Genomic DNA, 144,179 nt, shown 5'->3' on the forward strand with positions numbered 1-144,179 from the left:
ACACCCTTGTGACTATTCTAAACTCAGAGTGTTTGGTTGTGATGCATATGCTCTAGTGCCTAAACATTAGCGAACTAAATTAGATCCGAAATCGAAAAGGTATGTCTTTGTTGGGTATGGTGATGGAACAAAGGGATTTAGATTGTGGGATCCTACTACCCGCAAAATCATCATCAACAGAGATGTAAAGTTTGATGAATCCTCTCTTGTATAGTTAGATGTAAATAGTAGATTGAAACAGGATGATGTATCTGATTTCCAGCATATTCAGTTTGATAGCATTTCTAATGATAGTCATAACGACCATAGTTCAGATTCTAGTCATGAACATGTTCCAGAATCAGATTTTGAACAGGCTTTAGATGGAGGTCATGAACAGGTCTCAGATGGTGATCATGAAGAAGTTCCTACAGATGATAGACATCCAATTGTGGAAGCACCAGAAACATTCTTAAGGAGGTCTACAAGGATCAAACGCCCTCCGAGAAGGTATGATTATCATGCTACTTCAGTTGCTTTGATCACTAATGATGATGAACCTTTGTGTTATCAGGAAGTTGTAGAAGGTTCAAATAGTGACAAATGGAAAGCAGCCATGAAGGAAGAAATGATGGCCTTAGGTAAGAATGGCACGTGGGATCTGGTTGAACTTCCCAAAGGCAGGAAAACTGTGGGATGCAAGTGGGTGTTCAAGGTGAAACGGGGTGTGAATGATACGGAAGAAAGGTACAAAGCGAGACTGGTTGCAAAAGGGTTTTCTCAGAAAGCTGGCATAGACTTTCATGAGATATTTTCACCACTGGTTAAAATTGTTTCAATTAGAATTGTGTTAGCATTAGTGGCTTTGTTTGATTTAGAGTTGCAGCAATTAGATGTTAAGACTGCATTTCTACATGGAGATTTAGATGAGGAAATATATATGGAACAACCGGAAGGGTTTGTTCAGCATCGCAATGAGAAATTTGTCTGCAGGCTCAAGAAGTCATTATATGGCCTGAAGCAGTCGCCTCGGAAGTGGTATAAGAAGTTTGATTCTTTGATGTTGAGTCAGAAATATGTAAGAAGTGAATATGATCATTGTGTTTACTTTAAGCAGTTAAATAATGACATGTTCATTACTTAGTGTTGTATGTTGATGATATGCTTTTAGCAAGCAAAAGCATTGAAGAAATCAACAGGTTGAAGACTCAGATGGCAAGGACGTTTGATATGAAAGATCTAGGAGCAACAAGACAGATTTTGGGCATGGAGATTTTCAGAGACAGGAGCAATGGTAAGCTATGGCTATCACAACAAAAGTATATTGAGAAAATACTTTTGAGGTTTGGTATGGATAATGTGAAGCCTGTGTCAGTCCCTTTAGCTTCCCATTTTAAGCTTTCTTCGAGTTTATGTCCTAATACAGATGAAGAAAAGGATTATATGTCTCGAATTCCATATGCCAATGTAGTAGGATGTTTGATGTATGCGATGGTGTGTACGCGACCAGATATTTCACATGCAGTTGGGGTTGTCAGCAGTAAAATGGGTGCTTCGGTATATGAGAGGCACAAGTAGTTATTGTATTTCTTACAATAAGAGTAGTGAATTTGTTTGCGGATATGTTGATTCCGATTTTGCAGGTGATTTGGATAAGAGAAGATCAACTTCAGGGTACGTCTTTACTCTTGCAGGTGGAGCTATAAGCTGGATGTCAAAGCTACAGAATATTGTTGCTTTATCCACTACTGAAGCAGAATACATTGCTGCTTCTCATGCTTGCAAAGAGGCGGTTTGGTTGAAAGGTTTGCTTGGTGAGTCTGGTAGGTTACAGGACAACATCAGGTTACTTTGTGACAGTCAAAGTGCAATACATTTGGCTAAGAATCCGGCCTATCATAGTAAATCAAAGCATATTCCAATCAAATATCATTTTGTAAGACAGGTTATCACTGAAAGGCAAGTTTCTCTTGAAAAGGTGCATACAAAGGAAAACTGTGCAGACATGTTCACGAAACCAGTTTTGTTGGAGAAGCTACGCTGGTGTTTGGCTTCTCTTGGCTTGCAGAAAAGATAAAATAATAATAATAGGGCATCAGGCGAATTGTTGTCAAGGTGGAGATTGTTGAGATTTTCTGTTTGTAGCAAAATAGGAAAAATCTCAGCTGATGACAACAATAGAAATTCAGTTCCTAGATTAGCTCCAGGTTGTTGGGAGGGAGTTAATGCCTCCTATATTTGATGTGAGGGAGTTAATGAGGCTGTTAGATTCTCTATGCTATATAACAGGCAACCATTCGGATGGTTTGCTGAGAGGGTGAGAGTTTTGTGAGGATTTCATGATGTAATCTCCTGTTTTGATGAATAAATTCCTGATGCCTATGTTGTGTGGACGTAGCCCAGATTGGTTGGGTGAACCACGTTAAAAGTTGTGTTTACTGTGCATGATATTCTGCTGTGTGTTTATTTTTTGTTTGTTGTGTCTCTGGATTCCAACAGTTACAACAATTTCCATTGGGGTAGAAAATAAATTTCCACCAGTTCATTTGGATTATAGCCAGATCACCACATTGCTCTGCTATCAGGTATCAAGTGGCCACTCGTTAATTAATCTTAACAAATGTGACTCTTTCTTTCAATGCACTAGCTAGTCTCTTTTGGTGGAGATTCATTTTGGCTCCATGTGGAAAAAAAATTAAGAAAATAGTACAAATCCACCTGCTTTTATGCATTTCAAAATTTCCTTCTATCATTTAATTTGATACTTTGATACTTTGGTTTCACAAATTACCTACTTGGAAATGCAGGTTTCATAGGGATTAACTCCCTTAGAGGCATCGAGACTCTCTTAATCACTTGTATGGCATTTTTTCTCTATTAGTGCTAATATTTTGTCTCAATAGACTCATTGCAAGTGATTTCCTTAATTACCCTCTTTTCTAGCTAATATTAATTTCCATTTTTCATACATATGGTGTGTTTTTATTTTATTATATATTGTGGCGTAGTTTACATAATCTTGTTCCATTGTATGTGAAGGTTTTATTTGAGGAAACAATGTTTTCTTCGAGGTCTTCTAAAAAATGGTTCACCCTCTTCAGGTAAATTCCCTCTGTTTTCAAAACCCTCAAGCCATTATCACACTTCTCAATTTCATTATGGTCAAACTACGCCCTAGGGTTTGAAGGATAAGACCATGGCACGCCATGGGGTTGTAAGGTAATTGTTATGACCTCGATTAAACATTTACTTATGACCACTTATACTTCATGCCTTGAATACATTTTATTTTATAGGGATCATTAATTAATCATGGTTTTGTCCCTTCTATAATTTATCATTTCAATAACCATTTTGGGAATATCTAATAGAACAAATAATGTGTTACAGGTAACTTGTATGGGGTTGAAAGAAGTTTATTTCTCAGATATGATCGAGTTCCATCCGTTCCTCCATTTCCTCTTAGAAATGTAATATTTTTTTATTAAGAAATCCAGGAGCCTTATTTTCTTTCTAACAAGGTTTTTCGTTGCCCTACCATAGGTACACCAAAACCTTGATGTGGCATATGCATTCTTTTTTATCACTTCAGGGCTCTTCCCTTAACACGACCAACTTCCTCTTTTACATGTTGGTGGTATTTGCGCTTTATAGACAATTCGTAAGGAATTTTCTTTATTAATTTTTCTTGCTCAGCTGAGAATGAGACACCTAGAACTAGTTCTTTGCACTAAACATTATAAGAAATTCCCCGGTTCTTGTCTAAAAAGATTTTAATTTTAAAAGTCAATATGCCTCTTGTAATGTTTAGTTTAGAAACAAAGGCCGAAAAGCTTTTACTCCATTGTTAATTCTATTTTTTTATAGAATTAAGTCCATCCCAACTTCATTATTAACACTTACTACTTTGTGATAGATATTTTATAGGTTTTGCATCATAAATGAGTCATTCCCTATGTTATATAAGCTATATTTTCTTTTCTATGCTTTCCTAAAATATACAAATGTATTCGTCCTATTAATTTGCAATATTTGAATGATTTACTATAGTTGGATATAAATGCTATTTATTTAATTTAATTTAATATTTAGTATTACTCACTATTGGGTCCTTTCTCTTTTATCTAGAATAGTAAGGTTGGATTTCACACCTCAATCTTTGATAATAAAAAAAATAGACTTATTATATTTTTAGATTCATTAGTAATATAATAATTTCATACTCTTTTCAATTATTGCATGATAGTTTTCTTCTCATTTTAATATAGGATTCACATGTAGGCTTCTACCCTTAAAACAAATGCTTCATTCATGGGTTAAAACAAGGGAGCCACTGTCGTAGCGGTAGTCCCTGCTGGGGTTGAGAAACTCCAATTCTTTGAGTTGCCACGAAGAACAAAATTAATGTTTCAAGCATTTACATCGTATAAAAGAAACGTTAACCATGTATATTACTCTGTTTGGGGTTGTGATACCATTTATTCGTTATGTCAACAACAAAACTGAACTTTACAAATATCATAACAAATTGCAATAGAGTATAATAATAATAGTAATTTAAACATAAAGATAACATATATATAACTAACATAGCTATTTAGTAAAAGTCTGAATTACCTAAGTCAAGTAAGAAATGTTTGGATTGTTCTATTTCAAAATTAAATACATGCTACGTCCTTTGTATCCTAGAATTATATCATCACAGGTACAAATAGTGTATTTCTGTTTGGTATCTTTGAATGGTGCCCTGTTTTTGGATGTGGTACGCAGACCATCAAATTTGAAGGACTATATACTATGCACAGTAGTCATATTCTAATAACCTATATCCCACATGTAGTAGCATTAAACATGCACAACAGTCATTCTAACAACAACGTATGGTATCATATCATATCCTATATAGAATAGGATATGTAGTAGCATTAAATACTGCATAGCTATAGAGATTAACTACCACCTTATAGTATATAAAAAATCCAATTCCGACCCATACTACTTTGTAAATGTATAATTTAACCTACTAAAAGTTACACTTTACATTCCTTCATCTGCCTATAAAAATATACCAGCGTTCATCCATGCCAAACAATTGTCCATGTCAAAATAGGGCATCAATGCCAAACACACCAAACAAAAGATTTCAAAACCATTTGAGCATTGTATTCAGCGTTCATCCATGCCAAACAATTATCCATATCAAATCAGGGCATCAATGCTAAACACTGAACAGAAAATTTGAAAGCCATTTGAGCATTGTATTCAACCTTAGTTTAACTTCTTATATTTGTCACATAACAGGGATATCACGATTTAACTAATCACTTAGAACGTTTCAAACAAAATACGCCTATGCCAAACGTCTTGCAAATCGAATATGACCCCGAAGTGGCCGGGAAAAGGGTGGTGTCCTTTTACAGTAGTCCGTGTACATACTTGACGACAGGCACAATTTCTTCAGCCTGTTCGTTTATATAATGGAGGACAAGCGCTTGGAAAGCATCTTCAGAGTGTCTACCAAACACACTGATGCATGCCTCTCTCACCTGCTCAGATACATACTACCTAATTAATGCTTCATTTTCATCCCCTGCACAAGGTTCACAGTTCTTCAACAGCCACATTGCCAGGTTGAAATTTCGAAAGTCCGAGGGATCAGTGCTTTGAATGGCCACCATAAGCTTTAAAGGATGGCAGCTATTGAAGATGATGGGAGCGAAGCATTTGGACTGTGCTCCTATCAGGTATGAAGACATAAAAGATGCACGAATCCAGTTATTCTCTTCTTCAGATAGCTGGGATCTCCCAATGAACCTCTCTGCCTCTAAAGCAAGCTCTACGAATTCTGCGCATGCTGGAAGATCCACATCGATAGGTTGTTGACCAGACCTTGTAGCCATCAATTCCTCCTCTGCTTGGTGATGCATTTGCTCAAACCGTGTAGTAATTATAGGCTTCAAAGATGTCCTTAGAGAGTGCTCCAAAATGCATCTCTGGCACTTGCACTTGAAACCCCAGTACTTGCACCTGGCTTGGCCCTGCACTTGAAACTCCAGTACTCTGTCCCTGGTGCGAATTGATTTACTCGACAGAAATGAAAGAGAATGTGAAACCTGTAATGGATGTAGAGATTTACCTTTGCAAAGGACTCTTGGAGTGCATGCAGAGATGTCACATACAAAGTAGTAATAAATCACCATGTTTTACGCTGTGGGCCCACAAATTTACCATTTGTCTAACTCTTTGGGCTCACTACCCTACAACTTGTCTCACATGCAATAGCTCAAACTGCAAGATGGACAACTTGTCTCTCATGTTGTCTATGCCTATAACCGATGACCTGGCTGTTGCGACAACTTCAACTTCTGAAATATAATCAGAAACCCTACCCATGGCGGTAGCAACATCATTTGCTGTAAAAACACGGCAATGCTACTCGTTTCCCCATTCTGGTGGACGGATTTCGTCTGCACCACAGAATCCACAATCTTAGTTCACAAGGAAATGGAAGGTAAAGTTTTCCTTTAGCTTCCTGGACAGCGGGAGCCCCTGGAATGCTTTGGTCATCTATCAATTACAGTCCAATAACAGACATCAAATTAATAGCAGCTTACCCCGAACTAGTAGTACTCGTCTGGTAATATTAGCGATTCACCGTGGCAAATCTTATTCCATTGTGCCCTGTTAATTCATTGATTATGAGGACTAAATCTTGGCATTGGTTTGGTAGGAGGCGAGATTGTTTCGGCCTCCAATCTTCCAGGCATTGAAGCTCAAGGTCCTATTTCTTGGAGCACAGGAAGAGAATCATCTGGGGCATTTTCCAAGGATTTATATGCTCACACACAATGACATCACGGCCAAGTTAACGTTGACTATTTCTCAAACAATCAATAAAGATCAGGTCGGCCCATGTTTTATTTTGCTAAATATTTTGAAAATAGGATTTTTATAACTTAGAAGTTTAAAGCTTGTGAGTTCTTTATATATGTGCACAAAATAGGATTTTATGGCTCAGAAGTTTAAAGCCTTAAACCTTTTCTTAGCTTCGGCCAAGAGCTCGCCCTGCTCAGTCTTGGCGGTAAAGCTTTCTACAAAAAATCCATTGCGAGAGCGTATTCTCTTATCTAAAGATGCCTGGCCATGCCAGAGATTAGGGGTCCATTGATATGGTGTTTACCATTGTATTGCACCCATTCCCGGCATCCGCTTAGATGCTTTCAGCAGTTCTTCCATACCAACTTGGCTGCCCAACGCTGCTCGCCTTTTGCCTTATCTTTTTGCCAGGAGCCTATAGGCCTTACCTTTATATATGGCTCAGAAGTTTAAGGCATGTTATTTCTTTATATATGTGCAGAGTTGTAGGGATGGTATAATAGGTTACAGAGAGACGAAGTTCTTGCGCAGTGGAAGAAATGTCAGCAAAAAAAATCTCTGCACGTTCACTGTCATATAAGCGGACGGAATTGGCTCCTGGACGCCATTGCCAGACTTAGATTTTACATCTTCCGTAAGGAACTGCCTGTGGTACGTCTCTTATTTTCCTTCATTTCTTTGTTTTTTTAAAAAGATTTCAAGGTATATTTGCAATAAATTTTATTAGCTTGTTGTATTTTGTTGGGGTTAATGAAAAAATTCATGAACTCATAGGTGTTGTCTCTCATGTTGTCTATGCCTATGACTGACGACCAGCTATAACCTTTCAAAATGAAAACATATATAGCATTTTGAAAACAGATATACCAAGGAACAAAATAAGCATACCAAGAAACTGGAGCACGTCCAAAGGCTGGAATTGAAATCTTGCAGACTCTTCTGGGCAGGCGGAGACAAAACGACGATGAAATAGTGAAGGAGTGGCCCTAGTTTTTGCTTGAGCCTTCTGTGCCAACTATCTTTTACCATGCCAGAGTTGCATGCTAATAGTCATGTGGAAGGGGCCTTGATAGACATGTGGAAAGAACCTCAAAAGGGCCTCGAAGTATATTGGCTAGCTGGAAAAGATTTGATATAAATAAATTACCTGCATAAAATACTTTACCTTAATAACTTGTCCCGGCTGAAATAACATCGAGGCATGTGAAGCTTGTAATAAGACCTTGAATTCAAAACTTTGGTTATAAGTTTCTTACACCGAAATTTCCAGGGATAAACTTTGGTTAAATTTTGATAGCACACAATTTTTGTTGGTCAAAGGACCGATTAATTGCTGGTCAACGTTGTATCGATCACTAGAGTCCCTGCATTGCCGGAGGCAGGGAAGTCAACTCTACTATCCCATAGCATGAATATATTTAATAACATAAATTTCTCTTCATAAGAAATCAGATTTATAGTTGTTATATCATGCTCCTTTCTCTTACATAATTGTTTAATCATAGTTTACAACTAAAGTAACTTAGATGCTATAACTTGTGCTCCTTGGAATTTATTTTAGGGACCATGTCCTTCACAATGTTTGTAATGATTTATATCGGATTAGATGTTGTAATGTTTTATGTATTTTATTTTGTTAATTTCTTATTTACAGTACAAGATAGTACAAGATAGTTACGACAAGATGATAACAACTTTTTTATAATTTAGGTGTTAGCGACATTTCCTCAAATTTAAATAGGAAGTTTTATAAGGATTCACAAATAGATCTCAAGTCATTATCTTTTTTAATGAATCTTTGTTTCTATATTTCATTGTCTATTTTTTTTTTTTTTTAATTTACAGTTTATTTTAATGATATATAATTTTATTTTTATGTTTTAATTTGTTCCTTATGGTTAGTCTCAGTTTAACGCATAATTCTCACAATTTAAGTTGTGATAGTATGCAATTCTCACACATATTTGTATCTTAGATTGGCTCTTTCTAACAATGTAAGAATTGGATTTTACAAAAAAAAGTATCCCTTATAAGATCTGATAAATTTAGGCCAAGATTCCTTATGGCATCTGGTACACCGATATAGCTCACTAGAAGTTAAGGCTCAAAAATTATTTCGCACGCAACAATATATAAATCACAAATGAAAATAAATATGAATAAATAATATCATCTCATCGCTACATACCATACATCATGTATTTACATTACTTTTCATATATCATGTATTTACATTACTTTTCATATATGCTACTATGTATTTACATACACGCCTTGATCATACATATGGTAAGCATTCACACATTAATCAATTAAACTGATTCTTAAACAAATAGAAATAAAACTAATTCAACAAGTGCATAAAACACAATTATCGGATAATAATAGGTCATTTTAGGAAAATTATGGGAGAGAGCATGCTCCTCCAAGCGAACGAGCTGGCACAACAACTCCCCACAAGCTTAGACTTCTTGCCTCCATGAATAACAACTTTTTATGTATTCTTTAGTGGTATTAAAACTTATTTCCAATAATTCTTTTTAGTGGTATTACAATTTATTCTTAACCATTTTTTTTAAGCAAAATACTGCTTTTAGCGTTTGAATCCCTTTAATTACCTAAGATTTTTCTTTTCATTAAGAAAAACTAGTTCATTTTTCTTTTAAAGCATATATTTCTTCCCCATTATTCTCCTCTGGTAATTTTAAATTAAAATGTTCTACCATATAAACTTATTTAACAACTTTTTAAAATAACAAAAGGTCTCTATTACTCATATGCTCTTTCGGATACATTCTTAAAACCAAACATACAATGATTAAATTTAAACCCAAAAACAAAATTTCTAAAACATATTCAACACAATGCGAACAACGGATTATAAATAAATCCCATTACTATTTACCCCGTAGGGTTGTTTCCTTCGCGTTTGAAAATTATTGTTTGCAAATTCACAGGTCAGAAAATACTCCAATTATTTTGGGTTTTCCATTGAGTTCAGAGCTTCCATAATTAACAAGACCCGGATCGAAGTGATGCATGCCAGTTGAGAAAAGAAAAAACCTCTCAATTGTTTCGCAATGTGCAGCGTTAATATAAATATTTTATATTATGTTTCATACATATTGGTATTATATTTTTTCAAGTTTTCCGTATTAATTTATATTTTTGTTATACATTTTTTGGGCTACATTTAGGTTAATAAATTATTATTATTATTTGATTTTATTTTTTATTTTTTATAATTAATCAGTTAATTGGAAGTTCCATTATGATTGAATTTTCTCAAAATTATCGGAAGCTCTTAAATATTTCTTTTTAATTTCCAATTTAATTTTTATCGCTTAAAGAGCACTTTAGAATAAGACTTTAATTTTTTTACTAATAAAAGGTTTACAAAATAAAAAATAAGATTTTAATTTTCTTATTAGTATAGAAGTTGTTTATAAAGCAATTTTTTGGAGTTTTTGGTGTTGAAATCGGGTTAAAATTTTGAGGTGAAATTTTGATTTGTGTTATTTAAACTAGTCTTATGAAAAACCTTTAGGACACTTCTATTGTGCAGATTTTACCCATCAATGTTGTGATTTCAATGAATTCCAACAGGATTTTAGAGAAATTAGACCGGAAAAATCCACCAAAAAATCACACTAAAAACAACTCCATTAATATAAAATTTACAAAATCAGATCAAAATACGACGAGGATTACAAAACTTTAAAAAAATTAAGAGAGTAGCTTGAATTTTGAAATTTAAATTATTAAATGGTTGTAAATGTAAGAAGAATATTCATACTATATGGTGGTGTGGAAATTGGTAAAGCTTATTACGAAGTTTATAAAATGTAACAAGCATTTTTGTTCCTTTCCCATGATGATGTTTGGGAATTAGTGAAGGTTTAGCATGAAGCTTATTTATGATGTTTATTTTGTTTTTTATATTAATAAAAAATTGAAAGATAATTTTTCTTTCTTATATGTGGGCTTGTCATTTCCTTATAATATTTTAGTTTTCTTTTTTTATATAATTTTTTTTATCGTTCTTTAATTTTTCCTTAAATTTTGATGTAATAATAATTTTGATATTATTTTTATTTTGCAAATTAGTACCCTCTTTTGTCCCCCAACGAAGACTAAACATCCTTGTTCCATCCTCTATTTGAGTTATAAATTGTGATTTTGGTTAGAGTTAAAATCAATTTTAGGAAACCTCTTGTCTTCTTTGTTGCTTAGCTTCTTCTTATACATAGTATATCTAGTTATATTTATATAAGCACGCATATTTTGGAATAGGTTTCTAGAATTTCAATTTAATTATCAATAATTATTAGGTGGATAGTATGGATTTAACCTCCATAACATATTCTAGAATATTTTTAATAGTAGACATAGATCAAAGGTTCAGATTTATCTTCAAAGTAGTTAATCAATACACACATTAAAAAAATGCCAATTGAAAATGACTTGTGGTTTTTTGAGCTTGTTGTACTATTGTAACAAAGCCAATTTACAACTCTCTATGGTAAGATGGGGTGAATCTCCATGGTTAGAAATATAATTAATGTAAATCTCTATGGTAAAATGTTTATATATACATATATATTAATTTAGTTCATTTTTAGGCTCTTTTATTCTTCTTTTTAATTTTGACAACAGAAATGAATATGAGGTAAGTGTTTTGATGTTTATTAGTGTTTGCTAACTATTTAATTTATATAACTATGCTAGGCATAAATATGCTTTTAGTTGACAAACATTTGGCTTAATCGAAAGATAAAATAGATACCTTAAAACAATTACCTAATATTTAATATAAAGAAAAAGTAAACATTTAGTTTATATATATATATATATATATATGGGTTATTTTCTTTATTTCTCTTTCATTAGTCTTTAATTTCATTTTATCTTTAAAATTTTTGAGGACATTTTGGTTTTACTTTCCTATTTCCAACTCAACTCAATTTCTCATATTTAGTAGTCTTGTTATTTAAGAAAAAGGAATAAATATCCATGCATCATTGTGTTTTTAGATAAGAAAATGGATTAGAAATATATTTTGTTTTATTTATTTATTTTTTGTGGATTAAATTGATATTAGCTAAAAATGTCAAAATACATATAACAAAATTCTTTTAGAGATTATAATAGATCTCAAATTACAGTAAGAAAAATTAGATATATTCACCATTCCCCGGAGAGAAATTCTAACAAAATAAACACTAGATATTGATTACAATCAAATATACCATCTATTGTACTACATATAAAGGAAGAACATCTGTTTAAAGTCACAACGTATGATCAAGAGACATAGGAGGTCACTAGAGTTGGATCCTGGATATTGGTCCCTACAGGAGCTAGAGGCAAAAGTTTGCACGAGAGATGATTCTTTAGGTGGGAAAGCCAGAAATCCAAACTCACTAAGAATAGACGTTGATATCGTTAGACTCGCTTAATTTCATTCAAGGTAGAAATAATATCATTATGGTCCTCATGGTTCTCTTTTAATACCCTTCCCAAAATGGTGTTGCTTTTCTAATAGAGGGTGATGGAATTTAGGTATTAACTCTATCTTCCCCTAGTATGACCAAGGTTTAGAACCCAATGAGATAGTTCCTTCAAAATTTTAGAATTGGAGAAATCTTGGGGGTCATTGGTGGCAAGGGCCTCGAGCTTATGAATCTCTTTGTGAATATTCAGAGGGATAGTAAAATGAAAGATAAAGACATCCTCCCATGCCACGGTTTTTGGACGTGACCTTCCTTTAGGTCCTTCACCACCCATTGACCCCTGGGTGACTATGCTTGCATTGTGAGGGCATAGTGCACTAGTAAGATCAGTACCATAAAAGATGGCTAGCTCCTAACAATTTGGGAATGAAAGGAAACAATATGATGAAGCGAAATAAATAGAAAATCGAGAGTTTCTTGGCCTACTAGGTGATTTAAGTTAACACATATAAAAAGCTAGATAAACAAATAGGTAGGGAATAAATTTCTAGAAGGGGCACTTGGTAACTAGAGGACACCGTAATGTAGGCTACAATGTATACCACTAGAAGAAATAATGAAACTAGCTAACTTGCAAAAAATAGATATTGAACTAAAATGGAGATGAACCAAACCAAAAGGATTAGGCAGTACCTTGATGGATGCAACCAACATGCTTAAGCCATTAGGTACAACAGCATTGGAGAAAGTGTGGTGTCATTTGCAACTGTAGCCACCAACTTTAGAGAAATCTACAAATGACGATAAAATAATCCTTCAACAAAACCAAAATAATTTGGTAATCCAACATAAAACTTCCTATCTGAGCACCTGTTTGTTCTATGTGTGTTACCCAGTCTAGAACGTGTGAAGATGCAGTTCACCTTAACTCCATTGTCTAAGAAAAATTGCCTCACCTTGTTAGAAACTAGGACAACACTGAGAGGGGGGTGAATTAATATTGTAGGAATTTTTAAAACTTTCTTTCACTTATAATGATACTAGGTCACTAATATAATTTCTAAAAATTAATTCATATGAGCATGGCAAGAAATAAAATATGTATTACAATTAGCATAATCAAATTCTTCAAATTACTTCACAACACAAGCTACTACTTATTGTTACAAAGTTCTTTGGCTACAACCTAAGGGAAGAAACTACTCCTTGATTTATCAACTACAACTGAAAGGAGCTATAACCCCTAAGTTTATTGACTACAAATAAAATGATCTTCAACCCCTAATTATTTACCAAGAGCTATAGGAAGGAGATACAAACCCTGACTTGCAAGTTGCAACTTGCATGACCTCAATGATTCATATTTCATACAATTTTCATACTCAAATCATGAAGTGAGTCCCTTCTACAATACAAATCAAATTTTCAATTGAAAACTCACCAAAAATATCTAAAAAAATCACCATACACAATAGAAACATCATCCATCTCACCAACACACTCGCTCACATAAAATTTTCTATCTTTGCAAATTCAATTCCATTGGTAAAGAATTTTGGACTAATATTTTTTTGTTAATGAACTTTAGTTAACTTGCACTTCATTTATTACATGAATCTTTTGTTTTTTCCTTTTTCCTACTCAAAATATGCCTTTTGAGCTTTCTATCTAAGTCTTCTAGTAATCCTCACCTGTTTCTTCTTGAAAACTTGAGCTTTACTATCAATTTTTGCTATTCTAGAATTTATTATGCTTTAGTTGTGACTTTCTAAATCTTACGAGCTACAGATTTGGTTAAATTTCCAATATTCCTCTAATTCTGTCCATGTTGCTAATTTTTTTCAACTCGTTTATTCTTGTGATTTCCAGTTTAAGTGGTGCTATTATATTTGACATAAATGTTGCCATATTTACCTTCGCAGACCCATTTTTTTTACAAAACACCGCTAGTTAGGCCTCTTTGTGCTATATCCCCAAGCGATTGCCTCATAGCTACCGAACCGATCATACTTAAGGTGCTAATAATTTTTTATGTGTCAGTGAAACTTTTGTAATACAATCAGCCTAAAGGCCCATTGTTCTTTAACACATGAAACCACCACAAAAATCATGATATGGGTGTGCCCTCCATCATTTGTCAGAACTATGATTTTTCAACAATATTTTTATCCCTCGGGCCCTTATCTTGGCCATACTTCCCTTTGTGCCTTTTGTTTTCTCTAGGATAAAGCCTAAGATGAGGTGTTCAATGTGGGGTTTCCTGCTGCATACAACCAATCAATGAATAGGTCGAGTTGAACTATTAATGAAACATGTCCCCAGTGCCTATTCAACCTAAAGGATTTTGATATGCACACTTTATATACCTTCCAGGAAAGCCCTTCCAGGCTCTTTTCGTGATGATGTCACCAACGCCACATGGTTCCAACTAAATGTTGACACATCTCACTCACATTTGGTCCATTCGAGAACTTGAAAAACATCAAATCTACCTAGCATGCATCCTTTATACTAACATCATTCTAACATCATCTCGAGCTTATAAAATGCTTCCATGCATCTTAAGTGTGCTCCTATTCTTTCATCTTCTCCTCCTTTCTATATTGTTGTGATTATTCACCTATGATGCATTTCTATTTTGTTGTAATATTGTTATGGTGTATTTATCCTTTTGTTTGATCATCAATATATCTCATTTTTGTTGGTTTTTATCTGCAATTCATCTCCCCCTTTGACATCAATGGAAAAGACACTGACACACTCTCCATCACAAGAATCTACCTCTATCAACAAACTCCCCCTTTCTTGTTGATCTTGTGGACTTGGAAACTGCATCCTGATATGCTCAATGCTTGTTGGATGCCTTTCTTCCACTTTAAGGGATATTTAGTGGAGAGAGGCAAGAGGAAAAACTCCCAATATCTTCCTTAAATACTCAAACTGATCTCTTGGGAGATGTTTTGTGAAAATATTAGCTACCTTCTCATTTGTAAGAACATACTCCAGCTTGACTATCCGATTTGCAACATGCTCTATTAATAAATCATATTTGATTTAGAATATGATTTTTCTTGGAGTGGAAAAAACGATTCTTTGACATGTTGATGGCGCTAGTATTGTCATAAATAATAGGAATGGGTTGATCACATAATAGTTGTACATCCTGCAAAGTCTTCCTCATCCACAATACTTGAGCACAACTAGAAGTTGCTTCCATATGTTCTTATTAAGGTATAGATAGATAGATTGAAGCTTGCTTCTTTCTCAACCATAAGAATAAACATTCTCTAAGAAAGAAAGCACCACCACTAGTTCTCTTTTGATCATCTACATCACCTACCTAATCAACATCATTATAAAGGGTCAGTGAAATTGTTTTGCCTCTTTTGTACCAATGTCCATAGTGGCTCTGAGATATCTAAGAATCCTCTTAGCTACTAGAAGATGGCGTTGTCTAGGGGCTTCCTAAGATCTTCCAAGGATACCAACTTCCTGCATAATTTCTTGTCTTGAGGCTATTAAATAGAAGAGGCTATTGATAATATATATGCATAAAGTCTAGTCCACCTCTGTTGATTTGTGAATCTAACTAAGCTTTCAACCTATAACCATTAGCATGCTTAAAAAAAAACACTCCTCCATGCCTGATTTATTCAATACTTCCTTGAGATATTTGTGAGATAAAAATTCCTTTCAAATTTTGTGCAATATGTAAGCCAAGGAAATAATAAATATCCCCTAGTGTATACATCACAAATTCACCTTTCTTATCAACTGCAAAATGGCATGTTAGTGGATCTAGATCACTGGCGAATATAATGTTAACAACATAGACAACCACCATTATTAATTTTCCATCATTAAATTAAAAATACAAATACTATCAATTGCACTTCTTTTGAAACCACACTTGATAAAGTAGCTATCAAACTTAGAACCCTAAGCTTTTGGGGCTTTCTTGAGACCTTAAAAGGCCTTCTTTAGCTTGCAATCATAATTTGGTTGATCTAATAGCTAAAAGCCATCTAGTCGTTCTATGTAATCTTCTTCTTGTAAATATCAATTTAAAAAGGAATATTTGACATCCATATGATATATCTTGAATTTATTGAAACCATAAAATGGAAAAAACATTATAAGTCCTTCTAATCGATCAATAGGAGAAAATGTTTCATTGAAGTCCAGACGTTCAATTTGTGCATATCCTTTGCACACTAATATTGCCTTATCTCTAACAACTTCTCCATGCTATTTCAACTTATTCCTAAAGACCCACTTTGTTCCAATTACATTCTTGTTTGTTGGTCTAGGAGCAAGCTCTCATGTCTGATTTTTCTCAATCTGTTCTAGCTTTTCATGCATATATTTCAACCAATTATCATCTTCGATTGTTTGCACAACATACTTGCGTTCCTTTATGGATAATAGAGCTACATATTTTTGTGTAGGGGGATTTAACACCTTCCTTCTTGTATGTACGCCTTTTCTTAAATAACCAATAATTTGGTTAGCTAGGTGGTGTTTTTGTGTAACAACCCTTGTGAAAATCACATGTAAAAATATATAAATACCACGGATTATGGGACACATATTCCAATATGAATGTTGTGCAGGACATCCTGGTGTCGGTGTTCATTTGGTTGTTTATGACTAAGGAAATTGGCAAAGGAAATGGCTAAGGCTTTGGAAAGGAAAAATGGCTTTTTTGGCACAATTATTTATGAAAATAATGGAAATTAGGATAAAATGGAGGTGAAAGGTCACAGGTTGCGTGTGAGGAGGAAAATGATGGAAAATAATGGAAATTGAAGAAAATAGAGGCCTCATTGATAAAAAGGCTTCTGAGGATCAGTGGGCAAGCTTGATGAGTGTAACCTTTTTTTCAGTTCAGTTTTGGAGCATTCCCATTATTCTCTCTCTCTCTCATACTCTTGGATACTTAGCTTTTTTCTTGGAGCACTTTGGAATTGGAGCAAAAAAGGAAACGAAGGAAAGAGGGAGTAAGGATCAAGCACGTAAAGGTAGGATCAATCAGCTACAATGGGCCTCATTATAGGTATTGACTTGCATGTGTATTTTCCTTGCTAGATTTGGTATGCATGGAATTGCATGTGGTTCTTTTCTATCATGGCATGGGTTTTGCCAGGTGTAATAGTGTTTTTCAGCCTAGCCTTGCCATTTACGGATAGCCATGGTGTGATGGGGTTCTCATGTTTGGTTGAGATGGATTGCCAGATGGATTTGAAGCTAAGTGAGGTGGATCTCTAAAATGATAAGACACATGGTCCAGTAACCCTTGAACCGATCTGTGGGTTGTAGTAAAGCTGGATTTTGTGTTGTCTTCGATGGCCTAGGAATCTGGTGAATGGAACGATACACGAGAAAGATTAGAGGTGGATTTATCTCCATTGGGCCTAGTAATCATGGGTTTGAGATATACAGTAAAGCCTAGAGAGTGGGTCTCAGTTTAGGGCCTAGTGATCCATGTTTGGATTGTGGTAAAGCCTAAGAGACTAGAAGACAGGAAAATTCCTCACGGTGTAGGTGGATAAATCTAGTGGCATCCATGCTTGTTTTTCCTAGTGATTAGACGGAGATCATAATAAAGCCTATTATAATGTGTTCATTGTGTTGGCCTAATTATTTGGGATGGATTATGGTAAAGCCTAGTTTCTATTAATGAGGGTGAGGTGGTTTAGTCTCGATATGCCCTAATTGAGTTCTTTTGGTTTTAGTCCCACGTTCATGCTTGGAATATGGCATGGGGGTGAATGGATGAAGAGAGATTTGACTTATCCATTCTATGGTCAGATGGAATGTGGTAGTCCCTTCTCTAGTTGGTTCATTGCATTGATTAATTAGAAATTCATTCCTTTGATTTTCATGTGAAAATGTACTGTTGTATATATGGATTTTCATGACTGATATGTTCATGGTATTTCTATTCCTACTAAGCTGCTTAAATGTAAATTTTGTGACAGTAGCTATGTGTGGCTCTCAATATGTCTTTACTTGTACATGAATGGATAATGTGTCTATGACTTAATAGATGATAATGGAGCAAATGGCACGAGGAAACAATGGTTCATAGTGATTCTGAGATAAGTATTGGATCCCTACACTTAATTATGTTGTTTACACCTATAGGTTACATTTCGATGATATGTTTGACGAAATGCATGTCATGGCTAGTAGGGGTCTCGTTAAGGTCCTTTCCATCTTATTACTTTTTTTGCATTGTTTCCATGTACTTTACTTGATTTCAAGCTATCATTCCATTCTGGGTAGTGGACTGGGCTTTGGGCCTTAAAAAGTGGCTTAAATCCTAGGGCTACTAGCACAAAACTGGTAATTACTGTCCACAGTCACTAGCAGGCAGGCCTATGAGAAAAAATTTGGGTTTTTGGTTGCTCCCTTTCCCATAGCAAGAGAATGACTATGGCCTAAGAGTTCTAGAACAATAGTGCAACCCAAAGACATGGTGTCTGAGTGGTTGACTTATCTCCTGAGGGTTCTATTGATGATGTTGGATGATTGTGTGTGATGTTCTATGGATTCCACTTTCTTAAGGTCACCTAGGAGGTCGAATCTTACCATATTAGCCTCTTGTCCCATGTTTACCCTGGTTGGTATGGTTACTTGGGTGGAGGTGGGAGGAAGGTGTTTTAGAGCAGTATGAGAGTGTGGTTGCACTCTCCTTGGGTGAAAATGTTGGTCATGCATGCATGTTAGTTGCATGTGTGTATCTTACACTTGCATTTCATGTGCTTGTTACATTTGCTTGATGATTGATTAGGGTTGTAGTATGGTTATCATGGAGAATTTGATATTGTTTTCGCGAAATGTATTTGTCATGACTACGTGACTAGTTTCATATGGTTATATGTCACTTATATGTCAATTTTATGTCGCCTACTTACATCCTTTTATGTTATGTTACATTCTTGAATATTTTGGATTACATGTATCAGTCTTGTACATTGATTACAATAATTAATCGCTTATGCTCGACTACATGCGTTCATGCATATGTGTAGTTGATTATGCATTGCTTATGCATGTTGATGGTTGCATGGGAAAACGTGTATAGTGGCATGATGTGGTTGTTATTTTCATGCATGAGGTCATGGTTCATGTAGTTTATATGGTCATGCATTGATGACTCGACTCTAGCTAGATTGAAGTGTATATGGTTTGGTACTCAAGTGTTATATGTCTATATGAAGTCGTTATGCATGTATGGTCTTGGTTATAGTTATGCGTGAATATTAGGTCCAACATGCCTTCTGAAGCCATTGTATGAAAATTTAGGTCATCATGGTGCTATTGGTTGTTATGATGCTAATGTGTTGGCTGAGATAGAATAAGATATGTAGATCATTAAAGTGAGGTTTCAACATTTTACCTCAAGGCAAGAGCATATTGTCATACAGGTATTGTATGTTTTGGCATGCAGGTATGTAAGTTAGGGATTGTCATGTGCATTAGGTTTATGTACATGTTTTTGATGTTATGGTTACATACATGATAGATGCTAGTTGATTAGTATAGTCACCTACACAGGTGTCATGAATGATAGTAACCTTTGTTTGTATGCATTGTTATTTTTGTTTTATGCTAGTTAGCTTGATGATTAGGTCATATGTTGTTGATGAACGTGTTATATGTTAATTGATTTTTGTTATATGTTAGTTAACTTGATGATTATGGTTATAACATTAGTATCTTGATGTTCTATGTATCTTATTAAATTGGATTGGACTATGCAGATGATTATGGTTGCAATATTCATGTATGTGCTGACATATTTGTGATATGGTGCCATACTAATATAGACTAATCATACATATGTGATTGTTATGCATGAACAAAAAATGCTTCTGAGCTTATGACATGAACATGTTAGTTAGTTACTACTATGGATATCATGATGTACGTTTGAGTTGATATGTTGTGAAGTTGTATCGTGCTAACCTAGATTGATTGTGCAGACAAGATCGCATCCCCTGAGATAAATTAAGGTATGCAATTTCTTTTGTTGTATATTGGGTACTTGACTATTGGATTATGTCATATAATTGGTGTTTGAATGTTTGGTGTCTATTATGTCATCTAGTTGATTTATTTAACATCATATGGTTCCAAGTTGGTTGAATTTTTGATGAATTGCATAATATGAGTATGTGTTCAAATGATCTTGTTTTAAGATGATTGTACTAATACTTATGTGTTGAGACAGATGAGATGTACTTGAATGTAGTTTACAATTGTAGAATTATGTTAAATGACTATTAGTTAACTATGGGGTATGACATGATTGTTTGAAAAAGTTGATTTCAAATTGATGGATATGATTTTCTTGATATTTGGAACATGTGGTTGACATGTGTGAGAAGTTGCAGGAAGCATGTTGGTATTAGCCTAACAAGGTAACAATTGATGTGTTTATATCACTAACAGTCAGGCGATGTGACAGTGTATAGTAACACTCAATTGCAGCAAGGAAAACATCAAATAAATGAATTGGGCAAGAATTACTTTGGCTATGTTTGGAAACCCTAATTCCAAATGAATGAGTTCTTTCCCTACAAGAAGTATTCTTAACATTAATGATGTCTGAATTTATGTGCATACATAATATACTCATGAACATGTACTTGAAAGGTATATTAGCTAGTCTTTAGTTATAGGTGGATCTATCAAAGGATTGGATTCCCTTGAGAGATGACACAAATGTATTCAGTTGCAAGAAATGTGGTTGGCACAAAAGGATGAGGTAATTGGTGTATTGTTATGTCTATTTATGCATTAATAGTTATGTGTTAATGACAACATGATGCAGGGAGTTGCATGGCAAGAGAGACTGCCATCAAATATTGAAGAAGGCTTGGATTGAGCTTTCCCTGGGAACCACAAGGATTGATTCATTCTGTTTGTTTCAGTCTTGTGCTTTTGATCTTTCATGATTTGTTGTGTTTGATTTGTAGCTTTGTTTATGTCTTGGGTATGGCCATACCGCTTTGTTTGTGGAGTCATGTTGTTATTGATTTTCATGGTTTTTTTATTATTTGTTTCTTGTACTTTCATTTTAAGTTTTGAGCCTTAAGAATTATTTGGGAAAGAGGAAAGTTAATGGAGCTCAAGGAGAGTTGTGTGGTACCCAATAGGTAATGTAAGACTCATATGATGCTCTTTGCATTATTAAGCACAACGGAAGTTAAGACTATTACAGTCAATTGGACTGACTAGGTCCATTGTGGTAAATGGATCGTGGCAATAAAATAATGAGAAAAGTAACCAAAAGGTACATTGAATGGATCTTAGGCATCATATGCCTTGGTTATGTAGGGAATGACTATTATTAATGTTGTGCATGTGTTGCATGAATAAAGGAAGTTCCCTTAAACCTTGACCTTGATATCTGGTAATTATGTTATGATCATGATTATGCTTATGTTTATATATGTATATATGTATGTATGTATGTATCTATGCCGTTGTCTAACAGGGTCATTAGGAATCATCCTTGTCGAGAAATGATTGCTTATGCAGGCAAGTGGCATGAAGAAGTTCCTAGCTATGAGGAATCAAGTGGGAAGAGTAGTTTGACACATCTACGAGGTTAGTATCATGTGGTTATGAGTTGATACTTTAAGATTATATTAAGTTTATGTTATGGACAGGTTATACCAAGTGATGCATCAACAAAATTAAAATCATGTGGTCCATGGTATGCTAAGACAAGCATGGATAAGACACTGGAAGCAGGGTTACGTGGTAGAGTCAGTGTGGTTTCTGGTGTGTGGTATTATAGTTGTGCATATGTCATACATTTTGTACATGTTGCATCTATGATGATTGTGTGAGTGCAGTATTGTGGATATGTAGTGCGTGTACACGTTGTTTATGCAATATTATGTACAGGGTGTTAGTATAGATAATGTTGTATGAATCTTGCATATTCAGTGTTGGGTATAGATGGTGCTATGTACATGTTGGATACATGGTGATGTGTACATATTGTACTGTATGCATGGTCGATATCCATCGTTGTATGCATATGGTGCTCTGCACGTGTGGGATATGCGGTGATGTGTATAGATGATGATATGTACGTGTTGGATATCCAATGCTATGTACATGTGGTGTTGTGTGCATGCTATACATATGGTGCTATGTACATATGGTGTGGTGTCCATGATTGTACAAGTGGTGTTGTGTGCATGTGGTGTTGCGTACATGTTGTACAAGTGGCACTGTGTGAAGGTGGTGTTGTGTACATGTCGTGCATGTGGCATTGTGTACATGTTGTATCGTGTACATGTCATGTGTGTGGTACTGTGTACTTGTGTATTATGTAGATGGTTTAAAATGGTGCAGTGTACATATGGCATTGTGTACACGTTGTGCAGGTGGTGTCCTGTACATGTGATGCTGTGCACATATTGTGCAGGTGGTTGCGGTGTATAGGTGGTACTATGTACATGTGGTACATATGGTACTAGTGTAGGTGTGGGATTGAGTGCATGTCGTACATGTTGTGTTGTGGGCATGTGGTACAATGGATGTACATTGTGTACGTATACGTGTTGTGTTGTGTCATACACCAGACATAGGAGTATGTATTGTCTTGTATTGTACACTGGGTGTGGGTGTATTTATGTATTGTGTCATGTCATACACTAGGAACATACTTATAGATGAAATGAGAACTATTACCTCAAAATGGGTACTCAGGCCCAAAAACCCTAAAAGAACATGAAAAGACAACCCAAAAATGAAAATTATTTATTCAAAAATGATGTTTTTTTTAAAGGTAAATTTTCAACATATTTTTTAAATGGAAGTAAAAACCATTTTCTTCTTTAAATAGATGAAAAATACACCCTTAAAAAAATTATTTATTTTGGAATAACAAAAAAAATCGGGTTACAATTTCGACATTTTTTAACAATGGATTTAAAGAGAAAATATCCGGACTTTGAAAAATTGTAAAATTCCAGCAATTCTCGGACATGTTGTTAAATATAAAATATCATGTATGATAATTCCAACTATTTACATCCATGTTGTTAAAGATAAAATATCTTGACTCTAAAATACCTTGCAATTGTAATTGTTTTCAACCATAGCATTAAAAATAAAATCTCATGACTTAGAAAAACATTAAAATCTTGACAATTTTTCAACCATGCAATTAAAACCAAAGATTATGACTATAAAAAAATCTCAAGTTTTTCAAAATATTTCAAGCATGACATTATGGAAAAATTTTATGACTAAAAAACTTTAAAAATGAACACCTGAATGAAAGAGTTATTATACCAAAAGTATATTTTTTTTAAATGTTAAATGTATAGCGATTTTAAAATCTTAGCCTAAGACAACTTGAGACATTTCCAAAAAAAAATAAAAATCAACTATCAAATTGACATGCAGTGTAGGTGAGCTCAACCCATTGTAATGAAAGCTTAAAGACCAACCATGAAATTAACACATTGTGGGGCAGACCCAATTCATTATAACAAAAAACTTAAAATCAACTATCAAATTCCTTATAATAGGATCAGGTTGTGAGACAAGCATCAACACGAACCCTATATATATATATATATATATATATATATATATATATATATATATATATATATATATATATATATAAGAAAGATACATAAGAAAACAAAAATTCAAATATTGAGAAAAAATAAAAAATAAAAATAATAACAAGTAATAAAACATAATAAAAACATGACAAAAAAAATCAAATATAAAAAAATGTATAGTAGTCACAAAGAAAAACCATAAAATGTAAAAAGAACTAACCATACGATTAAAAAAAAAAAAAGACAGTAAAACAAAAAAGTTTACAAAAAAAAAATACAACATTAAAAAAAAATTAAAAACCTAAAGAAAAACAAAAAAAACAAAAAATGTATAAAAATGTAAAAAAAAAAACATAAAACATGTTAGTAATAAAACATAAAAGTGTATATATATATATATATATATATATATATATATATATATATATATATATATATATATATATATAACCAAAAAAAATAACAAAAAAAAAAAACTTGTCCGAAAAAACCAAATACAAAAAAATATATAAAAAAGGAAAATAAAAAAACAAAAAAGCTATCAAAAATGTATAAAAAAACGAAAATTAACTCGTAAAATTAAAAAAATTGAATAAAAAATTAACGAAAAAAAAAACAAAAAATAAATTAAAAAATATCAAAAAATGAATTAAAAAATGATTTTTTTTCAAAAAAACATATAATTTAAAGAAATACAAATTGAGCCAAAAAAAAAAATCTAAAAACATTTTTTTTAAGATAAAAAAAACGAATAAAAAAGAAAAACGTCATTAGAAAAAATAAACTTTAAATAATTACCCAAAAAAAAATCAAATTCAAATTAAAAAAAAAAAATATTAAAATTAGAAAATGAATTAATCAAAATAAAAAATAAAAAAATATTTAAATTAAGTAATTTAAATAAACAAAATTAAAAATAAAAAATTAAACAAAATAAAATTTTAAGAATTATTTTTTAAATTAAAATTATAAAAATAAAGAAAGAACATAAAATAAAAAACAAAAAAAAACAAAACTTTAAAAACTTAATTTAAAAAAAAAATGAATACAATTAAAAAAATAAACTATTAAAAAAAATAAAATTCAAAACATATTACCTAAAAGAAATTCAAAACAAATTAAAAAAAAATAAAAATAAAAATCAAAAGAAATTAAAAATTTAAATTAAATTAAAACAAGCCAATTAAAAGAAATAAAATTAAAAAAGAAACAATTAAAAAAAATAAAAATTAAAAATTAAAAAAAAAAGAACAATTATAAAAAACACAATTGCCCTCTGTCCTCCCCCAACCCCTCTCTTGCCCTCTCCCCCCTTGACCCTCCCTCACCCCCGTCGCCTCCCCCTCCCTCCCCTCTTCCCCTCCCTCTCCCTTCTCCCCTCCCCCTGCGTCTCTCTCTTCCCACCCTGGACCCTTCCTCACCCCCTGCCCTCCCCACCCTCGGCGCTACCCCACCCTCCCATCACATGACTCCTCCCCTCTCTCCTCCCTTCTCAACCCTCCCTCATCCCCCTCGCCTCCCCCTCCCTCCCCTCTCCCTCTCCCTCGACCGTCCCTACCACCCTCAGCCCTCCCTCACCCCCCCCCCTCCCCACCCTTGGCCCTCCCCCTCCCTCCCACCACCCGACCCGTCCCCTCCCCTATCCCCCCGGTCCCTCACCCATGTCTCCCCTCCCCCTCCCTCCCGCCACGCGACCCGTCGACTCCCTTGTACCCCCCGTCCCTCACCCCCTTCTCCCCTCCACTGACACCCGCTCACCCCTCCCCTCCTCGCCCGGGCCCCCACCTAGCGGCTAAGAGGCCATAGGCCGATTCTCGGAATTGGCCTGTAGCCTCTTGGTTGCTGGCTGAGGGCCCGGGTGGTGAGGGGAGAGTGGGGTGAGGGACGGGGGGGGGGTGGGAGGGAGAGGGGAGGGGAGGGGTTGGGTGGAAGGAGCGAGGGGGACAGTTGAGGGTGGGGAGAAGAGGGGGGTAAGGGGGGCCGGGGGGGACGGGTCGGGGAGGGGGGGAACGGTGGGGGTGGGGGGGTGAGGGTGGGGGTGGGGGAAGCGGAGAGGGTAGTTGTGTTTTTTATAGTTTATAATTTATATTTTTATAATTGCTTTTTTTATAATTTTATTTTTTATAATTGTGTTTTTATAATTTTTAATTTTAATATTATTTTTTTAAATTTTATTCTTTTAAATTGTTTGTTTTTAAATTTTGTTTTTTTATTGTTTTTATTTTTATTGTTTTATATATTTTTAATTTGTTTTGATTTTTTTTAATATTTTTTCTTCTTTTTTATTTTTATATATTTATTAATTTTTATAATATTTTTTTTAATTGTTTCGATTTTTTTTTTTTCAATTTTTTTTAATGTTTGTTTGTTTGTTTTTTTTTTTTAATTGATGTTTTTGTTTTTATTTGTTTTTTTAACATAAAAAGAATGTTTTTGGATTTTTTTGTGGTTCAATTTGTTTTTCTTTAAATTATATATATATATATATATATATATATATATATATATATATATATATATATATATATAGTTAATTTTTATTCAATTTTTTTACTTTTACGAGTTAATTTTTGTTTATATATATATATATATATATATATATATTATATATATATATATAGTTTTGTTTTGTTTTGTTTTCCTATATTTTTTTATATTTGATTTTTTTTTCATGTTTTTTTACTTTTATTTTTATTTTTATGTTTTATTACTAACATGAAAATCACCAACATTTAAAAAAAATTATCCACACTTAATTCATTTGAAAATTTAAAGTGTAAAAACTAAGCCCTTTAAACAAAAATGGTTGATGCTCATCAACACTTTTCAAAATCAAGATGAAAATCAATAACAAAAAAAAATGTTCACACTTGATACATAAAAAAATTTGAAGTGTCAAAAATAAGCCGTCTAAAAAATGTGTTGATGTTGCATCAACACTTTTCAAAATTAGCATGAAAATCAATAACATTTAAAAAAATGTGTCGACGCTGCATCAACACTTTTCAAAATCAGCAGAAAATTACTAACATCGAAAAAAAAGATATTCATACTTGATACATAAGAAAATTTAAAGTGCCAAAAATATGCTAAAAAAAATTAATTTTGGCATCACCACTTTTCAAAATCGGGTGACTTTTTTCTACCTCAAAAAAAAGGGTACCAGTTCACTTTCTCGTTTGATCGGTAACTATGTTTAGGTGTAGATGTATGTGTGATATGTTAGGTGTGGGTGCATGTATTGCATGGTGTTATATGCCATGTGTACTTGTATGTATGTGATGTACACTATGTGTACGTGCACATGGTTGAGTTGAAGGCATTGAGTGTTGTCAGGTGCAGCAATCGATCCAGTTTGTGTATAGAAAGACAATGGTAGAAGCTAAGGCTTGATGAAAGGATGAGTATCAACATTTTATTTAGTTTTATTATGCATCTGATTTATGATTATGGTTCATGATGATTATATGTGATCTATGATTCTGGTTTATGATGATTACATGTGATTTATGACAGTTGTGTTTTGAGAAAACAATTAATTTGACTTGTTGTGATAGTAAGCAAACAAAATTGCAAGTGTACCTTAATGATGAGCTACCAGTGATGTATGATTTGAGGTTACTTCAATTTATTTGAATCTAATGGAAATTATGTGCTTGGAACAGGAATGCATGAACATGCCTGGTTGAGTGGCCGAAATAAACTACAAGAATTAGCAGCAACAATGAAAGAAATTGGAACATTCAACAGTATGCTGGTAAAGCACTTCAAGAGCAAGGCCATTGTGGGACACTAGTACCCAATAGTGTCCATTGATTTCCATGAGCATGCTATGACCAATATGATGTTTTTAAGGCAGGTATATGCCTTGATTTGTTTATCTAATGATGCGAGGAAGCCTTGTTAAGGGATGGACTTCCCGAGATGGGTACCAATGGAACTTGAAAGGTGAGTAACTGCATGGAAGGGGTGACCAGATTGTCTGAGGGACTGTGTAGTAGAGAAGGGAAGGTTGAGATGGATTTGTTCTAGTCATTAGCATTTCCAGATGGAACCAGATTCACATTGGGAGTGCACTCTAGAACAATGAGCAGGTAACTGTTCTCTGAGAGGACAAGTGGCACAGAATTATAGCGTTGGACACTAGATGCAGATTTGACCTTGCAATGGATTTTGGACTTCCTGAGAAGAAGGTGAATCCTAGTATTTAAGTATGGGGGATTTACGCAGTGCATTATATTAGATATCATTTTTGGGATTCAACTGCGTTAAGTAAGTCATTCAAACGTATGACCATTTCCATGAGAGGTAGTCGTAACTGACTAATTTCTCATGATTTTTGAATAGTTCACTTAGCACTATTACTTTAAGAGTGAAATTTTGAGCCTATGGATTCCCTTGTTGATTGATATCGACATCGTACTCTCTTATTTGTTGGCTTAGCAAATGTGCATATGTGTATATGTGGTTATTGTAAATACCATAATGAGTTGTGTTATAAAGCTCCACTATGTGGTATGTTGTCATGATGTTTTGTTTTAGCAGATGGTCATTGTAAATACTGCAACAAGCTATGTTATAAAGCTCCATGGGAAGTATGTTTTGTTTTCAACATTCTTGTTGGTTATAGGTGTTATTGAACACCAAGTATGGTGTTCCCCCAAGGGGGAGGGTTCTGTAACAACCTTGGTGAAACTTTCATGTAAAAATATATAAATACCATGGATGATTAGACACGTACTCCAAGCTGAATGTTGGGTAGGACATCTTGGTGTGGGTGTTCATTTGGTTGTTTATGGCTAATAAAATTGGCAAAGGAAATGGCTAAGGCTTTGGAAGGGAAAAACGACATTTTTGGCACAATTATTTATGAAAATAATGGAAATTAGGAGAAAAGGGAGGTGAAAGGTCACCGGTTTCATGTGAGGAGGAAAATGAAGGAAAAAAATGGAAATTGAAGAAAATAGAGGCCTCATTGATAAAAAGGCTTCCGAGGATCAGTGGGCAAGCATGGTCAATATAACCTTTCTTTTTTTCAGTTCGGTTTTGGAGCACTCTCATTCTTATCTCTCTCTCATACTCTTGGATACTTAGATTTTTTCTTGGATCACTTTGGCATTGGAGAAAGAAAGGAAAAGAAGGAAAGAGGGAGCAAGGATCAAGGAGGGAAAGGTAGGATCAAGTAGCTACAATGGGCTTCATTGCAGGTAGCGACTTGCATTTGAATTTTCCTTGCTATATTTGGCATGCATGGTATTGCATGTGGTTCTTTTCTATCATGGCATGGGTTCTCCCAGGTGTAACAATGTTTTTTAGCCTACCATTTCCATTTTCAGATAGCCATGGTGTGATGGGGTTCTCATGTTTGGTTAAACTGGATTTCTAGATGGATTCGAAACTGAGTGAGATGGATCTCCGAAATGATAGAACCCATAGCCTAGTAACCGCTGAACTAGACTATGGGTTGAGGTAAAGATGGATTTTGTGTTGCCCCTGATGGCCTAGGAATCCTTGCCAGTGAATGACAAGATATATGGTAAAGGTTAGAGGTGAATTTCTCTCTTTTGGGCCTAGTAATCCTGGGTTTGGGATATGCAGTAAATCCTTAAGAGTGGGTCTTGGTTTTGGGCCTAGTGATTTGGTCTTGGATTGCGGTAAAGCCTGAGAGACTAGGAGACATGAAAATTCCTCACAGTGTAGGTGGAGAATTCTGTTGGCATCCATGCTTGTTTGTCCTAGTGATTGGGTGGAGATCACGTAAATCTTGTTATGATGTGTTCATTGTGTTGGCCTAGTGATCTGGGATGGATTACAATAAAGCTTGGTTTCTATTAATGAGAGTAAGGTGGTTTAGCCTCGGTATGCCTTGGTTGAGTTTTTTTGGTTTGAGTGCCACGTTCATGCTTGGAATATGGCATGGGGGTGAATGGTAGAAGAGAGATTTGGCTTATCCATTCTATGGTCAAGTGGAGCGTGGTAGTACCATATCCAGTTGGATAATTTCATTGATTAGTGAGAAATTCACTCCCTTGATTTTCATGTGAAAATATACTGATGTACATATGGATTTTGATGGCTGATATGTTCATGGTATTGATGTTCCTATTGTACTAGTTAAATGTACATTTTGTGACATTAACTATGTATGGCTCTCAGCATGTTTTTACTTCTACATGAATGGATAATGTGTATATGACCTAATAGATGATAATGAAACAAATGGCATGAGGGAACAATGGTTCATAATGATTCTCAAATAAGCATGAGACCCCTACACTTACTTCTATTGTTTACACCTGTAGGTTACATGTTGATCATATGTTTGATGAAATGCTTGTCATGGCTAGTAGGGGTTTGGTTAAGGTCTTATTGAGATTATTGATTTTGTTGCATTCTTTCCATGTACTTTTCTTGATTTCAAGCTATCATTCTGTTGTAGCGGCTACAACCACCCTCCAAAATTTTGGCTCACATGCTAATTTTGGAGCCTACCTTGGATCCTATGATTGATCATTCCTTGGTCACTTGTTAGTAAGCTGATGATCTTAATTGTCCTCCTTGATCTTAAGATTTTTTCACGTTCTCATATTTATGTAGTATGTGACATCTTTGGGCATCAGGATTATTGTTTTTCATGCAAAGGGAATGTTGTTTTGCCTCAAGGGGAAACATTTTGTGTATGGGTTGTTCTCATTACATAAACATGTTTCACGCTCACTTCACACACTCTTGTCACAAAGGTTTTTGCATTTAGAAGAGTATATCTTTTATGTTCTAGATGGTCTATGTTGTATCACTAAGTTTTTGTGTGCAACCATAGTAAATTGCTATCACTGTTTGCATTCACAATTAGCCCAGTTTCCTGAGCAACCAAGCCTTATCCATGTTTCTAGAACTACACAATTTGCTTTTGCAACCCTCAAGTTTTTTCCCTTTCATGTTGAAACTATGCAATGTGCAGAGAGCCCAACGTCCCTTGGCATCCAAAACTGCAAAATGCTTTCATCTAGTGTCCTTCCCCATCAGGAACCCACTTTCTTCAGAAACTGCATACTATTGTCCCTCAGCTTGCCAACCAACACTTCTCTCCAGAAATGTACATAGCACTCAGGAAGCCAGCACTGCTCTCCAGAAATGTGCATAGTAGTTTGACTACCCTACGTTTAGAAACTACACTAAGGTGTCCTCTAAGGACCCCATTTTGCATCAATGTCATGTCATCATAAAATGGGCAGTATTGTCCTTAACTGCTCAGGCTGCACTACACTAAAAAACTGGGAAGAGGTGTCCTCCCAGGACCCCATCCCACATTAGTGTATTGCATCTCAAAATTGCGTAGTGTTGTCCTAACTCCCTAATAACTTTGCTCCCAAAAATTGTGTAGAGCAGCCCAATGTTGCTCTAGAAAATTATGCAGAGCAAACCAACAACCTTGCCCTCAGAAATTACACAGAGCAGGCAGCCTAACCTTGTTTGGAAAATTGCACAGATCATCCTAACAGTAGTCACTGTCCATTGAAACTGCGCTGATCTATCTCTCAGTGACTACAAGAAAAGGTGACATGCTACATCACTCTAAAGGAGTTGAGGAGAAGGCCCAAAGGACCAAGATATGAAAAAATATCAGGACCTCATAAAAAATTTGTCGGATGCATGATCATCTCGAGGGTAAGTATGGTAACTAACGCATATATTTTTAAGTAAATCTCTTAGCGTAGCTTGAAGGGCTACTTTTCATTGTCATATCATTTTATCTTTAATAACATTCATGCTTGCAAGTGGAAAGTCATTTCGTGTATTTCCCCTATGTGACTTGCTTCCTTTTCAGTTGTTTGACCAACCACTGTCCTTAGCATGTTGATTGCTATGTCATGCTTACAACCTAGTTCTGGTAATTTTGAAGGTTTGTATTCATGTGTTTGGGTTATCTTGGCAATGCGAACACCCGTCGCACTCACACACAAAGTTGTAAGCACTTTCACACAAGTGTCATCATGGTCATTCAAAGATTTATATCAAGTGTCACACTTGTCGTTGTTAACCTCTGAGTCAATCCCACTGAGAATATTCTTGTCTTGTTGGTTTGAGGTGTATTGTCGTTGAGTCGTGCTAAGTGTGTGATCACAATGTCTTGTATGCACAAGTACACTTGCTTTCACACTTAGTCATTTTTGTTGAAAATTTGTCAACTGGACAACCATCCTTCAATCAGACCCCGAGCTCAGTGACCTTGCACTATTGCCCAAAACTATGTAGAGCATGAGGTTGTCTTACAGATAGTCTGCACTGCATAATTTCTGAAATGATCCAGTTGATTGCCTCCCAGAACTATGCAGAAGTTGTCCCAAATCCTGATCCATTCTTCGCTTCTCGCAATATCACCCGTCAAGTCTCCCACTGGTCAACTAGAAAGAAGGACTTGGCCTCTGACATACGGTTGCAATAATCTCCAAAACTATGTAGAACTTGTCTAGCCTGATTGTCTTACTCTATATGTAGAAATTGCATAAACATGTGGGACAGGCCTCTATTGCATGTCACTGCACTATCCCGGGAAATTGTGCATCTTTAACAGGCAAGCTGCCCTGCTGTGTTCTCCCTTAGAAATTACGCATATTTGTTTGCCACCTTCTCTTATGTCCGGGAGCCCCGCTTCCTGTCCCATACTATCTCCTAGAATTTCGCAATGTTGATCAACAACTCCTGTAGTTCGATCCTGTCCTCCTATGAAAAACTGTGCGAATTTTTCTACCCGTGCCTCCTTCTTTCTGCTACGTGTTCCCCGGAGACATTGCACAGATCCTAGTTGGATGACCTGTCCAGTCCTCCCCTTGAAAAATGTGCAGAATTTCCCAGCAGTTCCTCAGAACCTTGCATGGTCTTCCTCCCTGCTGGGTCCTGCCTTGCAGCTGTCACTGTTATCCCAGATTGCATAAATATGCCTCCCAGCGACATCTAAGTAGTTTTTCCTGAGAATGCTCTCGAGCCTCGTATCCTGGCCTGAGTTTTGTTTTGTGCAGTTTCAGTTCCTTGTCCATCTCCCAGTCACCTACACCAAAACGAAAAACAAGGCATCATGTTAGACTTGGATATTTTTTGGATTTCATGTCGTCTCGTCATGAGTGATTGCAGGAATATGTAAATTGATGAAACATGGTGTGACGATGAACAAGATGAAGGAGGAGCACATGCTAGAAGGTTTGTTCATAGTTGAACGATCGCACGAAGCACATCGAGAAACAAGCGAAAGGGACACATACACATGCACCATCAACTAGAGACTAAGACCATTGAAGACCCCATGCACTTTTCCATGCAGAGGTGAAGACATGTTACACTGAGATCATACCATCACTTAGTAGCACAATAGTTCGACACAGAAACCGTAGTCAGCGAGTTGTGTCATGAGTTGTCTCAGCCACATCACTACTATGGTCCATACTTGTTGTAATCAATGTAATGTAAAGTGGAAATCTAAGATACCCACATATGAAGTTGAAGAGTCATGTAAATTCAAAAATTCATAGAAAGTCAGAAAGTCATGAGTGAATTCGAAGAGTCACAAGGGTCAGTTACCCCCCCTTGGCTATATATACCCCCTCATTTTATGAGCAAGGGAATTTTCACCTTGGCTCCTCCCACATAGCCTTGAGATTTTGTAGTCTATTCTTTGAGGAGCAAGCAGTGGCTCCAATGCCCCACTACTGGGACTAATGATATAATGTGTAAATATGTGTCTTGGATCTTTTTCTTAATTCAGAAACTTGCCTTAGGCTAGCACATTTTCACGCATGCTTTGTATCAATTTGCAAGACTATTCTTTAAATGTTTGTAATTCATGTTTTCTTAACCTGTACTAAGATAGTTGAACTACTTCAGTTATTTTAGTACTCATATTGTTGAAGATGTGTTGTATTCTTTATCACTATTTTCCCATCCATGTGGACTACTCTACCGAACATTAGACATACCATCTTTGTGTTTTCTTGGTTTTAATGACCATCATCCCTGTGTGGACTATTCTACTAGATGTTGTACATGTTTTCCCATGAACTTTGGTTTTCACAACTGCCGCATCCATTGTGGACTATTCTGCTAGATGCTAGATGGACCCTTGTTGTTCATGTGTGTTTCTTCCTGGGTTGGGACTATTCCCTCTCATCAAGAGGCTCACTTTAATTCCCCTTTTGACAGTAAAATAACCCAGACACAGAGTTAAATTAACCACTCACCAGGCACACTCACCTTGTACTCTTGAAGTTATAAGAATAACACTCTCATCTGGTCAACAATAAGAGCTAAGGAAAATATCTAAGATAATGGAAATCGGCCCATCATTTTGGATGGGACTCCTACACCAAACGATGTGAGGTCTAGTTGGGACTTCATACCGAGGAGATCCCCTGAATGTTGGTGGGTATAGCACCATCAACACATTCCATTCTAGGTAATGGCCTGGGCTCTCGACCTGAAAAACTGGCTTAAATCCCAGGGCTAGAACTAGTAATTTTGGTCCACGGTGGCTGGCTAGCAGGCCTATGAGAGCAACTTTAGATTTTTGGTCACCCCCTTGCCCATATCATGAGAGCGACTATGGTCTAGGAGGTCTAGAACAATAGTGGGACCTAGGGACAAGGTGTCTAAGTGGTTGAATTGTCTTCTAAGGGTTCTATTAATGATGTTGGATGATTGTGTGTGATTTTCCGTTGATTCCACTACCTTAAGGTCACCTAGCAGGTCAAATCTAACCATAGTAGCCTCTCATCTCATGTTTACCCTAGTTGGCATGGTTACTTGGGTGGATGTGGGAGGAGGGTGTTACATTTTGCACATACATTGAAGGATCTTTGGCTTGAGGATTGGGGGGCGGATTAATTATCTTAATATGAACATGACTTATCATTCTACTTATCATAATTGACTAGATCAGTGGAGGTGTTATTTACTAGTGGATTAACATCAGATTCAATATACTCATCCACTTTGACATCAATACAATCAATGATATTTTTTGTTTTTTTGTTGTAGAACTTATACCCCTTGCTATTATTAAAATATCCAAGAAAAATACATTCATGAGCCTTTGCATCAAACTTACCAAGATTTTCATTGTTATTCTAGATATATTACTTGCTTCCAAAAACTCTGAAATTATCAATTGTTGCAAGTCTTACATACCAAAGCTCTATTGAGAATCACTATTGTTGTGTGAATAACTTCAACCAAAAATCGATGTTGAACATTTCTTTTTCCCATCATGTATCTAGCTAATTGCTAAATAGATCCATTGGTTCTTTCTCTTACACCATTATGATGTAGAGTATATTCTATGTTGAATTTCCTTTTGATTCCATGCTTCTTGTAAAAGTCATCAAACTCTTTTGAAGTAAACTCACCTCCGCTGTTAACCCTTATACACCTTATTTTACAAAATATTCTCGTTCTTATCCATGGATTTAAATTATTTAAACATCTCAAAAGATTATATTTTTCTATAAGACATGCAACCCACACCATTATGCTGAAATCATCAATGATAAGCATGAAATACCATTTCTCTCTCCTCCCACAAGGATAGATGAAAACACACGACTCGTCAGTTTTGACATCAGGATTGACATGTGGAAGTCATTTTTGGTGTTTTCAAGTACCTAAAGGGGTTGTTTCCGAGTGACATGTGTCACCACTCATAGGTCGACACATGGTAGGAGTGATTCCATGGTGTCTTCATCCCAATGGATGAGCCCAAGAGATTTAAAATGGCATAGATAGAGAGGGCTAGGCGACAAAAGCTGGGACAAGTTGGCAATTAACTAATCCCAAAGAGTCATTTCATTGGATCTTTCTATAGTGGGAGCAACCCATGGTACAAGTAATCCCATAGGATAGAGCCCAATTTTTTTTTAACAAAGAACATTAGTGAATGTGTCAGGATAGAAGGGCCTATGGGCTACATGCCCGCATAAGGTTTCATGTAATAGTTCGAGGACCAGGGGCGCAACATAATAAAGGGAGTTTGGTGATGAGCCCCAATTTTTGGTACAATTTGGGCTCATTTGGCCTACTTGCTTTGCTCAAACCATTCATCTTTTATTGCTTATGCATTCATTTCTTGGTTTATTCGTGTTGTTTGTAGGAAGAAGGGTAGGCATTCTATCTACGTGACTAATACATGATGATTTCAGGTTTTTGGCATTAAAACGGAGCAAAGACCACGAGAAAGGAGACAAGGAGACAGTAAGGTGGCACTGCTGGTTTTTAGAGAGGATGTCCACAATCTTGGGGACCTTCCTCATGATTCCCACCATAGCTCCGAGCTCCAACCAATCTCCCCACCGAGCTTAGAGGCAGCCAACCGTTCTACAGGAACAGCAGTTACAACTGTTCTACAGGATCAGCAGTTTAACCTTCAGTTGGACAGCCGAGCTCCACAAATCAAGGAAACCTGTTGGATTATCATTTTGCATAAATACTGAGGCCGTAGCTTTTTATAGAAGCTTTTGGAACTTTTGCATTACTCTTGTAATTTCGAAGTACGAGCTACAGCTCGGTGTTGGTTCTTTTTGTAAGCCAGTTTTGGCATGACATCAGATTTTTGGTTATGAATAAAGGCAGGCAGATTTTGATTTCATTCTGAGTTTCTAAGGGAGCTATATAGCTCTCAGGTTAGGGCCCAACCTGAGAGCAATAGACCTCCTCTGTGTTGTAATGTTATTTGCCTTTCGTTCCATCACTTCTTTTCTTTACTTTGACATGCAATTCGAATTTACAGCCTGCTGACTTAGTTTTCATGAGATTGAATAGGATTAGTTTATGGTGAATTTGCTTCCAGTTGCTTAGGTTAGAAGAGGATAGTTATAATTCATTGGAGCTCCAGAAAAAGGTTGTTAGAGATCACTGCCATCTCTGCTTATGGATTGGGGTAGAGTCCATATCAACCACCAAAACGAAACGCAGTTATTTTCACGTCCATGCAAGCTGCAACAGTTACTTTAGTCGTAGATCCATCCATGCACTTTGGTCTTGATCATTACTTCTTCATTCCACTTCCATGCACGACTTTCTTTCACAAATTGCACTGCTGTTCATTGGTTCAAAATAGCACAGTTAACATAGGTTAAAGAGTTCTCGTTTTTGGTAACATTCATAGACAATTTGTTTCATCTACACTGCTCCACACCATTCCATTACCTTCCTCTTCTTGTCAACCACACCTGAAGCCACTCAACTAACCTCTGTTCAGCTCGTTTACCTTCCAGCTCTTCCATTACTCACGTAGCTCCATTTACTTAACCTTTCGTTGATCCCATCCTTCCAGCCATCAACCCACTGCATGCACTCTTTCTCCATCTGACTTCTATGCTCCTGAGCCATCATCAGTTCCATCTCCATCTCAACTATCCTCCCACACCACTCCATCAATTCTCCATCTCCCAAAACTCCCACGGTCGAACATACTGTAGAATTTGACAGACTTCCTGTAGAACCCCTGAGTTTCCTGTAGGATCCCCTGCAGACTTCCTGTAGAAGCCTGCAAACTCGGTTGCTGAGCATCCGAACATGGTAGAATTCTGTGGACTGATGCTAGAGACCCTCTGGGACCTCTCCTAGCCATCCTGACCTTGCCCATGCTTTCCTTCCATTTTGAACCGCTCCTGCACAGTCAAACCCTAATCAAAAGCATCATCACAATAAATCCAACCACTTAATGAAAAAATACAAAAACATGTCTTTTCATATGCAAGTAGCTTAGATGCATGTATTCCAGCTCACTGCAAGTAATGGCATCATTGGTAGAAGTTTCATTCACAGTTTTGCATTGTAAGGGCCTAGCTAGTCAAATTAGGGTTTACTAGGGTTTTTCATGCTTTGTTGGCTTTCAGTTTCTTTCTGCAAATAGATTAGCCTCCTTTGAGTCAGCTTTCGTCCATCACTCATAAAGCTTCTTCTGTGAGCATATAGAAGTTGGCTTGAGCCCTAGCGGACTTGTGCCAGCTGACCAAGTGACAGCTGCGACAAGAGTTAGTACTTGTGCATATAGCACCGTCGCTTCCAAGTTTGTACGAACTATCGGGTTGATAAAATTACAGATAGGGAGCCCCAAGAGTTGTAGCATTATTGCTACAATACTGGAGCCCACCATCTTTTTGGCGCCGTTGCCGGGGAAGCGTCAGAGTATTAGTAATTGTTGCTTTTCTTCTATTTTCTTACTCTTGCCTTCTGCTAAGTAGTTTATTTCATTTCCATTCTGCAAAAGTAGCATAGACATTTCCTGCTTTCATAGATTAGCATTTCCTGCTTTCATAGATTAGCATTTCCTTTCTTCAAGCGTAGACTAGCATTTCCATTCTTGCAATTTCATTTAAGCAAAGTAGATTAGTTCTTTCCTGCTTTCAGTTTAATTCTGCATCTTTCATAGTTAGTTGTAGATCAATCTGTTTCAGTTTTTCAGGTACCAAGGAAAAAAAAAACAAAAACAATCAAAAGAAAAAGAAATTCTTTTCCATTTCATGCCTCGTAGGAACCGAGATAGATCAGGCAAATTCCTACCAAACACCCCCACCACATCACTGAGTCACCCTTCTCTCTTCTTTGGTGACAGTGACCCAGATGAACCTATAGGTGAACATCCTGAGTTATACAAAGATCCTATAGTAGAAGAAGAGTTAGAGACCACTCCATCTGAAGCTATGGCTGACAATAGAAGAGAAGATGAGAGAATAGAAGGTGTCTTCCCCATCCGAGAGACTAATGGAGAGATGAAAATGAAGAACATTAGCCCCTCCGCCTTACCTCACTTCCATGGGCTGACTACTGAGGATCCAGATACCTTCCTGTTTGAGTTTGCTGTCCTTTGTAGAACCTATGACTATACTGAAGATGAGAAAAAGTTGAAACTTTTCCCTTCCACTCTTAAGGATGCAGCATTACGCTGGTTCATGGGCTTACCTGGCAATATTATCACCACTTGGGCTCAGATGCAGCAAGCTTTCAATACCAAGTACCGGGATTACTGTAGATCCAAGGAAACAAAGGGGGAAATCTCTCGGATGACCATGGGAAATGATGAGTCCTTAGAGGATTAAGAGGAGAGGTTCCAACTAAGCTATAAGCGGGCCAGGTGCACACTTGACCCCGAATCCCTCAAGTTGGTCCTGCTCCGAGGAGTCCCTGAAGACCTCTTAGATACCCTTCACATGTTAGTTTGGGGGGACATTTACCAACTGCCTTATGAGGACATCAAGACTGTGTTTAGAAACCGCTCCAGGGCAGCTCGGAAACGAGGTAGAGGAAACCTCCTCTCAACTAGTGTCCCTTTCTCCAAACATGAGCTTGCAAATCAATTAGAAGATCTTAAGAGTGAGGTGAGACAGACCATTGCCATGCAGCTTGACACATTCAGGATTCAGCAAAAGAAAGAAGAAGCTGAGAGAGCCTTGGCTGTCTTCTGCCCTAGGTGCACAAGGAGACACCCTAAGAACGAATGTCCATTGCATTCGGTTGAAGTGTGTTTTGTTTGTGAGGAGGACCATCCCACAAATCAGTGTCCAACCTTACCTGGGTTTAAAGCCATGTACCAAGGGACAGAAGCTCCCACTGAACCTCTCTATTACCTTAACCAAAGGAGGCCACAAGGATCTAGACCGTATCAGCAGGGGATGCAAGGGGCATCTCAAGCTTATTATAGCCCCAACCGATCGACTCCTATGCCTTCCTGGGGTCCCCCTGCTCATCCGCCATGGTCCATGCCTCCTCCATGGTCTTATCCACCTCAGTACCCCACTCAACCTACTTCTCATTCATATCACTCACATGCCCAGCCAGAGCCTCAATGGAATGCACCTCAGTCGGGGTGGAGGCCCCAATACAACACTCCTCCTGCCATCTTGCCTCCACCACCAGTTCAACCTCAGCCATTACCTCCTGCTCCTCCGAGGCAACCTCAAATTCCTGCTCAACCGAACCCGAACCCCAACAATAGACAGGCCCAACAGGTATACACTGGGGAAACCTCATGCCCTACCTATGCTGTGGAGATCCAGGAGATCAATCTTCGATCTGGAAAGACTCTACCAGATCGCCAACCTCCTCCCCCAGAGGATGAGGAAGATAAACAGGAAAGTGAACCAAAGGCTATTCCACCCTTTCCTGAGAGACTAACATCCACCACACAACCCAACCCAGAGGAGGATGAGCTTCTGGGTGAGCTCAAGAAGTTGTGTGTAAAAATACCACTTCTCCAAGCCATCAAGGATGTGCCAATATACAACAAATTGGTTAAGGATAAGTGTTTCAAACACCCAGGCAGACGGAAGAAAGATGCTTCAACTATCAATGTCATAGGACAACTGTCTGACCTTATGTTGGGACAAGCCATCTGCCCAAAGTACATAGATCCTGGAAGTCCTGTAGTAGATGTCCACATCAATGGCACCATTATACCTCACACCTTGATTGATCTGGGGGCTGCCATTAATGTGATGACCAAGGATACCATGCTTAAACTCAATCTTCAGGGTTCCTTGAGGAAGACCTCGACAGTACTGCAATTAGCAGATCACTCCACTGTGACTCCCGAAGGGATTGTGGAGGATGTCTTGGTCTCTATTGACTCTTGGGAATACCTTGCAGACTTCCTGGTACTGCAACCAAAGGCAAATCTTACTGGATATCCTCTCATTTTGGGAAGGCCTTGGTTAGCTACTGCAGATGCTTACATAAGTTGTCGTGTAGGAAACATGACCATCAAAAATGGTCCCATGTCCAAGCAGTTAGTCCTATACCCTCCTGCCCAACCCTCCTTAGAGCATGACTTACCACTCTAGTTGGAAGAAGGAGAGGAAGACGAGGTGTACTCAGCACCCCTGTGCACCTTAGATACCACTAGAAGAGACCCCCCAACCAAGGATGACTTGATCGAGACCTTGATCCAGAATCCACCTTCCAGTGCATTACCCTTAGAGAAATTGGTGGAGGATGCCCAAGCTAGCACCTTAGTGGAGCTTTTTACAACCAACCCTGTTACTCCCAGAGTCAAGAATGTGGAGTTCGGCCCTGAGAAAGCATTGAAGATCAGCTCCTCCCTATCTCCTTCCCAGGAAAAAGAGCTGTGTAGTCTGTTGGCCAACCACCTAGATGCTTTTGCCTGGAGCTATAAGGAAATGAAAGGAGTCCATCCTTCGGTCTATACCCATCATATATACATCAAAGAGGATTGTAAACCGGTTAGGCAACCTCAGAGGAGAATGAATCCAACCCTTAAGGACATTGTCAAGGAAGAATTGCAAAAACTGTTGGATGTCGGGTTCATCTACCCCATCTCAGATAGTGAATGGGTGTCCCCTCTAGTGTTGGTTCCCAAGAAAAATGGGAAATGGAGAATCTGTATGGACTACCGAGAACTGAACAAAGCTACCAAGAAAGACCATTTCCTTCTACCTTTCATAGATCAAGTGTTGGATGGACTGGCACGAAAGAAGTTCTTCTCTTTCCTGGATGGGTTTAGCGGGTACAACCAAATCCAAATCAGCTCGGAAGACCAAGATAAGACCACCTTCACTTGTCCTTGGGGTACCTTTGCCTACCGAGTCCTTCCCTTTGGGCTATGCAATGCTCCTGCTACCTTCCAGAGAGCTGTCTTGAGCATCTTCTCGGAGCTGGTCCATGATGCAGTAGAAATCTATATGGATGACTTTAATCCTTATGGGGCCAACTTCCAGGAAGCATTGTCCAACCTAGGAAAAGTCCTAACCAAATGCACCGAGATGAACTTGTCCCTTAGTCCTGAAAAATGTGAATTCCTAATGACTGAAGGAACCGTGCTAGGCCATACCATTTCTTGCCAAGGGTTGCAGGTGGATCCTAACAAAATTGCTCTCATCAAGAGGGTTCCACCTCCTCAAAAGGTAAGGGATGTCCGGAGTTTCTTGGGATTAGCAAGATACTACCGGAGATTCATTAAAGATTTCAGCAAGCTAGCCTCACCATTGTTTGTTCTGTTGGCAAAAGATGTGGAGTTTAAATGGACTGACGATTATCAGAGAGCTTTAAATGAATTGAAGGACAAGTTGGTGTCAGCCCCAATCCTGAGAGGTCCACACTGGGCCCTACCTTTCCACATCCACACTGATGCCTCGAACAAAGCCATAGGTGCATCTTTAGGACAAGTTGAGCAAAAACTTCCATATGCCATTTACTTTGTTAGCAAAAACTTGTCCAAAGCTGAGCTGAATTACACTGTAACTAAGAAAGAATTCTTGGCTGTGGTCCATGCACTGAACAAGTTCCGACATTATATTACTGGTTACCAGACCTTTGTACATACTGACCATGCTGAAATTAGATATTTAATGAATAAACCAGATGTGAATGCTCGTATTATTAGATGGTTACTTTTATTGCAACAGTTTGATTTGACCATTGTTGACAAACCAGGTAGAGAAAATGTTGTTGCTGACTTTTTATCTAGATTGGATTTGTCTGTAGATGAGGATGGAACAGTGGATGACCAGATGCCCGATGAACATCTGTTTGCTATTTCCGTACTCTCTCCATGGTTTGTTGATATAGCAAACTATCTTGTTTCAGCACAGTTCCCTCCGCACCTATCTTCCAGAGAGAAGAGCAGAATCATCAGAAAAAGTGCCTCATTTACTTGGATCGGGGGCAATCTGTTCAAGCTTGGCCCCGATCAAATCTTAAGGCGTTGTGTAAGGGAGGAGGAAGTCTTTGATATCCTCCTCACTTGTCATGATGGGCCTTGTGAAGGACATTTTGCAGCAAAGAGAACTGCCTTCAAAATCCTGCAGGCAGGCTACTATTGGCCCACACTTCATCAAGATGTCAGAAGATATGTCAGTCAGTGTGACCAATGCCAAAGAATGGGGAAACCGACCCAAAGGGATGAGATGCCTCTCCAACCTCAAGTGACTCTTGAGCCATTTGAGAAGTGGGGCATGGACTTTGTGGTCCCAATCACCCCCTCTTCGAGGCAAAGGTCTTACATCATTGTGTGTACTGACTATTTGACAAAGTGGGCAGAGACCAAAGCAATCAAAGCAGCAACAGAAGAAAAGGTGGCCGAGTTCTTAAGAGAAAACATCTTCTATAAGTTTGGCTATCCAAGAGAGCTGGTCACCGATCAAGGGAGCCAGTTCACCTTCAACCTGGTTGAAGATCTACTAGCTCATCACAAGATCAAGCATAGGACTTCCACCCCTTATCACCCTCAAGCAAATGGGCAGGTGGAAGTCACCAATAGAGCATTAGAAGGGATCTTGACTAAGGTGGTGAGTAGCAGCAGAAAGGACTGGGCAGCTTTCCTGGTTGAAGCCACATGGGCTTACAACACCACTTGGAAGACCACCACCGGTTTCACACCATATGAGCCGGTCTATGGGAAGAAAGCTTTGTTGTGCATTGAGTTTGAATACAACACTTTGAGGATGGCAGCTCAGCTGGACCTAGATCTCAGCCATGCACAACAAGAAAGGCTGTTGCAGCTGAATGGCCTGGATGAGCACCGAATGCAGGCCCTCCTTCACTCAGAAGTGGTTCAACTTCAGAGAAAGGTGTGGCATGACCAACATCTCCATGACAAGCAATTTCAGTCGGGAGATTGGGCTTTGTTGTATGACTCCAGATACAAAGATTTCAAGGCGAAACTGAGAACTAGACGGCTAGGACCATATGCAGTGGAAAAATGCCATGACAATGGATCTGTCCTTATTCGAACCATTGATGTGGAAGCCATTCGCATGCTTGTCAATGGGCATCGATTAAAGATCTACAGGAGACCTCTCTCAAGACAAGAGTTCATCAAAACTATGGAGAAATCTGTATTGGTCATAGAGAAGGGTTCTGCCTCTGCTTTTGGTATAGCTTGAAGGATATAAAAAAAAAAAAGGGAAAAAATAATAAAGATCCTTGGGTGAAAACCTCTCTGAGGCGCCCAAGGCAGGTGGTAGGGGTGAAAACCTCATTGAGGCGTCCCTATTGTCTTTCAAAAAAAAAAAAAAAAAAGGTGAAAAGGTTTGAAAAAGATCTTTGAGTGAAAACCTCTCTGAGGCGCTCAGGGCAGATGGCATGGGTGAAAACCTCTTTGAGGCGCCCCTGTTATCTTTCAAAAAAAAAAAAAAAAAAGAGAAAAAACAATAAGCAAAATATGGTAAAATTGCATGCAGGTTGCAGATGTTCTATGGAGGAGAGGAAGCCCTTCAACTCAAAGCCAAGGGTCCTTATCATGCTGTCAAGGGACCTCACCAGCACCTCCTCCAAAGATACCCATGTTTTTTTCAAGGTATGCGCAATTTTATCATGGTTTGAATCTTCTACAGGAAGATGCAGTCTTTCTACAGGAAGATGCGGATTTTCTACAGAAAAGTGCAGACTTTCTACAGGAAGCTCTATGTTCTACAGGAAACTTCTTGTAGAAGTTTGGGACGGCCTAGAATTCATTTTAAAAGGAGATCTAGTGACTACGGATCGGTTTGGACGCATGCAAGCCTCTGTTGGCACCCTTGCACATTGTTGTTACCTTGCTCCACCATCCTTGTCGACATGCAACCAAGTTCCCTGCACCAACAAAGCAGATCGTTGAGTTCTCGTGGGAAAAGCCATTTTCAAAGATAAAAAAGTGCTGAGATCTCATACCACAGGCATCAGAAGCTCCGGGAGCATGATCGAAAGGCCAGATCCTCCGTCGTGTAGCATGCACCCAAGGAGGAAGAACTGTTACGAGACACCCCGCGGGAATCCTGTAACAGTTAAACCTGCTAGAGTGGATACCATTCATAGCACCGCCATCTGCAATGAAATGCGGGCGCATGCAACCAAAGCATCCACTCCATCGTTGGCAGTCTGTAACCATGAGCCTCCGGGTCTGTGTAAGTTCGCATGCAGCAGGTAGATCCACTCACCATCGTCCAAAAACTGGAAAAATCGTGTGCAGCCACGCAGGTAAGTGTCTCGACCCTTCCTTCCATCAGATCGCATGAATTTTACTTTGAATTGTTTGCACAGTGTAAAAGTGAATGGTTGAGCGGCCGTATGGCCAGTCGACTGGCCACGTCGGCTAGTTATGGTATAGTTGGATGCTTGGGTGGCGGCCACGACAAAGAGAATGAGCAGCACACACGTGAGAACACTCCTGTCGGAAGCAATGAGTTTAACAGAAAAAGGTGGCGGCAGATCTGTGGGAATGGATGCGACAGCAAGTGAATACGCAGGCGAATGATGGATGACGTCGCGCAACGGTCCGGCGGGGACAGCTCACCCCCCGCGCCACGGATTGCGCCGATTCAAAATCTAATCGGCTAGATTGTGCGCATGCATTTATCAACCACCACTTCAAACTCGAGTGGCTATTCTGATCTCCTCTGCACTTTGATATGCCGAGCTTTTGGCTACCAGAACGCCAGTCAAGCACACCTCGAGCGCAGGCCAACTACAGTCCTCCCTGAAATTTGCGCACTGCTCCTACAGGAACACAGTTTCTACAGGAACGCAGTCTCTACGGGAACGCAGTCTTCTACAGGGAAGCGGGTGCCTCACGAAAAAAGGTGGCCAATTAAAGAGGTAACCCTGAACTCTTCATGCAACTGGTTAGTAAGAGTGGCAAGATCATCGTCCACAGTCTGGTCATAAAGATATCGGTGAAATTGTTGTTTGCTGTGCCCATACTATCGTTCTACAGGATGTCAGTGTAATTAGACTGTGTTGAATTTTGTGGATTATGTGCATGCTCTGTCTCAATAGACCAAATCTCTTTTGCATTTGCCACCTTTAGTTAAAACAACCGTGTTCATCATGCCGGGTGGGTTTATAAGACGGGAACCCACTGATTCAACCAAATTAAGGGAAAACCAGGAAGTGGTAGAGCTCTTCACACGAGCACAATGGATGCCTTTTTGTGATAAGCTGCAGGGTTACGATGATGAAGTGGCCAAAGAATTCTTGCAGGCTCTGAGGCCGAAATCCCAGACACTGGCCACAGTGAACTTCAGAGGTCTAAGCCTCAAGCTCACCCCGCAACATATCAGTCGGATCACAGAACTTCCTATGGGCTTGCCGTGGGATAAGGAAGAAAGAAAGCTGAGCCAGCAGGCAAAGAAAGAATTCTTTCCACCTGAGGGGGAATTCTCGGAGGACAAAAATGGGGTGCGAAGAACGAGTCTGTTGCCACCTTGGAATGAAGTCAGTTTGCAAATCATGAAATATATCACTTGTGAAGGCTGTTTTAGCATCATGTATGCATATCACTTTCGGTTGCTCACTGAATTGAGGCACCAGATTGATCTTCCTGTAGAACAAAAACTGAGCATCCCTTATTTCCTATTGCAGTCTCTAATGGAGTGTGCCACAAAGCTAAAAGAGGGCATACCAGATCAGATAGCCCACCATGGGTTGATCAAGATTCTTGTGGAGGATGCGCTGCATTCATATAAGGTTCCCCTCTCATGGGAATCCTTCCGGAATTTGACAAAAGATGGAGACATTAAAATGTTGATCGAAGCAACGGGTTCCTCCAGCAGTGAGGAACGAGAAGCAGTGGCCGAGGGACAGAGAGAAAAAGGCCGGAAGACCCCGACCACAGTGCAAAAGAAAGAACAAAGGAAGAAGCATGAGGAAAAGGAGGACAAAGAAAAAGGTGGCACACCTATCTTATCAGTAAGAGAAAAGAGGCTGAAGAGCAGAATGGACAAAGCTGAGGTGGTCCACGTCAGCCCAAGTACCTCAACAGCACCTGCAACCAAAGCAAAAAGCAAAACTCAGGCAGGTAAGCAAGCAAAGAGGGAGACACCTGTGTCTACAGGAAAGCAGACACAGGCTTCTACAGGAAGCCCGAAAATCATTGAGAAACAGGCTTCTACAGGAAGCCCGAAAATCATTGAGAAACAGGATTCTACAGGAAGCCCGAAAGCAGAGACAAAGGCTTCTACAGGAAGCCCGAAATTGCAGAAACAAGCTTCTACAGGAAGCCCCGAAAAGGTGAAACCCAAAGAGAAGAAGGTGGATATTCTGGCACGGGAGGAAGCAGCTGTATTAGCTGGCCTCAGCACGCCACCTAAGCCAAAAGAAAAGAGGAAGAAGGAGACCCCTCTATACTTTAAAGCTCGAAGAAGTGTTAGGATAAAGACGGGCAAGCCACAGCCTCAATCCAGCAGCCCGATTGTCATCGAAGATACACATGCTTCTCCCAAAGAAAAGTCACCCTCCAGGATCACAGTCACCTACGAGAAGGGGAGTCCAAAGAAAAATACGTGGCAAGAAAGGTTAGACCTGTTAACTGAAAAAACTCGGCTACAGGAAGCTGAAAATGTTCTACAAGATACTCTGGCCTGGCTACAGGAAACAGAAAAGAGGGAAGGAGAAGGACCCTCATCACCACCAAGGGAGGGTGAGGTAGAACCAACTGAAGAGATAGAAAGAGAACATATACCAGAACCTAGCCCTTCACCTAATCTGAGTTCATACTACGCCTTTTTAGAGGGGGGCAAAATCATACCACAGAAATTTACCGTGCCTCTATTTTTTGCACTAGAGGAAGAAAGAGTCCGTTCCCACACATGGATGTAGATCGCCAAATCAAAGGGTGTGGCAGACATAGGCCCTCTACAAGAGCAACTCAAGGAGGTCAGGAGTGAATTCACCATGGCTAAACATGTGGCTAATTTCCAACATGTGCTTCTACAGGAAGAAAATCAGAAGCTGAGATTGCAGCTACAAGACCTAAGGGCAGGGGCAGGAACATCCTCCAAGGACATCACAAAAGAACAACAAAGCAAAAAGGAGCTGACCACCAGGCTTGAAGAGCCAATGAAACTTCTACAGGAAGCAGAACAACAAACAAAAATTGAAGTGCAAGCCCTAAAAGAACAGCTGCAACAAAAGGAAGCACAATTGGCCTGCATGGCCAGTTGGGCCATGGAGGCAATTCAGTGCAGACCACCTGCGAAATCCTATGGATTGTTCTTAAAAGATCAATGGCTGCAGTTCCAAATAAACACCTTGGCACAAAGAGGTATTTCACATATCCACAACCCACAACAATTTTCTGAATTGTGCAGTACTAGTTCATCAGAAGACAAAGCCAAATTAGCAGAGTTTTACCTCCACAATTTGGCTTTGCCTAATGAAGTCTCATGGGATCCCAATATTGCCTTGGGTGATATGCAATTGATGGCGTTCACCTCATGGTTAAACCATGAGGATCAAAGAGCAGCTGAAGCAAAATCAGTCATGAACCGAGAAGTGAGTGAGCCACTGTTCATTCGACCAGAACTAGAGGATCCGGTGGCACTCATCTCAGCCCACCAACAGTTGGCTATGGATCCCACAGCTTCCTTGAGATTTATGGACCAACAGGCCCAAGCCATAGCTCACTTTGAAGACATGGAAAGGTTGTTGGGAGAAAGTGCTGCCCAAGCATGTGCACGCAGATGGAATACCCTGGCACACAGCTTGAAAATCCGAGAGTACCATACCCCCATTCGGATGAGGGAAGCTTTGGCAAGGGTTGACCTTTACAAGAAATCCATGCAAAGCCTCCAGGCCAGCTGGATTGGCCTTAAACTCAGCCCACCACTACTGCTAGGATTGACTGAAGGCAATACAGAGGAGGATGACAGTCAACAATGGGAAGAGGTGAACAGGAAAGCAGGGTTTCATATCCACAGAGAGGACACTACCACAGAGCCTTGGGATGCAAGGGAAGCAGTGAAAGCAATGAAGGATGAGGATTTGGACTAAGTTTCTCAAGGATGAGCAAATAGTTTAGCTGGGGGGTGATGATGAGCCCCAATTTTTGGTACAATTTGGGCTCATTTGGCCTACTTGCTTTGCTCAAACCATTCATCTTTTATTGCTTATGCATTCATTTCTTGGTTTATTCGTGTTGTTTGTAGGAAGAAGGGTAGGCATTCTATCTACGTGACTAATACATGATGATTCTAGGTTTTTGGCATTAAAAGGGAGCAAAGACCACGAGAAAGGAGACAAGGAGACAGTAAGGTGGCACTGCAGGTTTTTAGAGAGGATGTCCACAGTCTTGGGGACCTTCCTCGTGATTCCCACCATAGCTCCGAGCTCCAACCAATCTCCCCACCGAGCTTAGAGGCAGCCAACCGTTCTACAGGAACAACAGTTACAACTGTTCTACAGGATCAGCAGTTTAACCTTCAGTTGGACAGCCGAGCTCCACAAATCAAGGAAGTCTGTTGGATTATCATTTTGCATAAATACGGAGGCCGTAGCCTTTGATAGAAGCTTTTGGAAATTTTTCATTACTCTTGTAATTTCGAAGTACGAGCTACAGCTCGGTGTTGGTTCTTTTTGTAAGCCAATTTTGGCATGACATCAGATTTTTGGTTATGTATAAAGGCAGGCAGATTTTGATTTCATTCTGAGTTTCTAAGGGAGCTATAGCTCTCAGGTTAGGGCCCAACCTGAGAGCAATAGACCTCCTCTGTGTTGTAATGTTACTTTCCTTTCGTTCCAGCACTTCGTTTCTTTACTTTGACATGCAATTCGAATTTACAGTCTGCTGATTTAGTTTTCATGAGATTGAATAGGATTAGTTTATGGTGAATTTGCTTCCAGTTGCTTAGGTTAGAAGAGGATAGTTATAATTCATTGGAGCTCCAGAAAAATGTTGTTAGAGATCACTGCCATCTCTGCTTAGGGATTGGGGTGCAGTCCATATCAACCACCAAAAAGAAACGCAGTTCTTTTCACGTCCATGCAAGCTGCAATAGTTACTTTAGTCGTAGATCCATCCATGCACTTTGGTCTTGATGATTACTTCTTCATTCCACTTCCATGCACGAGTTTCTTTCACAAATTGCACTGTTGTTCATTGGTTCAAAATAGCACAGTTAACATAGGTTAAAGAGTTCTCGTTTTTTGTAACATTCATAGACAATGTGTTTCATCTACACTGCTCCACACCATTCCATTACCTTCCTCTTCTTTTCAACCACACCTGAAGCCACTCAACCGACCTCTGTTCAGCTCATTTACCTTCTAGCTCTTCCATTACTCACGTAGCTCCATTTACTTAACCTTTCGTTGATCCCATCCTTCCAGCCATCAACCCTCTACATGCACTCTTTCTCCATCTGAATTCTCTGCTCCTGAGCCATCATCAGTTCCATATCCATCTCACCTATCCTCCCACACCACTCCATCACTTCTCCATCTCCCAAAGCTCCCACGGTCGAACATCCTGTAGAATTTGACAGACTTCCTGTAGAACCCCTGAGTTTCCTGTAGGATCCCCTGCAGACTTCCTGTAGAAGCCTGCAAACTCGGTTGCTGAGCATCCGAACGTGGTAGACTTCTGTGGGCTGATGCTAGAGACCCTCTGGGACCTCTCCTAGCCATCCTGACCTTGCCCATGCTTTCCTTCCATTTTGAACCGCTCCTGCACAGTCAAACCCTAATCAAAAGCATCATCACAATAAATCCAACCACTTAATGAAAAAATGCAAAAACATGTCTTTTCAGATGCAAGTAGCTTAGATGCATGTATTCCAGCTCACTTCAAGTAATGGCATCATTGGTAGAAGTTTCATTCACAGTTTTGCATTGTAAGGGCCTAGCTAGTCAAATTAGGGTTTACTAGGGTTTTTCATGCTTTGTTGGCTTTCAGTTTCTTTCTGCAAATAGATTAGCCTCCTTTGAGTCAGCTTTTTTCCATCCCTCATAAAGCTTCTTCTGTGAGCATATAGAAGTTGGCTTGAGCCCTAGCGGACTTGTGCCAGCTGACCAAGTGACAGCTGCGACAAGAGCTAGTACTTGTGCATACAACACCGTCACTTCCAAGTTTGTACGAACTACCAGGTTGATAAAATTAGAGATAGGGAGCCCCAGGAGTTGTAGCATTATTGCTACAATACTGGAGCCCACCATTTGGTTTTGTAGATTTGGGATCCAAACCTTGGGTCATTTCATGTAGAAATGAAACTAGGGTGTAGAGAATAAAGTCATAAATGCTCTTGGGAGGTGTCAGGAAAAGTGACTAAACATGTTCGTTGGATTGTTTCATGTAGAAACACGACCAAGGGTGTGACAAAAGAATTTGGGGTTATCCCTGGATCCTGGAATCGTAAAACGTTTTTAGAATTCCAATTAATTAAGAAGTTGGGAGCCTGGACCTTAGCATTAGGCATGCTCGCTTCATGTAGAAGTATGACCAACGATGTGGAGCCTTTAACAAAGAAAATAGCCTCCCGATAGGGTTTGAAAGTACTTACCACCCAAGGTCTAAGTTGGTGGTCATGGAGACCCAACCTTATTGTGAAGAAGCAGGAAAAGGAAGTAATGGAAGGGGCTTAAGTCTAAATTCGGTGAAGCTGACAATTTGGTAGTATATTTGGCAGTTATGAAAAACTTAACTGCAGCAAAAAATAGAAAGAAAAATGCTAAAACCTGTAAAAGTGAAAATTAGCTAAAATATGCAAATAAAATCAGTTCAAATAGCAGAAAAGGTTTGTTAAGGTCTTCGAATTCGGTGCATAGGTGCAGAGGATTGAGAGAATAGGATAAAGGTAAAAAATAAGGAAGCATGTAGTAATAAAAGAAAATAAAAAGAAGCCAAAAATATCAAGCTAAATTCTTTATAAGCAGGCTCGATCAAGTAGAATGGATACACAATTTTTTGAGACCAAGCTTCTAGTGTAGCGAGGTGTTGATATGGTGTTCATAGTAATCAAATATTACTGCAAGTGTTTCTCTGAAGTGATGACAGGGATGTAAGTATTTTTGAAATAAGAGAAGGAAGTCATTCATCCTAGTGTGAAAATGGATGAAATATAGATCAATGAGTGTCAAAAGTGAGTTGTATCCTTTTTATCAGACGTTGGTGCTCCTTCTAGTGAGTGATGGAGAATAGTTGGAGTTGTATCTCCATTTAGTTTCAGTTCATAAATTAGGAAGTTGTAGATTCATTCTGGTTGTAGCTAGAACATTTTATTTGCAATTTGTACCTTTCCCTGTGAATGAATTGAAGAGTGAATTATGAAAGTTACTCATTATAGTAATCTATGTTATGTTTACTTAAGTTATCCCTGAAATTGGTATTTACTATCTTAATGTTCTCAAACAAAGTAAAAGGAAATTTTGAATTGGTAAAATCGCTACAATACATATTCACCCCCCGCCCCAAATATTGTCTTGGTTTCAAACAATAGGTATCGGAGAATGTTACTTTTCATCAATATAATAGTTGGAAGAAAGATTAAGGACCATGGAAAAACAGGAAGGGAGGTTTATCAATAAGGCACCCATGTTCAATGAAACAAATTTTGTGTTTTGGAAAGTGAGGAGCAATACCTACATACAATCGCTTGGAGCTAATGTGTGGGATGTTGTGGAAGAAGAATATCAAATACCTCCATCATTGGTTACTAAAGATTAGAAGTTGGAGTTCACGTGCGATTATAAAGCAATGCATTCCTTTCTTGTTGGCCTACCTAAATCAAAACTTGTAATGGTGATGGATTGAAGATGTGCAAAACCAATCCGTGAGAAGATTAGAAACTGCTATGTAGGAGACAACAAGGTAAGTAAAGTTGAAATCCAAGGTTTTAGGATCCAATTTGAATCATTGAGCATGCATAATGATGAATATATTGGAAAGTATTTTCAAAGAGTTGATGAAGTTGTGAACACCATAAGAGGGCCTGAGGAGAATTTAGATGAAGATGTGGTAGTTCAAAAAGTGCTAAAATCTCTTCTTGAGAGGTCTAATCCCAAGGTATCAACCATTGAAGAAATGGAAAATATGAACAGTCTCACTCTAGATCAACTCCTTGGAATACTCACTACCTATGAGATGAATAGTTCTAAAGGAAAGTATGCAACCAAATAATCAATCTTCAAAGTAGTGAAGAAGTGCAAGGATGTGCATAATGGCTCATGATATGAATCAGGTGAAGAAGAAGCCAACTTTTTGAGGAAATTCAAGTGAGCATTAGGAAAGTATAAAAGTAAGTTTCCCTTTAATTTTTTTAACTGTGGCCAAGTTGGTGATTATGCATCAAAGTGTCATAAAAAGAAGAAAAAGGAGTATGATCCTAAAGAAAAATTTAATAAGGTTCAAGAGGACAGAAAGAAGGCCAATAAGAAAGGTTTCTATACTCAATATTAGAGATCCTAAGAACATGATCCCAACCAATCCTTAGATGAGGACAAAGAAGATGAAAGCCCTAAGGAATTCATGTTGATGGCCATTGAAAATTTGCAAGTCGATGTTATTAACTCCGATAATGAAGAGGGATAATTCAACCTTGAGGGAGAGTTGGTAAGTGCTCTTGAAGAATTAGAGAGTCTGAGAAATAAAAACAACAACCAAAAAGAATCCTTGATAAAATAAAATGTTGAGGAAGTAGTGTTGGAAATAATAGTGAGAGGGGGGGGGTGAATTAGTGTTTACAATTCAATAATTTTTCATATCCCAATCTGATTTATATACACTACTTCAGTGAAGTGAACTTGTGTGTGCATGCAACTGTGACTAAGGAAACCAACATATACCCAGAGAAATTATGATTTAGTTCATTAATCATGTGTTGATATTTAATCTGTTTACTAGTATCATATTATGTTGTAACTATGTGCAGTAATAACATAATAAACCATCACACAAAAGTAACACACATGAACACCACGATTTAAGGTGGAAACCCAATGCGGGAGAAAAACCACCTGTTACTATCGTCTCTGTCTTCTTTTTGATATAAAGAATTTTTTTTACAATCTTGTAGTAGTGAAAACTCATACCAGTACACAGGCGCCCACCTGCAAAAGGCTACAACCTTCTCTCGTTCTCCATCTTCTACTGGAAGGGAGCAACAACCCCTATCTCTTGTACTAACCACTATGTTTACTAGTACATAGGCTCTGACCTACAGAAGACTACGACCTTCTCTCTTCCTCCAAGGACCACGTTTCATAAATTTTCAGACTGGATGCTCCTGGTACACAACAACACAATATGAAGGCCTCGTTTCATGAAATTTTCACACTGGACCCATCAAAAAATTTGAAGCTCAAACTCTATAATAATATCTGCATCAACCAAAAACCAGTCAATCTGAACAGTCAGATCACTGTCACCAGAACATTGTGTTGAACCTAGAAACCTGCATCATAATTCAAAACCACATGCAACATCAAGAATTATACATCAGAATGGATATGCTACTTTAATGAACCCAAACTATGTGTATACACTATTTCCTTTACCCAAACCTGCATATACCTCTGAAACTACTGAAAAATAAAACTTCTGAATCAAATTTGTAGCAACCAATAATATTCTTAACATCTACTCTCTAATTATAGAGATCTAGACAGTCAGCAACAAAGATCACCATTCTCACTTAATCAATCAATCAATCAGACTCAATCTCCTTATGCAATCAGTTCTAGTTTCAAATCTAAGAAGACATCATTGACATATAGAAGTAAACCAACAATACTAATCAGATAGATCAGTCATTTCTGAATAACATGATTTTCTTTTGTATACGCTAATTGGAAGCTTCAAACCAGCGTGTATATGCGCCTTCACCAAGGTAAACCAACGTATATATCTACAAATACTAACTTACAATTTCGCTGCTATTCTAGATTTCAAACATACCCAGATCATAAAATTTAAAGAATAAAACATGTGTAAGAAATCATATCTAGCCCAACCAATATCAGATCATTCAGTGATAAGTCATTTCAGGTCTCATTATCCTGATCCAACATTGAATTCAAGGTGCACATGATATTACATCATAATCATATCCCCTGCAACATAAAATGTACTTTAGATAGAAGTATTCTTCAGAAACCCTTTCACTTGCACACGTGCCCCTTTCATCTTCTCCTCCTTATATAGTTTTTGGCCTTTCTCAATACCTTGGAACAAAAAAAAATTTAGAACATGTGGTATTCTTGGATGGGATCAAATAGTCATTACTTCACTCAATATTGTGGGTTAATACCATGGTATTGACCCTTGGTATTCTTTAATCTTTAATTTCCTTGATTTTTCCAAACCATATGCACTTTTCCTCTTGTGAAAGTGCATGCATACGTATATTCTCTTTTTGTTCTGTGAACCTGCATGCTTATGTTACTTTGACAAAGTGAACCTGTGTATACAACTTAAACTACTTTACAACATCATTTTCCTTCAACTTCTTGATTCTGATCAGTAGACCTTTGTTCCAAATTCCTGTTCTTATGTACCAATGTCGTGTTACCTTTGAATTGAGTTGTTACAATGTGAGTTGCGCATTATCAAATCTAAACTGACTTGTGAGTGATTTTCCATCAAGGACAATACCTATATCATAATGCCAACAATCTCCCCCTTTGGACTTGATGGAAACCATATGCATGTTGATTGCTTCAAGCTGTTGAACCTATTAGAGATATCAAGCAACCACAAAATACTCTCCCCCTTTGACATCAAGGGAAAAGGGAGGACCAAGATATTCTCCCCCTTTGAGATACACAATGTTGTCCATGCTCCCCCTGAGTACATGTAGGGTCTGCAAAGGTATTTCAAAAGAATAACATGACTCTATTACTCAACTATGTGGTTATGACCTTCTTATCACCAATGGCTCATACATACATCAGTCACCCAACCAAGTGGGAATACACCAAATTTGACTCATCCACCCAATCAAGTGGGGATATACCAATTGTTTATATATATCTGAAATATAGAAATTATTACATCATCCTTCCCATGCATAGTGAGGATACAAATTACATCATATGACTAAAAAAGTAGACTATGACAGAAGGAGATATATTACACACTGGATATTTAGATGACCTAAGTGATAATGAATATCTGAAACCATAGCTAAAATCAACAACCATAATGTCAACAATGCAGAATGCTTATGAAGGCTAATGTTGCCCCTGAACCTATGCTTCATGTGCATTGTCAACAAATAATTCATCAAGGCATCTTCATCAGTCAGATAAAAATCACTGAACAAAGCATATTAGCAGACTGTAATCATCAATATCAAACTAAGCACCCATGGAAGAATCTGACCCACTGTTTTTCTATCAGAAAAACATATACGCTCCTACAACCATAGAAACTCATGTATATACACGACTATCCTTCATGAAACCCACGTACAAGGACTTTCTTCTGAAAACTGGATTTAACAACAGGATGATGTAGAAACTACTCACAGCTTTTGTTTGAGATATTCAAATGTTTGTCTGGGAAGAAGTTTGGTAAATATATTAGCAACCTGTTCTTTGCAGGGAACATACTCCAATTTAATCTTTTCTTCAAGCACTTGTTCTCATAGAAAATGGTACTTAATGGGTATGTGCTTGGTCTTGGAGTGCATGACTAGATTTTTTGAAATACTAATGGCACTTGTATTATCAAATAGAATAGAGATGGGTGGACAACATGTGATTTGAATGTCTTGCAATGTTTGCATCATCCAAAGTAGTTGTGTGAAACAAGATGCAACAACCACATATTCTGCTTCAGCTTTAGATAAAGAAATCGAATTTTGTTTCTTGTTGAACCAAGATACTAACCGTGATCCCATATAGAATGTACCTCCACTAGTGCTTTTTTGGTCATCAACATTTCCTACCCAATCTGCATCTGTATATGCATGAAGAGTAAGATTTGTATCATTAGGATACCATGGACCAAAGTCTTGAGTTCCTTGAAGATATTTGAATATTCTTTTTATAGCCTGAAGATGTGATTCCTTTGGATTCGCTTGGAACCTTCAAAAAATTCCTACTACATGCATGATATCAGGTCTGGTACCTATTAGATAGAGTAGACTTCCAATCATAGATCTGTATGCTAGTTGATTCACTATAGGTGATTCGTCGTTAGAACTAAGACTACATCCTGTTACCATTGGTGTACATACTAGTTTAGAATATTTCATTCCGTACTTCTTAAGAATATTCTTGAGATATTTAGTTTGTGAAAGAAAAATACCATGTTTTGTTTTTTGTACTTGTAGGCCAAGAAAATAAGTAAGTTCACCAAGTAAGGACATTTCGAATTCTTGCTGCATAACTGAAGAAAAGTTCTGACTCATAGATTCTTAATTGCTTCCAAAGATGATATCGTCAACATAAACAACAATAATTAGTAGTTTATAATACTCAATCTTGGTGTATAAGTTACTATCTGAAGATCCTTTTATCAACCCTTGTTGTTGTAGATACTTGTCAAGTTGATAATACCAAGCCCTTGGAGCTTGTTTCAGTCCATAAAGAGCCTTTTTGAGCTTCCATAAAAGATTTGCATCATTTCCCAGAATTATTCTTCTGGTTGTTCAATATAGACTTCTTCTTCTAACTCTCCATTAAGAAATGCAGATTTTACATCCATTTGTTACACTCTGAATTTCTGAAAACTTGAAAGAGAAAGAAACATTCTTATGGCTTCAAGTCTGACAACAGGTGCAAATGTTTCTTCAAAGTCTATACCTTCTTGTTGAGCATATCCTTTACAGACAAGTCTTTCTTTGTTTCTAATAACCTCTCCATTTTCATTCAATTTATTCTTGAATATACATTTTGTTCCTATAACATTTTTATCAAGAGGTCTAGGAACTAGTTCCCAAGTATCATTATCTTCAATTTGGTCAAGTTCTTCATTCATTGCCTTAACCCAACATTCATTTTTTCTAGCTTCATTAACATGATGTGGTTCTATGGAGGATAGTAATGCTAGATAACTGGAATTTCGTACAAAAGTTCTTTTTGTCTGTACTCCAGACCCTTTTTCTCTTAGAATTTGAGATTCTGGATTATTCTTTTGAATATACCTGGATGGAGTCCTTTCCCTGTCAGTTGTATCTTCTTCTGATGTTTCATTGGTTTCTTCATCTATATCATTTTGATTTGATACTGGAAAGTATTCACCATCTTCCTCATTTTCATCATCCTTTTTTGACCTTATATGTTCTAAATTTTTGCATGCTTCATCAATTACTACATCAATGCATTCAACAATTTTCTAAAGTCTCTTGTTATAACATTTGTATCCTTTACTTCTAGATGAATAACCAAGAAGAATTCCTTCATCTGCTCTAGGTATAGACATATCAAGTTTTTCATCAGTCTTTTTGATGAAACATTTGCTTCCAAAAACTCTAAAGTGTTTTACAGTAGGAGGGTTTCCATACCAAATTTCATATGGAGTTTGACCACTATTTACCCAAACATTAGATTTTTTGAGAATAATCACAGTAGCAAATGCAAATTCACCCCAGAAGGTGGCAAGAGTTCCAGATTCATCAAGCATAGCATGATCCATTTGTTGAACTATTCTATTCATTGTCTCCACTATGCCATTTTGTTGAGGAGTTCTAGCAACAAAGAACTTCCTTTTTATTCCATGTTGTTCACAAAAATCCAAAAATTCATTTGATATGAATTCTCCCCCATGATCAAATCTGAGACACTTGATTTTTCGATCTGATTCATTTTCAACTAAAGCTTTGAAGGCTTTAAACCTTTCAAATGCTTCATCTTTATGCTTTAGTCGACCTATCCAACACATTATAGAAAAATCATCAATGAATAAAATAAAGTATTCTTCTCCATGAGGTGACTTTTTCCTTGTTGGGCACACAAATCAGTATGGATGAGTTGAAGAGGCTTACTTGCTGATCCTTCTTTTTCACTGAAATGAACTCTGGTTTATTTACCAACTTGACATGGTTTGCATATGGTATTTTCTGTGATGCTGATATCTGGAAGATCACGAACTACCTTGAGCCTACTTGCTTTTCTTTTTTTAGAAAAGCTTAGATGCCCCAATCTTCTATGCCATAACCAATTTTCATTTGTTTTTCTTAGATAGCATTGTTTTTGTCCTCCTTTTGGTATGTATAAATTGCTTGGAGTTCTTGTAACTTTGATTATGGTCTTTCCTGTATCAAGCTCATGAACCACACATCTGTTTGATCAAAACACAACTTCATTTCCTTGATCACACATTCGAATGACACTCAAAAAGTTATTTTTCAAACCATCAACATACATGACATTTCTAGCTTTAAGCTTTTCTTTCAAATAAACAGAACCTTTATCTTTAATGACAACTGGTGTGTCACTTCCAAAGGAGACATTCTTTTCCTTTTCTGAAGAATTATATGAATTAAGCTTCCCTTTATAACCTGTCATTTGTTTAGAGCATCTGGTGTCAATGTACAACTGATTTTCTTGTCCTTCTGTAAACAAAGATATGCCACATCTTTCTTCTTGAAATTCCTTCTTTCTCCATACCCTAGAATTTGATGATGTTTGCTCCTTTTGAAGTGTTGGCCAAAATCTACTCTTTCATTCAAATTCTTCATGACCAAATTTATTACAAAACGAACATCCAATTTCATCTTCAAGAGGAGAAAAGGTATTATAAGAAATTTTCTTGATTCCTATTACACTCCTTTGATTTCGTGCTTCTCTAGTCATGATAGTTTTGTAAGCAACACATTGAGCAGCCTTATGCTCAAAGTTATATCATGAAAAGAATTTTCCATTAAAGAAGTTTCTGTGATCATATACTCATTTTCTATTGTTTACCCTTTGGTTGATGCTTCTATTGACGTTAATCATTGGAGTAAATTGAGAACGATTTACCTGATGAGTACTTTTAGGCTTTTGCTAATGATTGACATATTATTCACTAGTCTTTGCTGCATCAAGATAGCTTCTGGTGGGGGCTGATGGATTTTGTGATTGGGATGATTCTTTACTACATCCAAGACCTGTCTTTATAAGAGGAGAACACTAAACCTTGATGATTTCATTTAAATTTTTTGATCCTTTAGCAAATCTAAGATTAAGAGATGTTGTCTTCTCAAGTTCTTTTCTTAGACCAACAACTTCACATTCTAGTTTTGCATTGTTCTTTTTTCTTTCAGTGAGTTGATGTGTCAACGTGTCTATGATCATATTTTTTTATTCAAATATATTTTGATTTTAGTGATTTCTTCAAGAAATTCTTCCTCTTCTAAGGCATCAAAAAAATCATCATTGTCATAAGCCATGAGTAGTTTATAATCTTGTTCAGTTTCATCTTCATCACTATTAGATAATCCATCACTATCTTAATGATTATAGTAATTTATTTTATTAACAACCTGTTTTCTATTTCCTTTTGCAGATTCCTTTCCTTTTTCATGATTATCTTTATGAGGACATTTTGCAGCATAATGGGCAACTATACCACAAGAAAAGCATTTAAATGGTAGCTTATCTATGATCTTTCGAAACCTCGTTGAAGATTCTTGACAAAGTTTACCTCATCTTCTTCTTCTTAAATGTATCCTGATTCATTGTGGTCTTCCTTTTCTTTTCCTTTTGCTGACACTTTGAAAGTGACTTCTCTCATATCTGATGGACCTCCTTTCTTTATTTCAAAGGTAGTTAGAATTCCATGATGTTGAACCACAATAATGGATTGAAGATACTGCTTTGCTTCTATGGCGGATACTTTTGACTCAAATTTAGAGGACAAAGATCTCAAAATGTTCTCTACTAAAGTAGCCTCCTTTATATCTTCACCCAGATTCTTCATACAATTAACAATCTCATCTATAAGTAAAAACTAACTAGAAATACCTTCATCACTATGCATCTTAAGAGTTTCGTATTGAATTCTGAGGGTTTGGAGCTTAACACGTTTTACCTGGGAGTCTCCTTCGTAGCTCTGAACGATTTTGTCCCATATCTCTTTCGTTGTCTTGAGCTACATGACTTTGACGAATTCTGATTCTGACAGACTTCCCAATACAGTATTGACTTCTTTGGCATTGGTTTCGTATAACTTCTTACCTACTATATCTCTAGGTATTGCTGCTAGAAATAGGTATCCTCCTTCCACAATTTACCAAACATCGGCGCCAAGAGAATGAAGATATGCTCTGGTTCTTATTTTATAATATACCAAGTTGTTCCCATTGAATATTGGTGGTGTGATAGATCCCATCCCCGCGTGATTGTTCATCTTGAAATATCTCCCTCCAAGTGATCAAGATTCTTCTGAAGGATTTTCTCTGATTCCAATTGTTGGAAATAATATTGAGAGGGGGGGTGAATCAGTATTTACAATTCAATAATTTTTCATATCCCAATCAAATTTATATACGCTACTTTAGTGACCTGAACTTGTGTGTCAACGCAACTGTGATTAAGGAAACCAGTGCATACCCAAAGAACTTATGATTTAGTTAATTCATCATGTGTTGATCTTTAATCTATGCATCAGTATCTTATTATACACTAACTATGTGCAATAATAACATAATAAACCATCACACATAATCAACACACATGAACACCAATATTTAAGGTGGAAACACAATGCAAAAGAAAAACCACCTGCTGCTGTTGTCTTTGTCTTATTTTTAATATAAATAAAATTTGTTTACAATCTTATACTAGTGCAGACTCATACTAGTATGCAGGCACCCACCTGCAGAAGTTTACAACTTTCTCTCGTTCTCGAGCTTCTACTAGAAGGGAGAAACAACCCCCTAGATCTTGTACTAGCCGATATGTTTACTAGTATGTAGGCACTGGCCTACCAAAGGCTACGACCTTCTCTCTTCCTCTAGGGACCACATTTCATAAATTTTCAGATTGGATTCTCCTGGTACACAACAACACAATATGAAGGCCTCGTTTCATGAAATTTTCACACTAGACCCATAAGAAACTTTGAAGCTCAAATTGTATAATAATATCTACATCAACCAACAATTAGTCAATCTGAACAATCATATCACTGTCACCAGAACACTGTGTTTAACCCATAAACATGCATCATCATTGAGAACTAGCTGCAACCTCAAGAATTATACATCAGAATGCATACACTACTTTAATGAACCCAACTTGTGTGTATACACTACTTCCTTTACCCAAACCTGCGTATACCTCGGAAACTACTGAAACATAAAACTTCTGAATCAAATATATACCAACAAGTAATATTCTTAACATCTACTATCTAATTACAGAGATCTAGCCAATCAGCAACAAAGATCACCCTTCTCACTTAATCAATCAATCAATCAATCAGATTCAATCTCCTTATGCATTCAGTTCTACTTTCAAATCTAAGACAACATCATTGACAGACAGTAGTAAGCCAGCAGCACTGATCAAGTAGATTAGTCATTTCTGAATAATAGGCTTTTCTTTTGTATACACTGTTTGGAAGCTTTGAACTAGTGTGTATAGTGCCTTCACTAAGGAAAACTAGCGTATATATCTGAAAATATTAACTTACAACTTCGTTGCTATTCCAGATTTCAGACATACCCAAATCATGACATTTAAAGAATAAAACATGTGTAAGAAATCAGATCTAGCCCAACCAATATCAGATCATTCAATGATAAGTCATTTCATGTCTCATGATCTTGATCCAACATTGAATTCAAAGTGCACATGATATTATATCATAATCATAGCCCCTGCAACATAAAATTTACTTTAGACAGAACTATTCCTAAGAAACCCTTTCACTTGCACACATGTCCCTTCGATCTTCTCCTCCTTATATAGTTTTTGGCCTTTCTCAATACCTTGGACTAAAACAATAGTTAGAACCTGTGGTATTCTTGGATGGGATCAAATAGTCGTTACTCTGATCAATATTGTGGGCTAATACCATGGTATTGACCCTTGGAATTATTTAATCTTGAATTTCCTTGATTTTCTAACCCATACGCACTTTTCCTCTTGTGAAAGTGCGTGCATACATATATGCTCTTTTTGTTCTATGAACCTATGTGTATATGCTTCTTTGACAAAGTGAACCTGTGTATACAACTTAAACTACCTTACAACGTCCTTTTCCTTCAACTTCTTAATTATGACCAATAGACCTTTGGTCCAACTTCCCATTCTTCTATATCAATGCCATGTTACCTATGAATTGACCTATTACAATGTGAGTTTCCCTTTTTCAAATTCGAACTTACCTATGAGTAAGTTGTCATCAAGGATAATACTTGTATCATAATGCCAACAGGTAGAGTAATTACTTATGCAGTTAGAAGAAGCTAAGAAAATACAAGATTCCTTGAACCAACAATTGAATGAAAAGCCTAACATATGCGAGAAGCTTGATGGATAAATGAAGAAGGAGCTTGAAAAGGCTAAAGCATAGCTTAGCTTCAATCAGAAATTCAACAAAGGGACAAAAAATTTAAATGAAATTTTGGAGGCTCAACGCATCTCCAAAGACCGAACTAGTCTTGGTTTTGATGTTGAATCCAATGCAACAATTGAATTAAACGATAAAAAGACAATAACCTTTGGTTCGGAAAAAGAAAGGAATGCACAACAACAAGAGACACTTACTCAACAAAAGAGAAATAAGTAGCAACAAAGGGAGTATGTTGTCCATGCAAACCAAACTTCCCAAAATTTTGCTTAGTACAGAAGGCAAGCATACATGTACGATGATATGTTCCTAGGGTATTGTTTCACATGCAGTGATTATGGCCACAAAGAAACAAACTTTAGATATAATATCTATTATGAATAACTTAGATCCAAGAGGAATTCAGTAGAGAAGAAGAGTGACCTAGGTATAATTATTCCTTTTCTCCCCTTGTTATAGGCCATTTTGTCACATCCGATTAGTGAGCCTCGTAATGGGATCAATCAACATCCTATTCACCCTCGTCACCATATTGCATAAATCCCTAAGCATGTTCCCTTCATTCCCCAAAATTTCAGCCCTAAACTACATCATCTGAGCCACTTTGAGGACCAACACTCCATGTAATCCTACTAGGGTGCGTTCACCTACATGTTTCTGCATTGTGGCCTGCGTTGGTCACTAAAAAGTTTCTCCCCTTTGCACCTATGTTGGTTATAGAAATATGGGAGAATGATCTGGATTTTGGAAGCTTCCCTATCTAGGATTTTCTAGAATTTGTTTCAACTACTTACCTTTGATAAAACATTTATATCTTATCATACCTATTGTAGCGGCTACAAAAACCATCCAATTTTTTTCCTTATCTTTGTTTTGGATCCTCCCTACTAGCCATCCTTAGCAACATGTATTGAATTGTCAAGTACATAGGCTTCAGCTAAGTTGCAGTGGCTTGGCAGCATGTGCATGTCAACTTTCTTGTCTCCCATCAGAGGCTGCCATTACGAGCTTAGGTAATTTTCTGGCTGAGATGTTGACTCAGAAGATTGCAAAATTCTGGAGGGGAACCCACCTTCCCTCCAGAAATTGCACAATCCTACTGGGCTGCCTGTTAGGCTCCAAAATTGCATAATCCAGCCAGGCAACCCTCTCTTAGAAAATTGTTCAATCTAGCCCAACACTGGGCTTCAGCCCAGAAATTGTTCAATTCTAGGAGGAAGTGACCTGCTGATCCCAGAAATTGCATATTGTCTGGGGGACAACTAGCCCTACTCAACCCAAAAACTACACAAATCCCTTTCCAAAGTTTGTAAACCACTGCATGTGCCTTCAGGTTAATTGGTCTCCTCCGGGACTAAGCAATCCTGATTTGTATGCATGGACTACTTTTCTCAAAATAACAAAAAGAAACATGCAAAAATAATCCATAAATTTTAGGGATCTATTTTAGCAGCTAGAGGTTACATGATAATATCATTTTAGAAAGTTCCCTCCAAGTGTCATTTTTTCCAAAATTTGTGGCATGCACGTCATAAGCCTCAAAATTATTTATTTGACACTGAAGAGCTCATTCCTCAGATCGATCTTGGAGCTCTGACATCCCACAACACATCTAGGAGCCTTCGGCACATTCAACTCAGCTTTGTTTAGGTAATTCTTCTTTCAATGTCATTTGTTGCTTTTCTATTGCTTTTCCTATTTCTCTTTGTATGAATGTTGCTTGCTTGGTTTTGTTGAACTCATGTTATCATTTTAACCTATATTATCTTGTAGAAGCATCGTTTTAGTTTTTATTTGCATTTCCTGTTATTGCATGCATGACACTATTTTTCACTACTAGTCATCATTGCGATGACCTGTTTCACACACATGCATGGGTCCCTGTTTTGTGAATCCTACATTCACTGTTTTCATGCATGATCATTCTCTCTTGCTTACACTCAGTCTTTCCATGCATTCAAACCTTTTAATGTTTTCAATTTCTTGTTGGTCGGTTTGGGTTGTCAAGGCCCAAACCTTTCCTTTCTCGAACATAAATCCACATTTCTTGAAGTGAAGGCTCTACCTTTCCTCCATAAACTTTTCAAATCTGGCCAGCACTGACCTAAAGGCTTGAATTGTGCAATTCTGGGAGACACTACCCTACTAACGCTGAAAATTGCGCAATGCAGTCTCTGGGCTTACATGTCCTTATTGACTGAAACTACGCATTCCGTAGCTCCAATCCATAGTAGGCATGTTGGACTATGCAGTGCACATTTACAGTAGTTAGTTAGCTTCCCGATAGCCCGTACTGTGCCTTGTGCAGTTTTGGCAGTCAGTCTCCCAGCTTCCCGGTGAAAATTGCGTAATCTTTACTGCCAGTCACCTACGTATGTTGCATGTCATTCCTCAGATTTGTTTTGGCTTTCAACTGACATATTTCTTGCCATGAGTGTTGCTATGTCTCTAGGTATAGCAGGTGTTCATCCATCTCTAAGCAGTACAAGTACAATGGCCTCCAAGAGAGCAAGGTCAAAGGACACCATTGGAAGTGAAACTAGAGATGTAGTTGAACAAGTGTGTATGAGCTTACTCGTTTACAGAGACACCAAGTTGGTCATAGATAGAGACATCAAGATGAAATTGATGGACATCAACAATACATTCTTAGGCACATTTGAGGAAGATATGGAAGACTGCAGGGTCTATGTCAACGTCCACAAATATGGCTTGTATCGGATTACATGCAGGTATCTCGCATTTCCATGCATGGACATGATACGTTGGATTTTGTCACGCATTGATCTTGAGACAATGATGTTGAGTAGTTTCAGTAGGATAGAGCTTGCTACTTTTAGGTCTAAGGACTATTAGGATAGATATCACTTGCCATAGTTAGTGATCACAATCGACAAACCCTTCAGCACACGTAACAACAAAAACTCTAGAGATATCTTGAAGAGTTGGGTGAAAGAGTCATCCAAGTTCATGAAAACAACTAGTCTCATTTCCAAGACGAAGATACTGTAGGAGGCATATCAGTACCTAGTCATCTTTGCATGTCGTTGATACAACCAAGAGAACATAGAGACCTTCCCGTAGAGCTGGGTGATTGCGTTGGACCAATTGGCCAGCAAAGGGAGGACATGCAACTTGTCTGACATGTTGGCTATGAGGTTCAAGGAATAGATGATAGAAGCCTGACATCCACCCAAAGGTCCACAAGCAGAGATATACATGTCCACTTACATTCTGGATGCAATCTGTGCCCACCAGTAGTTCCTAGGCTTTAAGTGGGCATGAACACCTTCAAAAACTTCTGTGCACACTTATTGCAGATTGTTCTCTGAACGCAGCTTCCATGGAGTTATCACATAGTTGTTAGATCACTTTTTAACCCTAGTGTACAAAATCATATTTGAGTGGGATCCACCTTACATGTTGCAGGAAGCGATGGAGGCATTGATCGACATAGAAGATTGGTATGCCTCACCCCTTGGCACCTTCATATGGATTTACAGTGTGAAGAATCCTCTGCATGTTTTACCAAAGTTTTCCATGGATAAGCTCATCATGCAAGAAGTGTCGTATCACATCTCCACAAGGTTGTCAGCTAGACTACAAAAGAAGAAGAAAGCACCTTGGCCCAATCTTTCTTTGGGAATCGGGTTATACGAAATACAAAATCTCAATCACAATGATGTTGAGATGGAGGAATCCAAAAGATTCAATTTTAGCACCAGAAGTTTCAATCCATATGACCTGCATTGCTTTGTAAAGGACCACTGTGCGAGAGTGAAATTTACTTATATCAACGGGGCATGTCATTGGCTTGAGGAAGACCCATTCAGATACTATCATAGCTTCTCTAGGCTCAATGAACCTGTCATCATAGTTGTGTAATGGTTATAAAAGAGGCATGAAGCAACATCTCAGAGAGCACCATCATCAACAGTAGTAGAAGGTAACAAACAAAAACATGAAAAAGGCAAGAGAAAGGTTATCGACAACACAGGGGTAGAAAAAAGCTGCAAGTTCAAAGCATATCCACTCATGATGAAAGCATCTTCGGAGATTGAGGCTAATAGGCGACAACACAACAAGAGGAATGCACAAAGGCAAAAAGATAAATGGAGGATGGAGGGAACAAAAAAAGGGTTACAAGTGTTGAAGTAGTAACTCCGGGAAGAATAGGAGATGCATAGAAGAGAGAAGGAAGCACAACACACATAGATCAATGAAACTGAGCCCATACAGGTTATAGAATCATTTGAGAAGCTGGCGTAGTGCAGACAGGGTGAGCAGTCGTAGGAGTAGGACTTCGATGAAGAAATTGAACAAATTCTAGAGAAGATGGATACAGATGCGGTGCAGCCAGAGCCCGAATAGGATATTGACCTCATGCCTCATAACTGAGAGGTCATCCCACTAGGTTCACTAGATTCGGAAGCAGAGAAAGTCCCAAGCAATCAAGGATACACAGAGATCCTTGAAGACAATCTACAAGCAGAGATGCACAACATATCTTTCGACGAGTCACAACACAAAGTTGTGAAATCATGTAGACTACATACTCTTGATGTCCACACATCTCTTGCACAAGTTGAAGAAGGAGTGATCATACCTGATGTGTGCAAGCATCCAACATCATTGGCAGTTGCTACGAAAGAATATTCCAAGGCCACTAGCTCGAGTGTTTGATTCTTGATAGCAGAGAATGAACGCATGGCCAAGGTGTTACAAGCAGCCAAGCAGGGAAGAGAACAGGTTACATCATCCACCAGAGTAGAGTTGAAGAGAGTGATACTGGATGAAGTATCATCCCTCGAAATAGTCATGCGGATGTTTTATTCTAGATTCGGTACTGTGCATAAGGAAGTTGTCCATCTCAATAGTTGGTAGCATCGTTGTGTTAGGAGAGCACACATCTTGTCAAATCTGGACAGTGTTGTTGACTGCATGTAGCCATGGAAAATGAGGTATAAAGGAGCCCCATTTCACTTTCCAAAGATGATGAAGCCCAAGGCGGCAGAGATGAAGGCACACATTTAGAGTCAAATACGGAACTATGAGGAACTCCCACAGCTCATGACTAGTTTGCAGGCTACACATGCATGAGTGTACATAAGCATGGATGTCATTGTGCATGCACACACGATCCCATCTATTGGCACACTCACCAAGGTGAAGTCAAAGAACCAAGTCCGAATGGAGCTGGACATGTACTTTGACGAGTTGATGCGCATAGCCACCAGCGCAGACTTGGAGAACAACGCAGACAATATGCATCAGTATGTTGCTGGTTCGACTGCACTCAAGACTATGATGCACATGTTATCAGAGGAGTTGGAAATATGTGCTAGATTAGTGTACCCAGATGCAACGGAGGCGAGATTTTGCTTTCAATTGGATGTCACCATTGAGCATGCAGACACCATCAAAGGCTACCAAGCTTGGCATCAGTTTGCCACCGTCAACCATCACTAGGATGCCAAAGAGTTGGTTTTCCCATAGTTTTATGATTCTTAGTAGTGTCTTGCATTTCTTGCTCAAGCCTATTTTGTCTCACATGGGTACATGTGTAGATTGTGTTATCACTCAAAATTTTTCTCTAGAAGTTATCAGAAGAAGGAAAAGACAAAGGTAACCACAAACCAATCTTTTAATTATAGGCTCTAGCCAACCTATGACTCAGAGAGGGCTCTCTCTATATGATTTAGCTTTGTTTTCTGGGATTTTAGGCTAGTTCTTAATGTTCAGGGGGGTTTGATTTGTATTACAGGTTGGATGGTGGAATCCTTAAAATAGATGGATAGAATGAAGTCTTTGGACCATTTGGCTATGGAGTCAAATAAGGGCAGCAGAATTGAAATTAACTCATTAAAGGGAGTGTTCAAAGGGCAAGCTACCAGATTGAAGTACAGGTCTTTAGGTCGAATGGGTGAAATGATCTTAACTAGGGTGAGAGGGCACTTAAGAATCCTCAAACCGGGATCAAAATGATGAACAAAGGATAATCATGAGCAAAGGGTAGTTAAGAATCCTTTGCTATAGATCAGAGGGAAACTACCTAAACTAAGGAGCAATGAAGAATTCCTTAACTTAGATAATTAGCAGAAAACATTAAAATGCATAATAGTCATAACAAAGTGCAATGAAGCAAATTTTGAGATATCATTCCATATTATAGCATTTAGATTTCAAATACATCAAAGGTTATGAAAAAACTTTTAAAGAAACATGACAACACAAGAGAAAATACTTTTCTGTACTTCGCACTACACATGAATCCAGTGAAATATCTTGGCTTTATTCATTAATCCATCTTGCTAGTCAAAACGGTGATACAATAGCTTACAGTCTTCGATCAAGAAAGTCCATAGAAATTTCTAAGAATCCACACTACATACTTCGAATTGTGAAGTATTTATACAAAAACTATTACAAAATATATCAAAACAAACTTGAGATTTATTTTTAGGAAATACAAATATCTTCTTGTAAGAAGATAGAGACAACTCATGAATTGTTTCATGCTGTCCCTTTTTATTTAGTGTTGCTATATTTTATTGTTGGATTTGTAGCCCTTTATGTTGGCTTGTAGTTGTGATCTTTCACACTGGAATCTTCTTCAATTTTTATCTTTCACCTGATACTCTTTGACCATGCTGCCTTATTTTCATCTATTTACCTGGCTGCTTTCACTTTTACTATGTAGTAACTTTTTGCTGTAGATTTATCATAGTAAATCAGTCATTGTCTCCCACCATTTTGCATTAGGTAATTTTACCTTCATCATCCTCCTATAGATCTCATCAGCTTCAATATAATTGGCAAAATTGGGCTTGGTGAGGAATAAATGTTTTATCTCACGCTCTAGGAAAAACAAGTTTTAAAATGTGTTGTACAAAACTTTTCCTGTTGGCAGGGCTTTTATGGATGAAGTGCTTGCTTGTTCCTTAACCAACTGTATGAGTTTGTTATAATAGTCCAACTGTGTCATGATTTTTTCATTGATAACCAAAGGACTTGGTAGACCTTTCTTCCTCAAAATTTGGAATTTAGCCATGAACTTGTCAATGACTATCTGCATGTTGTGGCACTTTTCTTCTAAGTTAAGCATAAGGTTCCTTTTGGAAAGGACCTTCCTTATTTCCAATATGGTTTCCATTCTATCTTCTATATTGAGTTCTTGGAGCTCATACCTATTCTTGTTGTTAAGGAAGTGGATGAGTCTATTGGCATCCTCAGGCATGTCTCCTAATTCTTCTTTGAACTTTTGGATAGCTTCTGTAGCTATCTTTACTAACTTTGTCTGCTAAAAAATAACTTGAATTGATGGCCAAATATCCTTGACGGAGTCAATGATATTGGCCCATAACATCTCCTTGGTTTTCCCAAGAGGTTTCTCCAGTGTTAAGTATTTCTCTAAGACTTTGATCCTTTCACTCATTCTTTGGGCCTTTTATGCTTCTTCCTTTTGCTTAAGTTGGGCAAGTTTGCAGTCAGTTTCCAAACTTGCCACCTTTTCTCTTAGCCTGTTCATTTCTATAGCCTGGATAGACATTTGTTCCATGGATTTTACCAATTCTTCTACATTCTCACCTGATTCACCTATTGTTGTAGATTCTGTTGTGACTGGCAATGCTGTGGCAGGTGGAGTTGTAGGTGCCAATGAAGCTACCAGTGTAGAAGGTACTGCTGTGGATACTGTAGGGATGACATCTTTGGAATTTTTGGCCATGTCGCTTTGCTTTAATTGAATTAAAGCATCCAACTCCTTTTCTATTTCATTTAATTGATCATTCAACTTTAGGACCAAGTCCATCAACTCCTCATTTATGGTTTGGCCCTCTATGACTTTTAGAGTTTGAGGATGTTGTAGCTGGGGTATTTTTAATTGCCTCTTAAGTGCAGCAATATCAACATTTTTCTTCTTTATAAGATTCTCTATAGCTTTTATATCCTTGGGATCATGTCCCAATTCAATCACTAATTCCTATAAGGACTCGATCCTTGTATCCTTATCCTGTGAGGAGGCCCTCTCTAACTAAAATTATGCAGAAATGTTGGTCAAAAAGTTCTGTAGCTAATGTGTGGCTATGGCTTTACTTATCAGGGTGGAATATATCATCTCTCTAGCTTATTTGTGCAGTTTAATCTGGTATATGGGATGAATATCCCTGGCCAACACTTCAAAGTCAACCTTTTTGAAATCAAATGCTGTCTTGGGTAGCTGAGCTATGGGTTTGATGAAAGACATCTACAACTTCCCCTCTTTAATGTCAAAAGCTGACATTAGCCTTGTTTGATTAGTGGGAGTCAACTTTAGGTACTGAGCATATGTTTTTGCCTTAAGCCTGTCATTTCTAGCTTTGATTTCCTTGTATCTTTCCTTTATGTCCTGGTCTCTGTAAGCACACCTGTTGAAGGATGATACTTGCACACAAAGCTGCCTTTCCAACATCTGAGTCCATGATGTGGAAGGCTCTTGCATGCCTTTAAATGGAGTAGTAGGCCTACTTCTTTCTGCTTCTGTGTTGGTAACCTCTGCTAATTCCTCTATGTATTCCTGTTCAGAGGCTGGATTGAGCCTTTGCTTCTTGCTTTTTTCCTGTTGTAAATTTGAGGTGTCCATCACTAATGTGGAAGCTCCCTCCCTATTTATTTTTGGAATTTTCTCCTCATTCTGAGGAGTCTACATGATTGGAAGGGTACTCATGGTTCTTTCTTTCTCTTCTCGTACCTGCAGAAAAGAGTTTTCATCAAGTTGCTTTTCCAAATCAATCAGGGCATTTTCTACATCTACTCTTGTGCTGTCTTGATCTACTAGGGTACCTTCCTCCCATTCTATTTGATTGGCATATGCCTCTATTTCTAGTACGACTGGTGGATGAAGGGTCCTAGCTTGGCCTTTTACCTCTTCTTGGTAATTAATTCCAAAGGGTCATATCTCCATACAAAACGCCTTTGGAACTTCACTCTTTGTAGGATTAGGTCTACCTCTTTCATTGCCTCTCTGGAATTGCATATGAAGGGACCCAATTGATCTTTGATTTTGAAATAGGCCTTCTTCTTGGCATTAATGAAGTTGAATTCATCTACATTGATGATTTGTCTGTAATATTCTAAGGCAAACAACCTCATGGTGAGGTATCTTGGCAACTTATATGGTGCAAGCATGCAACCATATATTCTGATTTTTGTATGGTTCTGATAAAGCTACCAGTCACCCACTTTGGTCTGCTTGGAAATCTCAAGGACTTTCTTTATTTCTCGGCTTATCCCAGGTGGAGGATTCCCAGTGAGCATAGTCATGATTGGATGCACAAAAGAATCTATAAAGTATGAGTAGGTATATGGTGATCTAAACTCATGGAAAAGTGGGGTCCAAAAGATTATAGATCTAGGCTAGCCCTTGGTGTCAAGCTTTTGGAGAGTGAAGGGAAACTTCTTTGATTGATAATACAAAAATAGATGGTATAATACAGAGGCTCATGCATTCGATCAGGCTATAAATGTGGCAAAGTCATATATGGTTGTAGGTGGTTGTCCTGGAGTATAGATGGACATGAAAGCAAGCATAATTTCATCAATGTACTCACTCATGGTATAACTTAAAACACATGATGTCATGGCTACAATGTTCTGGCCCCATGGAGAGAAAACGGCTGATACATATGGAGGGGAGTCCTTGGGGATGTTTTTTTCCTCCCTAATGAAGGTTTGGAACAACTAGGTGTTTCTAGGAAAACTAGTGTCTTTTCGATTGACTAGCCCTCCAGGATTGGCAGCTACCATAGAAACAAACAGTTTAAAGAAATTTGTGATTCCCTCTATGTATGATAGATAAGAGAGAGGCAAAAGGAACCAATCTAGATCTTCCGCTTAACTCCTTGCTTCATCTCTCTCCCCCCTGACAGAGCTTGCACCTCCTCTCCTACTTATCCCGCTTTGAGATTACCTATAGAAACAAAGTAACAAAACACCATCAAAGCATTGTGATCTATTATATCATAAGCATTGTAGAATAAAAAATACAATGAAAATACAATGGCATTCACAAATAACAACATTCACAAATACGCAATTGTATGGAGGAAAACACAAAGAACTTTATTAAAATATAAGGGAGAATTACAACCCAACTATTTGATCGAGCATCATCCTCCTAGCATCAAAGCCCTCTTCACCTCATGAAAAGTAAGATCACCCAACAATACAATACTCTTTCTCAGATACAAACTATCAGCACTTCCTTACAAATTACAAAATTCCAACCTTCAAATCTCTCAGATGAGGGATCCATTTATAGATGTATGCAAGGGTGTGAGTCATCTCTAGGTTTTTGATTAGTGTCATTCCACTTGTTTTTTTTTGTTTCACTTGGATATTTCTTGGATCTCTTACTCATCCCTGGGTGAATTCAGAGAGGCAAGTGTCATAGGAGAAGTTTCTGGAACATTCCATGAGCATCCACTTGGCAAATTGTCTCAGAAATTTTTCCATCCTCGCTCATCACACCCCATATAAGGCCTCTTCAATATGCATCAAACCTGGCTAGTGTAGAAGTTAGTATGCATCGCACCCTGATAGTGGAGCAGTCAATATGGTCCTATTTTGGCTAGTTCTGGATGGTTTTTTAGGTGGAACTTTTGGGGAATGATGTAATCAGTTGACCATGATATTTTAGGGTATGAAACAACAATTTCAGGTGTTAAAGAGCCCTAGGTTATCGACATATAAGATTGGGGTTGAAGTGCCCAAATATGTCTATAACAGTTCCCCCTAAAGCATGAAGTCGTAAATCTTTGATGTCGAGTGAAATGCTTTAACATGAGGATCCAAGGTTTTCGAAACTAGAAGGTGACTTGTATAAGATACAATACAATACATCATCATTTATAGAGGATTCCCATGCTCAGCTTTATAAATTAATTTCATGTACATAGAATAGATAATCATCTATAGTTGCAGACTGGTGATTCTTCATATGAAGGGTCATTGTCCCTAGCTTGGATGACCATCTGTGCAGATTCTATGTATATTTGATGTCTTTACATTCCTGAATGTATCACAGCCCATATGGATGAAACTAAATCCGAGGTCTTAAAAACTTGTTCAATCTTCCCCCAATGTACAAGTCGATCCATTTGAAACGATGTTCTGAAGTCGAACATGGAAAGACATCGCCTCATTACTAGCCAATAATGTGAGCTGTTAATAGACGTGAGAGGAATCACCGATAATGATAATGACCCTCAAGGTACTACAGTACAATTCACGTGGTGTGAATATATGATCCGATGTCCAACACCACGCAAAATATTTCGGTCAAAGGCCATTGATGTCAACCTGTCGCCGGAAGTGATAAACTTTCCATTAAGGTGTCAAAGCTTCAAAGTACTGAAAGGGTTGTTTCTAAGTCAACTTCTTGGATAACGAGTTGATGTCGAAAAGAAGTGACCCATTGTAGGAGGGCCTTAATGTATCCCACATATATGACATGAAATGAAGCAAATGATTTTCTAGAGGTAAAAAAGATCGACAACACAAGGTTCACGAATGGCGGTCATTAAAAATGGAGGTTGAAGGTATTGCAGTGGATGAGACATTAACTGGATGGTGAATTATTGATTGAATGAATTCTATTGAACATACTGGTGACATTGAGATGGATTGGTAGCATTAAACCCCTAAAATGGATGGTGTGAAAGACCAATGGTGAAATGACCGTTGAATGGAATAACCCAACCCGACTCAATCATGGTGATGGAGTGAAAGTGTCATGTTTAAGAGCAACCTGCTACCATAAAATTCTTCAAGTTTTCTTCCCTTTTTACCCAGTCATTGCTGACCAATGCCTATTTATTTTTGTCAAGCTTGAGGAGGATAACATATGCTTGTTCTATAATTTTCCCTTTGGGCAAGCCTGTCCCTATGTTTTAGCGAGTCTAACGACAGTGAAACTCGTTCTTGTCTGGGTGGACAAGTTTGTCGCTATTGTTTTAACGAGTTTAACAACAAAGATAACTCGGTCCTTTTCATGTTTAGAGAGTTTGAAAAGGGATGAAAAGGAAACTCCAGAAGTTATTTTTTGTAGCATAATCTCTTAGGTCCCAAAAAGATTAAAATAATACAAAAGGGATAATTTTGATCACTTTAGCAAGGCAAAAAAGGCAAACGCTTGAACTTTTTCATGAGATAATGGCTCAGGTCCAAAAAAGATTAAAATCTACATGAGGGATGGCACTTTCAATTACTTTAGCGATCTATAAAGGCCAATAGCTTGAAAATATTTTCATATTTAACGAGTTTGAAAAGGGTTTAAAGAGGATTCATTTTTGAGGAACGGGTGGTGTTTAGGGTAGCAACTGGTTCCAAATAGGTTTGGAACTTCTCAAAACATGGTGATGTGAAGAGGTTGACTAATGAAACCACTCATCGCAACTATTCCTCAAAAGGGTAAACAATCAAGTGGAAGCATATGATCGGCCAAAAGAATGGAGGTGATGGAAGGAACACAACCAAGGCTCAAAAGGCTGATGTAATGACAATCACAAAGGTTATTTACCGAAGGTAGGTTCATTTTTTAATGAGCTTGAACTCTAGGGGAACATATGCTTTGTGTGGGTGTAGGTTCATTTTTTAATGAGCTTGAACCTTGCAAAAAATATACTCAGGGAAGTGGTCAAAGATGTTCAATTACTGTTTAGCACATGAGATTCTTTCGACAGTCATTAAACCTACTGAATCACTCCATCAGATTGATTAGAAATACATATATATGTAGGAAAAAATGAACTAAAAATAACATTTTACTTGAAGTACGTGAATAGTAAACATAAAAAGTAGTTTTACCTTTCATTTTCATCATTTTATTTCAAATTTGGAATTTTGGAGCTCTGGAGTGGTTTTCTGTCTCAAATTTCATCCATTGATTTTGGGAGATCTAGTGGAATATTCTCCACATCGTCAGGACTAGGTAGGAGCTAACCTTGAGCTCTTCATTTCCATTCCATCTTTTCCTGATTTTGAGCAAGTTTTCCATTTTTTGGGCCCCTGGGGTTTGGAGAATTCATTATCCAACCATTGCACCTAGCCTATATCAAAAGGAGCGATGCATACTGAGTTGTACACTGGCCAGTGATTATGCATCTCACCTTGCTCAAAGGTAGAGTGCAATGGGCACAGAAGGAAAACTTTATACAATGATTTTTCATGTAATTTGTTTTCCTGTTTTTGCTCAAATTTGGATCCTAACTCATCTTTTATCTATGTTTCAGATATTTGTTGGATAAAGATGGTCGTCACATGGTGTGAACGTGAACATAAATAAGAGGACATGATTTCCTTACATGACCATGGTACATTTGCTGCATTATGTAGCTGTGGTTTGCTAAAGTTCTTCCGCATCTCTAGCATGAGGCAACAAATCAATTTGTTGCAGTATTTTCTCGATGCTTGGGATTCGATTGACCAGGTATTCTAGATCAAATTCAAATCTATTCCATTGACAGTCGAGGATATTTACTTTCTGACGGGGTTATCGAGGTGTGATGCCCATGTTTCACTATCAGAATCTGCCCGTGGAGGTGAATCTGTGAAAGATTACATTCATGAGTTCTGTAGAGATGGATCTCAGGCCAGTAGAGATGGAAATATCAATATCCAGGATGTAACTGATTGGCCCTTGAGGACCATTTTTTTTACTTTTGCTAGACTGACTGATAGTGTAGCTCTACACTTGGCAAACCTATCTTACATGCAGTACACCGTGGAATTCCTGGAACCGAAGGTGTTCAACTGGTGTGAGGCAGTACTTCTTGTCATAAAAGAATAGCTCTCCAAAGTAAAGAATGGAAGATCCAAGAATTTTGGTTACAATTCCATATTGATTGCTTTCACTTTGGAGAGGATTCCACTGATGCAACATCAGATCATTTCACTGGGATTTCCAGCACTGAGGGAACCACAGATGCAGAGATGGGTTGATTTTATGGCCAGACATGCCAGACAGTCACAGGTTTCCTTCTCTGATGCCTTTTTCAAGTGGTTCGACCATCAGTAGATGGTCTTTGCAGAGTATCCATACGTCGCGATGGATTTTCGAGGCAACCTGGATTTGGCGTTTCCAACTGGAGAACAATGGAGTGCCATACGTAAAATGATTTGACCACATCTTTGTTTATCAATTTTATAATGTTTTTGTGTTTTTTAATGTTATCAAGAATAATCAAACTCATATGTGTGTGCAAATATTGGGCCAGTGCAACCAGCGGCACGCCCACAGGCGGCAGTTGACACTCCAGTAGGAGAGGCTATAGGGAGGACCGTCCTTTGGGATCTGGACATATTGGAGACCCTGGCAGTGCTAAAGGATCAAATCGAGGGCCTCACTCTCGGTATTCAGGATGACAGGACCAATGAGTTACCTTTGAGGTTACAACGCCATACTATTGGTGTGTCGAGTTGATGGACCAAGCTCTTGCGCATGATCGCACAGGCGGCGACATGTTATCACCAGAATCATTAGTCTAGGATGATTCTTTGCATTCATTTTTGAGTTTCTTGGTCACATGACTGATTTTGTCTTGGACACAAAACATTTTGTAAAAACTATAAATAGTTATATATTTTTTATTTTCAAAGTTTTATTTTAGTTAAGTTATGCAATCCTGATGCAAATGCTAATGTGAAAGGCTTTCTTTACAAATGCTGCAAGTGTCTATCTAAAACATAGTTTGCTAATGAATTAGTTAATGTGTTTAAGTTTCTGAAAATATGTTGATATTGAATGGAATCAAACTGCCTTTCCAAAATCCTGACTCTTAGGAACATGTGATAAATAGCTGGGTTCCGAACGGAATAAATGCCAGTAAGCTATAGAATGATGAGCTGTGAATCTAGCCTGACAATAAGTCAGTGTATGCCATGTGAAATGGCATCAGAGAGAAGTTCAATCAACGTACTATATTCAGTGATGTTGTTTGTCGACTGACCAATACATATCTCCCTGAAACTCACTAGGTCGCTGCTCGGAGCGAAAATGGCCCAGGCTGCAAAAGATAGGTTTTGCGTACTACGACTAGCTCTGTCAGCATACCCAACAAATGGTTCCAAACATTTTGACATCTGCAACAAATGCGAAGTGGATTACCTAACCAAAATGACAACTCTAACAGAAAACACAAAAAAATGTAAATAAAAGCATATTTACAATGAGTTTACTACACTTAATCAAGCATAGTAATGTTTAAGATACAACCCATCTCGGGGTTGCGATAGTGGAATCCCATCATAATCGACCAAATCGTAGGCTCCTTTTGTCAATACCCATTTAACAATGTAGGGGCCCATCCATAATGGTTTGAATTTACCTGTTCCTAATTTGTCAGAGTCTTGTTCGTAAAGCAAGACCAGGTCACCTTCTAAGAAGACATGAGGCTTGACATTTTTGTCAAATTGGGCCTAGATGCATTTCTTATGTGCTTAGTTAACCAATGTGACATCACGACAGGTTTCATCAAGTTGGATTGGTTCCAAGAAATGAGCCTCTTCCTTAGAAATTTCAGGAAGCAGATCGATCGCAAGCTTGAGGGATGAGATTTCGCACTGAATTGGTAAGACAGCTTCCAGACCATACACCAACTAAAAAGGTGTAAATCTAGTCACATTTCTCACCGAATTCCTATATTCCCACAGAGCTGAGTACAGGATTAAATGCCAATTCCCTTTGTGGACTCCAATCATTCTCTGCAGCATGCACTTAAGGACCTTGTTGATTTCCTCAACTTGTTCGTTAGCATGTGGATAATATGGAGTAGAACTATCATGGGACAACCCTAATTTGTCAGTCAATTCAATCATCATGTGATTGTGAAAATGCAACCCATGATCTATGACTATAGCTTGTGGAACACCAAAACTAGAGACTACATGATTGAAGAAGAAAAGAGCAGCCATTTCGCCACTGTTGTTTAATGTAGGCATCACCTCGGCCCACTTTGTAAAATAGTCGACAGTGACTATAATATACCCATGCCCCATGACCAAGGTGGGGTTACATGTTATGAAGTCAATGCCCCATTTAGCAAATGGCCCAACAACAACTACTGGATGCAGCGGTGCATGTGGTAATATGGTTTTGCGATAAAAAATTTGACAAGCATGGCAAATTATGACTATAGTGATGTAATATTTGAATATGGTGGGCCAGAAGTAACCTGCTCGTAAGATATTTTGTGCAGTAGCGTAACTAGATAGATTTCCCCCACAAGCACCTGAATGAAAATCATTCAAAATCTTTTCAGACTCCTCATGCGCGAGGCACCTTCGTAGAACTGTATCGACACCACGACGGTAAAGCGTATCGCCAATGATTAGGTAGTCTTTGGCTTGGTATCGAGTTCATCACTGTTCAGAGTGAGAGGAATTGGGCTGAAAAGTTTGTGTTTGGAGATAGACCAGTATATCCCCATGCCACAGATCGCTTGACGATATCAAAAACAGAGTCTCATCCATGATTGTTGCTTTGGATGTTTAATCATTGGATGACGAGGGAAGGTCACAAAGTAACTTCGCAAAGACAAGAGATTTCTTTGATTTGGATTTGGTGAATTCCAAATCAAACTCCTGCAAAATGGCTATCCGTTTGGAATATTTTCCCCCGAGCAATTGACGCAATAGAATGTAGGTCATAGGGTTGCAATCTAACACAATGGTAGTTTTGTGAAAGAGAACTTAGTGTCAGAATATCTGTACTACTTGAACGGTTGTTAAAGCGAATTTTTCAACATATGAGTACTTTCTTTCTGTATCGTTAAGATTTTGACTTAAATAATATATAGGATGTTCGATTCCATTATCTTTTTGCACTAAAACCATGGCGATGCTTTTAATGATGCTTGCATCAAGGAGTCTTTTTGATAGTCAAGAGCGTACATTAATGATGCTTTTATCAAGGATTCTTTTAAAGCATCAAAGGAAGCTTGCGCAACCTGATCCTAGTGGAAGGGCACTCCTTTTTTCAAAAGATGCGTACAACTTTTAGCAAGTTCAGCATAATGTCGACTGAACCTGCTTAGAGAGTTAGCTTTGCCTTGGAGTCTCTGAATCTGAAGTAAATTTGAAGGTGGAGGCATGTCAAGGATTGCCTGAACCTTAAATTGATCGAGTCAAATTCCATCCTTAGAAACTACGAAACCAAGTAGTCGACCAGAACCAACACAAAACACACACTTGTGCAGATTGAGTCGTATCTTGTAGTGTCAGCAACGTAGAAATATGGCTCTCAAATGTTGCGAATGATCAGTCTGCTTTCGTGAATGAGCCGATAGATGGTCAAGATATGGTTGAATGATGTGTTTGATGTCATTGAAGGCATAGTTCATTGCCCTCTGAAAAGTTTCCCATGCATTCTTCAAACTGAAAGGTAATTTACAATATGCGAATGTGCCCCACGGACATATAAATGCAGTCTTTGACTGGTCCTGTGGGCATATATTGATTTGATTGTATCAGGAAAATCCTTCCATAAATGAAAAGAATTTGCATCCGGCATATTCATCAATTATCTTGTCGATGAAGGGTGTAGGATAGTTGTCCTTTCGACATGCTTAATTTACATCCCTATAATCGATCCACACTCTAATTGTTCCTTGCTTTTTCATTACAAGAACAATGTTCGATACCCAATCAGTGAGAGGAATAGGGTAAATGAAGCCAGCATGGCATGGAAAAGCGTTTCAATTTATGCCTTAATGGCTATGGCTTTCTTCGGATGGACAGGTCGAAGCCGTTGTCGTACTAGTCTAACATCTCGATACATCTTTATTTCATGTTCAACAATTCTCGAGTCAATGCCTGCCATTTCCTCATATGACCATGCAAAGACATCTCTGAATTCGCAAAAGAGAGCGCAATAAATTTTCAGTTCTGTTGCAGAACAAGATTTGCCAATGTGAATATTCTCTACAACATTAGGTTTGGTCGAGATATTAATGGCGATAGTTTCTTCAATATTGAATAGATTTCGCTCGGAATCCACTGTATTTACAGTATTTGATAGAAAATAAAAAACTGAAGGATGATTAAGGTCACTTGAATAATATTTATTGTTATCTTGAAGGTGGGAACGATGGTGGTAATATTCCCATCATGTCTCTCCTATCATCATTGACTGGATGATTCCTTCATCTGTAGAATGTACTAGAGACCAAGGATCAGAAGAGGTACCATACTCTGGATACCTATCTATCCAAACACTCGTTGATTGCTGACTTGGGTTAGCCACCCAGGCCCCGAATATTGATTGCTACGAAGATTCTATGGCGCTTGGGGGTAAAACCTCGCAGTGATCCACACTATCAAAATGGTCAGAGTTCTTCTTAATCTTAGATGATGTAGAAGAGATCATATGACAGGTTTCCACTATGGCCACCTCCGCAAGTCTAGGTGGAGGCGAGAGGGAAAAAGTACCCATTAATGAAGGGTCTTTTAGGAGACCTACTTTGACATTTTGAAGCGATTGAGAGTTTTCATGGATCAATGGAATGCTTCCAGTAGCTTGTGAACTGTTAGGAAAAAAGGCTAGTTGGTTAATGATTGTAATTTCGCCTTGGAAGGGAAATGCAATCTTTCTAAAACATGTAGACACAATGGTAGCCATAGCATAAATCCAAGGCCTTCCCAGTAAGATATTGTAATCAAGGTTTCCATCAATGACCTTGACTTCAATCTCTACTATTTTGCCCCTCAGTTCAACTTGCAAGTTACTTAAAATCCCATACGGCGTGTATGTTCTTCCATCGAATGCCTTTAATGTCGTTGATGATCACGACAAGGGTGGCAAACCTAAAGTTTTCCAGTAACTCATTGACATAATACAGGTAGACACCCCCTCATTAATGATTGTTCGATGAACAGTTTTATTGAGGGCTTTTACATGTATAAGGAAAGAGAGTTGGGCTAGTAACTGAGGTGCATATCTTTTATGGTTAAAGGCCACAAGATTGGAATCTGCTCGGTCAATCCCACATATTGCTGATAACAAAGCCTACTTTTGGGAGGGAAAATTTTGCAGCACTTCAAGTGTCGACATAGCAGATGGCGATTGAGCTAGATCCTCCACTATATTATAATTCTGTGCAGCTCATGCACGAGGATTAAATGTCGATTTATGATAAGTCCCTTTGGTGCCTTTATTTTTAAGTTAGGAATGATGGGCGGAACAAATTCAGGCGAAGTCATTGTCGAACTATTGGGTTGATTTGTAGCCTTATTGCTCGATGACGGTGGATTCCCATAATCTTTATTCCTTGTTGATATCAAAGCATCATTTTGTTATTTTGAGATGGATAGCATAAGCACTTGGGATGGGGAAGCTTGATCGATAGCAACTAGATTGGTTTCTGGGTTCGGAAATGGATCAGTCAACACTGCTGAGGTATTTGAAGTCTTTAAAAATTTCGCAACCTCAGCTCGATGTGGACAATATTTCATGAAATGCTTGTCGTTGCATATGAAACATGGATAACAAGGTTTCTTTTGCCCAGTAAGGTTTCCAAAATATTTTTCAGGAGTTGCATTCTTCTGTTTCTTCTTATTATTTTTCCCTTTCTTCTTGCCCCCTGGTTGCTTTGGATTCTTGCCCTTATCAGATGACATGGCATTAATCTCCGAGGCAAGAGGTTTGTCATTTGATTTTTCACTAGAAACTGCAAGGGCTTTTTTAGATGGAGCCTTTGCGGTTTACGTGCTTGAGGCACCTATCACACCATCACTGGTGTGAGAGTCCCTATTTGATTTAGGGGGGATGGAATGGAAAATTCTGGTCTAGGAGTGTCATGAATTTTTTCGTAGAGTGTGCTAGACTGAGTATAGATCAAGTCTAAATATTGGGCACGAGCAATTACTTTCTCTTCAGTGGCAACTCCTCCTTTTGCCACATTCTCAGTTATAGAAGGCAATAAGGAGTTAATAAACCACTCAGATAAAAGCTGATCAAGAACATACATCTTTACCATTCGACGATGACATCGCCATTCATGAATATGATCAGATATGTGAGTGGCCATGGCCTGTTTAAATATGGTAAGGAGTTCTATTCCTGTTTCGTACCTTATGGGTAACTAAAAGAGGGTTAGAAAAGTAGTGGCAAGGGCACTGAAGTTATTGAACGAAGTTCTAGGAAATTCAATATACCATTTTGATGCCAGACCAGTGAATGTTCTCTGAAAAAGGTGAAGCCTAATCAAATCATCATTCAGGAAGTTAGTTGAGCACCACAAATGATAAGTTATTACGTGATTCGATGAATCTTCACATGGATTTCCATTGAATTTAGGAATATCAGAGGGCAGTTTATGAGGAATCGTTGGCCACCAAAGGGCGTATGCAATTGGATCATTAGTCAGCTGATTCAAACCCGGTAATTCAAGAGTTGCTACAAAAGCCAACTATTGATTCAGGTTAGGTGAAGCATACCTAGGATAAGATGGAATCGCCTGAGCAGTAGCTCTTTGCATACCAGTATAATGTATTTGATGTTGGTAACTTTGATAAGGTTGTTGGATATAAGAATTATAGTATTATTGTTGATAACCGTTTTGAAAATGTGGTTGTCCATTACTTACAAAGCCTTGTTACTCAGGTCCTCGGCAGGTTTGCTGGAATTACGGTTGTTGGTATTGTACCAGGCATGGTTGTTGGAACATTTGTTGTTGCCCAATACTGGAAGATTGACCAAGATGCGGAGTGATTATACCCATTTTAGCCTAAGTTGTTCTAGGTAAGGATGCACTAACCTGAGGTTGTGATTGAGTCGTAGAGTCAAGAGGTTGTTGTATTTCAACCTGAGAAACATGAGGTTGACACACAAAAGGCAGTGCTTGTACTTGCGACACAGTCACAATAGTAGGTGTAGTGGGAATATTCGACACAGGTTGCATTGGTTGCATTGAATATACAACCCTTGGTTGTCGAGGCAGTATTGGTACCCAACCGCTGGATGTAATTCTAGTTTGACCTGAATTTTGTTGTAAACTCTCATATGGTTGTTCTCTAGGAGGGAACAATGAAAAAAGCATACTGGCCCCCATATGGCAGCAGTCCAGTGTTCAAAGGATATATTGTTCTTTGAAGACTAGTTTGCCCAAACTGATACTGGCATGCTGGATCAACTTACTGAGTTTCAACATAAGAAATACCAGATGGGACTCCAGATGAACAAATAGGAATAGACCATGTCGTCAGAATAAACCTTGAATGGACTTTGGCTAGTGATTGATAACTAGCCGGGACAGATGGTATACCAACAAACATTGTAGGAATGGCAGTACGAAGCTCTGTCATAGCTATATCATATGATATAGTCCTAGATGTTGATGGTTGCTTAGACATATTTAGTCTATCCAAAATATTTTCTAGCAATTCGACAGGAACTTGCGATGAAGGTTGATTAAAAGACCTAAATTCAGGAGTAGAAGGATACATATTAATCCGAGTTCCAAAATGTAATGGGGTACTGGTTTGAGGATCCTCTACTATATCCTCTATAGCAATTAGACCAAGAGGAAGAGGTAGACCGTCAAGTCCGTAAAATATTTCTGGGGCCGATGAAGGTATAGCTTCTGCAGTCACAAATACTGCAGGGGCGACACCTTCTGAATTCTAGAACTCAACTTCCAGATGTTCAGGAAAGTGAACTTTAGTTTCTTGATCAACTCTAGATGGAGTTGTTTCAGGTATAGAAGTGTCTACCGTTACACTAGGATTAGTTCTAATGTCCTCTTGTAACTGCGGAACTTCTTCTCTAAGGCAGATGTACCAGAAATGATCGGAGTAATTGTAGTTTCAGACGATGTTCAAACAAAAGTTTCAAATAAACTAGATGAATTGGACTCAGTTAAATGAGACCGTTTTGCCTAGAATGGCTTCATTTCTAGAGTCAAAGACAGTTGACTCGCTAGTCTCCATGAATGGCAGGGTTTTGATTGACTTTCTGCCATGATTGCAGATTACTTGATCAACTCAAAATTAAGGGGAAAAGAATGTTATTCTGAATTTAATAAATTTTAATGATGCTTTGACACAACTTTGCTTTTTCAATTTTCAAGAGTTGAGAAAAAGCTAAATATGACTCTAGTCCCGTTTGATTTTTAATGAGCCTGAAGTGACGACTGCTCAAATGGACCTTTTCTTTAAAAGAGTCGAAAAGGAATGGAAGTGACTACTCCGGAAATCTAGACAGAGGGATTACCAAACCAATCACAAAACTGCAAAATACACCTTGGTGATAAATTAAAGAGAAACTACCAAGGAGTTATGTACGATAGTCAATCTTCTTGAATGCTGTGTTGAGTGCATTGTGATCGATAGGGCGGCAGACACGGCTTCCTATGGATAAAAGATATAAGCCTATTGTGGTCTCCCAATATATATGCGACGATACGGGGAGCACAAGTGCGTTCTAGCACTTGTCGTTCAAAGAGGAGGAATCACCCAACTTTCGATGAAAACGATAGTTACTAGTTTTTACAACGCCAGAACACATCTCTAGCCTAGACCTCTAGATGTGTTGCGTTAGGTTCCAAAGTGTTGTTAAGTTTATTGAAATTTATTTTAGAGTTGACTCTTGTTTAAAATTTTTCCTTTCAATGGTTCACCATGTGATGTATATTTAAAATTCCTAAATATGTAGTTTATAACGATAAGCAATCGTTGTTTATTTTGAGCAATGAAAATCCTAGCTACTAAGGAAAGAAGATTACGATTCTTTCAAACAAAGAGAAAACAACAAACACTAAATGAACTTTTCCTAAATCATTTTTCGCACACAGTCTAAATGCAAATGCAAATGCATGTATTTGTTTTCATTCTCTTTAATGTGCAAATGCCAAAAAAGAAAACTAAATGTAGTAAAGGTCTGAAATATTTTTACTCAAAGCGACATTTTGACAATTTCTTTTTCAAAACAGAAAGGAAGACTAAATGACACTTTTCAATAGAAGATGCTTTCGACACTTCAAATATCAAATACATCAAATCAAATACATGACAAAAAGTTCAATCGACTATCCAGGGAAGGAAGACTCAACGACACTTCTCTTTTTGACACAAAACAACAGTTACGACAATTTTTGTACCAAAACGACAGATTGATTTAAGCAACTTTTTGACAAAGGATTGTAAATAATGGACAAATAAATAAAAAAATTTACTAATCCTAATCAATGGAGGCTGATCTACCTGATGCAAGGAGGCTTCACTAATGAGGTACTATTCATAAGCAGCAAAACAACTAAATAGAGCTGAAAACAAGGAAAAAAACCCCAAATTTCAAGAAGGGAAATAGGCTCAGTCAGTCATCGCACCTGGGCTTCACAAAAACAAGGATAAATCACACATTTCAAACTTGGGAGGTGCGATGCATACTAGCAGATAGTGAAAGACAGTGTGATGGGCCAGGGAACGCAACTGAGATGGGTTTTGGCTCAAATTTGTAGTTAATTTCAGTGAGTTAAGCTGAGCTATGATAGGGTAAAGAGCAAAGTACAGAGGAATGATCTTGAGAGGTTACTGAGCTACCAAAAGGGCATCTAGAATATTTGTAAGTCAACTATTTAGTTCATAAACTAAACTGGAGATTTACTAAAGCAACACTCATCTACTATGTAATTGCAGAGCAAGAGCAGTTCGAAGGCTATCTGGATAACTTTAGGCTTTGTCTATAGTTTATAAAACAAACAACAATAACAAAAAAACATGTATTTGATCCCCTGTGGAGTCGCCATTTTGTTTCTGGGAAAACTAGTGTCTTTTCGATCGACTAGCCCTCTAGTATTGGCAGCTACCCTAGAAACAAACAATTTAAAGCAATTTTTGATTCCCTCTATGTATGATAGATAAGAGAGAGGCAAAGGAACTAACCTAGGTCTTCCACTTAACTCCTTGCTTGATCTCTCTCTCCCTTGACAGAGCTTGCACCTCCTCTCCTACTTATCTCGCTTAGAGAATACCTGTAGAAACAAAGTAATAAAACACCATCAAAGCATCTTGATCTATTATATCATAAGCATTGTAGAATCAAAAATAAAATGAACATACAATGGCATTCAAAAATAACAACATTCATAAATACACAATTGTGTGGAGGAAAACTCAAAGAACTTTATTAAAATAGAAGGGAGAATTACAACATAGTTGTCTGATCCAGCATCGTCCTCCCGACATCAAAGCCCTCTTCACCTCATTAAAATCAAGATCACCCAAAAATACAATACTCTTCCTCAGATACAAACTATCAACACTTCCTTACAAATTAAAAAATTACAGCATTCAGATCTCTCAGATGAGGGGTCCATTTATAGATGTATGCAAGGGTGTGAGTCATCTCTGGGTTTTTGATTAGTGTCATTCCACTTGTTTTTTTGGTTCCACTTGGAGATTTCTTTGATATATTACTCATCCCTGGGTGAATTTAGAGAGGCAAGTGTCATATGAGAAGTTTCTGGAAGATTCCATGAGCATCCACTTAGCAAACTATCTTGGACATTTGTCCATCCTCGCTCATCACACCCCACAGAAGGCCTCTTTAGTATGCATTGCACCTGGCTAGTGTAGAAGTCAGTATGCATCGCACCCTAATAATGGAGTTGTTAGTATGGTCCTGTTTTGGCCATTTCTGGATGGTTTTTTAGGTGGAACTTTTGGGGAATGATGTGATCAATTGACCATGATATTTTAGGGTATGAAACAACACTTTTAAGGATTAAAGAGCCCTAGTTTATCAACATATAAGATTGGGGTTGAAGTGCCCAAATATGTCTATAACACTGGGCCAATTTTGCAGGGCTAGGCTTGTGATACTCGTCCGACAGGTCTCCAATTGAGAGTGAGGTTAGGTTTGGCCCTGGTTGGAGCTGCAACATTTCATTAGTGGACTCAGCTATGATGGTGAATAGGATATTCTTGTCATGAGACATTATGGTTTTGTGGCTAGGGATGTAGCATGCATAGCACATATGAAAAATTTCAGGAAAAATATGAACTTGGGGGAACTGGTATTTGGGCAAATTTGACTCCCACGAGCCAGTTTCATCAACATGGTTAAGGTATCTGTCCCTACTTTGGCAATTCACTTTGAGTAGGGGCTCTAAGGCACTGGTATCTTTTATTTGGAAATCCCTATCAGCCAGGGGAAGGTGGTCTAGGTCCAAATGTGGAGTTGTAATGGGTCTTACATCCATGGCAATAGGGGCAATGATAATTCAGTTCTTGTGGATTTGACTTATGCTCTGGGAGTTTCAGCAAAGGATTTATGGGATTTTTAGAGGGTTTTTAGGTAAACAAATTTGATATTTTTTTACTCAATTAACAGTGTTATGAGGGTGAATTTACTTGGAATTTGACAATGGAGTTGGTATTCCACGGTTAAATACCTGGAATTGGGCGAATTTGACTGTAAATGGTGGTTGATGGTGGCTGCAGAGGTTCATACAGTTCTGGTACAGATTGATGAATGAGATGGGTTGTTTGCAGCACCTATGGAGCAATGGCAGAGGTTTGTGAGTGAATTTGCTATTTGCAGGGGTCGCAATGGCTTTTTGAGTTCTCAATAGCAAATGTGCAAAAAGAGTGAAAAGAGGGGTAATTGGGCTTATATAGAAAAAATGTTAATTTTGGCGGGTTCATTAATTGATGAATAGTGGTGGCTTTTCGGTTAAATGGGGGAAGTAGTTTAGGAGGGCCATCACACCGCTTTTGTGGTGTAGGCAGTATTCGGGAGAGTTCGCCTGATTCCATTCATTGTTTGACACCTAGCATCGGGGGTCAAGAGGAAAACTGCCTTATCGGGTAGGTAAAGGACAAACATCGGGCCGGGTCGATATGACAACCGGCCTTTAGATGTGGGGAAGGGACGATCAACGGTGGTCGGGCGATGGAGTTGCACGATGACTTAAAAAAAAGTTTTCGGGGGGGCCCATGGGTCTAATCACCGATGGTATAGGATTAAATTAAAACATAATCTCATCAGGGCACTTTAATATAGGATTAAGGAATAAGGGCGGGGTTTTAATATATTTTTTGGGATATGGGGTAGTCATATAGTTTATAAATAAACTAAGGGGTGGGATTATTTATATAAAGGAGTTAAACATATATGGGCTAATGGGTTTTCCAGGAATTTTATATATTTAATAAAAAGTTAATATGAGGTGAAATGAGAGGAAGGGGTTTTGTACTTAGGTATACAAAGAATCATGCACTTTCCATAAACTTAGTACTTAGGATAAATGTATTTTTATGGGTTTTTGCATAAAATATGTTTATCATGGCATTTTCCTACGAAAAAAGAATTTAACCTTAGGAAAAGGGGTTTTGTGAGGGGGGTGAATGAATTGCAAGGGAATTTAACACCTTTCCTTCTCAAGTCATCAAGCCGAGGGTCCGGTCCCACCAGAAGTCAGAGAAATGCTCTGAGCCTCTTTGACTTAAATAACTTTAGGTATTAATATTTTTGTTATGAAAAGGAAATTAGTGAAGTGAAGGAGTGAAATAAATGAGGGGGTGTTAAATAAACCATATTGTGAACCATTGTTTTTTCTTTGTCCACTACTTATGCATTTTTGGAAATTGCATTTAAGACAATGACATAAGTGATTTTGCATAATCACATGATATTTCTGCAACCTTTCTACTACTTACCCACTTACTCATCCTACCTTTTTTTCTTCACTTTATTTGGGTGCATTTAGGCTAGCAAACCCTTATCAATCTTTTTCTTTTCTTTACAAAATAAACTATCTAATTCTAACCTTATATCATCCAAGGGCTCATATTAAGCTAATGAGCTCCTTTTATTCACTCTACCTATCTAATGATGTGCCAAGATTACACTGCTTGGTCAAATTTTATTCTCTAACTATAAACATAAAATTGAAAGCATGGTCTAATCAAGATTAAACAGTTTGATTACCATGGATTGTGGCATGAGTGACAAGCTGCACACAATCATTATTATGCATAAAAGTAAATAGCAATGGCATTTTGACTTGCACACTTTCATGGTTTCTTTTTGTCTTTTGGGGTTCATATATCTTCATTTTTTGATATTTTCATTCTTATTGTCCTTTGATTATTCTTTTAGGACATACCATCTTTACATTTTTTAAATTTTTAATATGGAAAAAATTTACAGAAAGAAAAGGTATGTACAATATTACAAGGTTTCACCATAGTCATTCAAAATTATGACTCCTATTGGTATAGGAACCTAACAGATTGTAATGTAACATCTTGTAAAAGTGAAAAACCAAGTGTTGATGGCTGAATGTAACAATCATGTAGTAGTTGAAGAGTCATGAGGGTAGTTGAAGAGTCACAAAGGGGAATGTCAAGGGTCACCCCACCCTTTACTATTTAAAGAACCTCATAACTCATTGTATAGGATTTTTGGGAGCCAATTTTCCTATAGGTGTAGCTTAGAGAAAGCTTGGAGTGTATTGTAATGAGCCTTGGCTTCTCCACAATGTAGAGGTAGTACATCTCTTTGGAGGAGCAAGCAACATAGATTGTAACATTCCATTGTTGGAACTAGTGGTTGGTCATGGTTGTACTATATGATTGGATCTTTCACTCTTAATATAACAGAGCCAAGACATTTAATGCATATGCTATTATTGTATTTTAGTTGTCTTGGTTACTCTAATGATACAAGTAGTTGTTTTCTTATGCATGTATTTATGGAATATTTCTATAAATGTATGTATGTGCCTTATTGATATGTGCTGTTTGCTTAACCATCACTTTGGATCATTGTTTCACCTACCTTCCAGCCTATGATGTATCTTTTCTCGTGTGTTCCCTTCCAAGTCGTGTGTTTCTACAGGTTTCCAATGGGCATACTCATTCCCTTTTCCATGTGTTAGAACCCTTCATGCACCTTCCTTGGCTTGCTGCACTGGTTACACCCTTTCTAAAAATAAGGACATCCTACTTTCCTCTATGTGCAGCCAAAATCAAGGCAATATTGTACGATCCACTGCTGGGACTCCTACACCAAATGATTTGAGGTCTAGTTGGGACTTCTTACTGGGGAGATCCCCTCACATGTTGGTGGGTCTAGCAGAATAAAGATTTATCCTGCTACAAGGAGGTCCAAATGAAAAGATGTGTCGTCTCATCCTATTTTGAATCTTCGCATATCTGTCATGGATACTACTGGACTCATCCCTCCGCGATGTTTCTCTAATGCCGACCATCTCGACATCACAAGGAAGTGTTTTGATCTCTTGTCAAAATTCATGAATGATGGTGAAGGTGTAGTGGCCTGGACTGAGTACTTGTAAGATTTATTTACATTTATTGAGGATGCAGATGAGTTTTATGTAGAAGAGGCTAGCTTGCTACTTTCACACACACTTCGCGAATCCCCACAACGATGGTGCAACAACATGCCACCCGATAGCATGTAGTCACTTGAGTAGTTTTGTGATATCATTAATTCTACTTTCCATCATTTTGATCCATAACTTCTTAACAAAAAAATGTTAGAACAATCGAAAACTCCGTAAGAATTACCTATGGATTTTTGGCAGGGCTTCTGTGTATTGCAGTTTGAAGCTCCAAAAACCTAGATGAACTTCCAATATCTTTGGGATATATTCGAATACTGCCTTATCAAACCAATGAATCCTGAGATGAAGTTGAAGTTCAAACCTCGGTTAGCATAATTTGGTGATGGATTTGTGCAATCACAGATGGACACAGTCGCTCACACGGGCGACTACCCACCGTCCCCTCATCAAACTTCTTCACCACCATAGAGTGATGTGGGAGAACATGTACACACGTTTGTTCAATTGTCACATCCTCCTAGCATCACTTCTCTTAATTTTCACCCATATTTGGTTGCAAATCCAATGGGTTGTCACATGCATCTATTACCACAGCCTTCGTCTTTGTGTTCTTTTGATCCTCCGAATTGGACTGTGTTATGTTCTTCCATTCCAAACTCTACACTTGTTGTGAATGAGGATCAAGCCATCGACGAAGTTGGTGCTGCACAACCAACCTTCGTTCTCATTCATGATGAGTATGACTGGGAACCTAGACATCAACCCACAGTGAAGGATGATCACCTTTTGTAAGCCTCCTCCACCTTTTCCAAAAATCTTTGGTGATTTTGCTATCTATGATTTTCCTTATGTGAATCCACTAATGGATGCACCCATTGTTGATCATTCATAGAACACACCAGATGTTAGTCCATCATTCGACAACAAAGAAGACAAATTATTCATTGAAAATCCACTTGATTCTTCATCTTCCTTTTCTAGAAATGTAGAGGGTGAACATTCTTGCTTCGCATGTACCCCTCTATTTGATTTATCTAATCATGAGGATGCTGACGAAATCATTGATTTTTCTGATCATAGCTATCGCGATCCATTTACTCTCGTATTCGATCATGATGATGATTTTATCACTATTGATCTTTCAAAGCCACTTATTTATGATGATCTAGCTCTTGACAAAGTCAAAGCCCCATAGATAGTCCAGGCACTTCAGCCTAAGCTGATGGTTATGTTAGGCCCTCGCTATCCTAAGGTTAGTTTCGCTTTTGGTTAGGAAACTGTTGCAACACCCAATGATCCTCATTACTCATCTACATGCATTGAAGATCAATCCCAAACACATATCTCACCTCCTCCATATGAACTACATCAAGGATAATTTTAGGGGCAAATGTTCGCCCTTTGGCGAAATTAAGGGGTTTTAAATTTTTAGTGGGCGAATATTTTGTATCATAGTACATTTTTACAAATCACCTCAAATAGCCCACCTTATTTTAAGGGAGAGGGTAAAAAAGGTAAATTTAGCCCTTGAAATTAGGACTTACAACCTTCCATTCACCCATTTTCAAGAATAGGTTTTATTTAAGTGAATACATTCGCCCATTTTCAAGAATAGGTTTTATTTAAGTGAATCCTATGGGCCAAATACCATATTTATAAAAGAGGTATGGTAAATTAATAAAAATATAAATAACTGAGAGGTATGGTAAATAAATAAAACATTTTTTATATTTACTCCATAAGTCACCTTATATACATGTAAGGGTGTAAACAAATAAAAATATAAGTAAAGTGGAGGTATGGTAAATAAATAAAAAGTCTTTTTATACTTACTCAAAAGGTATGGTAAATAAATAAAAATATAAATAAACTAGACGTATGGTAAATAAATAAAACCTCTTTTTATATTTAGTCCATAACCCTCGTACTATTTATGAAGGCTCAAGAAAGAGGTTTTATTTAAGTGAATCCTATGGGACAAATACCATATTTGTAAAATAGGTATGGTAAATTAATAAAAATATAAATAAACGAGAGGTATGGTAAACAAATAAAACGTTTTTTTATATTTACTCCATAAGTCACCTTATATTTACGAACACTCAAAAAATGGGTTATATTTAGGTGAAACCTATGGCCAAAATACTATGGGACAAATACCATGGACTAGATTGTTATTAATACCATGCAAAAAACCATTATTAACCCTAATATTAGAATTAATAAAAATAAAAATGGCACATGGTATTGACCCATGGTATTCACCAAAATGGCACATGGTATTGACCCATGGTATTCACCTGGAATGTAGCCTATTTAAATGGGGGAATTAAACCATCATGTAGCCTATGCTAAGATTCACTAGGACTTTACAAATTTTTATTATTTAGAGAAAGACTCGCCATGATCTTACAAGATTTTATAATTGAGTAAAATATTCGCCATGCCTGGTGAGAGATTCGCCAAAAAATTATATATACATATTATATTATTGATAAAATCGCCTTCCATTTTTCCTATATACCATGGAGATTCGCCCATTTATTATATTTATAAATTTAGGGGGGGTTCTTAAAATTTTCCCTGAACTACATGATCCCAACACTCATGAAATGGAGGAATCTTACACAGAAAGCACACTTATGCAACACAAGTTGTCTTTGTTTCTCTCGTTTTCTCACATATCATAGTCAAGAGAATGCATATGCTTAACATTTGCATGCAATGTAGCACAACACGTGGTAATTCCATGGATTGCATGTCATACGATTACACTTATCTATGTTCTATGGATGCATTTAGGCTCGGAGTGTGTTTGTATTCATTGTTATGTCTTTCATGTTTGTTGGTTCACATGATTGTGCTATTCGTGAAACATGCCTTCACCAACATGGGTCGACCAATGCGCTGGTGGCTGCATTGGAAATATCAGTTCACGTGATCAGGCCCATGCACTGTTAGCTTAAGAGTAGGAGTAGTGTTTTCTTCTTGTCTTGATTTCTTGCATGCATGTTTGCTTCTTGCCTCATGTGTTTGTTGGTTTTCTTGTTTGTTTTCTTACTCTCTTTGCTTTCACATTTCACTATTTCTCTTCACTCTTTTAGTTATTTGTTTTCTTGTTTACGTTTGTAGGTGAGTTTCACATGAAACCGTGTATGACCCTTGAAACAAGCGAAGGTAAACTACAAGAGGACTTCTTTAGTTATCAATACTTGGTTATATGTCATCCTGTCTCTGTATGTAGAACTTGTTGTCTTCAGTCCATGATACGACAATGGAAAATACCCCTGTTCTAAGTGAACCTTGATGAAAACACAATGCTTTCACGGTAACTAGTATCACCTGCTCTAGTTGGTTGTTTTGGGTGAAACCTTGTCAGCTCAGTAAAGTAGAGTAAGGTGTAGGGGAAAGCCTTAAAAATTATGTCAGAGGTATATACAAAATACTTCTCTGAAGGGAAAATATCTTCTTCTCTCAATAATTCAAGATCCCTCTTCCACCTCTGAAATGAATAAGTGTTGTGCAGAGTTATGAAAATGAAAAATGAAAAAGAAAATGTGAAAAATTTTAAAATGAAAAATGAATAAGGCAGAAGCAGAGAAAGGCTTCCTACAAAGAGAGGTGATGCAAGTAACTCTGTCGGGGTACTATCAAGGCTTGTTGGCAGCGAAGTGATGCTTTCATTCCTGCGTGACTCCACCAAGGTATTATCCAGGTTACTAGTAGAGAAGAAACACCAGGGATGAAACTTAAACTCTGACTATCATATTACTAGTGTACCAATATACCCCTCATCCCAATCGAATCAATTGCGTTGACTTGGCTTGGAATGTGAGCCAACCAACCACGAGAATGGTAGGTGCTACATCTTTCAATCAAGCTAGAGTGAACACCAAGATGATATAAGAAATGAACAATACTTCTGAAGGAGTTAGGCTTGGTTTTTATGAAACAATGTCCATTCAAAGAGCTAGAGTTATACCAGTGTGTCACCAAGTGTTGTAGAGGCTACAAACACCCTCCAAAATTATTTCTTCGATTCATTTTGGATCCTCCCTAAAACCATCCTTAGCAGCATGTCTTGCATTGTGAAGTACATATGCTTCAGCTAATTTGCAGTGGCTTGCTAGCTTGTGCATGTCAACTTGCTTGTCTCCCATCATAGGATGCCACTCGAGAATTAGGTAATTTTTGAGCTAATATGTTCACACAAAAAATTGTGCAATTCTAGAGGGGAACCAACCTTCCCTCCAAAAATTGTGCAATCTTGATGGGCTTCCTGCCGGGCTCCAGAATTGCACAATCCAACCAGGCAACCCTCCCTTATAAAATTGCACAATCCAACCTGACACCGGGCTTCAACCCAAAAATTGTGCAATTCTGGGAGGCAGTGACCTGTTGATCCTAGAAATTGCACAATTCTTGAGGGACAACCAACCCTGCTCAACCCAGAAACTGCGTAAATCCCTTTCCCAAGCTTGCAGACTATTGCATGTGCCTTCAGGTTGACCGGTCCCCTCCAAGACTGAGTAATCCTGATTTCCATGCATGGACTTATTTTCCTGAAATAGAAAAAAGCAACATGAAGAAAGCATCCCTAAATTTTAGGGATCTATCTTTAGTAGTTGGAGGTTACATGTAAATATTGTTTTAGAAACTTCCCTCCAAGTGTTGCTTTTTCCCAGATTTGTGGCATGCGCATCATAAGCCTCAAAATTATTTATTCAACGTTGCTGAGCTCATTCCTCACATCGATCTTGGAGCTTTGACATCCCACAACACATCTAGGAGTCTTCGACACATTTAAGTGAGATTTTTCAAGGTAAGTCTACTTTCCATGTCATTTGCTTCTTTTCTGTCGCTTTTCGCATTTCGCTTTGTACAAATGTTATTTTCTTGGTTTTGTTGAATAACGGTTGTCATTTTAATGTATATTAGCTTGTAGAAGCACAGTTTCAGTTTTTATTTGCATCTCACTATTGTCACATGCATGAATTTTTTTTGCACTGATAGCCGCTATTGCGGAGACCTATTTCACACACATGCATGCATATCCCTTTTATGAATCCTGCATTCACTATTTGCATGCATGATTATTCACTCTTTCTTACACTCAGTGTTGACATGAATTCAAACCCTTTCATGTTTTCAGTCGCCCGTCGACGGGTCTAGGCTATCTTGGCCCCGACCTTTCCTTTCCCGGATAGTAATGCACATTTCTAGAAGTGAAGGCTCTACCTTCCCTCCAGAAACTTCGAAAATCTGGCCAGGACTAAACTCTAGGCTTGCATTGCACAATTTTGGGAGACAGTGCCCTCCTAACCAAAAAAATTGCAAAGGCTACATTTTCTTGGCGATGACGGCGCTGAATGAACCAAATGCCGAAGCCTATTCACAATAAGTCTATGTTTAGCATTGGAAATGAGGGACAATAGACGACTGTGAAGAGGTGGAATAATTCGATGGCTTATACGATAGTCATTCATACAATTGAAACTTTCCATGGTAGTTGAACTGCCACCAATTTCTCTAAATCTTAGAGGCAGCAGATCAAATATCTCTTATGTCTCGTGGTTAGAAAATTTCACATTGTCAATGTGAAAGGGATCCATGTAATCAAATTTTTTTTGTAGAAATAATCTCCAATATGATTATAAGAAACTAGTATGAAATAAATCAAGAATATCCAAGAAGATTATTATCGAGTCTCTTGGCTTGCATGTCCTTGCTGACTGAAACTAAGCATTCCATAGTTTTTGTCCTCAGAAGGTGGGCTGGACTATTCATTGCATAGTTCGAGTAGTTAGTCATCCTCTTGACAATGCAGACTATGCCTTATGCATTTTTGGCAGTTAGTCTCCCACCATCCTGGTGAAAATTGCGCAATCTTTACTGCTAGTCACCCAGGTATGTTGCATGTTAGTCCTCAGATTTGTTTTGGATTTCAACTGACAAATTGCTTGCCATGAGTGTCGCTACATCTCCAGGTATAGTAGGTGTTCATCCATCTCTCAGCAGTATAGGTACAATGGCCTCCAAGTGAGAAGGGTCAAAGGACACTGTTGGAAGTGCAACTGGAGATGCAGTTGGAAAAGCGTCTATGAGCTTACCCATTTACAAAGACACCAAGGTGGTCATAGATAGAGACATCAAGATGAAATGGAAGGACATCAATGATACATTCTCAGGTACATTTGAGGAAGATATGGAAGATCGCAGGGTCTATGTCAACATCCACAAATATGGCTTGTACTGGATTTCATGAATGTATCCTGTGTTTCCATGCACGAACATGATACATTGGATTGTCTTGTACACTGATCCTGAGATGATAATTTTGAGTAGTGTTAGCAGGACAAATCTTGCTACTTTCAGGGTGAATAGCTATCAGGAGATGTATCACTTGCCAAAGCCGGTGATCACAATGGCAAAACCCTTCAGCATACGCAGCAATGCAAACTCAAGAGATATCTTGAAGAGTTGGGTGAAATAGCCAAGCAAGCTTAGGATAACACCCAGTCTAGTTTACAAGATGAAGATACTATGGAAGGCATATCAGTACTTGGTCATCTTTGTATGTCACTTATATGATCAAGATAACACAAAGACCTTCTTGCAGAGCTGGGTGATTATGTTGGACCAACTGGCCAGCGAAGGAAGGCCATGCAACTGGTCCAACATGTTGGCTCTCAGGTTGAAGGAATAGGTGAAAAAAGCCCAACATATGCCCAAAGGTCAGCAAGCAGAGATATACATGTCTGATTACATTCTGGATGCAATCTGTGCTTGTTAGCAATTCCTAGACTTGAGGTGGGCATGGACACTGTCGAAAACCTTTGTGCACACTTATTGTAGATTGTTCTCCAAATGCAGCTTTTGCGGAGTTATCACATAGTTGTTAGACCACTTTCTCACCCTTTTGTACAAAATTATATTTGAGCAGGATCCACCTTGCATGTCGTGGACAGTGATGGAGACACTGATCGATATAACATATTGGTATTCCTCACCCCTTGGCACATTCATATGGATGTAAAGTACACAAAAGCCTCCACATGTTTTACCAAAGTTTGCCATGGACAAGATCGTCATGCAAGAAGTTTCATATCACATCTCGACAAGGTTGTTTGCTAGACTTCACAGGAAGAATAAGGCACCTTGGCCTACTCTTCCTTTGCGGATCGGGTTGTATGAAATACAGAATCTCAAGCATGTTGATGCTGAGATGAAGGAGTTCAAAAGATTCACTTTCAGCACCAGAAGTTTCAATCTGTATGACCCACATTTCTTTATAAAGGACCACTATGCGAGAGTGAAATTTTCTTGGATCCACGGGGCATATCATTGGCCTCAGGAAGACCGATGGAGATACTATCACAACTTCTATAGGCTCAATGAATTGGTTGGCATAACTGTGGAATGGTTAGTAAAGTAGTGTGAAGAAACATCTCATAGAGCACCATCATCAACAACATTAGAGGATAACAGACTTGCTCATGACAAAGGCAAGAGAAAGGTTGACGACAATACAGAGGTAGAAAAAAGCTGCAAGTTCAAAGAAGATCCATTTGTGATAAAATATACTTAGAGATTGAGGCTAAGACGTGACAATGCAACAAGAGGAATGCACAAAGGAAAAGAGATAAATGGAGGATGGAGGAAGCAAAAACAAAGTTGCAAGAGTTGAAGCAGAAACTCCAACAAGAACAGGAGCTGTGTAGAAGAGAGAAGGAAGCATAATAGGGATAGAAATAGTAGTTGGCAAAACATGTAAAGATCGATGAAATTGTACCCATACAGGTTATAGACTCATCCGAGCAGCTGGAATAGAGCAGACAGGGAGAGAAGTCACAGGAGCAAGACTTAGCTTAAGAAATTGAACAGATGCTAAAGTAGATGGAGAAGGATGCAGTGCATCTAGAGTCTAAACATGATATTGACCTCATGACTCATAACTGAGAGGTCACCCCACTAGCTTCACCAGATCCAAAAGCGATGCAAGTCCTGAGTGATCAAGGAGACATAGATATTCTTGAAGACAATCTAGAAGCGAAGATGCACAACATACATTTCGACGAATCCCAACACAGAGTTGTGTAGTGGCGCAGAGTGCTTACTCCGAATGTCCACACATCTCTTGTGGAAGTTGAAGAATGAGTGATTGTTTCAGATGTGCACAAGCATCCAACAACATTGGCTGATGCTACGAGAGCATATGAAGAGGCCACCAGCTCGAGTGTTCGATTATTGATAGTAGAGAACGAGCGCATGGCCAAGGAGTTATAAATGGCCAAGCAGGGAGGAGAATAGGTTACATCATCTACTAGAGTAGAGTTGAAGAGAGTGATACTGGATGAAGTATCATCCCTTGAAAAATTCATGTGAATGTTGCATTCCAGATTCGACACCGTTCGTAAGGCAGTTTTCCATCTCAATGGTTGTCAGCAACGTTATATTAGGAGAGCATGCATCTTGTCAAATTTGCACACTACTATTAACCGCATGCAGACATGGACAATGAGGTATAAAGGAGCCCCATTGCACTTGCCAAAGATGATGAAGCCCAGGGAAGTCACTTAGCTCATCACCATTTTGGAAGCTTCACATGCACGGGTGTTCAGAAGCATGGATGTCATTGTGTGTGCGCATACAATCCCATCTATTGGCACACTCATCTAGGTGAAGTCAAAGAATCAAGTCCGAACGGATATGGACATGTACTTTAATGATTTGATGCATGTAACCATCAGCATAGACACTATGCATGAGTATATTACTGGTTTAGCTGCACTCAATACTATGATGTGCATGTTATCACACGAGTTGGACAGAGGTGCCAGCTCAGTGTACTCGAATGCAACGAAGGTGAGAGTTCACTTTCAGTAGGATGTCACCATTGAGCATGTGGACACCATGACAAACTACCAAGCTTGGCATCAGTTCGCCACCATCGACCATAACGAGGATGTCGAAGAGTTTTTCTTCCCACAATTGTTTGAGTCTTAGTAGTGTCTTACATGGCTTGCTCAAGCCTATTTTGTCTTACATGGGTACATGTGCATATCGTAATGTAACATCTTTTAATATTGAAAGAACAAGTGACGATGACCGAATGTAACAACCATGTAGTAGTTGAAGATTCATGAGGGTAGGTGAAGAGTCGCAAAGGAGAATGTCAAGGTTCACCCCACCTTTTTCTATTTATAGGACCTCATAACTCATTGTACATGCTTTTTTGGAGCCAAGCTTCCTATAGGTGTATCTTAGAGAAATCTTGGAGTGTATTGCAATGAGCCTTAGCTTCTCCAAAGTGAAGAGCTAGTACATCTCTTTGGAGGAGAAAGTGACAGTGACTATAAAGTTCCACCATTAGAACTAGTGGTTGGTCATGGTTGTACTGTATGATTGGATCTTTCACTCTTAATATAACAAAGCCAACACGTTTCATGCATACGTCATTATTGTATTTCATTTGTCTTAATTACTCTAATGATATATGTAGTTATTTGCTTACACATGTATTTATGGACTCTTTTTATATATGTATGTATGAATCTTATTGAGATGTGCTGTTGGTTTAACCATCACTATGGATCGTTGGTTAACCTACCTTCCAGCCTATGATGTATCTTTTCTCGTGTGTTCCCTTCCAAGCCATGTATTTCCGCAGGTTTCCAAGGGGTGCACTCATTCCTCTTTCCATGTGTTAGAACCCTTCATGCAACTTCCTTTCCTTGATGTGTTGGTCACACCCTTTCTACCAAAAAGGACATCCTGCTTGCCTTTGCTTGCAACCATGGTCAAGGTGATATCGTATGACACACTACTGGGACTCCTACACCAAATATTCTGAGGTCTAGTTGGGACTTCTTAGCGAGGAGATTCCCTGACATGTTGGAGGGTCCAACACCGTCAACACTACCCTACTTTAGAGTTTTCACCACTTATCCTTTGATCATATCCATCCATCAAAGGTGGATTTCAAACCCTAGATTGGTAATTGGATAAGAACTCCCAACTTACCCTACTTCTCTATATATTCTGAGCTTTCTATGTAGTTGGGGGTTGGCTTTTGGAGGGTGATTTTTCCCTTATGCTGTTGTAGTGAGTGGTCATCATCTCATGCATTTAGGGTGATTGGAGGTGCATATTGTCACAAGGAAAGGACAATTCAACAACATGGAGGAGCTCTTCTACAAGCTCAACTGCTACTTATGGTTGTAATCTCCTTCCATTTATATTAATCCAAAGAATTATTTGTTTTACTATATGTAATGTTGTTATTTCACTTATTTCAATACAATGTTGATCTATTGAATGAAGTACTTAGAAGATACTGCATAGATCTTGTAGAGTCTTGGCTTCTGTTATCTCGTTGTGCAGGTTCTAATTTTGGCATACAGAGCTGGGATTGGACCTTCCAAGATAAATAAGGAGTGAATTGTGTGAAGGATTCCAGTTAGGCCTCACTCTATCATCTATTTATTTTAAGGAAAAACATTATGTTCCTTGTCTCTCTATTTTTCTATGTTAGCCACCGACCTAGGGGAGGTAGTTTTGTACACAATCATAAATATTGTATAAAAAATTGGCAACCATACTAGGGAATGGAGTATTCCCTTGGTGGTTTCCTTATACATTGAGTTTGATTACCTCCTTGACATAAATTTTTTGTATCATCCAACCAAGTATAGACCTAGGAAGTGACTTCATTGAGCCTATTTGCAATTTCTATGTTGAAATATTCTTTCCTAGGCCCAACGCTCCCCAGTGCCCATGATAGAGCATTGCACATCACCCAAGCCCACTCTATACCAGTTTTGCAATTCTCTTGTGCTTCTTTTGCACCGGTGTTGCAACACTCTAGTACTTCTTCTACACCAATGTTGGTCCCTATTTTTTCACAATTTTTTCCTTGGTTCTTGAGCCTCTCTTTGGTTAGCCTACTTCCAGTTGAACTTCCCCAAGTCTTCAGTGTCTTGTGGTCTCTTGAAAGCCTTCATTTGGTCTGCGTTTATTTTTTTTGCCTTTTTTAAGAATTGGTTTTTATTATGATTTATTCTTATCATTTGGTTTCTTTCAAACAAATTTTGTTTTATTGTTGATCACTTGGATGAATTATTGGTTTAGTCCTCATTTCTAAAAGTGAAATTAAGAAAGTAATTGAACATATCCATATTAGTTTTCATCTGAAAATTAAGTGGAATCCAAAAGAAAAATCTTATGCATCATGATTGCATATATGACTTTGATTTTGATTAAAAAAATGAAGTTATAGAGATTCATTGTTGCATCACTTGTTTGTTGCATTATTGATTTATTTCTTGTTCCCCTACCTAGTTAGGCCTTTCATTGTTAAAAGGAAAATGAAAAGAGTTATTTTTTTCATATTCATTTCATTATAAGTGTGTTCAGGGGGCATCGAGTTTTGACCCTTGAAATTTAAATCTAATTCAAGATCAGCTCTAAAATTCATCTCAATTAACCTAAGGCACATTTGAAACTTAACGACACATATAGAGGTCTAGGCTAGAGATGTGTTCCAACATCTTTAAACGTAGTTGTTGTCATTGTTTGATACCGTTGCATCCTGAGGGTGAAATCTCATTCCATGTACGTAAGTGTATAGTATCGTTCTCCACGTACCTTCAGGTATATGAGATGGTGCTCCACACATGATAAATATATGGAAATGCTCTCATCGAATGGATGTGCATTAGAAAACACACTATGGATTGCATTTCCACATACCATCGCATATATTTTCGAAGTCCCCTATAGTTTCTATCCATCCATAGGTAACTAAGTCGGATGCCTTATATACCGTGATACACATAACACAACATTTGGGGAGATTTCCTGCACATACATTAAGTCTTTAGTTCGCCAAGGTGTATATTGCAACTCGTGGTTTCTTGGTAAACCCTTTTGGCTAGTTACCACTCTTTGTTTTTGTTTGTGTCTTTAATTTCTAAAATCAATTAATTGATCACAAAAAAACATCCTTGATATGGAAATACTCCTTAGTAGATCTTAGGTTAGGGCTAATGGCAACAGTTCCTGAATCTACCAATCAAAGAATCCCCTCTGATGGGAATCCTGGTCCTTTTTTGTCTTTTGGAAATATTGATGCTCCTTATATGGCAACGTTGTCCCTTCCTAGATTTACCATTGGTTTTCCAGTTTGGTTTTTTTCAACTCCTATGGCTTCGAATGTCCAAACTGCTTCTCAACCAATATCTCCTCCACTTGAACAACATCAACCTCATGTTGATCGTAAAGTTGTCCCTTTTCCTTCTTCACCTATAGTTTCTTCATCCCTTTATTCCTATTTTCCCGGTGAAAGTCTTGATTTTAGTAACCAGGAAGCTAAGAAGAAGAAGAAGAAAAGGACGACAAAGAAGAAGGAAAATAAGCCGGGCGAAACCAAGCAACTATTTCTATGGACGCAACTAGTATGGAAAAGTCTTCCAATCATCCACATAAAGTGAAATTCCCTTGGATGTTATGTAAGGGTGACCACCTTCTTAGATATTTTCTTAGTATTCTCAACATATTAGAAGTGTGGTCCATAGGCTCACATCAACCTTCGTCATTAGCCTCTAGAGATCATGATGATGATAAATCCTCAACTAGTGATAGTAAGGTCCATGGGAAAAAGGGTAAAATCAAATTTCCCTGTAAGTTATGTGAAGGAAATCTTCTTATTCACCTTTGTCCTTATATTTATGAAGCCTCAAAAGTGTTGGAAAACCTTACAACTTCTCAGTCTTGTCTACTGGATGGTTGTTGAAATATTTCTCCCAATCCTCCACTAGTTGATGAAGTGATTGATAAGATTTTGAATCCAATAAATCACACTCTCTATGAACATCAATCACATCAGTCCATTCCCCACCAATCATTGGTTGAGAAAATGGTTGACTCGATTCCACCTTCATTTGAACATACCTTTCCCGTAGAGAGTGAACTTCATATCGTTGAGGTTCTTCTTGTTTCTTCAGATTCCAATTAGCTGGGGGGAAATAATCCCATTCCCATGGTATAGGGGGACAATCCTCCTATTCCCAGAACACAATGGGGTAGTTCTCTGATTCCCATGACACCCTCTCCAAGTAGTATGGTCACTTCCTTTGATTGGAATCGATTAACAAGATATTCTCTTCCTCCTGATGTGCCCTTCCAGATCACAGTACACACTTATAATGTGATCGTGCCTAGCATGATCATAGATGAAGGCACATCTATTAGTATTATATCCTCATCTAATTGGTAAGGCTTCGGTTGTCCACATCTTTTGACCATTACCAAAAATCTGTTGGCTTTTAAGAGAGCAACCAATCAACGTTAGGGATCCTTCCTAAGTTTCCTATTACTTTGGGAGGAAATACTGTCTATATCGATGTCATGGTAGTCCAAAGCAATTTTTATTGTAATTTACTCCTTGGGCATGACTATGTTTATGTCTTGGAAGCTCTTGCCTCTTCACTCTTTCATGTGATGTGTTTCCCACATGAAGGATGAATCATGACTATTGACTAGATTTCATTCTTTGGTCTTAATTTGACACGTAATCAACCCGCTTCCCTAAATGGTCCTTATATGAAAGTTGTATCTTCCCCACCGTAGGTCAATTATGTGGCAACCTATCCCATTCACATAGCTCATAATGAGGATGAGCCTTTCACTGTCTCCTCCAATTCTTTTGGCCTAGATCCAATAGGCGATGTAATGCACCACTTACTAGGGGCATTGGAGTCTGATATATCCATTGGATCCCTTGATATGTATCTATTCAAGAGCATTATTCTTCCATCAGAAGAAAAACTCTTGGAAGCCACGGCCTCTTGTAGGTCATGATCAAGGGTCCCAGAGCATAGTTCCTTTTATTGTGTCAAGCTCGTTAAAAAATGAAACAAGGTCCTTCGAGTAGAGTTCCTTTTCCTTTGTCAAGCTCGGTAAAAAATGAAAAATGGCATCATGAGCATAGTTCTTTTATTTTTTGAAGCTCCTTAAAAAATGAAACAAGGTTCCTAGAGAAGAGTCCCTTTTCTTGTGTCAAGCTCAGTAAAAAAATGAAAGAAGGTGTCATGATCATAAGTATTTTCTTGTGTCATGCTCCTTAAAAAATGAAACAAGGTTGCTGGAGCAATGTTCCTTTTCTTGTATTAAGTTCGTTAAGAAATGAAACAAGTTCTTATGAGGATAGTTATTTTACTATTTCAACCTCGTTAAAAAATTAAATAGGTTCCTATTATCATAGTTCTTTTCCTATGTCAAGATCCTTAAAAAATGAAATGCATACCCTTTCAATTAGAGTCTTTGATTAGATCTCATAAATTCCTCATCAAATCTTTCACTTGATCTCATAAATGAACCATCATTCCATCCACCTATTAGTACCTAGTAGTCTACATAGGTGCATGAACTGAATCTTAGGGGCATGTACCTCAAATTGAGTCATTATGTCGGGGGAATTCAAACATATTCCAAGAATAGTTTTTCCTCTGTTTCAAGCTTGTGTAAAAATGAAACCAATCTCAAGCATAGTTTCCCTTGTTTCAAGCTTGTGTAAAAATGAAACAATTCCCATTTTATCCCTCGTGATTTCCATTTTTTATCAGCTTGTTTTTCGAGATGAGCCTTGGATTTCTCATTCCATTGTCACCATATTCATGACCAATCATACACTTTCACTTGGTTTTTACCCTTTCCCAAGGAACCACTACGATGATTGGTCTTATTAGCCAACCTCTTGACCTTTGCATGTTTTGAGTAGTTTCATCGTGACCGGAACCAATTTCTACCTTTTATACCACTCATTCATCTAGGAAGAGTTTTCTTTTAGATATTTTTAGACTCCAAAAATATCAAAAGATTGTCGAGCACTTGTCTTTTCAAACTCATAAAAGTAAATGAAAAGATATATACTTAGTATAAGTTTAACACTTTTCTTGACTGAGCTAGACTAGTTATAAAAAATGAATACCTTAGTCAAACATGGCTAAGAGGTTCTCTTGGGTATTTTTTTATGCCTTTTTGGACCTAAGGGACTACCTACGAAATGAGACATTGGGAGTTTTCATTTTCGCCTCCTTTTAAAACTCTCTAAACATGAAAAACATGTTGATTTTTACCTTTGTTGGACTAGTAAAAGCATCAAACAATGATGGACTTGTTGAGCATGACAAGATTGAACCACTCATTCTCAGGGTTCATTAAATATACTCAGAGGGATTCATGTGAAGGATGAAATTATAGATCAAGCATATGTTATCCTCCTCAAGCTTGTTAAAAAAATAAAGAGGTAATGACCAATATGGTTGGGGAAATTGGGAAAACAAGTGATTCCATTTTGTTAATGGCAATGAGTCACTCTTGCACACAAAAATATTCCACTTCATCTCTGTGGCTATTCAGTTAGGTAATATGCTTGTATTTTGGTTATCATACCATTTTTAGAGCCTCAATTTCAGTTTTGGGTAAATTCTACAAACCCCATTTAGTGTTGCCGGTGTGTTCAAGAGAAGTAATCCAGTCGATATTTGCTACAATACTCTTAAGTTTTCATTTCACGTCTACATATCCTAATCCAATTCTATGTCAACATCATTCTGTCTCAATCATGGTACCTATTTCATGTCTTTGATGGGGGATACAACAAGGCCCTCCATCGACGGGTCGATTCTTGTCGACATCAGCAAATCATCCAAGAAGTTGACTTAGAAAGACACCTTTAGTATTGTTGTAGTTGTTGTAACAACCCCTCCAAAATTTATGACCATTAAAAATTTTGGAGCCCCTAGACAATTCCCATAGATGTTTCCTATTCTCAGAGTCTGTTTGGAAGCCTTGAAACCCCTTCATCCCGCAAACCTAACTCCTGAAAGGTTTCAAAATCCTAAATCTTTTCCTCATAAGCCAAAATTACGACCCTGCGACCTAACCAAAATTCATGTTCAAGTCTAGTTGCTAAGTTGGAGTGAAAACTTGCGACTTATTACCTTATGTGACCTTTGCAACTATGCAAACTATATATGCCACGAAGTCACAAGGCTACAAGGGAAAATTACAGTATATCGTGCGGTCTATGTGACTTTACAACCCTCGCAACCCACCAAGTCGCTAGGTCACAAGGTCGCAAAGGTCTCGTAGTCATGTAATTGCGACTTAGGAACCCCATGAGGTTGCAAGGTCACAAAGGAATCAGAGGCACACAATTATCACCTCGCAACCCATGTGACTTAGTGACCCCTTGAGGTCGCTATGTTGTAAGGTCACAAGGGTCACAAATGCCTGAAACCAAACAAGTACAACCCTGTGACACCCACATGTGTGACAAAACTTATAAATATTGGCCTCGACTAATCACTTGAAAAACTCGCTCTAATCACATGAAGAATGGGGAAGATAAGAAACTAGATAAGGGCGTGACCCTGCCAAGTAGGTGGCTCTTCCCCTTCCTTGGTAATAATTTATTTCCATAATTTTTCTTCCTCTTCTGCACTTTCTCTAAAAATTCTAGACCAGGGGTTTTTTATCCACGTTTCAGACTCATTTTAACCATAAACTCTTGTCAAGTTATTTTTTGTTTTCATGATCCTCCCTGAGGATCCTTTGTGGCCATCGTCATCCCAAATTGACCTGTTCACCTAGAGGACCAAGCCATCTACTCCAGAGAATCCCCAAGGACCCATCCTAAGCTTCTTTCCACCACTAAAAATTTTCCAAGGAAGTAGGTGGCATGGTCAAAAATCGTGATAGGAAAATGGGCGTGACCTCATGACCTCCACGAACCCATGATATCCGTGACCTCGGTGACCTAACTTCCACCCTACCAAGTCCTTAGGTCGCACACTCAGACACGCGACCCACGTGACCTCTTGATCCTTGCGACCTTGCCACCAGCCAAAAGGCCTTCTCTCGGGTTCTGAAAATTATAGTTTTTACTTGTCACTAATGTTTTATTTTTCATGTTGTATCTCTCATCGTGGGACTGATTATTCATTATACCTAGTGACATTGATCTCAAGTCCATCTCAATCTCCTCCTTTGAACATGCAATGGCACTCTTAGTATCAAAATTTTCCCACAAGAGCTCTAGAAGCAGTTCACACGAAGTTCACTAGGATGAATTACTCCCCATCTATGGGGATATCCCTTGCAACATCATCAAAAGCCCTAATTTCTCTTGGTATGATGTTTATGTAGAGTTCTCCAAATCAGATATCCTAGAGGACTAGGAGGAATTCCTGGTGTATATGAATGTGAAGAGATCAAGGATTCACAAAGTTTCATCACATCCTCCAGTCTTTCCATGCATCGAGGAAATTGATTGGCTCATATAGAGCACAAATATAGATCAAAGGATGGTAAGGGATCACACTAGCACACTTCTTGTAGCTATCTTCTCCACAGATATCGTTGCATATTATAGATTGCCTGAGAAGGAGGAGTCCTTCAACACTTGGTGTATCTCTAGTTTTGTGATCCCTACCATGATTATTCTAAAGGAGTGGTGGAAATAACCATCCATGTTTTGGGTTACAGTTGACTAGATATAAATGATGGATGGATGGTCTGAAGAAGGTCTATGAACTAATTCCCACCATGATGAACCGATTGTACGGAAGAGAATATTGTGATGTGTTCCATGGGAAATGGGTCCCTATCATATACGTTGTTAGTACCCGGGGTACAATCTTTAATTGGGAAAGCATCCTTGTGTCACCCTGATAAAAAACATAATTTCAGCCAAGCATCCTAACCCATACCAGCAATCATATTTTTATATGGCCTCATATCTCCTGGACATGGTATGTGCAAGGTGTCAGTTTGAAAACTAGAACTACAACTAGAACACAAATGCAGCAAATCCAATACACCACCATTATAATATTTTTTCAAACCTTGACTATAAGGGTATGGTTGATACTATCTCCGAGTCATTTATTGCCCCATTATATCAGCTTCTTTTTGGGGAAGAACCACCTTGTGTGTCAAATAGGGCGATGGAAACCATTGTGAAGGTGGCGCATTGGTTCCTAATCCAGGAGGGGACATTTATTAGAGTTTTTGGTTCCTACAAGACCTTGCATGCACTTCCTTGGTTTTCCACTAATAGGGTACTCATGCAGTAAGTATGCTATCAAATGACAAAGGGCTTCTCGAAAAAATTGAGCAAGGGGAAGAAGAAACCATGACCTATATTCCATCTTGTTATCGGGGCCTACACAATGGAAAATTTCAAGGAAGTGGAGCCATAGGTCGAAGCATTAAAGGGATGTCATTTCATGATGCTGAACCATCATACATATGATCCCGATAATGTCGTAGCAGATCACTGCAAAAGAGATAATTTCAACTGGTCATACCCACATTCTAGGAAGGATCATGAAGATGGGATTAGAAACTTGTACAATGCCGCCAGGGAGCTCAGCCTTAGCAAGAAGAAAATAAAAGATGTTGAGTATCTTGAAAACTCCGAGGAAAATATGAGCCTACAAGAGAGGTCATCTACTCTGAAGAGGAATATGGAGAAATAGAAGGCCACTGAGAAACTTAATAAATAAAAGGAGAAAGAGTTAGAGGATCCAACGAGTGACCAAGAAGCATGAGGGGAAAACGAAACAATAAAGAATAAGAATGCAACCCTAGCAATAAAAAAGCATCAACTCAAGAGGAAAAGAGAGGAAGAGCTCAAACGGTCATAAGATTTAGGTGGCCAACACTCCGAGAACCAGCTGGAAGAAATGAAGTTAAAAGAACAGGAAGAGAAGAGGGCCAAGGAGTAAGAAATGGGAGCAATAATTAAAGGAATAGGAAGAGATACGTATGTGGGTCAAGGAAATTAGGAGGAAGCAAGAGAAGGAAGAGCAAGAGAAGAAGTGGCTAGAGGAAGAGTAGAGGAAGGAAGAAAAGGAAAAGAGAAGAGAATAGGAGGAAAGAAGAAAGAGAGAACAAGAAGAGGTTGGTAAGGTAACTCAACAAGACTTCAAACAAGTTGAGCTATCTCGATTGGATGTTCCCCCATCCACTACACTCACCGGAGGAAATCTCCCTCTCAAAGAGTTGGGCATTCCAGAAGAATTGGAACAAGATGTGTTGTATCTCACCAAACTCAATTTTTATTAGGTTAGCTTAAAGATCATGTAGGAGAGAAGAAAGTTTTATGCTAGAAACCGTACAGAACCTTTGTCAATGACCACAGTGAAAGAAAATTTTCTCGACACTATGGTTAAACTTGAGATGATCTCCTCATTTGAGACTAAATTTGTGACCACGACTGAACACGATGTTGCCAAGATGAGGAAACAAATCGTGGAATAAATTGTGTTAGAGCAAAAGGTTGCTAAAGTAGAAGAAGATAGAAAGAAGTAGAAGAATAGAATGCGGCCCTCCGCTTGGTACACTCTAGTACAAAGGAGCTACAGGCTGCAATCAAGGGTGAGGTTGAAAATCTTAGTGAATCTATGGTGATGGTATATGAATAAATGTTGAAACTACATCATACAGTAGCCCCAATATTGGCCATACAAACCAACACAGAGGAAAGGTATTCTATGCTAAAGGAAGCCATTGCACCTTTAGATAACTTACATGAGTGGTCCACCAAGTATCTAGGTGCACCAACAATAGTACCAAAAAAATGATTGCATCACCATGAAAAATGCCAAAGTCTGTCTTCGCGTCAAGATCCAATAAAGAGATAAACTAGCCAAAGATGTGGATAGAGTGTTGGATTCTTACAGGCACCGTTTCAGTGGTTTGCAGTCAATGATCGAGAACCATAGGGCTCCATGTATCGGGGAAATCGGGCAAATGAGGAAGCAGGAAGACATATCATAGGAAGTTTAGGCATCTATTAACACATAAAGGCAAGCTTCCCACTCAAACAACCTACATGTTACAAAGGAGAATATCACATGGTACATGGTGGAACTGGCGTGAAGGTATACAAACATTGTGACCCTAGCCAATCAAGTGAATGCCAAAAGAAGAACTCTCATCCCGGACACCCTCACGTTCCTACACATACATGATGAGGAACAACCATATATATCCCCCATATTCACTGAGTACAAGCTTTAGCACACTTATCTAGTGGAGCAAACCCACCTAGACATCCCAAAAATATATATTGCCAAGTTGATACGATAGAATTTTCTTATTTTGTGTAATTAGAAAATAAGGATAGAATATGGAAGTAATATAATATGAAGAGTCATGAGGAAGTCTAAAGGTTGTGAGGTAGTTGAAAGGTCATGAGGAAGTCTAAGAGTCAAGTGTAGACCAAAGGTCAATCTCTTTTTATAAATACACCCTCATGGCATATTGTAAACGACTTTTAGATTGGGACTTATTTAGGGACATGTTGTTTTGAGAAAGGACTTGTGCTCTTGTAATAAATATGAGTAATAGTTGTTTTCCACTATTGGATTGGATGAGGGTTTTGTATTGTGATACCATGGATATTGTTTTCTCGATGGATCAAAGGTTCCTGTGAGTTATTTGATGTTTATTCCTCTTCTGTGTCTTCCTATGCTATGAATCTTGCTTAGAAACACATGGATGGTATATGATATGCTAACTCTGTGCTTGTGTTGATGTACTATTTCATTAATATTGACATGATCTTATCATTGAATATGAATTTACTTATGTTTATTGATGCTTAGCTACTGTGAAATATTTTATAGTTGTCACACATATTCTTAATGTTGGCATGATGTGATTTTAAGTTTTGTTAACAATAGCTTTAAGTGATATTCTTGTTGTAAATTTCTAATGCTGCTATTTATGGTATTCATAATATGAACACTCATCAGGTATTTCATTGCATTTGTTGAAGTTCATATGTTCGACTAAGTCTGTATCCCATCTCCATTCATAGCAAACTCAAACCACATGTAAAATAGTTGGGCCTACAATCCGGACATGATCCCTCAAGGAAACGTTGCAGAATCTAGTTGGGATTCTACATCGGGGAGATCCCCTTGCTGTTGGCACTAGAAGGAGGGCCTCATGACAGGTACCAATACACGCCGTCACATGAAAAATTCCCATTAAGCTAGTGATCATCCCCATCTTGCTATTTCTGAAACGCCATATCATCCATCTTTTGGCCCATCTTTTGGGAAGCTCCAGCTTTGATTCCCAACCTCCTCCACTTGAAGCCACCATGGGAGAAGAGGAACCTCCTCTCTTTGAAGTTACATATGACCAGTTGAGGCCATTGCACCCTATTACTTGTAATTTTTCTAGGGGTTTGAAGTGCATTCCTGCCACCAACTCCCTTCCCAACCAGCGTACCTCCAAGCCTCATCACATGTGTCAAGGCATCTTGGTCAATTTTGTAGCGCATTTAGTTGGGATAATTTTGGAAGATTATGTAGACTTTGTTGAAAGGCTGCCAATTGAGGTTTTGGAAAGTCCCCTAGCATCTGAGTGAGAAGGCCCTAGGAGCATAGTCATAGGCGGGAAAACTCAATAGCAACAGAAGGAAACATAGGGAAATAATCAACCGCCCCCAGAAGATACCCTTGTCAACAACCAAACTTTGAGAGGGAACACTGAGATACCCCTAGGATAGGGGAATGAAGACAATATTAGAGACTGCATTAATTTTTATAACAACCAGGGGCTTTTTATGTTCCCTAGGAACATGGGTAATTTCAAAAATACGATAAAATTTTGAGACTTAGGGAACTTGAGAGTTCCTCGAGGTAATGGAAGACAACCTCCCCACAATAGTGGGGGGTTAGGAAAGAAACATGATTCTGATGGGAATGTCAACTTCCCATTTTTTCCTCCCCAACCCAGAGGCAATTGATGCCAACCCTTGGCTTGTATGGCTCAGTTCCCTTTGGGTATCTGAGGCCCCCTCTATGACATGCCTTGCCACCGCAAAAAACAGCTCCCAGAGTTTGACCTTGAAAAGGGAACCTTGCCTGAAGATCATATCAAGAATTTTTACCTAGCCTTACAAATGATGGGAGTTCAACATGACAACATGGCTTTCCATCTCTTCCCTCCCACTATGGAGAATAAAGCTGCGACTTGGTATTGACCACTGCTTGTGGCATCCATTTGAACTTGGGAAGAATTTTGAATGACATTCCTCGATAAGTTTTCTAAAGATAAGATGTGTTCCATGCTCCTGACTGAGCTGAGCATGTTGAACTATCATAAGAAGGAAAATGTAAAGGATTTTAACCAATGATTCACAACCATATTGAATAAATTTCCAATGGACGTGGCTTTGAATGATTCTATTATTATTGACTATTACACTAGAGCCTTCCCATGCAATATCAATGTGTTTGTCAAATGTGAAGCTAAATCCACCTTGGTGGAGAATTTCGCGACAAATATTGTGGTGGAGAAAGATCTGCTATACATAGGCACCCTTGAGCATGATTTTTGAGAGGAAACTAAGCCATTAGGAAAGAAAACTCAAGCCTCAACTAGCAAGCCTACTGACAAAGATAAGGATTCCTTAGATTTCGAGGGGTTAGCCAATCCTTGAAAGAATTTACAAATGAGGTTTCTAAGTTGAAAAGAAAGAATAATTAGTCATCCACGGGGAGCATATTAGCCAAACCTTTCTTCTGAAAGACTAGTAATCCACCCACGAGGCGATCTCAAGGTTCCAATACAAATTTCAATGTGGAAGAGCTAGGAAAAGACAACTTTTTCGCTTTCCACGAAGCCTCTCATTCCTCAAAGACCTACCCGCAATGGCTCCACAACATGACTATTGTGGTGACCCAACTCTTGGAAGATCAAGCCATAGGGGAAAGTGAGTAAGAGTCAAATGACCTGGGCCACCCCTCCTAATGAGGATGTTCCTTCTATTGTTCTAACATTCAAAGTCATCCACGGGGGAGAGGTCTAATCCCTTCAAGAAGATAATGTAGGAGACCCTCCTCCCACTAAACCTCGAAAGACTTACAACCTCAGAAGAAAAGGGCTAGTATCAGACTCTACCCTGGAAGAAAAGAAAAGGGCTTTATTAAGGATAATCCTTCCCCCTAAGAGCCCAAAAAAACCATCTACCCTCTCTCCTAAGGTTTCATTTGGCCAAAGCCCAAAGGATGTCTCAACGAGTGGTAAAGGAAATGCATCTATGTCTGGAATCTCAACCAAAAGCTCCCCATCCCTACAGGTATCCCTGGAAGGTACCACACCAACAGAGTTGGGATATAATATCCTTGATGATATGAAGAAGACACGAGCCAAAATTTCACTCTACGAGCTAGCTAAAGTGATCTAATCATCAAAACCTTTGCCACGTCCTCACCAACCAGCAAGGTTACCTCTCCAGCCAAAGCTAACTCTCCCATCTGATCTCAAGTCTTGATTGACCTCCAAGCTGTTTTTAATGATGCAAATGCAAACTTGAGAGGGTAAACTCCTATGTTCCTCTTAAACTTCGAAGTCTTCAACTATAATGTGCATAATTCCCTTGTTGACTCCTGTGCGTTGACCAATGTCATGCATTGGTCAGTATGGAAAAAATTAAACATCCAGCCCGAGAAGACAGATGCCAAGATCATTCAACTCGATAGCTCTCAAGTCCCCGCTATTGGCAAATTGAAAAACGTGTTAACTAGGTTGTCTTTTGACTCTAGGATACACCATTGCATCGATATCATTATGGCTTACATCCTAGAAGCATACGAGCTACTACTAAGTAGGGATTCATCGAGTAAACTACAGGGGTATTTTTCCATGGATTGGTCCGACTTATGGCATCCCTACAAAGGAAAAAACAATTAGATCAGGGTTAATAGTGAACCTTTCATGAAACTTATGGTGATGGACCTGGAAGGCTATAATGATTAAATTAGTTTGCTCAAAAGGAATTAGGAGTGTTTTCTAGAAGAAGTTATGGTATGCTACCAAGTTGAGCCATCAAACATCCCACCTAACACCTAGCTGGAACTATCGTCACACCCCCCAAATGATCCAAATGGAATTTTCACTTTAGAGGTAAATACTCTAGATGCACACAAGATTAGCAATGAAATATCAACAACCTATTACAATGGGTCCAAGACTCACAATGGGGATGGAGTAGGTTGCATCCTCATGGACCCCAATAAAAACAAATTTTTAATTTCTTGTAGGTTAGAATTCCAATGCACCAATAACACCATAGAATATGAAGCATCTATTTTTAATCTCAAGAAGGATATTGAACTTAAAGAAAATTGTTTGAAGGTGATTGGTGATAGTGAAATCATTACAAGATAGGTACGAAACACAATTCATTGCCTGTCACCACACCTGAAGAATTATCAGCAAGAGGTATGGCATTTGATCGGTTCTTTTAAAGCTTTCAATATTAATTATGTTCCTAGATTCAATAACGCTACTCCTAATACTCTAGAAAATTCTATAGCTAAGTTAACACCTCTTAGGGATGGATTTTTAATTTAAATTGTTTATAAACCTACTATCCTCGATAATGTAACTAACTTACGTGTTTTCAATGATGACCAATAGATATTGGATTTCATGGTGAATGCAGAGGTGTTTAAAGACGCAGAAATTGAAGAAGAGGAACATGAAGGGTCCCTGCAAGAACAGACAAACGAGTGTAAGGGGAACCCCATACCTAAAGGAGTGGTCACACTAGAAAGATTATTTGATATGTAGAACCATTTCCAAGGCCCACCAAACACAAAAACACAAAGCTCCATGCTTTTGCACAAGAAAATTAACCTCATGACTGAGGCCGACCAAAGATTCATAAACATAGGTGTGGTATGATCCCCTGAGGAAAGGAAGTCCCTCATCATATTATTCAATAAGTGTCGTGATGTCTTCATCTAGACATACAATGATTTAAAGACTTATGAAACTTGGACCATTCAACACGTTATTCCCAAAAAATTAGGGGTCAAACCATTTTAGCGTAAGTTGAGGAATGTATATACCACATTAGGTCCCCTCATCAAAAAGGAGATCAAGAAGTTTTTTTATGCATGTATTATGTTTAAAATTAGGCATTCTACATGGGTTTAAACATTTTTTGGGTATAGAGAAAGTCTCATGAGATCCATTTGTGCATCCATTTCCAAAATTTCAACCATGCATGAGACAAAGACAACTACCCAGTTCCATCCATGGAACAAATTATCCAAATGGTTTCCAGGTCAGAAATGTTTTTTCTGCTTGACATGTTCTCTGGCTGCAACTAGGTGGTAGCGGCTGAACTAGATCGGCTAAAGACAACTTTTAGGACAAAGTAGGTAACATTCACATTTCGAAGTATGCCTTTTCAGCTTATTAATGTTGATGTGATATTTAAAAGAGAAAAGGACATCACTTTTAGAGGATTGATGACATGCTCGTTTATTTAGATGATGTCACAGATTTTCAAAGAAGAGATCCAACAAACTTTACCACCTAAAACAAATCTTTGAGAAGTTCCCAAGAAGAGAATATTCATAGTTTTATAAGGCAATCTGCTCGAGCATATCATCACCAGGGAAGGAATCACCTCGATCATGACTAGGTGAAAGATATAACACAAATTCCTCTTCCTAGCAGTAAGAAAGGTATGGAATCTTTCCTCGGTAAAACCAATTTGCTTTGCAAGTATATTTCATATTTTCCCCATATTATTAAGCCCTTGAAAACATGATAAAGAAAGACTCAATGCTTAAATGTAACTAAGAAGAAAAGGAAGTTTTCAATCATATCAAGAAAGCTATTGTTGAATCTCCTTCCCTCTATAGCCAAGATTTTGGCAAAGGACTTCATCCTATACACTTTTGCCTCAGATTCATCCTTAGTTGTTGTTCTTACATAGAAATATGGAAAAAATGATGAGCCTTCCATATCCTTTATAAGCATGGGGCTGCAAGGTGTAGAACTCAACTACCATGACATAGATAAGCAGGTATATACAATTTACAAAGTGGTGAAATATTTTAGTCCATACATTCTAAAGAACCATGTCACAGTGTTTGTGCCTGACCTTCCTATCAAGTCACTTTTCGTTCAGCAGGAGTTGGGCAAGGGAAGAGCCATCTAGATGATTTTCCTTCAAGAATATGATTTGGAGTTCAACCCTACAAACACGGTTAAAGGGCACAAACTATGAAAACTGACTGTTGAGGCCTCAGACCAACAAAATGAAGAGTCAGAAGGTTTGGATCATGAGATTGAAATGTATTAGAATGAACTTCCCAACACTCATGACCCCTCACCATGGTACTTTGACTTGAAGCGACACCTAGGGCAAGGTACTTTACTTCCTACATTTTCCTCAAAAGAGAAAAGGGAAGTGAGGCTCAAAGCCACATCCTACGAAATAGTACAAGGTAATCTATTTCGTAAACACCACCACGATGTGCCACTTAGGCGTTTCGAATATGATGAAGTCCAGCAGGTGTTGAAGGAGTTACATGATGGACTAACAGGGGGCCACTATGTCGGTAACACCACTACCCATAAGATCATGAGGGAAGGATTCTATTGGCCCACGCTTTTCATATATGTGCATGCTTATGTTTGGAAATTCCCCATATTTCAAAATCATGCAGGAAGACAAACTCAGTTAGCTCCTCTGCTTCGGTCAATAGGAGTGGAAGAACCTTTTCAACAATGGGGAGTGTATTTTATTTGGGAAATCATGCCAAAATCATCGAAGCAACATAATTATATAGTCACAACCATAGACTATTTCACTAAGTGGGTCAAAGTTTTTTCATTGTGGAAAATCAACAACGAAGAGATAATATATTTTCTCAATCAATACAGCGTGGTCAGGTTTGGTGTTCCAACCTCACTTGAATTTGATAGTGCTACATATTTCTCGTCTTTAAAATTAATGATTTGTCTTTGGAAAATAACATTGTTTTGAAACATTTGGCTAACTACTACCCTCAGGGGAATGGCCTAGCAGAATCCATCGATAAGACCCTGATCCACATCCTTTGGAAGACCTTGGTATCCCACAAGAGAAACTTGCATAATGCACTTATCAACACCTTGTGGGCCGACTGGGTTACACCTAAACCATCTCTCGAAACATCTACCTATTTTCTAGTTTATGGGAAAGAATATATCTTACCAACAAACCTCTACCTATCTTCTCTTCAATTGTCACAAGAGTCGCGAGGCTCCCCTTGCACTACCATTCAAAACCACATTGAAACCCTCCTTAAACTAGAAGAGGAGAGGCAAAAGGCTAGAGAAAAGTTTTTTGTTCACCAAAGCCGAATGTGAGCCTATGGAAGAGGTCATCTACTCTTAAGAGGAAGCAGGAGAAACAAAAGACCACTAGGAAACTCAATAAACAAAAGGAGAAAGAGGTAGAGGATCCCCTGAGTGACCGGGTGGCAGGAGGGGATAATGAAACACTGGAGCAACACTCTGAGGACCAGCTTGAGAAAAGGAAGTGGTAGGAAGAGGAAGAAAGAAAGAAGAACCTAGAAGAAAATAAGTTAAAAGAATAGGAAGAGTTGAGGGCCAAGGAGGAAGAAGAGAGGAAGAAATGAGAGCAATAATTGAAGGAACAGGAAGACATACAAAAGTAGGCTGAGGAAATTAGGAGGAGGAAAGAGCAAGAAGAGAAATAGAAGAAGCATCTGGAGGAATAGCAGAGGAAGAAAGAAGATAAGAAAAGAGCAGAGAAGAGGAGGAAAGAAGAAAGAGAGAATAAGAAGAGGCTATTAAGGAAACTCATAAAGACTCCAAGCATGTTGATTTGTCTTCGTTAGATGTTCTCCTATCCACTCCTCTCCCTAGAGGACATCTCCCTGTCAAAGAGTTGGGAAATTTCGAAGAAGTGGAAGAGGAAGTGGTGGATCTCACCAAGCTTACTTTTGATCAGGTCAACTTCAAGATCATATAGGAGAGAAGAAAGTGCTATGCTAGAAACCTTGTTGAACCCCTGTCGCTGACAACAATGAAATAAATTGTTCCCGAAATTACAGTTAACCCTGAGATGATCGTCTCACCTGGTATTGCATTTGTGACCATATCTCAACAGAATGTTTCTAGGATGAGCAAACAAATCACGAAACTTGAGAACAGGCTTTATGCGATGGATAGAAAGAAGGTAGAATCAGAAAATGCTTCCCTGTGCTTGGTGCACTCCAGTACAAAGGAGCTACATGATGAAATAAAGGATGAGGTTGAAACTCTTAGTGAAGCCAGGGGGATCGTATATGAATAAATGTTGAAACTACATCATATGGTAGCCCCAATTTTCTCCATACAAACCAACACAAAAGAAAGGTTTGTTATGCTAAAGGAATTCATTGTAGCTTTGGATCACATACATGAGTGGTTGAACAAGTATCTAGGTGCATCGAAGGTAGTCCTAAAAAAGGACTCGATCACCATGAAAAATTCAAAAGTCCATCTCTGCATCAAGATCCAATCAAGAGAAAAATTAGCCAAAGAAGTGGATAGAGTGTTGGATTTTTACATGCACCTTTTCAGTGATTTGGAACCAATATCGAGAACCATGGGGTTCCATCTATAGGGGAAATAAGGCAAGTTAGGAAGCAGGAAGATATCAAATAGGAATTTAATGCATTTTTTGACACACACATGCAAGCTACCCACTCTAACAACCTATAGGTTACAAAGGAGAATATCACACAGTACGTGGTGGAACCGGTGAGAATGTATACAAAGCTCATGACCCTAGCAAATCAAGTGAAAGAAAAAGTAAGAACTCTCATCCTAGATGCCCTTGAGTGCCTATAGAGACATGATGAGGAATAATCATGGATATCCCCAATAGTGGTTGAGTACAAGATTTGGTGCACTTATCTAGTGGAGCAGCTCCACCTACACATCCCATAATTGTCTATTGTCAAGTTGATAGGATAGAATTTTCTTCTTTTGTGTAATTAGAAAATTATGATAGAATAGGAAAGTAATAGAATATGAATAGTCATAGCGAAGTCTGAAGGTCGTGAAATGGTTGAAAGGTCATGAGGAATTCCAAGAGTCAAGGGGAAAACAAAGGTCACTCTCTTTTTATAAATACACCATCATGGAATATTGTAAAGGACTTTTAGCTTAGGACTTATTTTGGGACATTGTTTTGAGAAAGAACTTGTGCTCTTCTAATAAATACAAGGAGTAATAATTGTTTTCCACTATTTTAGTGGATGAGTGTTTTGTGTTGTGATACCATGGATATTTTATTCTTGATGGATCAAAGGTTCCTGTGAGTTATTTGATGTGTAGTCTTCTCATGTGTCTTCCTGTGTTATGAATCTTGATTTACAACACATGGATGGTATATGATGTGCTAAATTTGTTCTTGTATTGATGAATTATCTTATCGTTGACTAGCATTTACTTTTTTTTATTAATTCTTAGCTACTGGGAACTACGTTATAGTTGTCAAGTATATTCTTTATGTCAGCATGATCTGATTTGAGTTTTTCCTAACAATTGCTTTAAGTGATATTCATGTTGTAAAGTTCTAGTGCTGATATTTATGGTATTCGTATTACAAAAATTCGTCAATTATTTCTTTGTGTTTGTTAAAGATCATATTTTTGACTAAGTTAGCATCCCACCTACGTCCAAATTGAAATCAAACCACCTATATGACAGCCGGGCATACATATGAGATAGGATCTCTACAATAATGCATAATCTAGTTGGGATTCTACACCAGGGAGATCCCCTTATTATTGGTGGAGAGTTGCAACCCGTCAATAGGTACCTTGGTGCTTGTATACATCAATTCCAAGTTTCATCGCTCTCGGAAAGAATTTTACATTAATGGACTTTGACCGAAAGATTATGTGTGGTGTTCAACATCAACTCATTTATTCACACTATACAGATTGTATTATGGTACCATGAGAGCCATTAACATCATCAGTGGTTTCTCTCGCATATGTTAACGACTTACATCATTGGATGCTAATCAAATGGTGTCTACCATGTTCCACTCTAGCTCATTGATTCACATGGTGAGACTTGTACATCGGTTTGTTGTGTGAATGAGATAGAAGACCCCAGATCTAGTTTCATCCATCTGTGCTATGATTTTAAGAGTTATTCAAAGATCACAATGTATGATGGTCATGATCATATAGATATTCATCAATTCATGGGACCACCAGTTGCATCTGTGGACACGTCTTTTGATCATTGTACATGTTATGTTAGCTTATGAGATGAGTATGTGTATGCCTCCCTCAGCAAACAAAGATGTCATGTTGTAAATGTATTGTGTAGAAATTTTGAATAATTTAACACATATTCAACAGAGATTATCCTGATCATGTACTATTGCGGAATACATACACAATACATAATCTCCTCTACGTTGATAATCAATATAGCAGCATCAATAACAATAAAACATCAAGAGCATTCACACATTAACACAATATGTAACCCGGGGAAAGCATCTCGCTAAAAACCCCACACTATCTGTATATTAATGATTGAGACCATGTAAGATTATAAAGTACAATGCTTATCACAAGCAATCCAGTACCAACTCCACCTGTCTAACAATACAGCTCAGATCTGATCTCCAAATCTATTCCACTGCTTGCCTGCCTCTCCAGCTCAATACCTGCTCAAGAACTGATGAGAATGGTTTACAAAACTCGTATTTCACCTGCAAAGAATCACTCACATTGTGTTGGACGTGAGTAAAGGATACAATTCTTGATATTGGCCAATTCATTGGCATACTCAATCCCTCTGATTGTGCAAATCATCATGCACAACTATAGTCACAATTGATAGCAATCTGATCCTCTAACACCTGTCCCTGCTGAACTGAACATGCACTGACATGCAACTCAGTTAACTGATGTATTCTATAGTTGCATTATGAGTTAATAACTTGTGAATTAATTAATAACTAATTCACCCAACTCATCTCTAGTCTATTTTCCAGTTAGACTAAATACAACCAGTTTAACAAAGCTAAACTGAACACAACTCCATCAACTGCACCTCCAGTCCACTAAACTCAACTTACTTGAGTTCTAACTGAAGTCCTGCATGAAAATATTAGTCATCCCATAGGTAACCACGTATTTCCTTCTAGGATATGCATGTACCACATCCGTAGCTCATCCTGAAGTGCTCCAAGAGAATAAGATCAAGTTTATAGTCCAAATATTATTATGAGACAATAATATTTGACTTTTCTATTTTTGACAACCAGTCTAAAAATAGACTTTGATCACTCACACTGTGATCACTCACACAGTGGTCACCCACACTTTGATCACTCATACTGTGGTCACCCACACTGTGATCATCCCTGTTGGGATCAAAAATAGAACTTGTGCCATAATTTGCCTGTGGGCCCACTTAGTGAAGGCGACTCTTTTCGCTAAGCTCCATCATCTTGTTGCAATGTCCACACTCCCTCTCGACAAGATATGGATTATCAGCAACCCCTATCCTGTCACAGTGGTACTCGAATTTGCTCTTGGTGAGAGCCTTCGTCAGAATATCAGCATCCTTATCCTCCGTTGGAATGTATGAAAGCAACATGATCCTTCGCTGCACACAATCTTTGATATGATGGTACCTGATGTCAATATGCTTAGATTTATCATGAAATACAGGATTAGCCGAGACTTTAATGCAACTCTGGTTATCACAGTAAATCACAGTAGGATCCAAATGAGAACCGAACAAACCAACCAGGATCTTCCTCATCCATATAGCCTCGCATGCAGCCAAACTTGCTGCCATATACTCGGCCTCCGCTGAACTGAGTGCCACGGATCTATGCTTCCTGCTGTACCAAGAAATTGTTGTCGATCCAATACTGAAGACCCCTCCTGATGTGCTCTTTCTTTTCGTTGGGCTCCCTGCCCAATCTTCATCCGTGAAGCCACATAGCTTCACCTCATCCTCCTGTCTGTACCATAAACCATATCCCGATGTGCCTCTCAAGTAGCGCAATATATGCTTTCCCGCCTTCTAGAAGAGCTTGGTAGGCTTAACCATAGCTTATGAAAGCTGGTTAACTGCATAGCATATATCAGGTTGTGTATTGACCAAATACATCAGTGACCCCACCAACTGTCGATAAACAGTGGCATCCACTTCTTCTCCCGAAGTGGTATCCTCCTTCCTCCAACCTCCAGGAAGAGGAGTATCAACAGGCTTGTAGCCATGCATGTTGAACTTCTCCAGTATCTCCCGAGCATACTTGCCCTGAGAAACAAACAGTCACCACTGCGCTGCCATATTTCCAATCCTAGGAAATAGTGAAGGAGGCCCAAATCCTTCATCTCAAACTCTGTAGCAAGATCCTTCTTCCACGACAGTATCAACAGCTCATCACCTGTTAGAATCAAATCATCAACATACAATACAATGATAAGCAACTTACCCTCCACCACAATCTGGTATAGGTTAGGATCCGCCTCGCTCTTAGAGAATCCAAGTCCTGTGAAATAGCTGTCTATCCGTGTGTACCAAGCACGTGGTGCTTGCTTCAACCCATATAGCACTCTCTTGAGCCTGGACACATGCGACTCACTGCTGAAGACCTCAAAGCCTTCGGGTTGCTCAATGTACACCTCGTCCTCAATGACTCCATTGAGGAACGTAGTCTTCACATCCATCTGATGAATGTGCCATCCCATCTGCGCTGAGAGAGAAAGAATCGTCCGTATGGAAGAATACCTTGCAACAGGTGCAAAGGTCTCCTCATAATCGATCCCCTCTATCTGTGAAAAGCCTCGGGCAACAAATCTTGCCTTGTACTTCTCCACACTCCCGTCAGCTGCCTGCTTAACTTTGTAGATCCATCTCGAACCCACCACTGATTTCCCTTCCGGTCTAGGAACAATCTCCCATGCACTGTTTCTGACAATAGAATCATACTCTTCCACCATGGCGTCTACCCATGCGGGATCCTCCACAGCTTCCTCGAAAGAGGATGGCTGAGTCACAACACACTTGCTCATAAGAGCCATGTATCCAGTGTCCCGATCAGGTGACTGTCTCTGCCTGCGTTGGGCTGTAGGAGGTCCTACAACTTTCTCTACATCTTGAGCCAGTCGCTCATCTTCTTTCAAGCGCTTTCGCCCTCTAATGGTTGGTGCTGCATGAGTGGTCTCTTCCACTCCATGAACCTCGTCCTGTGGCTGATCCACGTCCTGAATCTCATCCTTAGGAACTAATAGCTCCTCATCTCCATGCAACTGTAGCTCCCTCTCAAGCGAACACTTCATGGCTTTCTCCTCCTGAAATTTTATATCCCGTCGCACGATAGTTTTACCACTGTCTGGCAAATACACACGATAGTTGTGGGGCGTATCAGTGTACCCCACAAATATCCCAACCTCTACGGTCGGCTCCAACTTCTTCCTGGCATCCTTCGTCACATGCATGTAAATGTTAGCACCAAAAATCCTCAAATGAGAAAGATGAGGCTTCTTACAAGAATAAGCCTCCTCGGGTGTACTCATGCCAAGTATCCTATGAGGACAACGGTTTTGCACATAAATTGTTGTATTGCATGCTTCCGACCACAAGTGAAGGGGTAGGCCCTGATCATGCAACGTTGCCCGTGCAACACCCACAATCGTTCTGTTCTTCCGCTCAGCTACCCCGTTCTACTGTGGGTTATGGGGAGCTATGAGCTCTATTCGAATCCCTTCTGCCTTGCAGAAATCCTTGAACTCGTCCGAGATGTATTCACCACCATTATCGCTCCTAAGAGCCTTCACCTTCTTCCTTGACTCCTTATAGACCAGTGCTTTGAGTTCACAGAACTTTGAATATGTCTCGCTCTTCTTCTGCATGAAGAAGATCCAGCACTTACGAGAGAAATCATCAACAAAAATACATAATACCTGCGTTTTGTTGTCGAAGCAACTGAGAATGGTCCACACACGTCTGTGTGAATTCTCTCAAGGATTGTCATGGCACGAATATCCTTCTCGTGAAAGATGGCTTTCACAAACTTCCCCAAAGTACACCCCTTGCACTGATCTGACTGTGCAAGTGTTCCTTTAGGAAGACCTGTAGTGATCTGCTGCAGTATCTTCAAGGCTCCATAGTGAAGGTGACCCAATCTCCTGTGCCACAACTTGCCATCATCCCGGCTCACCAATCCTTCTGCCTTGCCTGCCATTGCTGCGCATCCATCTACATGCAACTGATAAAGGTTCCTCACTCGAACCCCTATCTTCCGGGTCTCACAAGTTGTCTTGTTGTGCAGGAAGGCCTTTCCTTCGCTGAAAACAGCATCATACCCCTTTTCTTCTAACATTGCCACTGAGATAAGATTCTTCTTCAGTCCTGGAACATGCATGACTTCCTTCAATATGAAGGGTTTACTTGACTCCCTCTCAAAGGAAATGGTACCGATACCAGTCGCACTGTATCTACCATCATCGCCCATCTCAATGTGCACTCCAAGATTTTTTTGCTCCAGATCAGAGAACAAATCTCTATCTCCCGTCATGTGAAAAGACGCACCACTGTCCAAGAACCACACTGATCCAGTCACACTTGAAACCAAGCATGCGATCAATGAAAAATCAAGCTCAAACTGTGAGGCTAAAGCCTCTCCTGCTGAAGATCCAACAGCCTGCTTGTTCTTCTTCTTCTACGGACAATTAGTGGCATAGTGTCCATGCTAGTGACAGTGAAAACACTTCACCTTGGACATATCCTGCTTCTTGCCTTTCGCACCAGACTGAGAAGCTTTCTTGTTCTTCCCCTTCTTTGCTCTGGCAGCCAAAGCGCAATTCTCTTCATCAGATACCTTTGATGAAGATCCATTCTCACCTTTATTGTTTCTGAGTTTATCCTTGAGCGCTAGCTCGCTCTTGCTTTGGAATAACATTTGCAATCCGTTGAAAGACATTTTAACAACACTACCGGAAATTCGATTTCCACCAGCTCCAACTCAATTGCCTTGGATCTAAGATTCGTGAGAACACAATATTTCTCGTACAGAGATTGACTGTATGGGCATTCACCGGATATCTCACCTTCCAAAGGAAGGATGAATCCAGAGGCTACCTGGCCCGATTACAGAGTCTGCCTGAAGAAATAGAATGTAAACACTTCTTGAATAGTAGATCTGATGATCAACAGCTCTGATACCATGTAGAAATTTTGAATAATTTAACACATATTCAACAAATATTATCCTGATCATGTACTATTGCGGAATAAATACACAATACATAAGCTCCTCTACGTTGATCATCAATATAGCAGCATCAATAACAATAAAACATCAAGAGCATTCACACATTAACACAGTATGTAACCCGGGGAAAGCATCTTGCTAAAAACCCCACACTATCTGTATATTAATGATTGAGACCATGTAACATTACAAAGTACAATGCTTATCACAAGAAATCCAGTACCAGCTCCACATGTTACACACAATACAGCTCAGATCTGATCTCCAAATCTATTCCATTGCTTGCCTGCCTCTCCAGCTCAATACCTGCTCAAGAACTTATGAGAATGGCTTACCAAACTCGTATTTCACCTGCAAAGAATCACTCACACTATGTTGGACGTGAGAAAAGGCTACAATTCTTGATATTGGCCAATTCATTGGCATACTCAATCCCTCTGATTGTGCAAATCATCATGCACAACTATAGTCACAACTGATAGCAATATGATCCTCTAACACCTGTCCCTGCTGAACTGAAAATGCACTGACATGCAACTGAGTTAACTGATGTATTCTATAGTTTCATTATCAGTTAATAACTTGTGAATTAATTAATAACTAATTCACCCAACTCATCTCTAGTCTATTTTCCAGTTATACTAAATACAACCAGTTTAACAAAGCTAAACTGAACACAACTCCATCAACTGCACCTCCAGTCCACTAAACTCAACTCACTTGAGTTCTAACTGAAGTCCTGCATGCAAATGTTAGTCATCCCATAGGTAACCACGTATTTCCTTCTGGGATTTGCATGTACCACATCCGTAGCTCATCCTGAATTGCTCCAAGAGAATAAGATCAAGTTTATAGTCCAAATATTATTATGAGACAATAATATTTGACTTTTCTATTTTTGACAGCCAGTCTAAAAATAGACTTTGATCACTCACACTGTGATCACTCACACTATGGTCACCCACACTGTGATCACTCATACTGTGGTCACCCACACTGTGATCATCCCTTCTGGGATCAAAAATAGAACTTGTGCCATAATTTGCCTGCAGGCCCACTTAGTGAAGGCGACTCTTTTCACTAAGCTCCATCATCTTGTTGCAATCTCAACATATTGTAACAGATGAATCTTGTCAATTGTCCTTAATCCCTAATTGTCACAAGGTAAAGCACTTTAGTCATCAGTCATCCTCTTTGACTTTGTGCTTTAGGGGGAATTTTGTTATAGGCCATTTTTTCAGAATCAATCAGTGAGCCTCCTAATGGGAACAATAAACATCCTATTCCCCCTTGTCACCATCTTGTAGAAATCCCTAAGCATTTTGCCTTCATCCCCCATAATTTTATCCCTAAACTAAATTTTCTGAGCCAGTGTGAGGACCAATGCTCCCTGTAATCATACTGGGGTATGTTCATCTATAGGTTGCTCCATTGTGGCTTGCATTGGGTACTAGTAGGTTGTTCCGCTTTACACCTACGTTGGCTCTAGAAATCCGGGAGAATGATTGAGATTTTGGAGGCTTCCCCTTCTAGAATTTTCTAGAATTTTTTTCAACTACTTTGATAAAACATTCAGATCCTATCCTACCCTACTTTGGTGTTTTCACCAATAATCTTTTAATCCTATCTCTCCATTAAAGGTGGATCTCAATCCCTAGATTGTTAATTGGATAAGAACTCCTAACTTACCCTAGTTCTCAATATATTCCCAACCTTTTATGTGGTTGGGGGTTGGATTTTGGAGAGTGATTCTTCCCTTATGCTATTATAGTGAGTGGTAATCGTCTCAAGCATTTAGGGTGATTGGAGGTGCTTTTGTGACAAGGAAATGACAAGTCACCAACTTGGAGGAGATCTTCTACAAGATCATTGTTACTTATGGTTGTAATCTCCTTCCATTTATATTAGTGCAAAGAATTCATTGTTTTCCTATATGTGATGTTGTTATTTCACTTATTTCAATACCATATTGATCTATTGAATGAAGTACTTAGATGATACTGCATTGATGTCATAATTTCTTACAATTTTTTATCTGACTGTGCAAGTTATAATTTTGGCATTCAGAGTTGGGATTGAAGCTTCCAAGCTAAAGAAGGAGTGAAGGATTCCAGGTAGGCCTCACTCTGTCATATATTTACTTTAAGGAAAAGCATTGTTTTCCTTATCTATTTATTTTTCAAGGTTCGCCACCAACCTATGGGAGATAATTTTGTCCGCAATTGTAAATATTGTATCACACCCCTGAATTATTATTGACTGCAATGTTTTAAATGCCACAATTTTGGGCATATAACAATTACTTGTAGGCTTAAAGAAAAGAAGACAAACCGAGTTATTGAGCAAATTGAACAAAAGCCCAAAGTATGTAAAGAGAATGAGAAATCAATGCAATGTGACATTGTCTTGTATACTAATAATGGTGGGAGCCATTGGTATGTGGAAAATGGATATTCCAAGCACATGACAAGAGATAGAAGCAAGTTTCTCACTTGGAAGCTTGTTGACGAATGTATTGTGACCTTTGGTAACAATGCTCTAGAAAAAATAGTTGAAAAAGGATTGGTCAGTCTCTCAAATAGAAAAGGTAAAGCAAAGAATGTTTTGTATGTTGATGGGATGAAACATAATCTGTTGAATGTGTCTCAGATGTGTAATGAAGGCTATGATATGGTTTTCGAAGCTAAGAATTTTCAAATCAAGTCCACAGGCACAGTTGAGATAGTTGTTGAGGCTATAAGAAAATACAATAATGTCTATGTGTTGAAGGAGAAGAAAAAAAATGTTGTTTGACCAAGATTGATGAGAGTTGGTTATGGCACAGAAGGCTTGGACATATAAAATTTCACCAGATTGTCAAGCCTGATAAGAAAATTGCATTCAAGGACCTACCTAGGCTTTTAAAAATAGAGAAAGTTATTTGTAAATCTTGTCAACTAGGAAGGATTGATCGAGTTCCTTTCAAGGCAAAGGAAAGCTCTTCAACAAAGTCATTGTAGCTGGTGCACATGGATTTGTGTGGACCATCCAAAACACACTCAAACATAGGTAAATTGTATTTTATGTTAATAATTGATGATTTTAGTAAGATTACGTGGGTTTCCTTTCTCAATGAGAAATTTGAGGATTTTGAGATGTGTAAAGAACTTAAAGCTATGGATAAGAATGGAACCAATCACAAAATCAAAAGCATCGAGTCAGACAATGGAGGTGAGTTCACTTGAAACAAATTTTATGAATTATGTAAGACAATTGGAATCAAGTAATAGTTTACCATAGCAGAGACTCCCCACCAAAATAGTGTTGTAGAGAGAGAAAACATGTTAATGCAACAATTATGAAGAGTAATGATGACCGAGAAGAATGTTAAACAAAGGCTTTGGGTAGAGACTATTCACATAGTAGCTTCCATTCTCAACAAAGCTTGTTTTCGACCTAACAATGACAATTTCGACCTAATGGTGAGAAAACTCTGTGTGAGCTATGCATTGGCAGACCTTGAACAATTAAATACTTCAAAATTTTTGGTAGAAAATAATAAAGGTTAAAGGTGATACAAAAAATTCACCAAAGGATCATCAATTTCATAGATGTAAAAGTGGATGAGCACATTCTTCAAGAAGAAAATAAATCAAAAAAATCTAGTGCTGATGAACAAATGATTGTTAGTGATGAAAATGATCATGTAGTTGCAGAAGAAAGCAACGAAGATCCCTCTAGTCATGAAGCAAAAGGTACCCCAAGGTATGTACAAAAACATCAACCAACTGATTAGGTAGTTTGTGAATTAAACTTAGGAGTGCAGAGAAGAAGGAAGTTTCTCAAACCCCCTACACAGTCACATGTTACACTGTTCTCCATGGAGATATTGTTTAAGCTAGAAAATATCAACAATGGGTAAAGGTCATGAATGAAGAATTGAACTAGATAGAGAAAGATCATACTTGGAAACGCGTTCCAAGACTTGCAAATAAGAATGTTGTTGGCACAAAGTGGGTATTTAGGAATATGTTGAATAATCGTGGAGAAGTGGTAAGAAGTAAGGCCAGGTTGGTATGAAAAGGTTATGATCAAATATAAAGGCTTGGATTTTGATGAAACATTTTCTCCTATTGCTAGATCGGAAGCAATAATAATGTTTTTGGCATTTTCTTGTTTTAAGAAATTCAAAATATATCAAATGGATGCCAAATATGATTTTCTCAATGGAGAGCAACAGGAGGAAGTTTACATCGAGCATCGAGAAGGTTTTCAACTAACATGGCAACTAAATTATGTTTGTATCCTGAAGAAGTATTTGCATGGCCTCAAGAAAGCCCCTAGGGCTTAGTATTCAAAGCTAGATAACTACCTACTCAAGTGTGTATTTAAATGAGGAGAAGTTATCAACAATCTCTATGTCAAAAGAAGGACATCAAAGTCATTATGGTAGTTGTATATGTTTATGATATCATATTTGGTAGTGATTCAGATTCGATAACTAGTGGATTTGCGGCAGATATGAAGGCCGAATTTGAGATGTCCATGCTTGGAGAGCTATCATATTTCCTTGGATTGAATTTAGCGAAAACCACTAAAGGAATTTCTATTTCTCATGGAAAGTATATCAAGGAAGTGTTAAATAAATTTGGCTTGGAAGAATGCTCATTAGTGAGCACTCCAATGGTGATAGGTTGCAAACTTAGTAATATGGAAGAATCTCCAGTAGTGGACCACACCTTATATAGATCCATCATTTATATCGTTTTATATATCATAACTTCAAGTCTAAACATCATGAAAGTTGTTGTAATAGTTGGAATATTTCAAGAAACTCTTAGACAAAATCATCTCCTTACAACCAAACTAATTCTGAGATATCTCAGAGAAACAATGGACTATAGATTGTGATACCTAAGAGGTAATAAAACTTCATTTATTGTCTATACTGATGTTTATTGAGCACGTGATATGGATGATCGAAAGACAATAAGTGGTGGTGATTTATTTCTTGGAGAATGTCTAGTATCATGGTGAAGTAAGAATCAAGCTTCCATTTCCTTATCTACAACTGAAGTGGAATATGTTGTAGCATCTTCTTATTGAAATTTACAAGATGTACAAGTGTCCTATGATCAGTTGATACCCATTATTTGTGACAACACAAGTGCAATAACAATGTCAGAGAATCCAGTATTTCACTATAAGGCCAAGCATATCCCCATTAAGTATCATTTCTTGAGGGAGAAGGTTGTATCTCAAATTGTGAAGCTCAAGTATGTTCCCACAGAAAAAGATGTTGTTGGTATCTTTACAAAGCCATTCCCTAGATAACCATTCAAGTACTTAAGGAAAAAATTGGGATTCATTCCTTTTTCCTCCCTTCAATAGCTCCTCTGCCATTAGGAAGTAAGGAAACTCATATATTTTTAGAATTTATTGTTGAGGATTCCATGACCACAAGGATTAACATGACTAGAGACGCATGGTAATAGTGGAAGCATTTTGATGTCTTTGTCATTGATGTCAAAGGGAGAGAGATCTAGTGGAGTCAAACAAAATTAAAACTAAGGGAGAGATCTATGGAAGGAGAAATATAAAGGGTGATAAATATATAAGATTAAAGGAGAAAGAATGGTATGCATAGTAGCCAAAGTTTATCTCAATGGGAGCAACATCAATGTTTTCCTAAGGGTGTTCCTAGAAGAGGAAAAGTTGTTTTGTTTTATTTTGGTGTTGCCATCAATTCCAAAGGGGGATATTGCTGAGATATATTGTCACTGATGGAAGCAAGGTGATGGAAATAAAGTATTCAAACATGGTAGGTGGCATTAGTAGGAATAGGTTTTAAAGAAATGTTGCAAGACCATGTTTTAGGCACACAAGAAGGACAAAATATCATAATTAGTGTAATAGTTTTGGAGACGTTTTTGGAGCACTTGATAATCTGAGATGCAAGTGTAATCCACCCAGATGATTAGAGATTCAAAATATCTTTCCAACGATATATGGAAGTCCTGAAAATCACTCCTAGATCAAAATACAAAGCTAGTCAAAGTTTGGTGGCCCGAATGCCTCCATACCAGAGTTAAAGGTAGATGGAGCCATTCGCACACAACCAAATTTGACTTGAATGTTAAAATTAGCAGCAAGATAGGTGAAGCCTTTAAGTGAAAGCTCTAGACAAATGTGGTAGTAGCAAGGGGGACCATAAGTGGAGGCCACCTAGTAGGCTTACCTTGGTAGTTACACCCTAGTGACATTTTCCCAAGACTAAGACACCGGGCGAGATTCACCGGGACATGAGAGCTAATACTCATCCAATGGCAAGTGACAAAAAAGTCCCACTTTACAGTATGCCTTGATGGAGGCATCCTGGAGGGTGCACCCCAGAGTTTTCAAATGTGGTGCAAGTGAAATGCGTCAAAATGGATTGAGTGGGTGGAGCAAACCCGAAAATGGTAGCATGAAAAGTAATTTCCAGAGGTTTGTTTGGAGAGCACACAACTAAACGCTCAGATGTAATAGAGTGGGAAAAGTCCACCTAACTGTGATTACCTAGAGGCATAAAAAAGGGGCAGTGCAGAGGAGAGTTGGCCCACAGGTTTTGTGGAAAAATAAGGAAAAATTCGAATAAGGCAAAAGAAAAAATAACAAAGGAAATGGCTGCAAATAAGGCCTTGGAGGACCCTTTCTCTCCCCTCCAACAGGGATAGATGGCTACACATGTTAGGTCCCTATACTACTAGTGTAACCACTTATTATTATTAGTGCAACCATTGTGCCCATGTAATCCCTATGTTGTTATTATTATGGCCCATAGAAGCTCACTATTGTTATTGTTGTGCCCCTACAATATTATTGTTAGGTAGGCTCTGATTGTATTGGGACCCCTTAGACTCCTATATATAGAAAGGAGGTCTTGTCATTTGTATCATCCAAGAATTATTCATTTGTGTAATGTAAAGGAGTTTTCCCCCTCGAAGAGGATGATTTTGAAGTCGTTGCTATATCATTTCTAACATTTTGTGAGATGGTTTCATAACATTTCGTATCAGTGCTTTGGTTTTAGGGTTTCAATACTCCAAACAAGTCATTGTGGAAATTTAACTATAACTTTTTCTCTATGAAGTTTAAAAAACTTAAAAAAAACCCATTTGAGCCGCAATCGTTCTCAACATCCAGTATAAATTTCAGATATTTTGCTGCTATAGTTTTGAAGATATGATCTAAGAACGTTGGGGTTTTTGCAAGCTCCAGAATTCCATCTCAAACAAGTCATCTTGGCATGGGCGCTATAATATTTTGTCTACAAAGGTTCAGACTCTAAAATTAAAACCAATTTGAGCTGAAATCATGGCGAATGTTGGGCCTGAATTTTAGATCTCGTTTCGCTATATTTTCAGAGATAGAATTCAAGACATTTAGGGTTTTTGTAGACTCCCAAATTACATTCCAAATAGGTGACCCTGGGAAAATCGTCATAACTTTCTCTCTAAGCATCATATTGAAATTTCGTAATAATTTATAGAAAGAGGACATACTATAATTTTCTTTGTAGTTTTTCATGTCTGAAGGTCAAAATAGTGACACGTGGTAGGTCATACAAGTTCGCTCTACTGAACTAGTCTATAATGAGGGCATCATGGGAGATTTAACATAACTCTTCCTTGAAGAATCCAATCTTGGTTAGACTTGCGGGTTAGAAAGAGGAATCTGAGGGATGCCATACAACGCAATTTCAGAATTTCGAGATCCGAAATTACATATTTATAGTCGTTTCAACATCGAGCTCTTAAAATCAAGAAAAATCGATATGAGGAAGTTTGATGGCAAGGATCTGGTAAATTGGATACTACAAATGGAGCAATGTTTTGATCTACATGGTGTACAAATCCTACAAAAGGTACAGATTGCATCTTTATATTTAGAAGTGAATCAATTTTAATGGTATAAAGGGCTTTGTTCTTGTAAACCACTTGTCACTTAGTCCATTTTCATGGAGGAAATGATAGCACATAATGAGGATACAAAGAGCAACACCTTCTTTAGCCAATTGATAAATCTAAAACAAAAGCATTCAATGGTAGAGCACATTGAGGACTTCCAAAAATTGAATATAAGGGTAAATGATATTCCATAGAAGCAAAGGGTTGATGTCTTCATAGGGAATTTAAAGAATAACATTCAACATGAGGTTTGTCTTTGGGAAACTGATTCATTGGAGAAGGCATTCGGGCTAGACAAAAAATTTGAAAGAAAAATTATGGAAACAAGAAATCCTACGACTCACAAAGATAAAGATGGAAGTGTTGTTGCTCTTAGCTTTACACAACCTACAAGGTTGATGATGAGCCCATAAAATGGGTAGTTATATGGGCTCATTCAGCCTCCTAACTCGACTTAATCCATCATTCTCATTATTTTATTGCATGTTTTTGATTATATTTATGCTAATAGAGTGAATTGGGTTAGTCATTATGCCAAAAAGTCTAATGTGTGCTTTATGCAGATTTTTGGTCAATTTTGAGACAAAATCAAAGGCTTTAATGAGCATTTGGCAGCCAAATTCATGGAAGAACAAGGGAGAGGATTTGTAGGAAGCTTTCCCCTTCATTTATAAGCCCTTACCTCGAATTCACCACCAGCAGCTCAGAGTTCAAGGGCCACCACATCGATTATCACAAGGGCAGCCAAGCAAGGGCTAGTCATGTTGCTGGTAACTGCAAGTTTTGGCAGCCGAGTTCCTCAAGTTTAGGAGGACTGTTGGGATCCTCAATTTGTATAAATAAGAAGGCTTAGGGCCTCATTTTAGTTATCCAGTTTGTAGCTTTATTTTAGGAGGATTTAGTCAGATGTTAGTTAGATTTTAGTCAGTAGGCTACCTTTGCATTTCAGCACATTTTCAAGCTTTTTCTTGGGGACAGTTTTTGGGATGTAACTATTCTTTTGATCAATAAAGATGAATCCAGCTTTGCACCAGCTCTAATATTCCTCAGTAGGCTGTAGCTCTTGGGGTTGGGCCCAACCCAAGTGCCCAGTACCTCCTTTGTGTACTTTTATGTGTCTTTGCTGCATTCTTGGAATAAATTTTGTTATTTAGGTTAAGATCTTACTTTGTGTTTTTGATGATTAAAATAGATTTTCATGCTTCAGGTTGATTTGGCAGTTTGGTAAAGGAAAATATATTAAAAAAAGGCCATCAAGCAACCCTTGATCTCACCTCTCCATCCTTGGGACCATGAGCTGAGACCAAGGCGCCCTTGCTGCCATAAAAACACTGTTCTTGCTTCTTCATGCAATTGCTAGTGTTAGATTTTTAGTTAGGAAAGTTGATACCAGTTGTACTTGCATGCTTAGAATTTTTTCTTGCTTAGCTTTCATAGTTATCTTACATGATTTGCTGCCAATAAACTTCTGTTCACCATGCTTATGGTTTCTAGGTCAAATTAGGTCAAAATAGCTAGATATTTGGTTTTCTTAATCTTTGTTGATTAGTTTTGGAAAATAATGTGCAGAACACCTGTGATTCCTTCCTGCCTACCTTCCCCCCATCAGAAAACCTACTCCAACCCCCTAACTCAGATTCCTCCCTTTCATTTGCCACCCCTTCTCCAATTTGACCTAATTCCCATATCTTTGTGCAACCCTGCTCCCTCCATCCTTGAACCAAATCTAATCGCCTTAACCACTCCTCATCCTCATTCACCAAGTCCTAGACCTCCTCACACCATTATATCACCTCCATACCCACTTCTTAACCTTTTTTCCTCCATCAGCCCTTCAAAATTCCCTTTCGGAACATCTTGTAGAAACATCCTGTAGAAGCTACAGTACATCCTATAGAACCACACTAGTTGGTTCGAAACGCGTCGACAAATGGTTTCTCATGTGATTTTCGCCGAAAAATCTCTCGCAAAATCCTGTAGAACCCCTACAGACTTCCTGTATAAGCTCACGAAAGCGGTTTCTTGGGATCCGATCACTATGAAACTCTATGGAAGGGTGCTAGGGACCCTTAGGCCCTTTTCTCACCTTCCCAACCTCTTGCAAGTGCCTACCCCATTTCCTTCTGCCAATCAACCTCTGCACAATCAAAAATAGTTAAAGCACATGCATAATAACTCTGCAAACTTACTCAAAAATACAAAAAGAAGTTTTTTTCATATTTCTCTTTCGAAGTAGCTTAGTCACATGCATTTTACCTTTCCAAGAGTCAATGGCATCCAATTCCATCGCTTTCATTTCTTTTCTTGCAACAGTAGCGCTAGTCGATAAAACTAGGGTTTGCTAGGGTTTGCATTTCCTTTCAGCTTGTAGTTTCTTTCTGCAGATAGATTAGCCTCCTTTGAGTTATCTTTCATCCATCATAGTTAAAATCTTCTTCTAAGAGCTCATAAAAGTTGGCTTAAGCTCCTAGCAAACTTGTGCCAGCTAATTAAGTGACAGTCGCGGCAAGAGCTAGTACTTGTGCATATAGCACTGTCGCTTCCAAGTTTGTTACGAACTACCGGGTTGATAAAAGTAAAGAAGGGAGTCCCAAGAGTTGTAGCATTATTGCTGCAATACTGGAGCTCACCAGTTGACACCACAACAATTGGAAGAAAAATGAGAAAAAAACCTTTACTACAGTTGTGATAACAAATACGCTAAAGGTCATAAGTGTGCTGAGAAGAAATTATTTTACATTGATTGTGAAGAGGAGGAATAAAATGATCAATAAATGTGAAAAGAATAGGATATACACCAGGAACCAACCCAAAGAAAGAAGAAATTAATCTAACCATATCTTGTAATGCATTGGCAGGAATTACCACTCCTTAAACTCTCAATATAGAAGGACATATCAAGAAGAAAAATGATAACCTCACTTTTGCGCAGAATCAATGAAATAACAGCCAGATCAACATTTCAATGAAAGAATTTTTGATATAGGGGACTGGGTATTTTTACAAATACAACCATACAAACAAATGTCCCTCAAGCAAGCTAAGAAGGATAATAAATTATCACCAGAGTATTATGGTCCTTACAAGATACTGCAAAAGATTGGTACAATGGCATACAAATCGGAGCTTCCTGCATCTTCCCGAGTGCCCCTAGTTTCCCATTTTTCATGTTTAAAGAAGGTTATAGGTGACAAGTTCCCAGTTCAAACAACATTTTTGTAACTCGACAAGCAAGGAAAAATCATATTGGAACATGAAGTCGTCATGGAAACAAGAACCCGACAACTACAAAATCGATCAATTCCAGAGTATCTCATCAAGTGGAAGAACTTACCCGCTGAAGATTCCACATGAGAGGATGGAAATTTTATACAGAAGGATCCAGAACTACCCAAGCATTGAGGACAACAATTTTTGAAAGAGAAGGGCATGCTAGGTCCCTATACTACTAGTGTAACTCCTTATTGTTATTAGTGCAACCCCCTTATTGTATTATTGTGCCCATATAATTCCCATGTTGTTATTATTATGCCCCATAGAATCCCACTATTGTTATTGTGTGCCCCTACAATAATATTGTTATGTAGGCTCATATTGTATTGGGACCCCTTAGGCTCCTATATATAGAAAGGAGGTCTTGTCATTTGTATCATCCAAGAATTGTTCATTTATGTAATGTAAAGGAGGTTGCCCACTCGAAGAGGCTGATTTTGAAGTCGTTGATCTATCGTTTCTATATTTTTGTGGGTTGGTTTCATAACAACACATGATTTGTCAGTGGTGACATCATCATGGACATGTGGTAGTCATTTTTCGCATTTTTCGGTACCTAAAGCGGTCGTTTATGAGTTACACATGACATCATTCACAAATCAACACATGGTAGGAGTGACACCATGGTGTCGTCATCCGAGCAGGATGAGTCCGGAATATTTAAAATCGCACAAATAGATAGTGCCAGGTGGCAGGAGTTGGGACACATTGGAGACTAACTAAGTCTAGAGAGTCCTTTCATTGGCTCTTGCTATAGTGGGATGACCCCACGTACAACTAAGCACACAAGAAAAAGCCTAAAATTTTGTTAACATATTACATAAGTGAATGTGCTGGGTTATAAGAGGCTATAGGCTACATGATTGCACAAGGTTTCATGCAGTTGTTGGAGGACCAAGGGTACAACATAATAAAAGGAGACATGTTTAGAAGCTTTGAGACCTAACCCTTGGGTCATTTCACATAGAAATAAACCTAAGTTGTGGAGAATAGAGTTGTGGAGGCTTTTGGGAGTTGCCAGACTAAAAGTCTGGACCTGTCCCTCAGATTGTTTCACCTGGGAACATGGACAAGGGAATGGAAAAAGAATGTGGGGCCATCTCCAGATCCCAAAATCCCATAAATTTTTTAGAATTCCAATTAATAAAAAATTCAGGAGCTTGTACCTTAGCGTTGGGTGTGGTTAGTTCGGGTAGAAATGTGACCAACAACACATAGCTGTTAATAAAGGAAATAGGCTCTCGATAGGACTTGAAAGGATGTAGCGTCTAGGGTCTAAGATGGTGATTGCAAAGACCCGCTATTATGGTTAAGAAGTGGGAAAAGGAGACAGTGAAAGGGTGTTAAGCCCAAATTCGGTAGAGATTAAAGTTTGGCATTAAATTTCATAGTTAATCCAAACTTAACTACAGCGAAAAGTAGAAAAAGTACTATTAAAACCTATAAAAGTCTTAATTAGCTAAAAATTGCAAATAAACTCAGTTCATCCAGAAGAAAAGGTTGGTTAAGGTATGAGAACTTAGTGTAAATGTGCAGATGACTGAGAGGATAGGAAAAAGGAAAGAAATAAGGAAGCATGCAACAACCAAAGAGAAAAAAAGGAAGCTAAAATTAGTAAGCCAAATTCTTTATAAGTAGGCTTGATCAAGCAGAATGGATACACAATTTATTGAGACCTAGATTTTGGTCCATCAACGTGTTGGTATGGTGTTCACAGTAATTAGAGATTGTTGTAGGTGTTTAGTGAGGACAGAGATTTAAGTGTTTTTGAAAGAAAAGAAGGGTGTCACTGATCCTAATATGAAAACGGATGAAAGATGGAACAATGAGTGTCAAAATCAAGTTTTAGCTTGTCGACCAGGGGTTAGATCTTCTTCCAGTGCGTCTTGGACAATATTTTGGGTTTTAGCTCCATTTAATTGCAGGTAATAAATTAGGAAGTTTTAGCTTCCCACTGGTTGTAGCCAGAACATTGTATTTGCAATTTGTAGCTTCCTCGATGATTCAGATTTATACAGGAACACAACAAATTACAAAGATAACAATAAATACAGAGATCCAACAGAAATAATACTTCATTTCATTAATATAGAATACTGAAATATGCTTACAAACAAAAATGGAAATAAACTAGCTTGGGCGATGGTAGCTTATCTCTAAGGAGAGATGTGGTGGCAACATGCTTCTAAACTATCTTACAATGAGGCTCAAAGAACTATTTATTGTTGAGAAACAATGGAAAACTCTAAGCATTCAAAAACCTAACGCTAGGAGATGAAGCGCCAAACTATGGGCCTCGTTTTGGGTAAATTGGTACATCAACTTCCCGGGATAGTAACTTTGGCATACAATCTTCGTTTAACGCGCACAATACCTCATTATAAAGATCTATCCAAGGAATACAAATTTGGGATGAGAAACATGGGTTCGTGGACCCATGTGTCTCCATGTTTTCCGAAATTTCTCCAAGTTTTCCCAAAAAACGTTATTTAAGGCCTCAAAATGGCTCCGGATGTTCAGAACCCAAAAAACTGCTAAAAATAGTAAATTGTGCTACAATTAAGGAAATTGAAAAAATGAAAGAAACAATGGTGGGTGTCCAAGTGCAATTGGTGGGTGGCCACCAATATCCACCTGGATCATTCCTCCCCCCTTAGGAAGCAATGATCCCCATTGCGTTGAGTTCCTCCATGAGATGAGGAAACTTCTGTTGAACTTGGTCCCTGATGAAGGAGTTGGCCTGCTTTGACAACTCGATACAGTTGGATCTTTTGCTGGCGAGTGTGCTTGATCTGCGTGTCCATGATTTGATTAGTTGCAGCTTGTTCCATGCAGTCTATATTTAACTCTGTTGGTGTGAGTTGTTCTGCAATGTCGAACGTGTCTAGTAATGGTGGAAAGTATGGCCGAAGGCAGTCCACATTGAACACTGGGTGTAGGTCAAGGAATGGGGGAATGTTGAGCTCAAATGCATTGTCTCCCACATCCTTGGTAATAGTGTAAGGACCATATTGGAGTGGTCTAAGTGTTTGATAGGCTCCGATAAGGCATTCCTTTTGCAAATGCGGCCAGACATTGCCACCCACCTAAAACTTGTGTGACACCTGATGTTGATCATGTTGCTGCTTGTACTTGGCATTTGATTTCTTTAGAATGTCATGGACCTACTAGCAGATATGTTGGATGTGCTCAATGAAGCTGTTTGTTTTATCTGTTTCAAACTAGACATGAGCCAAATCTGCCTAATTGGCTACAAATGGCATGGCCACATCAATGGGGCATAGTGGCTAGAATACCAAGTCCACCTGAAAAGGGATGTGGCTAGTCAAGCTATGGAGAGCTCAGTTATAACTGTGTTGAACATAGGGGAGGCTCTCATCCCTTGTGCCTGAATGATTTGAGTTGTAGATGAGAATAATGTGTACGATCATCATGTTGACAGCATCTGTCTGGCCATCCATTTGGGGATGGAAGGTTGTGGACTTAATGAGTTTGTTGTCCACCATCGACTAGAGACTGGAACAAAATGTACTGAGGAACCTACTATCTTGATATGAGATGATAGACTATGGGATCCCATAGTGTACCCACACTCGTTCAAAGAAGAGTTTAGCAGTGGCTTCTGCTGTGATATTCTTCTTGTAGGCTGCCATAAGGTCCATCTTTGAGAACCTGTTGACGACCACAAAAGCACAGTTGCTTCCATGCTTAGTAGAAGGAAGGCCTGACATGTAATCCATGGAGATGGATTCCCAAGGTCAACTAGGGGTAGGAAGCGGAGTATAGAGGCCTTGCTTCTTAATGGTTGGTTTGGCAATGACACAGGTAGTGAAGGATGTGATGTACTTTCTGACATCCTATCGAAGAATCAACCAACAGAAATAATTGTGCATTATTGTCACCATTTTCTTGACCCCGAAATTCCCAGTAGCCTGACTGTAGTGTGCTTCCCAAATCATCTTAGCACGCTCGCTTGAAGGAACACAAAGGTTAACTGGGTGGCATAACAATGCATCCTGGAGGTGAAAATATAGAACACACTGACCCTCCAAGACTTTCTGGTATATGTGGCCAAATTCTGGGTTGCTTTTGTAGAGAAGTGGCCAATCAGAAGTCTCGTGCTCACAAGAGTTGAGCATAGTGGTTAACGCCATGATCGGTGGTCGATTAAGGCAATCTGCAACATTATTGGTGTTTCACTTCTTATACTTGATATTCAAATGGAACTGTTGTAGGTATGTGGTCCACTTCTGATGGTGATCATTCTTTAACTTCCCTTGGGTCTGTATGAAGTGCAGGGGCCAGTGGTCTTTGTGGGTGACTATTTCCTTCCCCAAAATGTAATGCTTCCATTGTCGGTAGGCCTGCACAATGGAATACATATCTTTGTCATAAGTGGGATACTTTCAGACTGTGTTTGAAAGTGTATCACTATGATATGGCACTATATGCTCGTGTTGAGTAAGGACGCTCCCAATAGCATAGTTAGAGTCATCTGTCTCGATCTCAAATGGTTTTTGTAAGTATGGTAATGTGAGAACTAGTGTTGAGTAGAGGTGATGTTTCAACTCTATGAATGCTTTCTGTTGAGATTCAGACCAAATGAATTTTTCTTTCGCTCCTCCCTTGGTGACTTAACTCAAGGGCCATGTGATATGAGAAAACGCCAACACGAACCTGGGGTAGAAGTTGGAAAGACCCAGAAAGTTGCAGAGCTTTATCAGACTAGTTGGAGATGGCCAATCCCGAATTACATGGATCTTGGCTGGATCCACATGGACCCCCCATTCATCAATAATGCATACTAGACACTCAACTTGGGTCATGCCAAAAGTGCATTTCTCCAAATTGGCACATAACTTGTTTCGCCGCAATGTTTGGAGAACTTGTCAGATGTGGTGGAGTTGCTCTTCCCAACTCTAGCTAAAGATCAGGATGTCATCCAAGTATACCACTACACATGAGTTGGTGAATGGCCACAAGGTGTCATCCATTAGCCTCATGAAGGTTGCAGGAGCATTCGTTAACTCGAAAGTCATAACCAACCATTCGAAAAGGCCCTCCTTGGCTTGGAAGGTAGTCTTCCACACATTAGAGCATTCGATTGGTACCTAATGATATCCTGGCTTCAAATCAATCTTGATGAAATATTTTTCCCCCTTTAGTTGGTCCAAAAGGTCATCAATCTGTGGGATCGGGTACCTATTCCAGACAGTGATCTTGTTCAGTGCCCAGTAATCAATACAGAGTTTCCAAGTCCCATCCTTCTTCTATACCAACACAATCAGGCTCCCACAGGGCAATCAACTTGGTTGGATGTGACCTTTCTACAACAGCTCCTGAATCTACCTCTTGATTTCATCATTCTCCAGAACGGAGCACTGATAGATTTGTCCATTGGGTAGTGACGCACCTGGGGTCAAATCGATGGAGTGCTTGACTTGATAGTGTAGAGGAACCCCTGCGAGGAGGTGAAGATGTCCTCGTACTCCTCCATGACCTTATCCATCTGTATTTTTCGTGTAGCAGGCCCTTGTCTGGAGGTCGTGGCCACCATCTTCTTCTTTCCTTGAGGGTGAATCATTAGGAATTTTTTTTTTCCAGTTTTGGAAATGAGCTTACTACATTGTTTTTCAGTAGCCAAAGAGACGGCAGTAGTCAGTGCTACCTTGGTATCTTGTACAACTTATTTCCCAAAGTAACAATAATAGCATGAGGCCTTGACTCATACACAACATGTTACTTCCATAAGTATGGTTGGCCTAATAATACATCACAAACATCAAGGGAAGCAACGTCACACAATACAGCATCCATGAGGGGCTTAATGTTGTATGGAAGGCGACACTGTTAGCTCATGCAAAGATCCTATCCTTGGTGAAGTGACTCGGTGGTGTACGGTTGAGGATGTGCTATGGTCAGTAATCCCAGCTGCTTCATGACCTCCGCTAAAATGAGTTTCTTGTGTCTCTTACTGTTGATGAAGAACTGTAGTGGGGACATATTTACCCACATTTGGGAGTGGAAGAGGCGCTTGTCATCCTCTAGATTTTCAGGTTCCTCCGTCTGGATCTTCATGGTGGCAGCAGTGGCATTGGGCTTCGCATTGATAAACTGCTCCACTTCGTCATTCCCCTTATCGAGTTCTGACTCAGAGTCAGAACATGCATTTGATTCTGAAGAATTTAGCTATGCCACTAGTGACTGCTTTGCCTGACACTCACATGTGTTGTGAGTGGAGCTCTTATGGAATGCACACCACTTTCCAGTGTCCTTCTTTGGCTTCGCGGTGTTATTATTTGCTTGCGGCTTTGGCAGGTTGTACTGGGCCACCCTGCCTTGGCTTTTCCCTTTATTCAGTGGTTTGGGGGAGCCTTTC

At 38.4% G+C, this 144,179-nt stretch overlaps 1 pseudogene; it reads left to right on the forward strand.

Annotated features, from left to right (window-relative positions):
* Positions 1 to 6,370: 6,370 nt before the first annotated feature.
* Positions 6,371 to 70,855, forward strand: LOC149179983 (uncharacterized; annotated as a pseudogene).
* Positions 70,856 to 144,179: the final 73,324 nt, after the last annotated feature.

The sequence above is a fragment of the Pinus tabuliformis genome, chromosome 3_2, assembly GCF_031772625.1.
Source record: "Pinus tabuliformis cultivar Carrire ecotype Pingquan chromosome 3_2, CPIR1, whole genome shotgun sequence".
Classification (NCBI taxonomy): domain Eukaryota; kingdom Viridiplantae; phylum Streptophyta; class Pinopsida; order Pinales; family Pinaceae; genus Pinus; species Pinus tabuliformis.